Source organism: Patella vulgata, chromosome 6 (genome assembly GCF_932274485.2).
Source record: "Patella vulgata chromosome 6, xgPatVulg1.2, whole genome shotgun sequence".
NCBI lineage: Eukaryota > Metazoa > Mollusca > Gastropoda > Patellidae > Patella > Patella vulgata.
This window is the reverse complement of record NC_065884.2, coordinates 62,089,648-62,215,948: the sequence shown is the minus strand read 5'-3', so window position 1 is coordinate 62,215,948 and position 126,301 is coordinate 62,089,648. Positions and strand designations below refer to the sequence as shown.

General features: G+C 37.3%; 7 protein-coding genes and 1 long non-coding RNA gene across 14 annotated transcripts; 1 reads left to right on the top strand and 7 right to left on the bottom strand.

Moving 5' to 3' along the window:
• Nucleotides 1–3,950: 3,950 nt before the first annotated feature.
• LOC130013152 (L-sorbose 1-dehydrogenase-like) lies at nt 3,951–9,867 on the bottom strand. Its single transcript, XM_056101770.1, has 7 exons — nt 9,853–9,867; nt 9,394–9,561; nt 8,543–8,693; nt 7,739–7,887; nt 6,762–6,936; nt 5,517–5,742; nt 3,951–5,075 (listed from the first exon to the last, which is right to left on the bottom strand). Exons 1-7 carry the CDS (start codon nt 9,865–9,867, stop codon nt 4,922–4,924), a joined length of 1,038 nt encoding a protein of 345 aa, XP_055957745.1. The 3' UTR covers nt 3,951–4,921.
• Nucleotides 9,868–11,734: 1,867 nt separating this feature from the next.
• On the bottom strand, nt 11,735–15,727 carry LOC130013180 (uncharacterized). Its single transcript, XR_008788534.1, has 4 exons — nt 15,597–15,727; nt 13,089–13,303; nt 12,053–12,242; nt 11,735–11,779 (listed from the first exon to the last, which is right to left on the bottom strand). It is a non-coding gene; the product is annotated as an uncharacterized LOC130013180 (long non-coding RNA).
• Nucleotides 15,728–21,709: 5,982 nt separating this feature from the next.
• Nucleotides 21,710–29,289, bottom strand: LOC130013151 (glucose dehydrogenase [FAD, quinone]-like; the record flags this gene model as incomplete). Its single annotated transcript, XM_056101769.1, has 8 exons — nt 21,710–21,889; nt 22,341–22,566; nt 24,423–24,597; nt 26,893–26,949; nt 28,061–28,224; nt 28,355–28,483; nt 28,793–28,921; nt 29,208–29,289. Coding segments are annotated over 8 exons (1,116 nt in total), but the record flags the coding sequence as incomplete, so codon positions are not given.
• A 10,043-nt stretch (nt 29,290–39,332) lies between these two features.
• On the bottom strand, nt 39,333–79,096 carry LOC126824451 (L-sorbose 1-dehydrogenase). Of its 5 annotated transcripts, none has more exons than XM_056101889.1 (12): nt 78,941–79,096; nt 77,430–77,583; nt 75,997–76,211; nt 75,261–75,450; nt 74,926–75,054; nt 74,189–74,313; nt 73,848–74,015; nt 73,275–73,425; nt 72,445–72,593; nt 71,878–72,052; nt 71,420–71,645; nt 39,333–40,138 (listed from the first exon to the last, which is right to left on the bottom strand). In XM_056101889.1, exons 2-12 carry the CDS (start codon nt 77,563–77,565, stop codon nt 39,985–39,987), a joined length of 1,818 nt encoding a protein of 605 aa, XP_055957864.1. In that variant the 5' UTR covers nt 77,566–77,583; nt 78,941–79,096; the 3' UTR covers nt 39,333–39,984. The 5 variants fall into 5 exon arrangements, with proteins under 5 accessions (XP_055957864.1, XP_055957865.1, XP_055957861.1 ...); XM_056101890.1 differs by lacking the exons at nt 71,420–71,645; nt 71,878–72,052; nt 72,445–72,593; ... (6 more) ...; nt 77,430–77,583; nt 78,941–79,096 and adding exons at nt 40,465–40,690; nt 41,921–42,095; nt 42,711–42,859; ... (6 more) ...; nt 50,980–51,133; nt 53,637–53,713; XM_056101886.1 differs by lacking the exon at nt 39,333–40,138 and adding an exon at nt 69,262–71,126 and having other exon boundaries at nt 78,941–79,095.
• On the top strand, nt 53,813–64,373 carry LOC126825643 (retrovirus-related Pol polyprotein from transposon opus). Of its 2 annotated transcripts, XM_050555387.2 has the most exons (4): nt 53,813–55,889; nt 56,204–56,522; nt 63,964–64,022; nt 64,338–64,373. In XM_050555387.2, the coding sequence occupies exon 1, from the start codon at nt 53,888–53,890 to the stop codon at nt 54,887–54,889; it is 1,002 nt and encodes a 333-aa protein (XP_050411344.1). In that variant the 5' UTR covers nt 53,813–53,887; the 3' UTR covers nt 54,890–55,889; nt 56,204–56,522; nt 63,964–64,022; nt 64,338–64,373. The 2 variants fall into 2 exon arrangements, with proteins under 2 accessions (XP_050411344.1, XP_055957860.1); XM_056101885.1 differs by lacking the exons at nt 53,813–55,889; nt 56,204–56,522 and having other exon boundaries at nt 59,571–64,022.
• A 1,496-nt stretch (nt 79,097–80,592) lies between the features above and the next one.
• On the bottom strand, nt 80,593–90,433 carry LOC130010394 (L-sorbose 1-dehydrogenase-like). The gene is made up of 12 exons (XM_050555336.2): nt 90,374–90,433; nt 88,460–88,613; nt 87,623–87,837; nt 86,821–87,010; nt 86,407–86,535; nt 85,652–85,776; nt 85,298–85,465; nt 84,715–84,865; nt 83,169–83,317; nt 82,683–82,857; nt 82,126–82,351; nt 80,593–81,824 (listed from the first exon to the last, which is right to left on the bottom strand). The coding sequence occupies exons 2-12, from the start codon at nt 88,593–88,595 to the stop codon at nt 81,671–81,673; spliced, it is 1,818 nt and encodes a 605-aa protein (XP_050411293.1). The 5' UTR covers nt 88,596–88,613; nt 90,374–90,433; the 3' UTR covers nt 80,593–81,670.
• A 7,744-nt stretch (nt 90,434–98,177) lies between these two features.
• On the bottom strand, nt 98,178–113,017 carry LOC126825627 (L-sorbose 1-dehydrogenase). Of its 2 annotated transcripts, XM_050555340.2 has the most exons (13): nt 112,842–113,017; nt 111,273–111,478; nt 110,085–110,236; nt 109,593–109,807; nt 108,742–108,931; nt 107,302–107,430; nt 106,670–106,794; nt 106,333–106,500; nt 105,411–105,561; nt 104,578–104,726; nt 103,993–104,167; nt 103,119–103,344; nt 98,178–101,953 (listed from the first exon to the last, which is right to left on the bottom strand). In XM_050555340.2, exons 3-13 carry the CDS (start codon nt 110,218–110,220, stop codon nt 101,800–101,802), a joined length of 1,818 nt encoding a protein of 605 aa, XP_050411297.1. In that variant the 5' UTR covers nt 110,221–110,236; nt 111,273–111,478; nt 112,842–113,017; the 3' UTR covers nt 98,178–101,799. The 2 variants fall into 2 exon arrangements, with proteins under 2 accessions (XP_050411297.1, XP_055957859.1); XM_056101884.1 differs by lacking the exon at nt 111,273–111,478.
• Nucleotides 113,018–114,544: 1,527 nt separating this feature from the next.
• LOC130010393 (L-sorbose 1-dehydrogenase-like) lies at nt 114,545–126,073 on the bottom strand. Its single transcript, XM_050555342.2, has 12 exons — nt 125,640–126,073; nt 124,566–124,719; nt 123,734–123,948; nt 122,886–123,075; nt 121,261–121,389; nt 120,089–120,213; nt 119,742–119,909; nt 119,189–119,339; nt 118,079–118,227; nt 117,306–117,480; nt 116,828–117,053; nt 114,545–115,790 (listed from the first exon to the last, which is right to left on the bottom strand). Exons 2-12 carry the CDS (start codon nt 124,699–124,701, stop codon nt 115,637–115,639), a joined length of 1,818 nt encoding a protein of 605 aa, XP_050411299.1. The 5' UTR covers nt 124,702–124,719; nt 125,640–126,073; the 3' UTR covers nt 114,545–115,636.
• Between the last annotated feature and the right edge of the window lie 228 nt (nt 126,074–126,301).

Here is a 126,301-nt window from a genome sequence, read left to right as displayed (position 1 = left end):
GGGGCTGGATGGTGAAAAATGGAAAAGTTATTTTTTATGACTTTGTCCGACCCTACCTTTTCATGCGCATAGGTTTTTTTCATGGTATTGTTTTACATCTACCTCTGCATTTATTATAGTAAACCTACCGTTGAATATAATTCCACGTACTTTTCATGATGTTCATCGGGATTTTCCGACGTGGTTTCCCCTTGTCAATGGTGCAGGAAGGACAGCTGTCTTGCCGTTCGGACGGAACAAAAAAAAAAAAAAAAAAAAAAAAAAAACGAGGGCCCGTGTACACATCGGCGTACACATGAAGATCCCTTGGCAGTTGGACTTCGATATAAGAATAGGCCATAGTGCCTCTGCTCGGACATAATTTCCGTCATAGAACACTGTATGGCGTATGCCCGTCTTCGGAGCAGAACAGTAGGACGTTAAACCCCATTTCATTTCATCTCATTTTTCATGACACAGTATTGTTTTAAATTGATCAGTGAATACATTATCCATGACGGTATATAGTTTTTAAATCAATTTATTTAATGACGAAATCCTGTTTGATTAACAGCTTAATATGGCTGTGTTGTGGATGGATTAAACAACTATCACATTTCATTCACGCGAGTTTTAATCTGAAATCAATCATGCATGGAAAGGTTTTTTATAAAGAGATATATTCATTGAACCGTAAATTATACCTAAATGTATTGAGAAAAAAAAGAGAAGAAAACACCCCAAAAAACCCAAAAACATTAGATGGTTGAAAAGCAGAACACTGTCAGGCAAACACGATTAGCCCCCCCCCCACCTCCTTTAGGGATATTTCGATAATTATCCTTACACTTCGTTGATAATCAAACTAAAATTATACGTAAGACTTATAGACCGTGTCACATTTTTAGATATTAGAGGTTTCCTTGGAGGGTAACAACTGGGTTATAGAACTCAGTGATAATAGAACTAAAATTATATGTACGACTCGTAGATCATGTCATTTCCTGAGAGTCACTGGAGGTTTCCCTGAAGGGTAACAACTGGGTAATAGAACTCAGTGATAATAGAACTAAAATTATATGTACGACTCTTAGATCATGTCATTCCAGGAGTCATTGGAGTTTTTTTGAAGGGTAACAACCGGGATATATTTTATGGTGAAAATGCCGAAAGTAAAACATAAGTTCAAGGCTTATTATATCAGTCAGTTTGGAGCGGTATTTTGTTAAATGAATGAATGGGGTTTAACGTCCTACTTTTCTGCGCCTACCAGTCTAATGAAGATGGCCATACCATATCAGGGGCCTGTTTTACGAAATTTTAACTAAAATAAAATCCAAATTTTAGTAATTGGATTGGATAATATTAGATTGATTTTAGTGCTTAGCCAATCAAAATTGAAGTATCTACTAAAATTTGGATTTTATCTTTAGTTAAGATTTCGAGAAACAGGACCCAGTGTGTTATCAGAGAAATTTAGCCTGGACGGCAATGTATTTCAAACTCAAAAGGTTCTTTTACGTGCGCAAGAACGTGTCCACGGGACCTCGGTTTCTGTCCCATCCGCTGTTTTCTTTTATTACGTCGAGAGGAATCCATGACGAATGTATATTTCAATTTTTATAAACTCGCCAGAACTCGATTAGCTAAAGGAGGTAGCACTTTAACACTGCTATTATTACGAAGGTGTTAACAGGCACTTGGCCAAGAGGTATTGTCTCACAGGTGCGCTGTACCCCTTTTATTTCACTTAGTGTCATTTTCCAGTCTACCTGTCAAACTTAAAGATACATTATGGGAGATAAGATAAAGAGCTGACAGTTCTCACTATAATAGTTAAAAACTAGATAATGTAAAGGCAATTTGCTGAAAATTTCAGTCAAATTGATCCACTATGAACCGAGAATTAAGCGATTGAAATTTCGGCCTAACCTTGATCATCATTACTAAAGTCTACGATAAGAAACATAGTCTCGATCATCCATTTCATGATTAAATTATGAATGGAAGTCGAGCAGCAAATGGGGTCATAATCCAGTAAATATCGCAGGCTAGCGATGTCATCGAGAGTTGATTATGGTCTGGATAAGTTAATTAATGTCTAATAATTGGCAAATTTAGCTCTTGCATAATGTATGTTTAACTACAGGTAGGTTAAATATAAATCTGTTATTGACATTTTATATATAAGTAGTAAAGCAAGAAGTAACAGATGTATATCCACAATTCTCGATGACGAATGACAATCTTATATGGAACTACCCAGGTATTACATACATAAATCTTTAAATTAACAGACTTAAGTTTAGTGGCTAATGCCGATCAAACCAAAGTCTTTGAAACGACTAGCCATTTTGTCCAATTAAAATCTATTCGTTAAAATGTACAATAAATGCGAGAAGTCTCAAGACGAAGTCACGTGGTAAACCCGACTGCAAAAAGAACTAATGATGGCATGGAAAGACGGAGAGACGTGATATCACTTCGGTGGAAGCGGACGTTAAATAAAGCTATTTCACATACATATTTGGTAAACTCATATTGTATTCCCTCAGCCGAAACTGAACTCGATTCGATACCAGTCGGGCGTAGAACTACTGTATTTGTTGACCGAGTGGTAAATGCTATGTGCATGTTTCGTGGTACCTAGACCTTGCTTATACGCCACAATGTGTGGATCGCCTGCCCCCATCCACTTCTATAACATACCCATTTAAGCAATGGAATCGGCGACCCCCTTCTCTCTTTCTCTCTCTCTCACTCTCTCTCTCTCCCCCATTGATACCACTACTAGGTCATGCGTCACCGCTGACATTAAGGAATTATATATAACAATAACGTTTTGGTATAACATTCAATATAAATCTATCATAATATTATAGCTATTGTGATATATACGTAACCCTATGTTTCGGTTTGACTCGGTACCTTCATTACTTGTGCATAGAGATCGAGTTGTCTATTTGATTCTTTGAATCGTCTTCATTAACCAGGATGACGTAGAAGAGTAGGACGTTAAACCCCATTTCATTCATTGATTCTCTGTTGATATCATGGGAAATCCAACCGATCCAAACGATTACCTTTTTAATGTATAAAATAAGGGATGCGAGATGTTCAATATTAGAAGAACACTCGATACCGGAGAAAACCCACGAGGTTGGAAAGACGACCCTACTCCTTGTCACGTACAATTGGGGAATAAAAACCACGCCAGTTGACTCGATGACAGACCTTATGATACAGCGCACATATACTAACCATTCGGCCACCCAACCCCCCGTTATGTCTCAAGATATGAGGACAATATGCTTTATTAGTTAAAAGTGAACATCTTAGATAATGTGCACGGGTAATATTTAGATCAGGTGAATGTATAGAACGTTCAGGTAGACGTGTATAATATACCTGTGTATGTAGATGTGTATATACCTGTTAATTACAATACGTACCTGTATTGTAAGAAGTTACAACAAAACACCTTGAATAGTTCCGCATGGCTGACCGAGGGATTAAAAAACAATGAATTCTAGTTAGTTAAAAATATATGGACGTCTGCTAGAACAAGGTAAAATATTTTATTTACAATGTAGAGAATACCATTCTGCATGATATCAGGGTACACAATAAATCAATATGGATGACTGCACAATCTATGCACACTATGATCTGAGCTTGGCTGCAAACTCTGACCAACTACCAAGTGAACTGCAGAAAAAAATGACAAAGACAATGAAGTTTACACTTTAATATTTGTAAAAAAAAAACCCTGAGCAAATATTTCACAAATTGTACATGTATGCTTGATTTAACGGCATACAATGAGGATGATCACCTAATGACAATTCTTGCTGATTGTCTACACATTTTTGGACCACTGACCGTTTATACCCCCCCCCCACACCTTCTGGAATTAGGCCCCTTAGATATTTCAGTGTTATTTCTATCCCCTCGACTATTGTTTGTTTTATGAAACCCCAGGATTACTGTCTATATTACATTGAGAGTAGCCCCACGGTAGTTTTAAAAATATATATAATTATGTCCTAGACACCCGGCTGATCTCAATGTATTTGTGAGAAATATCATTTTTAATTTCTGGATTCCACAAACGTAGCTGTATTTTATTTTTAAATAATGCCAAAAAAGGCTATTTCACCTTTAGGGATGCCCAAAATAGAATTGAAAAGAGGTCTAACCTTAACGCCCTGCGTTTCTGACCCATCCGTGCTAGCCCAAAATAGAATTGAAATGAGGATTAATTTTAACTCTGCTCCATCTCGGCTAACCCAAATAAGATTTTCATTTTCATTTAACGCTTATCTTTAAAAAACAACCTGTAAGGTTTGACCGCAATGGTAGGACTACTTTCACTTTAAAATCTTGTTCATTGATTCTAAAATATCATAAAGTCTATGTCAAATAACGGTTTAACACTCTGATAGTCTTAACGGTTTAACACTCCGATAATCCTGACGGTTTGGCACTCCGATAATCCTAGCACCCTGGCAATCCTGACGGTTTGACACTCTGATAGTCCTAGCGGTTTAACACCCTGGCAATCCTGACGGTCTGACACTCTGATAGTTCTAATGGTTTACACTCTGATAGTCCTAATGGTTTGACACTCTGATAGTCCTAATGGTTTGGCAACCTGACAGTCCTAAAGGGTTACCACTCTGGTAGTTGTAATGGTTCAACATTCTGATAATTATAAGGGTTTAAAACTCTGATAGATATAATGGTATAATACTGTGATAGTTATACCGGTTTAATACTCGGTCGTTATAAGGGTTTAAAACTCTGGTAATTATAACGGTTTAAAACTCTGATAATTATAACGGTTGAACAAAAAGATACGTATAGCGGTTGAACACAAATATACGTATATAGCGGTCGACCACAAAGATAACGGTTGAACACTCTGTTATGGTATATACAGCTACATGTCCGATAGAGGTGTTGGTGGTTTTATACCTAGAATCATATCCGCGGCTTTTTCACCTATCATTATACACGGTGCGTTAGTGTTGCCGGATACTATGGATGGCATGATAGAAGCATCAGCTACTCGCAGTCCATGGATGCCTTTCACTCTGTAATAAATAAAATACTAATTAAAATAAATACACATCGGGTCATTTTAGTTTTTTGGTTTCGCAAGGGCAAACTGTTTGGTGTCCACTGAGTGAAGAGTTAACATGGACTAATGAGATGGGGATTCACGTCATACTTTTCTGCACGAACTACGGTATCGAAGATGGGTATGGGGACTGCGCTATGATGGAAATTGTGCCCAGCAGACAATGGTCTCTTCTTCAACGAATTTCATCTATTGAAAGGTTTCTTTTACGTGTTCACAACCGTTTTTCATTTCAGTATTTTACTTCTCGGACCACAAGAGCTACCTCTGACAAGTGGGAACCGATCTCTTGGGGGAATCGTTAGATCCTCTTCTCGGAAGAAGCCGGGATTGAAACCTGAGATAATGTAGTGCTTTAAAGAAAAAAGAGAACATCTTGTGGTAAAGAACTTACCTTAGTTGTGGATCCACTACTGTGGTTGGATCTTCTGTACGTCCCATTTTACAAGTTCCGGTAGAATGGAAGATAACCAGTGTAAAATACCTTATATAACATCGCCAATATTCATCACTATCAAATTTAGATTTTTCTAAACATGGTGAAAATGGTTTATGGAAAAATTCCGTTCCCTGAGATTTGAAAGTCTTGGTTTCAGTCAGTTTCTGTGAAAAACGAACACCTGTAATGATATAAGTAAAAATGAACACATGTAATGATATAAAGAACCAGCGGCTGCCAGGCAACGAAACATACGCCCACAGCAGCTAAATCGTCCGGGCGGTCGACAAGGGTGGTCGCTTAATTATTATATTGTAGGTAATTTTGGGAATTTACAAGACAATTTCATACAGATCAGATTATAATTTGTGTCGTTTGAGGGTTCACAAGGTTCTACAAACTGAAACAAGAGCCATAACTCTTGAAGTAATTTACAAACAATTTTGAAACTTGACAGGATTTTTCGTTTTACGAATTTAAATAATGCATATAAATTTCATACTGGTGGGATAATAACTTCTGTCATTTGAACGTTCACAAAATAAAACACGGGCCATAGCTCTAGCAATAATTGACGGAAATTGCTGAAATTCAATAGACCTCCGTTTCAAAAATTTAAATGATGCATACATTTCATACATATGGGATGATAACTTTCATCAAACGAGCATTAACAAGGTTGAACAAAGGGAAACAAGGGCCATAACTCTTGAAGTAATTATTGTAAATTGCTGAAATTCAAAAGGATTTGTGGTTTCACAATTCTAAATGAAGCATATAAATTTCATACAGATCGGACCGGTTCAACAAAGTGAAACAAGGACCATAACTCTAGACCTAATAAACGGAAATTGCTGAAATTCAATAGGATTCTTCTTTTTACTAATTTAAATGACCCATATGAATTCAATACAGATCGGCAGAAAACGTTAGATGTTAGAGCGTTCACAAGGTGCAACAAAGTGAAGCGAGGGCTATTGCTGAAATTCAATAGTATTCTTCTTTTTACTAATTTAAATAATGCATATAGATGTAAGTAAAAAGGATCTAGTCATGATATCTTTGTAAATAATGAACGGAACTGAACCATTAATAAAATTATCAAAGTTGCTATTGATTGTTATCCATAAAGTTGTGTTTGTGTTAGTTCAATGTTCTCCTTTAACTAAATGACTTACAAACAATATTTTATCGACAAACCTCGTAGCAAACTCTCCACATCTTCCTTGTTTTCTAAATATCTTGGATCAATGATCGGATGTTGCATGGCATCGGTACTGTTTAGACGAACTGAACCGTGACTTTTTGGTCTTAATAAATTAAAGGACAGAATAAAACCGTTTATATCGTTTATACCAGAATAATACTTGGCATACTGAAAAAGAAAAGTTTTATCAAAGGTGATGGAACATGGTTTGTAGTTTTATTACATCAATACCATGATTGAGTTTGATAATGACGATTGTGTGCTTAGGGTATGTAAAGTGATGAACAATTTGATAGAAAAGCAGATAACGCACCATTAATTAACTTAGGGACTGAAACGGGAATACATTATGGGAGATTAGATAACGAGTTGGCAGTTCTCACTATAATAGTGAAAAACTACAGAATGTAAAGGCAACTTGCTGAAAATTTCAGTCAAATTGATCCACTATGAACCGAGAACCAAGCGGATGAAAGTTCCGCTTAGCCTCGATCATCATTACTGAAGACGATAAGTCAAAACTAATAGTCTTGATTATCCATTTAATCGTTAATCACGAAGGAAATTTTTGCAGCAAATCGGACTGTAATCCAACAAATATCGCAGGCAAGCTTTGACATCGAGAGCTGATTATGGTCTGGATAAGTTAATTAATGTCTAATTAATAGTTTTTATAACATTTCAGGCCTAAAGAAAGACCCACAATAGGCCGATTTTGCTCTTGCATAATGTATGTTTAATAAATCTAACTAAATGATTCAAATTTTTGGCCTGAACGTCATATAAATAACTACAAATAAATAAAACCTAAATTAAACCAGTTACCAGACTTTGCACTGGTGAGCGTCCTATATCGTTTAAATTTTGAGTGAAATCTACCGCGAGGTTTCCTCTAGAGAACACATCTAGCCACAAACAGACAATCAAAACAACTTTCTCATTTTATAAAGATTACGCAATTCATTCTCACCTTAGGGTCTACTCCAAGTTCACCCTCTATCGCATCTTCGTTAAAAAGCATATCTTCTCCATGAATTTCTAAATCTGGATATTCGGGTCTTTTTGGATCCGTGGATATAAAAGCTATTGATTCTATACCTCCAGGTGTCGCCAACAAACCTAAACAAAATATAATGCAATTTTATGTCATTAAAAAGTAAAAAATAATCGATTATTATAAGCACAGAAATAGAACCTAGTTATTCACTTAAAATTGAACCAAATCAATTGCTTGAAAATGAACTTGGCCAATTACTTTAAATTGAACTCGGTCAACTACTTGAAATTGAACTCGGTCAGTTACTTAAAATTGAACTAGGTCAATTACTTGAAACTGAGCCCGGCCAATTACTTGAAATTGAACACGGCCAATTACTTGAAATTGAACTCGGCCAATTACTTGAAATTGAACTCGGTCAATAAATTGAAATTAAACTCGGTCAATTGCTTAAAATTGAGCAGAGTCAATTACTTGCCCGAAGAAGCTTAATAAAGCAGAAAGCACTCGCAAAAACCTAGTTTTCTTTCCTAAAACAATTTTATTTCTATAATTATAACTTATTATTATATATACGATAATCATTTATTAGGTGTGATGATGAATAATATACTACCAGACCAGTCAATGTAAACAGTTTACTTCTTAGCGAATTTCACTGATTGTTGATGGGGCGATATCTGCTAAAGTTATGCAGGTTCATTTTTCGGGCAAAAATGATACAGCCCCGCCCCCAAACAAAAATTGAAATCTACTCCTATGATTATATGTCGCTACCTGATTTGGTTGTTAAATACTGGGCTAACGTCCATAAAGAGTCTGTTTTGTTAGGAGAATTAAAGACGAGTTCTTTTGTTTTATAGTAGCTCAAAAAACAAATATGATCTTGTAAATTATCACCCACTGGTAAATCAACTACGACTGGTATCTGAAATAGACAAACAATTATTTTGCAATTTCATCAAGTTTTATTTTACTGATTGAAACCCTGCGTTGATATTAATCAGAAAAAATAAGCAATACGAGGAGAATTTAAATCCTTATAGAAGTACAATGTTGGGAAAGTTGGATTTCTAAAAGGAATATTAGTCAAAAGCTGTTGGTTCAATATTTATAAAGATATGATGAATTGAAAATAAATTTGTTAACATTCTGCATCCCACTATAGATGAGGTATATGCCATATAGTTCACACACGCCAGCATTGATATCTGTTAATGGGTCCCTTTAGACTCTGACTGAATCGAACCAGGAGAATATCTACCGTTGATGGCTCCGATATTAAGTAGATTTAAATACGCTTTACCGTTGGTGCGGTTACCGTAAAAATAGATAATCAAGACTTTGTTTATTATCGTAACAACGGTAGCAATGACAATCGAGGCTAGACTGTAATGGATTCGCCGATAACTAGACTCAGAATGAAGGAATTTGACTGACATTGTCCAGATATTCCCTTTGCATTGTCTTTTTTTAAAAAATATTATATCGAGAACTGTGACCTGTTTATCTGATCTTACCTAATGCCCCTTTTTGTACATTTTATCGTGGAATATACCTTGAGTAGTTTGATAATGTAAATGAAGCACAGTGGCTATAAGAACAAGTCTTCAAGTAAAGTGATTTACCCCATGTGACTTCAGGTGTTCTTTTGGTCCAATCCCTGACAGCATTAAAATCTGAGGAGAAGATAAAGCACCAGCTGATAGAATAATCTCTTTATTTACAGAAACTGATTTCAGTGTTCCTTTGTGATAGAATTCTACACCAACTGCTTTCTTATTCTTTATAACTACCTGAAAAGAAGGATTTTTAATTATGATAAAATACTACCTGAAGAGAAAAGAAAAACTAGCGTGCTCCTACTACATCATCATGGAAGTAGAATTAGAAGCGAGCGCAGGTTATCCCCTTACCCCTCCGTACGCGGTAATACAAAATCTACATGGGCTTTTTGATGAAAATACGTAAAAACAATATGCCAAAGATAAAGAAGACCAAACTTACCTTTTTAACGTGGGCGTTTGTCAGAACGTGAAGATTTTTGCGACTTGTAACAGCTGGCCATAAGAAGGCTTTAGCCGTACTACACCTTTCGCCATCTTGTATAGTAGCTTGTGAAGCAAAAAACCCTGCATATAAAATATTATTTCTAGTCTTTATATCAAAACAAAGAATGGCAGATCTTGGAAAAAAAATACATATTATTATTATTATTGTTCGATTTATATAGCGCTTCATTATATAACATATTCACCAGAACGTTTATTATATTTAGGAATCCTCAATATGCTACATTCATGTGAAGAACAAAGGTTGGATCGCCGGGGAGTTCTTTTAAATAACTGGGTGCAGTGTCAGAATAAATTGATTTAAACACATTCACAAGAGCTTTAAATTGAACCCTCGCCCGAACTGTAAGCCAATGGATTTTCTGTAACTTAGCTGATATATGATCAAATTTCCGTGTTCTAGTTATGAGACGTGCAGCATTGTTTTGCGCTATTTGTAGTCTGTTTAAAGCTGGTTCTGGTGCTCCTAATAGAAGAGAATTTGCATAGTCCATTTGCGATGATACTAATGCTCTAACAACACTCTGGCAAGCATCAGTATTAAGATTAGAGCGTATTCTCGAAATAGCTCTCATTTGAAGATGCATTTTCCGTATGATACTATTGATTTGGGGAACTGGGGACATAAATTCATCGGTCACATAGCCAAGATTTTTAGCCCGCTTCTTGGGAGATATTGAACAATCACTGATCTGAATGGAATCCGCTTTAAACAATTTACTGGATTGTGATTTTGATGATATGACAAGAAATTCGGATTTGTCATCGTTAAGTTTTAGCCTATTTCTGGTCATCCATCCTCGAATGTCTAGTCCACTAATAGAAGCCTTGGAAGCAAGATAATTGTTGTGTTGAAAGTAGTCATATATTTGGGTGTCATCAGCAAGCCGTGGTTTTGTACCCCATGTCTTCCTATGATTTGACCAATTGGAAGAATGTATAGAAGAAAAAGTAGAGGTCCCAATACAGATCCTTGTGGAACAGGGTTGGGACACAGACCTGTTGTGTTCTATCTTGAAGATATGACTTTACCCATGACAGTGCAGCACCACAGATCCCAACCATCTCATGTATATGGATACCATCTCGTGTTATAATACACCCTATCCGTGTATGTTATATTTCGTCCATTGTATTTATACCCTATTCCCACCTCTGGTATTTTGGGAACATTCTAATCGCGGTATTTATGGAACATTCCGCCCATGGTATTTATCGAACAGGGTATCAAGAGTTTTTATCGAACAGTATATCGATAGTTTTTATGGTATATTGCATCCATGGTATTTATCGATCAGTCTATACATAGTATTTTTGGTATTTTCAATCCATGATATTTATGGAACATTCTATCCATGGTATTTATGGGTCATTTTATCTATAGTATGTATGGAACATTCTATCCATGATATTTATAGAACAATCGACCCATTGTATTTATTTCCCCGTGTCAGTGGTGCAGGACGGAGGACCTGACGAGGACAGCTGTCTAGTCGTTCGGATGGGACGAAAAACCGAGGTCCCGTGTACAAATTGGCGTGCACGTAAAAGATCCCTTGACAGTTGGAATTCGATATAAGAGTAGGCCGCAGCGCCGCTGCCCGGGCAAAATTTCCCTCATAGCACACTGTATGGCGTATTCCCGTCTTCATTAGCCCAGTTTAGGAGCAGAACAGTGGGACGTTAAACCTCATTTCATTTCATTTCCATTGTATTTATGGAACATTCTATTCATGATATTGCTGGTATTTATGGTATGTACCGACATGCGTGTTATTTAATATTTCATCCACGGTATTTATAATTATCATACCTTTTTGTTCCCTACCATTATAATCACCAGTTCCATACCCAAGTTCTTTGCCGGCGTCTATGAAAAAACTAGGAAAATCTGTCACTTGAGATTCAGTCACGCCAAGCGATCCATGTGTACCATGGTACTCTAAAAGTATAAAAAGTTAATTCTGCAAAACAATTAACGATAGCCACGCAAATTGAAATAAAAATAGCTGCCACATCATGTGTTCACTACGAGAGAGCTATAATCCAGCTTCTGCTGTAAACATAATCAACATATTTCATCATGCAGCCACGCCTCTGTCAGGCAAATAGAAATAATTATGGTCAACTTTACTAGGGAGAGATAACTCTATTGTCAAAATTACTAAAGTTCAATATATACTACTTTTATATATAACAGAATATGAAATTTTACCTTTATCCATATGTTTGAATGGTTGAATAATTTCTGATCTTATGAAGTATGGCAAGACTTCAGAATAGCTCCAACCATCGCAGCCAGCCTCAGACCAGCCATCATAATCCTTTCTATGACCTCGGACATAAAGGTGATAGTTTATTTGACTAGATCCACCTAAAACTTTACCTCTCGACATAGAAACTCTCTGAAATGAAAGAAATGAAATGGGTTTTAACATCCTATTTTTCTACACAAAGCGGATCAATAAACACATTGTACCATACTGGGTACTATGAAGGAGATTGTCTGATAAGTGACTCATTAGGGAATGAAATGAGGTTTAACCTTCTACTGATTTGCCCTGACTGGGTTAATAAAGACGGACATAACCCATATAGCGAAGCTTTGCCCGAACAGCGCCAGTACGGCCTACAGTTCCAACTGCCAATGGATCGTTTACGTGCACGCCAATGTGTATACGGGACCTCGGTTTTTCGTCCGATCCGAAAGATTATATAGACAGCTGTCCGTGATCATCTGATTAGTGACCCAGTGCCTTACTTAGTGAGGATTAGTGCCAATGAGAAAATGGTTATATACACAAGCGCAGTGAGTTGAAAGTCGATAAATATTCCTTAACTGTGATTTGACTTAACTGTGATTTGACAGTAGTCAAAATTTCACAGTCCTGGATCTTCAGAATTAAACCTTTTTACGATTTATGAGCAACTACACTGCAACCTCTGTCACCAAACTGTTTCAATGTCCATAAGTCCATAAGATTTTTCTGGATTAGAGATCATAAAGATCGATGTGGTGGACATGGTGTAATTATTGGTTCTCCGTTTAAAGTGGCTCTAGTACCCATGCGTTCTTGAACTGAAACCATTCCCCATTGTCGGTGATCAGGTGTCAACATTGGCATGTTGTTGTGTACTCCACATGACTGTAGGAGTTATCATCATGATCTGATGTCGGTGTTATATTCAGACTGTTGCGGTCTCATTGCGTCTCAGTATTTGTCAAACCAGATGCATAACAGAAGCCATACCTGTCCCTGCAAACCCTTGCAGCAATTCTTTTGAGGTACCGAATAATATTTCCAATCGTATTCTGTATTCTGCGCCAACCCACACATCATAGGAACCTTTAAAATGTTAGCGGACGGTTGTTGATCGTCGGTTCCTGCTTCCAGTACCAGGACTTTCAGACTAGAATCTTTAGACAGACGGTTGGCTAATACAGATCCAGCAGACCCAGCCCCCACTGAAAGAGACAAATTTAAGAAATAGTATTCAACAAAAGATTAGATTTAAAGCACACGTAAAATTTTTAAAAAGACCAAAATTATTTTTTCAATTTATTAATAAAATGGGTTTAAATCAATTTGAATTTACATTACTGTTGACACTGACAAAAGAGTAGAAAATGTAGCTAATCCCACTTGTGTCGGTTTAGGTATTCGGAGGTAAAGAGCGCTAAAGCCCCCAGTCTAGTCCTTCCAATTATCAACCAGCTAGCTTGTTATAGAGTAATTAGATATACTCAGACGACGTTAATGTCTGCACTCAAAATACGTTATAAAGTTTCAATGTTTAGACCTTGGCAGTTGGAATTCGATATAAGAGTAGGCCGTAGTGCCGCTGTCCGGGCAAAATTTCCCTCATAGCACACTGTATGGCGTATGCCCGTCTTCATTAGCCCAGGTTAGGAGCAGAACAGTAGGACGTTAAACTCCATTTCATTTCATTTCATTTTCAATGTTTAGATAGAACAATTAAACTGAGCAGATAGATTTTGAAATGAGCCAGAGGGTTGTTTTTTGCAGAGGAAGAAAGAGGAAAATGGGGTTTAACGTACACTTTACACAACTTATACCATTTCGTGACTAACATATGGTTCAATTTTATTTATATAATTCGCTTGCGCCTAGCGGTCTTTAGCTTAGCAGGTTGGGGAAACCGGAGGACCCGGGGAAATCCCACGAGGTTGGGCAGGCAACCCTATAGACCGGGAGCCCAGGGGGTCAACCTAGCTGAAAAGTGTACCAATTTTCTCCTATATGGTATCAATGTATGTATATCTGGTATCATCAGAATGTAAGTCTGCCGGGTTTCTGGTGGTGGGTGTGGTATTCCGCGCCCTAAATGCCATGACCCCCAACTAGGCTAGATTAGCTCAAAAGTGTACCAAATGAAAATCGTACAACAGTGTACCGTACATCTTCAGGTATTACAAAAACACTGTGACAGACATTTCTAGTGGTGGGGTACCCCTGACAGAGCTATGTAATTGCCAGACATTTGTAGTAGAGGAGTATCCCTGACAAGAGTTATCTAATATTTAGACCAAAGCTAGGCTAGATTAGCTCAAATCTGTACCACCTAAAACAGCTTTGGAGTTGTTCAGTACCACCACAGGAGTCATGAATGACCACTGCCAGACAGTTTGTGCGGTGGGTTACCCCTAACAGACACGCCCCAAAATGCCACGCCCCCAACTAGGCTAACTTCGCAAGCATTGTTCCCGTGTTTTAAAAATTTTTTTTTTAGCCAGGATGCGTAGAATACTAATGCCTAGCACGTATAGAAGAGGCGATAAACTGCGGTTGCAAGAAATTGATTTTTGGGAAAAAAACGTTTTATGGGGCTAAAAATGCGTTTTTGAAAAAACAAGTTGTTCCTGCAACCGCAGTTTATCGCCTCTTCAATACGTGCTAGGTATTAGTAATCTACGCATCCTGGCACACTTTTTAAATTTTTGGACCACGGGAACAGTGCCGGCTAATCTATCCTAGTTGGAGGGCGTGGCATTTTGGGCGTGTCTATTAGGGGTAACCCACTGCACAAACTGTCTGGCAGTGGTCATTCATGATTCCTCTCGTGGTACTGATCAACTCCAAAGCTGTTTTAGGTGGTACAGATTTGAGCTAATCTAGCCTAGCTTTGGTCTGGAAATTAGATAACTCTTGTCAGGGATACTCCATCACTACACATGTCTGGCAATTACATAGCTCTGTCAGGGGTACCCCACCACTAGAAATGTCCGTTAGAGTGTTTTTTGTAATACCTAAAGATGTAGGGTACATTGGAATACCACACCCACCACCAGAAACCCAGCAGACCCACATTCTGATGATACCAGATATACATACATTGATACCTTATAGGAGAAAATTGGTACACTTTTCAGCTAGGTTAACCCCCTGGGCTTCCGCTCTAATACTCCTTGTAACCTACAAGCGGGGAATCGAAACCACTTGACTCAATGACAGGCCTTCTGGTCGATCGCGTACGCGTTAATCATTCGGCTACCCATACCCCCGTTTTGATGTAGATTCAGTACAGGCGCGTATGACTGCATTTGTCTTATCAAACATGCACGGATGTAATGACGTTGATAGTTGGTGTTCCTACTTTTATGTCCCATCAGAGACTGTTGCTAAATGAACTAAATCCATCATATTAATGAAATCAATAGAATTAGAATTTGCGTTTCAAGGGGTGGAGGATCATGATTCTTATACAATTTTCGATTCACAGAGTGTGGTTTGCTTTACCTATAATATAGTCATATGATGCGTCGATCTCCTTCGCCAAGTGAGATTCAAGTTTATCCCCACTAAAGAACTTTTGTTGGATGTAGACGGCCAAGATCACCACATTTACTACCAGGAGCAATGATCCAAACGCCATCTTAAAATCTATATCGTTCTAAAAATAGAAAATAATATTGTTAAAGGCAAAAGAAATACGTGTAAATGTTATATTTTGATCAATACATAATATTTACGAGAGAGAAAGATACAGTTTACCCCCCCCCCCCCGCAAAAAAAAAAACCAACAAAAAAACAGCAATGCTCTATAGAAATTAATTGTCATAAAACATTCAATTTTATGATATGATAATTCATTTTTAAACAAAATAAATCCTGAATTTCGTACCAAATTGGGCGTATGTTATAAAAACTGGACGTAAACTGTACCAGTAAATCGTATAGACACAGGGGCAGATCCAGAAATTTTTGCTGGAGGGGGTTTGCCAAGTTCCTGTTGCGGAAATTTGACAGTTGACAATGCATGATGCCATCATCTTCTCCAAATTACGTAGGCATAAATACATACTCAGCTGTGTAAAGAGAGAAATTCAACACCCCGTTTGACGTCAATTTTTATTATGAATTAATTTAATAGGATCACATTATGATTCAATTTCATTGATGCAACGCATTTATTGTGATGTCACAAATGTCTATATTAATATTTCGCGCTTTGAAATGGCCATCCCACCCTACCATCTGATGATAAGGATAAAGCACACTCCCGTGGACCCACCCCCGCCCTCTGGATCCGCCCGTTCTTGTGCCCTGACCTCTATATATAAGATTCATATAATGAACTGAAAGTTCTCGTTATAACAGATAAAACTAGATAATGAAAAGGGAATATCTTGAAAAATTCAGTCAAATTATTTCATTCTGAGCGACGTTATAAGGGCTGTTTAGAGAATAGCGGATTCCAGATTGTCAAGGCTACATTTGTCACGATAATAAACTAAGTATAGATTATCCATTTTTTAATTAAACCATTAATCGTCAATTGTGTATAAATCCGTTGAAAATCTAGATCATCCGATGACATCAAGAGTTGATTATCGTCTTGGCAAGTTAATAAATTAATAATTTAGCTGTATTTTGTAGATTAAAATTAGAAATAAAATGAAATGGGGTTTAAAGTCCTACTGGGCTAATAAAGACGGATTGTAATTAGGGCTCTCAACTTTTGATTGAAAACTGATATTTGTTGACTCCCTGTAAGGCGCACTAACCAGGAGGTCAAAGGTTAAATCCCATCATTGGACGAGAAAGTTCCTCAATATTACCCAGCGTGAGTAGATATTTGGTCAAGGTGTAGACAGAGCTAGCGCTAATCCTAATTCTTATCCTAACCCAAGACCTAGACCTAACCCTAACACACGATTCCCGGCAACAATCACGTGCCCTAGTCCTGTTTACGTCTCATGACCTTGAGAAAATCTGCAAGCGGCCTTAATATTTAGATCTGGCCTTGCGGACACCCATCTTCATTAATCCGGACCCGCTTGCGGTGCAGTAAAGTAGGTCGTTAAACTCCACCCGTGTCATCAAATGGGACGGAGATTAACGGCAGTCACAGTGATATTAATTTCACTTCTTTTATGCACACGATTCGAGCAGTATTCATGCAATGTGCGAGAATATAACAGCAGATCAAACACTATTTATGTTAGTAAAAACATTTCGATAGTAAACACCAGACTTCTCCCAAACAAATCCGCGAGGCATGGCAAGCAATAAACAACAAATCAAGTGAATGGATCCAGGGGCCAGCTGTAAGCGTCAAATTAACTGCTTATTGTACAGTCCCCTGACCTTTAACCCACAATCAAAAATTGCGAAAGGTTGCCATCTGCTGAATGAATGGCGTTTCATGATGGCGATAAGCCAAAACATTAACAATAATAAGGATGATAAACCGGATAGAATTTCGAAAAAATAAAGTGAAAAACATTCTGTGTACTACGAAGGGCTAATTAGTCTCTGATATCAAGTACACGAGGATCGCAGTACTCGTAAACATAATAAAGTGTAGTAAGCGAGGTTCAAAACATTATGTACTACGAATGGCTATATATTATCAAGAACACGAGGACCGCGCGCAGTACTCAAAAACAAAATAATGTCCCTGTGTTCATCGAAAGGCTACACAAATTCTATACAAATGTTACAGAGACAATTTAAGTTTTCATTACTCGGCAATGTATTCTAATGGGCCAATGTATAATAATAATGTTTAGACTTACCCTCACAACGAGACGACTTCAACTAACAGATATCAACCGTTTGCGTGTATACAATGAATTTACTCGCGAATCTATTTCTATTTATAACAGTACTGTATGGTCATTGTACCATTCATATTCACAACCGGGCTGGGGGTTCTAGTTGTTTGAAGCGACATGGAGTATAGGGTCGTCTGTCCAACCAATAAAAGGTGACGCGTAAATGAATGGTGTAAACTTTGAATTACGTATGTCCCGTGCCACCATGATATTTTGCCAAGTGACGTCGCCTTCCTTACAGATCAATGCTACCCGCCCCATCCCTGTTATAAAGATACACCCGAAGCCGTGGTAACGAATATTTGCGGTTCATGGATCTCGGCTATGTCAATCTACAAAGTTAATTAGCTTTTCCAGTGGTGGAAGGAGCATCGCCTATCAATATGCAGGTGACCATATAAAATCTTAAAGATACATTATGTAAGATTTAGATAAAGAGCTGACCATTCTTGCTATAATTTTTCGAAAATAGGTAATGTAAAATGAAAATATTGAAAATTTCATTCAAATCACTGAGCCAAGATTGTAGTTTTGACAAGATGTGTGCATAGTGACAACCCGGGCACTGGTATATTCGAGGCTTTCCCATTTTAAAATTAAATTTTTAAATGGCGAACCGTACTAATCTAATACAATCTCAAGTTTACTATGCCATCGAGAGTTGATAATGGTCCTGTTTTGTTAATAAATGTCTAATTCATAGTATCATGATGGACCGTGTATAGATGGACAGGCAACGTCCACGAAGCCTTTAGAATTCTGTGCCGCGGCAAAAAATCATGATTAAAATAAAATTAATTCCCCTCGCGCAATTACCAGTATTAAGTTTAAAAGCAAAGAAACGGAAATCAATTCATAATATTTTTATTAATCTTGCTACTCTTTTATTTTGCAACGCATACATTGATAGACTACTAACTGATGATTGGGGTGTAAATGTATCATACCATGTCGAGTTTTCGTTAAAAACAAACCTATTAAAACACAATTAATCATCATTCCGGACAGTATTATACCCGAACTTTATTTTCATAATTTTAAAATCCTTCATTCATGCGGAATTTGGAGTATTAAGCAAAACCAAAATGCTTACAAAAACTACGAAAATATTGAAATCGATCATTTCACAATTTTCAACTTCTGCATTTGGAAATTTCAAAGTTCTAAACTGGAGAAATTCGTCACTAACGGATAGGAATACTTATCGGGTTGAAAAATGACCATCCAACTATAAGAATACCGTAAATTCTAAGGAGGAGTTCGAGAAATTAATCTGTATTAAATCCCGCAATGTCAAAAATCACATCGCTTGATTTGCCGTTGACATTGAGGTCTCGTCGTGTCTCGCGCGAGCTGTCCACCTATATACGGCCCATGATAGTATATATAACATTTGAGGCCTACAAAGGACCTGCAATAGGTATATTTTGCTCTTGCATGATGTATGTTTAAGCTTAATAAATGAGACAAGCCCTGCTGTAATGTGACCACGCCTATACTCTGTTGTAATGTGACTGGGGCACTACTCTGCTGTAATGTTACCAGACCCATACTTTGCTGTAATGTTACAAGGCCCATACTTCGTTGTAATGTGATCGGGCTATACTATACTGTGTTGTAATGTAACCAGGTCTATACTCTGTTGTAATGTAACCAGGTCTATACTCTGTTGTAATGTGACCAGGCCTATACTGTGTTGTAATGTTACAAGGCCCGTACTTCGTTGTAATGTGATCGGGCTATACTGTGTTGTAATGTGACCAGGCCTATACTCCGTTGTAATGTGACCAGGCCTATACTGTGTTGTAATGTAACCAGGTCTATAATTTGTTGTAATGTGACCAGGCCTATACTCTGTTGTAATGTAACCAGGTCTATAATTTGTTGTAATGTGACCAATATCAACTTTATTTACTCACACCATAATTGTTATTCAAACATCAAGGCGATTATATAATATTGTCGATACAGTTAACTAAAACTGAAACTAAACCTGGTAAACAAACTAAATATTAATGGTACAGAGCTTGTGCATCAAGTAACACTTTAGATCAACATAAAAGTATAAATCATTTAGTACGCATATCTTTATTAACCAAAATCTCTGAACGCCATTTGAGTTTTACTTGTCTTTACTACACTAGGATCTGGAAGAGTTGTTATATTACCGAGGTTCTGGTTGAAGTGAGGGATTAGCCAATGAAACGGTCTGTTAAGGCGAGTTCTTGGCGTGCGATGCACTAGAAACGTCAAAGCTGATTGATTAATCAATATCTGACGTCATAGAGTCAAAAGCCGTTCGCACGACCCCTGACACTTCATTCCAGTACAACCGGTCAGATCTTCTTGAAATGTAGGCCACCGAAAGTACAAAAAAACAAAACGAAATATACATCTGTATAAAATCCTTGAATCCACAGACTGAATTCCTGAATCTATTTAAATCTATTTGACTTCCAGTGCCTAATGTCGATCAAACTAAAGTCTTTGAAACGACATGCCATTTTGTACAATGAAAATCTATTCGGTAAATGTACAATAAATGGGAGAGATCTCAAGACGAAGTCATGTGGAACACCGATTGAAAATAGATCTAATGATATGGCATGGGTTTAGAAAAGATTAATAAAGATGGGGATAGTTATAACAGTTTGACACTATGATAGTTCTAACGGTTGAACACTATGATAGACCTAGCGGTTTGGCACTCTGATAGTTCTAACGGTTGAAATCTTTGATAGTTCTAACGATTTAACACATTGATAGTTGTAACGGTTTAACACATTGGTAATTATAACGAGTAAACACTCTGATAGTTGTAACGGTTTAACACACTGATAATTATAACGAGTAAACACTCTGATAGTTGTAACGGTTTAACACATTGATAATTATAACGAGTAAACATTTTGATAGTTGTAACGAATTAAAACTCCGATAGTTATAACGGTTTAACACAGTGGTAGACCTAACAGTTTAAAGGGACTATCCCGAATTGAACAGAGACTCAAAAATAAAAGTCAGAGTACGTATGAAATTTAAGCGCCAAAATATATACACTGTCTTAAAATTTCAGCTCAAAATATTGAGTCATTTCGACGTGAACTTCAAAACTGCTTATCCGGACACGTAACCCTTTTAAGATTTTGGGTCAATTCTTTCGATCGGTGACCTGATAATCGATTCCCGTTCCTTTAGAGGTTTATATAGTGAATGACCCATGTGCTGTACTTGATAACGAAAGGTAAATTTCACCTACACATTATTTTTATAAAATAAAAGTCTGGTTTTATCCAGACACTGCATAATACAGCTTGGGGCACCAGTCCCCTCTTCCAGATTAAGACTGACGGGTTTAAGTTGTTTGAAAACGTATCAAATATATTGAGTTAGTTGCTCGGCCCTAAGGTAGAGGATTTTAAGGGATTTTAACACAAAATTAACCAGTTTTATTCTCCAAAATATTATCGGGATTGGCCCTTTAAGAAATTGATAGTCCTAACGGTTTAAAACCATGGTAACGTTTTAACGCCGATAGTTATAGTGGTGTAACACGGTTTAACACTCGGATAGTTATAACAGTATAATACTGTGGCAGCTATAATGGTTTAATACTCGGATAATCCTGGCGGTTTAACTCTAATAATTATTGTGGCTTAACACTGTGATAATTATAATGTTTTAACACTTTGATAGTCCTAACGGGTAAACATCCTGATAGTTATAACGGTTTAAACCTCTGATAATTATAACGGTCGAACACAAAGTTGAACACAAAGATACGTATAACGATTAAGACTCTGTTATGGTATATACAGCTACATATCTGATAGAGGTGTTGGTGGTTTTATACCTAGAATCATATCCGCGGCTTTTTCACCTATCATTATACACGGTGCGTTAGTGTTGCCAGATACTATGGATGGCATGATAGAAGCATCAGCTACTCGCAGTCCATGGATGCCTTTCACTCTGTAATAAATAAAATACTAATTAAAATAAATACACATCAGGCCATTTTAATTTTTGGGTTTCGCAAGGGCAAACTGGTTGGTGTCCACTGAGTGAAGAGTTAACATAGACTAATGAAATGGGGATTAGCGTCCTACTTTTCTGCACTAACCAGGGTATCGAAGATGCGCATGGGCACTGCGCTATGATAGAAATTGTGCCCAGACAATGGTCTCTTCTTCAACGAATTTCATCTTTTGGAAGGTTTCTCTTACGTGTTTACAACCGTTTTTCATTCCAGTATTTTACTTGTCGGACCACAAGAGCTACCTCTGACAAGTGGGAACCGGTCTTGGGAAATCGTTAGATTCTTTTCTCGGGAGACGCCGGGATTGAAACCTGAGATAATGTAGAAAAAAGTAAAGTGCTTAAAAAAAAACAACACTAGAATATCTTGTGGTAGAGAACTTACCTTAGTTGGGGATCCACTACCGTGGTGTGATCTTCTGTACGTCCCATTTTACAAGTTCCGGTCGAATGAAAGATAACCATTGTAAAATACCTTATATAACATCGCCAATATTCATCACTATCAAATTTAGATTTTTCTAAACATGGTGAAAATGGTTTATGGAAAAATTCAGGTCCCTGAGATTTGAAAGTCTTGGTGTTAGTCAGTTTCTGTGAAAAACGAATACCTGTAATGATATAAGTAAGAAATGAACGCATGTACTGACATATACTCAGCCAAATTAAAAACTTGACACTGATGAATTTCAACAAATTTTTTTTTCTGGTAAGTTAAATAAATTTTAAAGTGTTTCTAACGATAGTAAGTAGTAAGAAGCCATTAATTTCATAAAATTGTAAAGTCACGTGGATCACGTGACTTTTGAGCATATAAAAATTAAAAAAACCTGAAAAACATGTGCAAACACAAACTCGTGAGGTCAATCGATGCAAGTTTGCTTAAACTGAACACGCACACGTAACTTGAACTGGAAAAACAAATTAAAATTGTTATTTTCATCTTTGTTAGAAAATGTCGCGCCTTTCAAATGTAGAACGTCTATGTGCTACAGGTAGGCTCTATGCTGGTCAGTCTGTGGTCACTGTTGCAAGAGCCTTTAATTGTTCACGCCAGACAATAATTAATCTTAGAATGAGAGTGCTTCAAACTGGAACTATTGCCGACCGCCCAAGGGCGGGAGCGCCACGTGTGACGTCACTCCAGGAAGATCAAGCAATACGATTACGTCATCTTAGAAACAGATTTGTCACTGCAACCTCCACAAGTAGAGAGATGTTTGGTGGAAGGGTAACTGCACAAACTGTTCGAAATCACTTGCAGGCTGCTGGTCTTCGAGCTCGGAGGCCCTATAATGGACCAATATTGACACCTCTTCATCGCCGTAAACGACTTGTGTGGGTCACAAGACACATAAGATTTACTCAAAGACAGTGGAATTCGGTTGTCTTTAGTGACGAATCTCGATTCACTTTGAGATTTGCCGATGGCAGGGCCCGAGTGTACCGCAGACGAGGTGAACGTTACGCTCAAGTATGCGTCAGAGAAGTTGACCGATTTGATGGCGGCAGCGTCATGGTTTGGGGTTCTTTTTGTGCACATGGACGTTCTCCTCTTGTTGTTGTCCAAGGGAACTTAAATGCTGTCCAGTACAGGGATCAGATTTTGCAACCTGTTCTTCTTCCGTTTATGCAGAGACATGGGCCTGGACTAACGTTTCAACAAGACAATGCTCGACCCCATACAGCAATTGCTACCCAGAATTTTTTAAGAAATGCCGGTGTCTAAGTCCTGGATTGGCCGTCGCTTAGCCCCGACCTTAATCCTATTGAACACATCTGGGACGAACTGGGTCGACGTGTTCGTCAGAAAGTGAATCCACCACTGACGTTGCAGAACCTTCAACATGCTCTTGCTGAGCAGTGGCGACGTCTTCCTCGGGTAGTGTTTACTAATGTTCTGAGATCCATGAGAAGACGTTGTGTGGCAGTACGAGACGCTAGAGGAGGCCACAACCGTTACTAAACACTTTATTCTGATTGTTCTCCAAGTCTGTGAATTTCATTTTGGGGGGTACTGTGACATCACGAACGTTATCAATGTCAAGGACTTTCGGCGAGACGTATTCTTGCTTTCTGTTGATGTCAAGGTCGTCTGTGCACAACATAACACTAAAACAGTTGCCTTATACCAAATATTAAAAATCTAGTCCCAAAAATCCCGAGTGTCAAGTTTTTAATTTGGCTGAGTATATGTAAAAATGAACACCTGTAATGACATAAATTAAAACGTACACCTGTATTGAAATAAGCAAAAAAGGGTGTAACCATGATATCTTTGTAAATAATGAATGGAATTGAACCATTTTGGACTGGTATTTACAATGGAATAAAACCTAAACCTTGGTAATTATTAAAGTAGTTGCTAGTGATTTTGTTATCCATAAAGTCGTGTTTGTGTTATTTTAATGTTCTCCTATCACTAAATGACTTACAAACAATATTTGTAGAGCTAAAATTGACAAACCTCGTAGCAAGCCCTCCACATCTTCCTTGTTTTCTAAATATCTTGGATCAATGATCGGATGTTGCATGGCATCGGTACTGTTTAGACGAACTGTACCATGACTTTTTGGTCTTAATAAAGTATAAACCAGAGTAAAACCGTTCACATCGTTTACACCAGAATAATGCTTGGCATACTGTAAAAGAAAATGTTTTATCAAAGGTGATGGAACTTGGTTTGTAGATTCATTACATCAATACCTTGACTGAGTTTGATAATGAGCATTGTGTGTTTAGCGTATGTAGAATGATGAACAATTTTACAGAAAAGTAGATTACACATCATTAATCAATTTAGGGACTGAAATGCGAATATCAGCCCTGTTCGATATTAAACCGCTCAAAAATCATTTATAAATCTAACTAAATGATTCAAATTTTTCGCCTCCTGAAAGTCATATATTAGACACCGGTAGTGAAATCCATAAGTTCTACCGCATGGTTTCCTCTAGAGACACTCCCATCCACAAACAGACAATCAAAACAACTTTGTTTTTATAAAGATTACGCAATTTATTCTCACCTTCGGGTCTACTCGTATCGCGTCTTCGTTAAAAAGCAAATCTACTCCAAGAATTTCTAAATCTGGATATTCGGGTCTTTTAGAGTCCGTTGAAATAAAAGCTAATGATTCTACACCACCAGGTGTAGTCAACACACCTGAACAAAATATAATGCAATCTTGTGTCATTAAAAAGTAAAAGTTAATCGATTATTAACAAGCACAGAAATATAACCTAGTTATTCACTTAAAATTGAACCGAATCAATTGCTTGAAAATCAACTACTTTAAACTGAACTCGGTAAATTACTTGAAATGAACTCGGTCAATTACTTTGAAATAGAACCGAATCAATTAGTTGAAACTGAACTGATTCAATTACTTGAAATTGAACCCAGTAAATTACTTGACATTGGACCCAGTCTATAACATTGAATTGGACCTAACCAGTACCGAAGCTGAACCGCATCGAAATGAAAATTTGAACCGAATTGGGTTTAACGTCCTATCTTTCTGCACCATGCAACCAGTCATTGTGCTATGAAGGAAATTTTGCCCCGATAACGGCACTGCGGTCTGTCCTTATTGCGAACTCTACTCGAACGAATGGATACTGTTTCTTGTTCGGTTAGATGTAGTGTACCTGATTCTGCCGAGCTTTACCGGTGTTGCTAGGGGAAACCAGGCTGTAAAACCCCGTGAAATCTTTTTGGTGAGTGGAGGGACCGAACCTTGTAGTTCATAGTTAGCGAGTTGCCGTCTTACTCGAAGAAAAGCTGTATTGAGCAGAATTAAATAAGGGTATGATTATTATGGCGGGGTATCGGGTTCAAAATGCAATCTAGAGTAAAAAGCAGAAAGTCAACAGTAAAAAGCAGAACCTATAAATGTATGTACTTAGTTAGTAGAAACATCAATCATAATTCTACTTTCATGGATAAAATTTCTCCTTTCTACTATCAACTTTTGACTTCCCGCTTTCTACTTTCTATTGTCAACTTTTGACTCTCGACTTTCCACTTCAGATTTTCTACTCACGATTTTCTAACGCAGATTTTCTCCAATACTATGGTGGCTGATAGTGGCCATATAATGTTTCGCCATTTCCATAACCCGACAATAGCATACATTTTGGCAAGCGTAAATTCCTGGTCCGCATCGCGTATCCGTATGGATAGAGAGAGATGGGTTTAACGTCCACTCGACACAAACTAGGTCATTTTAAGGACTAACATATCGTTTAATTTTATTTCAATAATTCGCTTGTGCGTATAGGGTCTTTAGCAGTAGAAGGAAACCGGAGGACCTGGAGAAAATCCACGAGGCTGGACAGGCGACCCTACTCCTTGTCACGTACATCCTGGGATTGGAAACCACGCCAGTTGACTCAATGACAGGCCTTATGATAAAGCGCACACGAGTTAACCATTCGGCCATCCAACCCCCCAGAATGTCGTGTATTATTCATCATCACACCAAATTAATAATAATATATATCATCATACATATAATATATATCATCATATATATAAACTAAATAAAGCTGCTCTCAGTGTATACTATTTACAAAAACACATTTTTTTTAACTATTAACGATTCATAAAAACTAATAAATATCAAACTAATATATATTATTATAATTAAATAAGAGTTGTGATGAATAATACACTATCAGATCAGTCAATGTACACATTTTACTTCTTAGCGAATTTCACTAATAAATGTGGATCGGACCCTATCTGGTAAAGTTAGCTAGCTTCATTTTTCGTGCAAAAATGATACAGCTCCTCCACCAAACGAAAATCGGAATGTACTCATATGATTATCTGTAGCTACCTGATTTTGTTGTTAAATACTGGGCTAACGTCCATAAAGATTTGGTTTTGTTAGGAGAATTAAAGACGAGCTCTTTTGTTTTATAGTAGCTCACAAAACTAATATGATCTTGTAAATTATCACCCACTGGTAAATCAGCTACGACTGGTATCTGAAATAGACAACCAATTATTTTGCATTGTCATCAAGTTTTATTACACTATATCATGCGCAAAAAACGTTAAAAAACAGCGTCAGACATATAAACAATTTGATGACAATCAGGCATATGAACAATACAAGGAGATTTTGAATCCCTTATAGAAATACGCTAGCCTGGAGGTCGGGTGTTCGATCCCTGCATTGGCCGAGAAAGTTCATCCAGATTTTCCGGCGTGGTTCCCCCTTGTCTGTGATGCAGGAAGGAGGGCCTGACAAGGACAGCTGTCTAGTCGTTCGGATGGCACGTAAACCAAGGTCCCATGTACACATTGGCGTGCACGTAAAAGATCCCTTGACAGTTGCAATTCGATATAAGAGTAGATCGTAGTGCCGCTGTCCCGGCAAAATTTCCCTCATAGCACACTGTATGGCATATGCTTGTCTTCATTAGCCAAGTTCGGAGCAGAACAGTAGGACGTTAAACCCCATTTCATTTCATTTCCTTATAGAAATACAATGTTGGGAAATTTGGAATATATATATATATATATATATATATATATATATATATATATATATGGCTTATGAAATAGTTCACCCAAGCCAACATTGAAATCCTTTAATGGGTCCTTTTAGAATCCGACTGATTCGAACCGGTAGAATTTCCATCTTTGATAGTTCTTTCTTACATCAAATAATAAATAATCAATTTAAACGGGCATTATGCAAGAGCTAGATCTTGATATTACAGGTCTTTCTTTAGTCCTTAGATGTTGTATAAATTATTCACTGAACACTAATTAACTTACTAAGCCCATAATCAGCTCTCGATGCAATTGGATGGCTCTGATATTAAGTAGATCTAAATATGTTTTGCCGTCGATGCGGTTACCGTAAAATGGATAATCAAAGCCTTGTTTATCATCGTAAGAGCAGTAGCAATGACAATCGAGGGTAGACTGTAATTGATTCGCCGATATATCGGGAATTGTGCGCTCTTTATCTAATCTTACTTACTGCCCCTTTAAGCATATTTTAGTGTGAAATAAACCTTGGATAGTTTGATAATGCAAATGACGCACAGTGGCTTTGAGAACAAATCTTCAACTAAAGTGATTTACCCCATGTGACTTCAGGTGTTCTTTAGGTCCAATCCCCGACAGCATTAAAATCTGAGGAGAAGACAAAGCACCAGCTGATAGAATAATCTCTTTATTTACAGAAACAGACTTCAGTGTTCCTTTGTGATAAAATTCTACACCAACAGCTTTCTTGTTCTTTATAACTACCTGAAAGAGAAAAAAACCCTAGTGTGCTCATCCTTTATCAACATAGAAGTGCTGATCCTCTATCAACATGGGCTTTGGGATAAAAATACGTAAAGGGATGTGTCAAAAATAAAAAAAAGACCATACTTACCTTTTTAACGTGGGCGTTTGTCAGAACGTGAAGATTTTTGCGACTTGTAACAGCTGGCCATAAGAAGGCTTTAGCCGTACTACACCTTTCACCGCCTTGTATAGTAGCTTGTGAAGCAAAAAATCCTGCATACAAAATATTAATTTATAGTCTTTATATCAAAACAAAGAATGGCAGATATTAGAAGAAAAAAATACATATGGATACCATATAGTGTTTAAATAACCCCTATCCATGGTATTTATGTTATATTTCGTCCATAATATTTATACCCTATTTCCACCCCCAGTAATTTTTGGAATATTCTAATTGCGGTATTTATGGAACATTCCACCTATGTTATTTATCGAACTGGGTATCCATCGTATTCGATGGTATCGATAGTATTTATGTTATTTCATATATTCCATCCATGGTATTTATAATTAACATACCTTTTTGTTCCCTACCATTATAATCACCAGTTCTATACCCCAGTTCCTTACCAGCTTTTATCATAAAACTAGGAAAATCTGTAACATGAGATTCAGAAACGCCAAGCGAACCATTTGTACCATGATACTCTAAAAATATAAAAAGTCAATTCTGCAAAACAATTAACGATGGCCACGGGAATTGAAATAAAAAAAAACTGCCACATCATGTATTCATTACGAGATTGCTATAATCCAGCTACTGCTGTAACCATAATCTACATATCTCGCCATACAGTCAAGCTTTTTTCGGCAAGGGGAAATAACTCTGGTAAACTTTACCAAGGAGTGATAACCCTATTCTCAAAATTAATAAAGTACCCTCCATACTACTTTTATACATGACAGTATAAAATATTGTCCGGTACTATTTTACCTTTATCCATATGTTTGAATGGTTGAATATTTTCTGATCTAATAAAATATGGCAAGACTTCAGAATAGCTCCATCCATCGCAGCCATCATAATCCTTTCTATGACCTCGGACATAAATGTTATAGTTTATTTGACTGGATCCACCTAAAACTTTACCCCTCGCGATACTAAGTCTCTGAAATGAAAGAAATGAAATGGGTTTTAACATCCTATTTTTCTACACAAAGCAGACCAACAAATACATTGTACCATGCAGGGTACTATGGAGGAGATCGTCTGATAAGTGACTCGGTGAGCCACAAACAAGACACTACTCCTAAAAGCTGAACTCCAATTACAAAACTACAGAAATAATTAAATAAAAAAAATAGGTAACGCCCTAAACGACAGCCATACTTGTTTTCAATTTGTAGAAGAAACAGGGCGATCACGTAGGGGTAACAAAAACACACTGTCCAGTATATGCCGTGTCAAGCACACTGTCCACAGGTTAGCTAGTCAACTACCAATTAGTGAACTACCAGCTAGTCAACTGATCGAAGTTCTCTCACTCTCACTACTATCAGCTAACTGAAAATATTATTGCTACACACGTATTATGTCTGATCAGGTACATATTATTTTACTAATTAGATGAAATAAGCCAATCACGATGTACTTTTGCTTTAAATAATGGATCACGTGACTTTTGAGCATATAAAGATGAAAAACCTGAAAAACACGTGCAAACACAAACTCGTGAGGTCAATCGATGCAAGTTTGTTTAAACTGAACACGCACACGTAACTTGAACTGGAAAAACAAATTAAAATTGTTATTTTCATCTTTGTTAGAAAATGCCGCGCCTTTCGAAAGTGGAACGTCTACGTGCTATAGGTAGACTCTATGCTGGTCAGTCTGTGGTCACTGTTGCAAGAGCCTTTAATTGTTCACGCCAGACAATAATTAATCTTAGAATGAGAGTGCGTCAAACTGGAACTATTGCCGACCGCCCAAGGGCGGGAGCGCCACGTGTGACGTCACTCCAGGAAGATCAAGCAATACGATTACGTCATCTTAGAAACAGATTTGTCACTGCAACCTCCACAAGTAGAGAGATGTTTGGTGGAAGGGTAACTGCACAAACTGTTCGAAATCGCTTGCAGGCTGCTGGTCTTCGAGCTCGGAGGCCCTAAAATGGACCAATATTGACACCTCTTCATCGCCGTAACCGACTTGTGTGGGCCACAAGACACATAAGATTTACTCAAAGACAGTGGAATTCGGTTGTCTTTAGTGACGAATCTCGATTCACTTTGAGATTTGCCGATGGCAGGGCCCGAGTGTACCGCAGACGAGGTGAACGTTACGCTCAAGTATGCGTCAGAGAAGTTGACCGATTTGGTGGCGGCAGCGTCATGGTTTGGGGTTCTTTTTGTGCACATGGACGTTCTCCTCTTGTTGTCCAAGGGAACTTAAATGGTGTCCATTACAGGGATCAGATTTTGCAACTTGTTCTTCTTCCGTTTATGCAGAGACATGGGCCTGGACTAACGTTTCAACAAGACAATGCTCGACCCCATACAGCAATTGCTACCCAGAATTTTTTAAGAAATGCCGGTGTCCAAGTCCTGGATTGGCCGTCGCTTAGCCCCGACCTTAATCCTATTGAACACATCTGGGACGAACTGGGTCGACGTGTTCGTCAGAAAGTGAATCCACCACTGACGTTGCAGGACCTTCAACATGCTCTTGCTGAGCAGTGGCGACGTCTTCCTCGGGTAGTGTTTACTAATGTTCTGAGCTCCATGAGAAGACGTTGTGTGGCAGTACGAGACGCTAGAGCAGGCCACAACCGTTACTAAACACTTTATTCCAATTGTTCTCCAAGTCTGTGAATTTCATTTTGGGGGGTACTGTGACATCACGAACGTTATCAATGTCAAGGACTTTCGGCGAGACATATTCTTGCTTTCTGTTGATGTCAAGGTCGTCTGTGCACAACATAACACTAAAATAGTTGCCTTAAACCAAATATTAAAAATCTAGTCCCAAAAATCCCGAGTGTCAAGTTTTTAATTTGGCTGAGTATATTATTAGTTTTCAGTACCCATGCCTTCTTGAATTGAAACCATGGCCCACTCTCGGTGATCAGGTGTCAACATTGGCATGTCGTTGCGTCGTCCACAGAGCCACGAGTTATCGTCTTGATCTGATACAGTTATTACATTCAGAGTGCAGTGTCTTCATTGCGTCTCAGTATTTGTCAAATCAGATGCATAGCCGAAGTCATACCTGTCCCTGCAAACCCTTGCAGCAATTCCTTTGAGGCACCGAATGATATTGCCAATCGTATTCTGTCTTCTGGGCCAATCCACACATCATAGGAACCTTTAAAATGTTAGCCGACGGTTGTTGATCATCGGTTCCTGCTTCCAGTACCAGGACTTTCAGACTAGAATCTTTAGACAGCCGATTGGCTAATGCAGATCCAGCAGACCCAGACCCTACTGAAAGAGACAAATTTGAAGAAATAGTATTCAAGCACACGGAAAGGTTTTAAAAAGACAAAAAATATTGTTTCCATTTATTAATAAAATGATTTTAAATCAATTCGAATCTACATTACTGCTGAGATTGATAAAGGGTTTAGTAACACAAATCAGCTAGAAAATGTAGCTAATCCCACTTGTGTCGGTTTAGTTATTCGGAGGTAAAGAACGCGAAAGCCTATGACTATGACTGTAGTTGTCCAATCAACATGCACGGATGTAATGGCGTTGAAGTTGATGCGTTGGTGTTCCCACTTTTAGGCCCGATCAAAGACCGTTGCGAAAGGAACAAACATTTATCATACTAATCACATCACTAGAAAAAGAATTTGCGTTTCAAAAGAGAGTGGAGGATCATCACTTTAATACAAATAACACGAGAACAGTGTATGCTTTACCTATAATATAGTCGTATGCTGTGTCGATCTCTTTCGCCAAGTGAGATTCAAGTTTGTCCCCACTAAAGAACTTTTGTTGGATGTAGGCGGCCAAGATGACCACATTTACTACTAGGAGCATTGAACCAAACGCCATCTTTAAATCTATATCGTTTTGAAAATAGAAAATAATATTGTGTAAATGTAATATTTTGATATATATATATTATAATATTTACTACAGAGAAAGGTATAGTTTGAAAATTTTATAATATGAACATTCATTTTTTTTTAAAAAACAAAAGGAACCTAAATTGGACGTTTGATATTCAAACCAGACGAAAACTATACCAGCCTGTGTCTAAACATTTTTTATACAGGTAACACATATATCATTAGGCACAAAGAGCTGTGCAACTTTAGTCGGATCATTTATGACAGATATTAACGACACTACACTTGCCACTTTATTATCAATACACAAAGATAGTTAGATTGATTTATTTGATTTAGATGGGTTACCAAAAATTTATTTGTACTGTTACTTCTAACGTATATTGAGATATTTTCTTATTTCATTTAAACGGTCTACTTTAGAGTAATGAAGTCAAATCCACACGGAGAAAGAAAGGCGTCTTACGATGTCTACAGGAAAACGAGATACAGTTGGCTACTCTGATAACGGATCGTCATTTAAAAATCGCGTTTCAATCATGTTTGACTTTTATGATACATCTTTTTACTCCTGTGCTCTTTTATTCAGGAAAATTAGAACCAGAATACTCTTCTGACCGAAATGTATCTCGAATCGTTTGAACTGCACACGATGGTAGAGGGGCTATATCAATAAGTCACTTTCAAACACAGTTTTAAAATCGCTGCCGTGAGAAGAGAGAGCGGGACATTATAAAACAAATTCTAAATTGGATCTTAAATTAAATTAAAATAAATTACAAAACAAATTATGACGTAGTCAATTGTATTATTTAATCAGGGGATTAAAGAACCAGTAAGGCGTCAATGAATACACACGCTGGCTGTATATAGATAATTAAGGAATAAACATCCCTAATATGCATTTGGTCACTGTGACGTCACTGACGTCTAGGCGGATTAAGAGTGTTTTCGATAATTGACAAAGTCGTTTTTACGACAGGTCTATATTTGCGACTTTGAGTGAAGATAACTGATTTAATTTTAATCAGATTGATGTTAACTTGCGATAAAGTGCATATAGTAACCACTGGCTACAAGTCCATGCAATTTAGGTTTTCGTCTTATGTGCTCTTTAAGTAATATTGTGAGTAATTACGTATAACTTTTCACATTAATATGCATGTATGAGATATTTGTATACTGCTGTACGACCTAGGTATTATAATCATACAAGAGCCAAATAGGTGGCCTCGCTATGTTGTTAATAAACCACCCGGCTGGTTACCTTCTGCAACTCAGCTCACACAAACTGGAACTAGAGAGAGGACAATACAAAGGTTATGCACCCAATGTAATGTTTTCTTTCTACGGTAAGAAATACATTTCATTTTCTGTTCCAGTGTCCCAGATACGAAAACTTGCGCTTGAAATATATCTACCCTACTTTAAATACAATCCTGTCAATTAAAGATACATTATGGGAGATTTTAATAGAGACTATAACAGGTCAAAAATAGATGATGAAACAAGAATATCTTGTATAATACCGACATCCAAACTCTCATTTTAACCACAACTAAACATAATATCAAGGCCGTATATATCGAACTTTCAATCTAATTGACTGACATGCGGCCTCGCTCAACATCGGCCTCGCTTCGTACACTCTATCATTTAGCCTCGATCTAAAATTTCCGGGAGTATGAAGTCAACGTAACGATTAATCTCCGCTTACGACGCCATTTCAAAATTTAATCAATCAATGAAATCTCGTTTATATTCAAGCCAAATCCAAGCCATCCGTGGGACTTCAGAGTTGATTTTGTGCTTGTTGTGTAAATAAATTTCTATGACATCTGAAGCCTAAATAAAGACTTGCAATAATCAGATTTAGCTCTTGCATAATGTATGATTAACTTTTGACTGAGCTTCTTTTTAATCCGCCAGATTGTCTTGCTAAAGCAGTAGCAATGTATACATATGATGCTTTTGAGGAAAGGGGAGCACCTGCCTAGTCTATTTTTCTTCTGCATGTTCTTACTCTATATTTGATCATTATACATGTGTGTACACGGTAACACTTTATATTTTCATTTCATTGTTATACTTTCATTGCTATATTTTCATTGTATCATCCCAATGATACATGTATATATCTCATTATATTTTCATTTCATTAGGGGTTTCACGTGGCTAAGGGGGTAAGACGCTGGCTCGCTAGCCTGAAGGTCGGGTGTTCGATCCCTGCATTGGCCGATTTTCCGGCGTGGTTTCCCCTTGTCAGTGATTCAGGACGGAGGGCCTGACAAGGACAACTGTCTAGTCGTGCGGATGGGACTAAAAACCGAGGTCCCGTGTACAAATTGGCGTGCACGTAAAAGATCCCTTGGCAGTTGGAATTCGATATAAGAGTAGGCCGTAGCGTCGCTGCCCGGGCAAAATTTCCCTCATAGCACACTGTATGGCGTAGGCCGTAGCGTCGCTGCCCGGGCAAAATTTCCCTCATAGCACACTGTATGGCGTATGCCCGTCTTCATTAGCCCAGTTTAGGAGCAAAACAGTAGGACGTTAAACCCCATTTCATTTCATTATATCATGATATTCCAATATACTAGTCCAGGTAAAATATATTTTTGTAAACATGTATATTGATGTATGTGTATGTTTTGTATATTGCTCTTAATGGACCTAACATGCAAATAAAAAAATTGAGGTATTTTATATATGCATCTAGGACTAACCTATTAATTAAATGGTTTTCATATATGTATGCATTACGATTAGACGTTTATATTATTGCATATGGTTCCATTTATTATAATAAGGGTTCTCTGTCCTCCTAATTATAGGGTTTCATTGAATGTTTAGATTGTACATGTCATATATATTTCGTGCCTTCTGTCTGTATCAGCATTGTTGAAACGTAGCTTTAACAGAAATACAGTAATTGTTATCAGGGGCGCCCCCCCTTCTTTTATGAGAAAAGTGTCATAATTGTTAATAGAACACAATTTTTATGGGAAACAATCACTGGTTTATTCTAAAAGCACGACGTTTCGACAAGTATCCTCTTATCGTTATCAAGCACAATGACATTTCATAAACTTCAGATGAATATATAAGAGTGGACATGGTGAAACCATATAATAAGATAAAATAACAATAACAATAAAGATAAAGGATTAAACAAATTAGACATAAGATAAGTAGGGTAGTTAATTAGACAATCAACTTTGTTTAATCCTTTATCTTTATTGTTATTGTTATTTTATCTTATTATATGGTTTCACCATGTCCACTCTTATATATTCATCTGAAGTTTATGAAATGTCATTGTGCTTGATAACGATAAGAGGATACTTGTCGAAACGTCGTGCTTTTAGAATAAACCAGTGATTGTTTCCCATAAAAATTGTGTTCTATTAATGTGTTTTCCAATCGCTAAATGCCACTTAAAGATTATGTCATAATTGTGCTTTATACTTTATCCTCAGCTGGTGCGACAGGGTGGGCACTCAAAGCGCGAGATAATGATATAGACATATGTGGTATCACAATTAATGCTTTGCATCAATAAAATTGAATTACAATGTCATCGTATTAATTCATAATAAAAATTGACGTCAAACAGGATGTTGGATTGCTCTATTTAAAAAAGTTCAATGTGTATGTATATACGCTAGAGACCATGATCATAGAGACCATGTATTTCTCAAAAAATTTCAAGCCGGGGGGGGGGGGGATACATTTTCTCAGGAGCCTGGCAAACCCCCTGCAAAAATTCCTGGATCCGGCTCTGGTTATCCATAGAACGGTTGTGTTTATTTTAACCTAGACCCAATCTTAACACTCGATCCTCGGTCACGTGCCCTGACCTTGTTTACATATCGTGACCTTGGGGAAATCTACAGTTGGCCTTTATATCTCGATCTGGTCTGGTGGACACCCATCTTCATTGATCAGGATTGGGTTGGTGCAGAAAAGTAGGTCGTTGAACTCCATTTGTGTCAACAGTATTCGAACAGTATTCACGTACTGTGCAAGAATATAACAGCAGATCAAACAATATGTCTTTTAGTAAAAACATTGCGATAGTAAAGACCACACTGCACACAAACAAAACCCACATAACACGACAAGCAATAAACAACAAACAACAAATCAAGTGAATGGATCCAGGGACCAGTCGTAAGCGCCAACTGTTTTGTACAGTCCTGGGTCTGTAACCCACTTAGTAATACGGTATTACAAGAAAGACACAATTAAAATAATGCGAAAGTTTTCCAACTGCTTAATAAATGGCGTTTCGTGATGGCGATAAGCCAAAACATTAACAATAATAAGGACGATAAACAGTTGTAAAATATTCTGTACTACGAAAGGCTAAGTCTCTGATATCAAGTACACGAGAACCACATTATTAAAAAACATAATAATGTCACTGTGTTGATCGGAGAGTTCCGTACCTAACTGTAATGACATACAATTCTTTAATTTACAAATTCCCTAAAGAGACAATAAGTTTTAATTACTTTAAAGTGTATTACATGTATATTTATAATGTTTAAACTTACCGTCCCAACCGGCTGACTTCAACGAACAGACCCTGACGGCTTGAGTGTATATAATGAATTAACTCGCGAATCTATTTCTATTTATATAACTGACATTATACCTATCCATGTTTGCTTTCCTATCGGTTCTTGCATAAGATTTACTGTTTAGCGTATCTTTGCTTTAGTGTGTTACGTTTGATTTGCAATGAGACGTCTTCAACATGATGAACGTCTACGTGCTATTGGCGAGCAGTAGCCAACATGCTTAATGTGTCACAGTCTGTGATCAGCAGACTGTGGAACCAGTACCAACAAACACACAATGTAGATGATAGACCTCGTTCAGGTCGTCCTAGAGCTACTACACAAGTCCAGGATCGATACATTCGTACACATGTCCTGCGAAATGGATTTTCACTTTTGACAGTGTATCTCTTTGCGAGTGAAATGGAGCCGTCAGATAAGCCGCCCAAATAAACTGTTTATGTTCATGTGTAGGCAATTGGCCTGTTATTAACATACACTGGTTACCTCTAATAAAAACAGCAGCGCATTGCCACAGTTTTGTATTGTTTCTGAATATCCCCTACTTTTTTTAAAAAGTATATATGAAAAATATCTGAATTTTGCAAAATAAAAACATGGTAAGTCAGACGTCATACAACCGTAGACAGAGACTAGTCATAGACACGTAGAATCACTGCTTTAGATCAACAAAAAAGTATGAATCATTTAGTACGCATGTCTATATTAACCAAAATCGCTGAACGCCATTTGTGGCATTGAGGTATTCCTTGAAAACAACAAATTGTGAAAGTTAGATCTCTGCAGACGATCTAAATGGGATATGGATAAAGACCACCGCCTCTTTTCGATCTGATTGAATTAAAGCCTGAAATGTTATCTAAATTATTAATTAGACATTAATTAACTTATCCAGATCATAATCAACTCACGATGGCATCGCTAGCCAGCGATGTTTATTGGATTAGGTTCCGATTTGCTGTTCGACTTCCATTCATAATTTAATCATGAAATGGATAATCGAGACTACGTTTTTTAATCCTACCGACTTAATTAATGATGATCGAGATAAGGCCTAAAATTCAATCGCTAAAATCTCGGTTCATAGTGGACCAATCTGACTGAAGTTTTCAGCAAATTCCCTTTACAGTATCTAGTTTTTAACTATTATACTGAGAACTTCCAGCTCTTTATCTAATCTCCCATAATGTATCTTTAATTAAAGATGTATTATGTAAGATTTAGATAGAGAGCTGACAATTCTCGCTATAATAGATAATGAAAGAGGAATGCATTGAAAATTTCAGTCAAATTACGTCAATCTGAGCCGAGTTATTATCGCCGATACAATTACAGTGGGGTCTCGATTGTCCTTGCTACCGTTGCTACGATAATAAATTAAGTCTCGATTATCAAATTTTATTTTAAATCACCAACCCCAAATCGTATTTAAATCAATTGAAAATCTAGACATTAGCTATAATGTCTGATTAATAATTTATATAACATTTAAGGCACACAGAAAGACCTGTAATAGGCAAATTTAGCTCTCGCATAATTCCTGTTTAAATGACAATAACCTGTTGGGTTAACAGCTTAATATGGCTATTGCATTGGGAGATCAGACATTTAGCATATTTCATTCATGTCAGTTTTTGTTTCCTCTTTAATATGAAAGCAATCATGCATGGACGGGGCATGGTATACAAGGGGTATTGAGAACAAAACAACGGGTGATTGAAATACATGACTCTGTGAGGCGAACACGATTGATTAGCCCCCTCTTATAGGTATTTCAATAATTATTCTTATACCTCAGTGGTAAAAGAACTAAAATTATATGTACGACTCGTGGATCATTTCCTGAGACTTATTGGATGTTTTTTGAAGGGTAAAAACCAGGATATAGAACTCAGTGATAATAGAACGACTCGTAGATCATGTCATTTCCTGAGAGTCATTGGAGGTTTCCCTGAAGGGTAACAACTGGCTTATAGAACTCAGTGATATAGAACTAAAATTATATGTACAACTCGTAGATCATGTCATTTCCTGAGAGTCATTGGAGGTTTCCCTAAAGGGTAACAACTGGGTAATAGAACTCGGTGATAATAAAACTAAAATTATATGTACGACTTGTAGATCATGTCATTCCCTAAGAGTCATTGGAGGTTTTTTTGAAGGGTAACAACCGGTATATATTTTATGCGGATCGCCGATATTAAATCGTATTACGCCAGTCTGTTTGAAGCGGTATTTTGTTAAATGAATCAATGGATGGATGGAATGGGGTTTAACGTCCTATTTTTCTGAACCTACCAGGCTAATGAAGATGGGCATACCCTATCAATTCTGGACGGCAATGGAATTCCAACCCAAAGGGTTATTTTACATGCACATGAACGCGTTCATGAGACCTGGTTTTTCTGTCCCATCCAGAGTTATTTTTATTATTTTAATGAGAGGAACCATGACAACATAATAAGTCAAATATTTTAATATGGTATAATTTCAATTTTTTTAAACTCCCAGAATATATTGTTTATCTTAACAACTAAAAATGAGGTATCACTTTAACACTGATATTATTATGAAGGTATTAACAGGCACTGAGCCAAGAGGTATTGTCTCACTGAGGGGGTGGGGGTCTAGTGGTTTGATGCGACATAGATTAGCGTCGCCTCTCTCTCTCTCTCTCTCTCGCTCTCTCCCTCTGATAGTTAGAACGGTTTAACTATGATAATTATAGTGGTGTAAAACAGTTTAGCACTCGGATAGTTATAACAGTATAATACTGTCGGAGTTATAATGGCTTAATACTCGGATAATCCTTGCGATCGAACTCTGATAATTACAGTTTAACACTCTGATAGTCAAAACGGTTCAACACTTTGATAGTCCTAAAGGTTCAACACTTTGATAGTCCTAACGGTTTAACAGTCTATTGGTCCTAAATGGTAAACAATGTGATAATTATAATGGTTTAACACTTTGATAGTTCTAACAGATAAACATCCTGATAGTTATAACGGTTTAAAACTCTGATAATTATAACGGTCGAACACAAAGATACGTATAACGGTTGAACACACAGATAGGTATAACGATTAAGACTCTGTTATGGTATATACAGCTACATATCTGATAGAGGTGTTGGTGGTTTTATACCTAGAATCATATCCGCGGCTTTTTCGGCAATCATTATACACGGGGCGTTAGTGTTGCCAGATACTATGGATGGCATGATAGAAGCATCAGCTACTCGCAGTCCATGGATGCCTTTCACTCTGTAATAAATAAAATACTAATTAAAATAAATACACATCGGGTCATTTTAAAATGTGGGTTGAACAAGGAAGAATTATTTGGTGTCCAGTCATTGATGAGTTAGCACGGACTAATAAAATGGGGTTTAACGTCTTAAGTTTCTGCATGATCAAGGAAAATGTATCAATGTTTCATCGAATTTCAATTGTTATGGTTTCTTTTACGTGTTTTGCAGCCCAACACGTTACTCGTGGGACCGCAAGTGCTATCTCTGACAATTGACAACCTGTCTCGAGAAATCTTTACATTGAAACCTGGGATAAAAGTCTTGTGATAGACTAGATACCTTAGCTGAGGATCCACTGCCGTGGTTGGATCTTCTGTACGTCCCATTTTACAAGTTCCAGTAGGATGATAGATAGCCAGGGTAAAATACCCTATATAACACCGCCAATATTCATCACTATCAAATTTAGATATTTCTAAACATGGTGAAAATGGTTTATGAAAAAATTCAGATCCCTGAGATTTGAAAGTTTTGGTGTTAGTCAGTTTCTGTGAAAAACGAATACCTGTAATGATATAAGTAAGAAATGAACGCATGTACTGACATATGTAAAAATGAATACCTGTAATGACATAAATAAAAACGTACACCTGTATTGAAATAAGCAACCAGCGGCTGCCAGGCAGGATACGCCCACATTTTCGAGAGATGGATAGAGAACAAGCTAACAAGAAAGTGATTTTTCCTACAATCAAGGGCCATAATTCAGGAAATTACAATTCGATGTGCGCATATATCGACAGGAACTGAGATCTTTGTGTTATAAACTTACATTTCAAGTTTCAACAAAATCGGATAAAAATTGTGACCTCTACAGGGTCCACAACCTTTATATACCATATTTTTACGCTATTTGAGAACGAACGGCGGCCATTTTGTCTGTCAATTTTGGGGCGATTTTCACAAAATTCAAACTCAACTGTCCTTAGGGTGGAACGGTAATATAATAATACGGTTTTTTAAATCGGATAAAACTTATGACCTCTAATGGGTCCACAAGCTAAAAACGTGATTTTTCGTACAATCAGGGGCCATAATTCAGGAAGTTACTGTCCGATATGCGCAAATATAAACTTACATTTCAAGTTTCAACAAAATCGGATAAAAATTGTGACCTCTATAGGGTCCACAAGCTAAAAACGTGATTTTTCGTACAAACAGGGGCCATAATCCATGAAGTTTCGATCCGATACATGCCAATATCGAAAGCAGCCGAGATCTTTTGGGGATAAACCTATATTTCAAGTTTCGTCGAAATCGGATAAGAATTGTGACCTGTAGAGATTCCACAAACAATTGTGGACGGACGGACGTCCGGACGGACAGGGGCGACGGCATAATACGTCCACATAAAAATGTGGGCGTATAAAAAGGGCGCGGCCATGGTATCTTTGTAAATAATGAATGGAACTGAACCATTGGGAACTGATATTTACAATGGAATAAAGGCGTCTTAAATGGCACCCAGAGACTTTAAAATCCAAATCTTTTTACTTATCAAAGTTGCTAGTGATTGTCCTTATCACTAAGTGCCTACAGACAATATTAACTAACAAATTAACTATACTAGTAGCTATACTAACAAACGTTAAATTCAAGAGATATATTGACAAACGTTAAAGCCATATCTTAATTATTAAAGTTGCTAGTCATTGTTATGTGTTTGTGTTATTTTAATGTTGTCCTATCACTATATGACTTACAAACAATATTTTAAGAGCTTATATTGACAAACCTCGTAGCAAGGTCTCCACATCTTCCTTGTTTTCTAAATATCTTGGATCAATGATCGGATGCTGCATGGCATCGGTACTGTTTAGACGAACTGTACCCTGACTTTTTGGTCTTAATAAAGTTAAGGTCAGAATAAAACCGTTCATATGGTTTACACCCGAATAATATTTGGCATACTGCAAAAGAGAGTGACGAAACTTGGTTTATAATTTCATTACAACAATAGCACTGGTTTCTCTTTGCCAGTGGTGCAGAACGGAGGGTCTGATAAGGACACCTGTCTAGTCATTCGGATAGGACGAAACACCAAGGACTGGTGTATGTATGCATTAGCATGCTCGTAAATGATCGGTTGGCAGTTGAAATTCGATATAGGAGTAGGCCGTAACACCGCTGTCCGAAACGTGGTTTATAATTTCATTACAAAAATACCTTGACTGCACATGGTGTCGCCTTATCACTCAGTGGTACAGGACTGAGGGCCTGACAAGAACAGCTGTCTAGCCGTTCGGATAGTACGAAAGCCGATGTCCCACGTACCCATTGCCGTGCAAGTAAAAGATCCCTTGGTAGTTGAAATTCTATATAACAGTAGGCCGTAGCGCCGCTGTCCGGGAAAAATTTCCCTCATAGCACAGTGTATGGCGTATTTCAGTCTTCATTAGCCCAGTCGTATCAGAACGTTTGCAGTTATAGTTTGGACGTTAATTTCATTTTTCTAGATGTCAAACGCACCCGCCTACAATCAAAACAGCTTTCTGTTTTATACAGATTACGCCATTCATTCGTACCTTAGAGTCTACACCAATCCTGTCCCCTATGATATCTTCGTTAAACAGTAAATCTATTCCATGTATTTCTAAATCAGGATATTCGGGTCTTTTAGGGTCCGTGGATATAAAAGCTAATGATTCTATACCTCCAGGTGCTGTCAACACACCTGAACAAAATATAATGCAATTTTATGTCATTAAAAAGATAAACATAAATCGATTATTCACAAGAACAGAAATAGAAACGCGTTACTTGCTTGAAATTGAACCGAATCAATTACTTGAAATTGAACCGAATCAATTACTTGAAATTGAACCGAATGGAATACTTGAAATTCAACCGAATAAATTATTGAAATTCAACCGAATAAATTACTTGACATTCAACCGAATCAATTACCTGAAATAGAACCTAATCGATAACTTGAAAGTGAACCGAATCCATTACTTGAAATTGAACCCAGTCAATTACGGAATTGAACCAAGTCAATTACATGGAATTAAAAACAATCAAATACTTGGAAATGAACCCAGTCAGTTAACTGAAATTGAGCCCAGTCAATTATTTGAATTTGAACTCAACCAAGTGAACCAAGTCAATAACTTGAAACTGAACCCAGGCTATTGCTTGACATTGAACCGAACCAATTACTTGAAATTGAACCGAACCAATTACTTGAAATTAAACCTAGGGGTTGGGTTGTCGAACGGTTAATGTGCATGCGTTGCATCATAAGGTTTGTCATCGAGTCATGTGGCTTGGTTTCGATTCCCCGCTTGACAAGGACTGAGGAGTAGGGTCCCTGGTTTCCTCCCACTGCTAAAGACCCCTGCGCACAAGCAAATTAATCAAATCAAATTGATTCTCTTTCTCTCCCTCTCTATGTCTCTACCTGATTTTGTTGTTAAATACTGGGCTAACGTCCACAAAGAATCTGTTTTGTTAGGGGAATTAAAGACGAGCTCTTTTGTTTTATAGTAGGATATAAAACTAATATGATCTTGTAAATTATCACCAACTGGTAAATCAGCTACAACTGGTATCTAAAATAGACAACCAAAGTTTTATTATTCTATATGACGCGTAAAAAACGTTAAAGAAACCTGCGTTGAAGACACCCAGACACATAAGCAATAGCGTGTACGTCTACACGGGCTTCGTCAATAAAACAAAAACATACGATATTTTGCTTTGAAGTTAAAGTCCCTGGTTGTCATGTAGGAGAATTGTGGTGCTTTATAGAGCTACACTGGATTTCTAAAAGATATATCAGTCCAAAGTTGGTTCGATATGTATAAAATATGATGAATTGAAAATCCCACAGTAGATGATATATATGTCTTATAATCCACAAAAACCAGCATTGAAATCTTTTAATGGACCTTTTTTTAATCCGAATGAATCCAAACGGGAGAATATCCACCGTAGATATTTATTTCTGAATTGAAATAATCAATTTAAGCACATTTTAGCGTGGATTAAGCCGTGGAAAATATTATATTTTCCGAAAAATGCAAATGACGCAAACAGTCTTCAAGAACAAATCTTCAAGTAAAGTGATTTACCCCGTGTGCCTTTAGGTGTTCTTTAGGTCCAATCCCTGACAGCATTAAAATCTGAGGAGAAGACAAAGCACCAGCTGATAGAATAATCTCTTTATTTACAGAAACAGACTTCAGTGTTCCTTTGTGATAAAATTCTACACCAACTGCTTTCTTATTCTTTATAACTACCTGAAAGAGAAAAAACCCTAGTGTGCTCATCCTTTATCAACATGGAAGTAGAATTAGAAGCGAACACAGGTGATTCCCTTATTCCCTTACCTACCCCCCTCCCCACCCCCTCCCCCTGCGCGTCAAAAGCAAATCCACATGAGCTTCGGGATGAAAATACATAAAAAGCTGTGTCAAAGATAAACAAGACCGCATACTTACCTTTTTAACGTGGGCGTTTGTCAGAACGTGAAGATTTTTGCGACTTGTGACAGCTGGCCATAAGAAGGCTTTAGCCGTACTACATCTTACACCGTCTTGTATAGTAGCTTGTGAAGCAAAAAATCCTGCATATAAAATATTAATTTATAGTCTTTATATCAAAACACAGAATGACAGATCTTAATAGAAAAGAATCATGTTATAATACATCCTATCCATTTATGTTATATTTTGTCCATGGTATGTACACCACTGGTATTTTTGGAACATTGTATTCTCGGTAATTATGGAACATTGTATCTATGGTATTTACAGAACATTTCACCAATGCTATGGTATCCATGGTATTTATATTGCACCCATGGTATTGATGGAACATTCTATCCATGGTATTATGGCATATTGCATCCATGATATTACGGCAAATCATATCCATTTTATTTATTTTGAACATTCAATGCAAAGAATTTATGGTATATTCCAACCATATTTATGGAACATTCCACCCATGGTATTTATGGAACATTCTATCCATGATATTTATAGAAAATTCGGCCCATTGTATCAATGGAACATTATATCCATAATATTTATAGAACATTCTATACATGGTATTTATGGAACATTCTATTCATGATATTTATAGAACATTCGACCCACGGTATTTATGGTATGTATCGACCCGGAAAGTCCACCCATAATGTTTAGGATATGTCACATCCGTTTTATTTAATATTTTTAATATACCCCATCCATGGTATTTATAATTAACATACCTGTTTGTTCCCTACCATTATAATCACCAGTTCCATACCCAAGTTCTTTACCAGCTTCTATCATAAAACTTGGAAGATCTGTCGCATGAGATTCAGTCACGCCAAGTGGACCATTTGTACCATGATATTCTATAAGTATAAAAAGTTAATTCTGTAAAACACTTAACGATAGCCACGCAAATTGAAATGAAAATAAAACTGCCACATCATGTATTCATCACGAGAGAGTTATAGTCCAGCTACTGCTGTAACCATAATCTACATATCTCACCATACAGTCAAGCTTTTTTCGGCCAAGGAGAAATAACTCTGGTAAACTTTACTAGGGAGAGATAACCCTATTTTCAAAATTAGTAAAGGATATTGTATACTACTTTTATATAGGACAGTACAAAATATTGTCGTGTACTATTTTACCTTTATCCATATGTTTGAATGGTTGAATATTTTCTGATCTAATAAAATATGGCAAGACTTCAGAATAGTTCCATCCATCGCAACCAGCTTCAGACCAGCCATCATAATCCTTTCTATGACCTCGGACATAAAGCTGATAATTTATTTGACTGGATCCACCTAAAACTTTACCTCTCGGCATAAACATTCTCTAAAATGAAATGAAATGAAATAGTCTGTAACCTTTCTATCGGAAGCGGACCAACGAATACATCATACAATGTGCTATGAGGAAGGCCACCTGATTAGTGACCCAGTGCCTTATTTAGTGAGCCACAAACAAGAGATACAACAAACTAGGTCATTTCGGGACTAACATATGGTTCAATTTTATTTTAATATTTCGCCTGCACGTAGTGGTCTATAGCAGAAACCTGAGCCTCTCCCTACTCCTCGTTACGTACACTAAAATAGGATGTATATCCCAGAAGCTTCGTTGTGTTTCAATTAAAGGCGAGAATAATACATAATAAATAAATAGTACAATGTAGAGTGTCGAATTCAAAGGCGCGATGAGAAAATATCTATATACACAGGAAGTAGCAAATCTAATTCTCATAGCATTCCCTAAATAGTAAGTAATCAACTGTGATTTGAAAGTAGTCAAATTTAAACCGTCCTAGAACTTTAATGGTAAACCAGTTCACAATTTAGGGGCAACTACAATGAAACCTCTGTCACCAAACTGTTTCAATTCCCTCAGGAGCTTTTTAGTTATAAGATCGTAAAGATCGAGTTAGTTGCAAAGTGGCTCTAGTACCTATGCCTTGGTGAATTGACACCATTCCAAGATTAAATTGTATCTCTCAAATTGAACAATCACCCATTTATACTAGAACTTTATAGGTAAACCAGTTCACAATTTAGGGACACCTACAATTAAACTTCTGTCACCAAACTGTTTCAATTCCCATAGGAGTTTTCTGGCTATAGGGTCGTAAAGATCGAGTTAGTTGCAAAGTGGCTCTAGTACCCATGCCTTGGTGAATTGACACCATTCCAAGATTAAATTTTATCTTTCAAATTGAAAAATCACCCATTTATAAAAGTGATGCATTTTTATTGAGTCTCGGTGCAGATATTCGTCAAAACAGATACACAACCCAAGTCATACCTCTCCCCGCAAACCCTTGCAGCAATTCTTTTGAGGCACCGAATAATATTGCCAATCGTATTCTGACTTCTGGGCCAATCCACACATCATTGGGACTTTTAAAATTTTGGAGGACGGTTGTTGGTCGTCGGTTCCTGCTTCCAGTACCAGGACTTTCAGACTAGAATCTTTAGACAGCCGATTGGCTAATACAGATCCTGCAGACCCAGACCCCACTGAAAGAGACAAATTCAAAAAATTTTATTCAACAACGATTAGATTTAAAGAACGCAGAAACTTTTTAAGATGACCAAAAATACATTTTGTTAATCTATGAATAAACTGACCATGCGCCTGACAGGCAGCTTGTTTTCGTGCTCTACAAAGATAGTGATTTTTACTGACAATTATTATATTTTTCAACTTGAAAATCAGTGGCACACAGTATTGTGTGTTTCTAGATAGCTTGAATGGAAAATTTTAACTTTGTAACACTTGGATTATGCATATTCTGTGGATTTCTGAAATTCTATTGTGGATATTGTTGAATTCATCTCAGTATATTGTTTAGGTTTTCAACCTTACAATCAATCAGTGTAGTCATGTGTTTTTCTTACTCAAGAGATGAGTTGTTAGAATTCAACTCACATCATTATCTTAATCAAAACTAATAGGGGAAAAAGAGGGGGTAGCAGAAAACAAAAGCCAATATCAGGGATTAAAAGTATCATGAACAGAAACTCTGATTCATTTAACTGTGGTCGCAGCAAAGGTGTTGTTAAATCTAATCTTATTCAAGTTCATCCTAAACCCAAAACTGAAATGATTAAAATAAGACTCTTTAATGCTCAGTCAGCCAGAAACAAAAATGTTGAAATCTCTGATAATATTATTGAGGATGATATTGATTTATTCTTTATTACCGAATCATGGTTACATGAATCTGGTGATGAAGCTAAAATTGCTATTTTACGCCCCCATCATATAATTTTAAACATGCACCTCGTCTATGCTCTTCTGGAGGTGGTATCGCTGTATTGCATAAACATAATCTTGACGTCAACTTTCACTTGTCCTTGGAAATCGTACTGTGCAACTGATATGTATATATACCACCACCATCAAAGGTGTACAAACTAACTGATACTATATGCTATGCAGATTTGTCTTCTCTTTTTGACGAATGTCAAACAAAGATGGGTGACCTTGTCATAATAGGCGATTTCAATATTCATTATGAATGCCAAGATAAGCCTTTTACTAAAAAAAGTCATCGATCTCTTGGATTCAAACAATCTTATTCAACATATGAATCTGGTCACACATTAGATTGGATTATTACGAGACATTCTAATAATATTATTAGGGATGTTGTCGTTGAAGACAAACAGATGTCCGACCATTTCCTTATCACATTTGAACTTCCTTTCCCTAAACCCTCCAATGCATACAATGTCGAAATATCAAAAAGTTATCTAGAGACGATTTTAAATCTGATCTTTAAAATTCTGTGCTCCTTACTGATCCTCCGGAAAATGTGGACGATTTGGTAGATCTCTTTAATGTAACTCCCAAAACGTTACTAGATAAACATGTTCCTGTTTCAGTGAAACAAATGAAACCCAAGCCAGCAAACCCTGGTATTTAAGTGAAATTCACCTGGTCAAAATCAAAAGCCGTAAAGTAGAGCGGAAGTGGCGACAGTCCAAACTTGAAATTCACCGACAGATCTACAATGAAGTCCGAAATGACACAAACCTTCTTATTAGAAAAGCTAAAACTTCTATCACAATAATCTCATCTGTTCTAACGCAAACAATCCTACAGCACTGTTCTCGACAATGTTTGGTCTCTTGGGACGCAAAACAGAGGTTGTGCTTCCACAAAATTCAGACGATGAAGAATTGGCTAATAATTTCAGTGAATACTTCACCAATAAGATAGTTAGCCCTAGAAGGAGCCTTGGTAATAACTCTTTCGATTATAAGGGTCGCAGTTTCAATGGGAATTGTTTGCTTACTTTCCGCCCTTTCAATGAAGCCGAACTCTTGAAACTGATTCACAATTCTAAACCAACTTGGTGCCAACTAGATCCTGTTCCCACAAAGCTCATAATTGAGCTCCTGGATACGTTGCTACCAACCATTATGACGATTGTGAATCTCAGTCTTGTGTCTGGTGTGGTGCCCACTGTTTTTAAAACAGCAATCGTAAAGCCCTTACTGAAGAAGTCAAATCTGGATATAAATGAACTAAAAAACTACAGGCCTGTTTCAAACTTATCGTTTTGGCCAAAATTCTAAAGAAAATAGTCAAACAACGGCTTATGGAACATTTAAACTATAAAAATCTGTTATACAAGTTCCAGTCTGCTTACAAGCCTTTTCACGGAACAGACACAGCATTAAATGTGTTTTGAATGAAATTAACACTATGTAGACATTGGCAACGTTGCCTTATTGATTTTGCTTGATCTTTCTGCTGCGTTCAACACGCTTGATCCAACTGTATTGATAAACCGTCTCCATGACGAATTCGGACCAGATGGTACTGTGCTGAAGTGGTTTTCATCATATCTCCTAGACAGAAGTCAATTAGTCATTGTGAAAAACAGTTATTCAACATCAGTGAAACAACAATGTGGTGTCCCTCAAGGATCCGTTTTGGGCCTCATCTTATTCACGCTCTATACTAGTCAACTTGGACAGATCATAACAAACTTTAGTATTTCCCATCATATGTATGCCGATGATACCCAGTTACTTAATAGTTTTCCGCAACAAATCAATCCAATGATCTTCTTATGAACATTGAAACATGTATCTAAAGTAGAAAATCATGGATGTCTTTTAACAAGTTGAAATTAAATGACGATAAAACGGAAGTTATTCTAATTGGACCACCATCAAGAATATCAAAAATAAAAATAGATAACATTCAAATAGGAAATTCTTTGATCAAAATCTCCACTAAAGTAAAAATTCTTGGAGTTTATTTAGATAGTAACAACAGCATGATTAGTCATGTGAACCACCTTACTAAAACATGCTACTATCATATCAAGAACATTAGTAGTATTCGTCATCTTCTCACAACTGAAGCCACAGCTACACTCGCTCGCTCGCTAATTTTGTCACGACTAGACTATTGTAACAGTCTCCTCCTCGGCGTCTCAAACGAATTATTACAAAGGCTGCAAAAAATTCAAAATTCAGCGGCTCGACTGGTGACAAAAACTCCCATTATATCCAGTATAACCACTGCATTAAAATCACTTCATTGGCCCCGTATCGCTGAAAGAATTGACTTTAAAATTCTATCTATTGTGTATCGTTGTTTAAATGGAATTGGTCCCGTATACTTGAATGATATTTTTAGACTTTACCAACCACCAAGAAATCTTAGATCTCAGTCTCAACTTAACTTAGTTGTGCCTACATGGAAATTGAAATCATTTTGATTCAAGTCCTTGGAAGTCGCAGCTGCAATTAATTGGAATTCACTAGCCGTTTCTCTCAAATCTGCCCCGTCACTAACAACATTTAAGTCAAGTTTAAAGACATACCTGTTTGATACTTCATACAGATGAACTTAGTTTTGTTAGCGCTTTGAGCAGACACTTATTATTTATTTATTATTAAGACTTTAGTAAAAATAAACCAATTCAACTTTTGTCGTTTTAGGCATTTGGTGGTAAAGAGCTCTAAAGCAGCAAGGCGTTCTGAGATGGCACAGTCTAGTCATTCCAATAACCAACCAACTAGCTTGCTGTAGGGTAATTGAATATACGCACGCAGATGACATTGATGTTTACTACAAACTATAGACTCTGTTGACGTGTTAGGTTGTTTTATATAAATATACCTGTGACTGCAGTTATCTCATCCAAGATGCACGGAAAACTATGGTAATAGGTAATGGTGTTGATGTTCCCAATTTTATCAAATCAAATCATTAAAAATAATATTTGTGTTTCAAGGAACATCATTATTCTGTTTTCATTACATGGGCACGAGTTGTGTCTTACCTATAATATAATCGTATGATGCGTCGATTTCCTTCGCCAAGTTAGATTCAAGTTTATCCCCACTAAAGAACGTCTGTTGGACGTAGACGGCCAAGATGACCACGTTTACTATCAGGAGCAATGATCCAAACGCCATCTTCAAATCTATATCGTTCTGAAAATAGAAATACGTGTAAATGTTATGCCCGACATTTACAAATAAGAAAGATACCTGTAGCCTACAAGAAACGTCTTATCATAAAGTAATATATCCAGTGCACTTTAGAAACCAGTAATAGACAAACTTTCAATTTTGTTATATCATGAACATTTATTTATACATTATACAAGAGCTAAATCTGCCTATTGCGTGACTTTCTTTAGGTCTGAAATGTTATCCCAATTATTAATTAGACATTAATTAATTTATCCAGACCATAATCATCTCTCGATGTCATCCCTAGCCTGCAATGTTTACTGGATTAGGTTCCGGTTTCCTGTTCGACTTCCATTCATGATTTAATCATGAAATGGGTAATCGAGGCTATGTTTTTAATCATTCCGACTTTAGTAGTGATGATGAAGGCTAGGTCGAACATTCAATCGCTAAAATCTCGGTTCAGAGTGGATCAATTTGACTTAATTTTCAGCAGATTTCCTTTACATTATTTATTTTTTAACTATTATAGTGAGAACTGCCAGCTCTTTGTCTATAATAATAATAATAATTTTATTTTCAATGCATGTTAGACCACAGACCCATAGTACACTCAATATATATGTTAGCTCATGATATAATTCATATTGATAATCGACAATTTTAACATCTATAAATAAATACAATTCATTTTCAATATACATGTACAGTCTGTTTGATACATTTGTGCAATTTCATTTTTCAGTTGATCAGACATACTTTCAATATACAATGACTTTGTTATAAGTAATTATGTTATAAGCCCTTTATCTAATCTCCCATAATGTATCTTTAAAATAACAAACGAAATTCGTATCAAATATAAAGTTATATACAGATAACCTTGTATCCCTGACCTCTAGAGTAAATAATGTGATCGAATCTACATACCTGCGAACAAGGATCACGAGAAAACTTACCTCACACACACGACTAAGGCCCACCCACTCAACACAAACTAGGTCATTTCAGGACTAACATATGGTTCAATTTCATTTCATTAATTCGGTTGCGTGCAGGGGTCTTTAACATCGGGGGGGGGGGGGGGGGCACATAGGGAAAATCAAAGAGGTTGGACAGGCGAGCCTAATCCCGTAAGAGCGGGAAATCGAAACCACGCCACTTGACTCGATGACAGACCTTATGATGCAACGCGTTAACCCTTCGCCCCCCCACCTTTTGGAAGAGAAAGTTCCTTTGGATTTTCAAGCGTAGTTTCAACCTATCAGTGGACTAAAAAGTTCCTCGTGACAGGGCGGATGGCTAGGCAAGGAACCGCGTCTAGTCGTTGAGGTGGGACTAAAAACCGAAGTTCGTTTACATATTGGTATGGTCGTAACAGACCATTGCTAGAGCAGTCGGAAACACCGCGGTTAGGGTACAATATCTCTCCTAGCACAGTGTATGGCACACTGATCAGCAGTGAATTTTCGCTAGGCCGCTACAATCACTGATAAGGATGACATCGATGCGACTTAATGAGCCAGAAATATTAACTTTTTTCCTGCGACAAATTAAATTCTAAAACATTTTTTTTATGTATTGGAAAAATAAATAAAGGCTTTTTACGTATTCGTAGGTAAAAATTATTTCCGATTTAGTGTAAATGGGTATTAAAATGACTAAAACGCAGCATTCTGCCCGAACCAGTAACGTCTTATGTAAACAATGCACGCGCCATTTCAGCCAATGATTGACGCCGCGTGCTGTGACGGCACGTGTTAAGGCAGTCATCTTTGAAAGAGATATTACTAGACTCGTAATTCTCTGTGAAACAGATTGACTGTATGGCTGACATACATCTTCATTAATCCGTATGCGATTAGTGCAGAAAAGTAGGTCGTTAAACTCTATTTGTGTCAAACCATGGGACGTAGATTATAGGCCACGTCTCTTATGAACACGATACGAGCAATATTCACGCAATGTGCAATACTGCAACAACAGATCAAACACTATTTACATAATAAATGCAAACATTTCAATAGTAAGGATCACACTGCACGCAAACAAAACCCACAAGACACAGCAAGCAATAAACAACAAATAACAAATCACGTGAATAAATCCAGGGGCCAGTCGTAAGCCTCAACTGTTTTGTACAGTCCCTTACCTGTAACCCACTTGGCGATATTAAAAGAAAGACACAATCAAAATATTGCGAAAGGTTGCCGTCTGCTGAATGAAGAGCGTTTCGTGATAGCGAAAAGTCAAAACCTTAACAATAATAAGGACTATAAACCGAACAGAATTTAGGAAAAATAGAGTGCAGTAAGCAAACAAGTGCAAAACATTATGTACTACGAGGGGCTAAAGTACTGTGTTCATCGAAGGGCTACCAAATATGGGTTACAGAGACAATAAAGTTTTCATTACTTGACAGTGTATTACAGAGACAATAAAGTTTTCATTACTTGACAGTGTATTACAGTTTTCATTACTTGACAGTGTATTACATGTATAATAATAATGTCGAACTTACCCTCCCAACGGGCTGACTTCAACTAACAGATATCGACGGCTGGAGTGCATACAATGAATTAAGTCGCGAATCTATTTATATCCTATAACTATTGTATCTTTCATATTCACAACCGAGGCGGGAGACCAAGTTGTTTGATGCAACATGGAGTAGGGTCGTCTGTCCATGAGAGTGAGAGGATGTGTAGTGAAGGTGCTCTCCACGCTCCAGTGACCAGTACATAAATTAATTAGATTTAGTTTCTTTATATAATGGCCGATCGTCGAAATTCGATTTTGGAAATAGCTGCAGGAGTGATACAAGAGGATAACACTACATTGAATCGTCTTGTGGACGTAATAACTGGACTAGATAGCAGATTTGGAAACACAGAAAAACATCTTAATATCATTGATGACAAACTGAACAAATTAGATGAAGTGTATACCATCCTCTCAAATATATCATCTAAAGTGAACAAGTTGGAATCCGACATGAACATTTTAAAAATGAAACAAGTTGAACAGGACACTTGTATACACATTATGGCAGATTCTAATAGGAAGTTACAACAAAGCCTTGAGGAAAATAGAACAAAAATAGCAGGCTTGTGTGAGAGGGTGAGTGATATCGACAACACGTTTCGAACAGTCAACGGTGATTTAAACTCTATGAGAACCGATCATGATTCAATAAGAGACACACTAATTGATTTACAATGTCGGTCAATGAAATACAACCTGATTTTTAATGGTTTGAGAGAAGATAGAGACGAGGACAGTCATCAAACCGAATTTAAGCTCCAAGAATTTATCAACAGAGAACTCAAAATAGATCACCATGTCGAACTTGGCAACGTTCATCGTTTTGGGAGACATCTACATGGTAGACATAGACCTGTCGGTGCTCGATTCCTATGTAACAACGATCTACAGTTTGTTAAAAGTCGAGCATATAAGTTGAAAGGTTCTACATACGGAATCAACGAACAGTATCCAGAAGTCATCGAAAGCGAACGCAGAAAGTTGTATCCAATCATAAAACAACTTAAACTTAAAGGACATCGAACCAGGTTAGTTAGAGACAAACTTTTTGTTAACAACGAACCATATAATGCTGGAACTCATAGTGGAGTGGATCCACCCAAAACTTTCGGAGACAGACCCATGTACTACAGTAGACCATGGGAAGGAAGGAGACCCCCTGCAAAACGGCATGCACACTTTAGTTCCAGTTCCAACGACGAATCACCCCAAGAAAGACTCTACGCGTAGGACATTTCGGAGAGTGGACTGTGTGTAATATCTTGGAATGTTAATAAAGGTTTGTGTAAAAAATTGAAAAGTGACGATTTTGTAAGTTGTATTTGTAAATATGATATTATACTCCTGTATGGGTGTTGGATCCAGGGTGATGACGATGTAAAACTAGATGGCTATCATGTATATAGTTTTCCTAGGCAGACAAGTAAAGGTGGGGGTATTGTTATCTGTGTACGTAACGAAATATCCAATATATGTAAAATAGATGAATCAATTAATGATTGTATAATTGTTCTAAATGTCCATTTAAACATTTTAACTTATACTAATGTGGGAGAGTGAATTTATTGGGGAATATTTTAAAGTCACCAATACTAAGTTTTAAATGTTAGATAATATGTTCCACTTCACTAGCTTTAGCTATCCTGTGTTTCTATCGACTTTCTATCCACTACCTTAAGTTAGAGTGAGTTTCTTCTCACTTTTGGTATCTTGTCTTGGTTTTAACCTTTGAACCTGAGTATATTGTGGTCAGGTGATTTGGTATCCAGGGAATGTTTGGACACTTAGGTAATAGAGTTTGAGGCAATAGGTTGACTATTTTCAGTTCTCCATATTGCAACTTATTTCTGTATAGTCATAGTTTAATTAGCTAGTTTTAGATATTTCATTTCTAATATAGTTTATATAGAAGTTAGATTAAAGTATTCAATAGTTCCAGTGATTGCCAGGTAGGGTATGTATTATATTGTTTTATGTAGTTTTATCATAGTTTTCAAAGTCTTGGTCATGTTGGACATATAGTGTCAGACATATTGGATTTTTAGTAAAATGTAAAGTTCCTTGGGTTTAGTAATGGTTTATAGTTAGTATATTATACATTTCACCACTTTCATTCAAATATACTTTTAAACATCTATTGCATATTCACACATTCATATATTTTATTACAGATACTTCAAAGGTACTTCACCTTTGACAGTCTGTCTAGCCAGCAAAACCCCTCTCTGGGGTAAGCTACTTATTAAGTGTTTAGTTATTTAGATTATTTAGATTGGTATTATTACATACATATACTTTAACTTGTAGCTGTCATACAAGTTAGCAGGATGAAGTTAATTATATAGGCCGTATTTAAGATCTTGTTTAAGTGATTAAGTAAAATGGATTTATGGATAGGCCTATGTAGCATGTATCTAGTATGTATATTTCTACTACTAAAGTTATGATGCTATTATTAATTTGTAATTGTGTATAGATATAGATTTTATCAATTCAACATATGTATTATTATATATATTTAGTCTTATTTATTATGTATTTCAGGGTTTCTGTTATATCTGAATAAACCGTTGAATCGAATCCTTGGTGTGGTTTTTTTTTACAACTAGAGAATGGACCCCCCCGTAACATTTGGAGCCCGTTAAATTTTGATGGTATAATGGTATAAAGATTAATGGTATAATGGTTATCAGTTTAATGGTGATTTTGAAGAGTATAGACTACTATAGAAGATAAAATTCAGTGAGCTCACACGCGTGCGCGATCAACAGTAATAGCAGTATACCAGTGCAGTGACATTAACTTTATTTAGTATATTTTGGTGATTTGTGTTTCATTTGGATTTATAAGGATTTTCCATAAGGTCTGTTAATTAATTTATTACTTAATAATTACATAATTAAGATTATTTAATTAAGATTTATTTCTGTTTTGATATGTGTAATAATATTGTTAGGCCTATAATTTAAAATTATTTCATAGATTATCTCCCTTTAATTGGTATTATATACATATAAGTGGTTATTTATTGAAACTTAAGTAATTCTCAGTACTTATTAGTAGAAGGTACTTGAAATTAAGAGTAGTTCTTTTCAATAGGCGTAAATATTTTGTCCTAGCCCTATTATTTACAGCATTAGTCCCTAAATTTTCATAAATAGTGCATTTAAATTTTGGAGTAAAGAAACTTCATCCATTTTGTATGTTTACAATTTGTGTTTCCTGTCGGCCATATTTGTATAAGGTTATTGCTACTTCCTGTTTACATAAATAGTTATTTCCTGTTGACCCAAATAGTTACTTCCTGTTAACCTACATACATCTTCTTGTTTACATTTACAATTTTTTGTGAGTAAAAACAAAGTTTTACATTACATAAATCAAAGCAAAAACATAGTACATTAACATTATAACATTCGTAAATTATACTTAAAGATATTTTCAGGTGCATTACACAATATATATTCATTACATTCAATTTTCATTTTCAGAATTAGATATGTTGGTTTTGCGTTTGGGATTTAGGTGTTTATCCAGATTCTGATTTTGTCAATTTAGACTTTGTGACTTTTCAGAATTGGGGATTTGTGAAGTTGAAGTTTCAGGTTTCGCTTATTTTCAGATTTGAATAATTTGACTTTGAAGTGTATTGATATTGTGGTTTTGATTTTGGAAAGTCAATGGTGTTGTTACATTTGACTTAGTCCATATTCGATTTCATATATTGTCGATAAGTTGTGTTTGTATTTTGAAGTTTGAAGTTTGATTGTTTTATAGTTTATTTTCATTTGTATTTGGCGGTACGTGATCTATACTCAGTTTATATTTCGTCATATTTCATTTCATACTCTGTTTCCCTTTTTATTTCTCCTTAATTCACAGCACTTAACCACTAACTAACCAACCTGCACTTATTTATTTAATTTTATTTAGTGGGTTTCATTGATAGTGTGGATTTGTTCTACATTATACTTCGGTTTGAGTTGATGTGTATTTTGTAAAACTTATTTGTAGTTTTGCAGTTTATTACTTTGAAAGTTTGTTTCAAAGTTTGGTTTAATTTGTATTTTGTTTGACTTGATCGTTTATCAACTTGTGAAAATCCAGTATTTGTTTTCCGCGTTTTTGAAGATCAGTGAATTGTGTTCAATAGTGTTTCGCGGGATTTCTTAGTATTTCGCGATTTATAGTGTGTTTGGTGTTATTCGCGATATATGTTTTATTGTATTTCGCGATATTTTCTCGAGTTTGGTGTTGTTTATTCGCGACATTTATCTGTATTTTGCGACATTCTATAGTATTTCGCTATGTTTCACTGTGTTTAGTGTGTTGTATTTCGCGATCGTTTACAGTGCTTAACCCGTTGTATTTCGCGATATTTTACTGTGTATAGCGTCTTTGTGTTCGCGTTATTTTTGTGTTAATCAACAAAGATGGCTGGAGTAGATGAGGGTAATGCCGATGTTACCATGTCAGAAGAAGAAAAGGCTAGTTTGTTGGATGCATTGGCGAGCGTGGGTGCTAAACCAAAGGCTGATACACCGGAACAGCTGATTGATTGGATGTATGGGTACCTAAAATCAACGGGGAAGGTTAAGGAGGAAGAACCTGTTCAACATCAAGAACGAGTAGGTGCATCAGTTAGTGATATTCCTCCAACACCAAAGAAAACATCAGCAAGTTTACATATGGTTCCACAGACTCCACGAATTTCATTCTTTTCAGGCGATCCAACTGCCAAAGGAGATATCAGTTTTGATTTATGGAAGTTTGAGGTGATGACCTTGATGAATAATGGACAACACGCCACCGATTCCATCAAGATGGCTGTGATAAAATCATTGAAGGGAGAAGCTGCTCGAGTGGCGATGCGTCTTGGCCACCAGGTTACAACAAGAACTCTTCTGGACAAGCTTGAAAGCAGGTTTGGGTCAGTGGAACAAGGACAGTGTCTGCTTTCTCAGTTCTACTCAGCCAAGCAGTTTACTGACGAGTCCGTGTCCAAGTGGGCCTGTAGAATCGAAGATTTGTTGGACAGGGCTAGGGATGAGGGTGAAGTGGATGCGGATACCTTTGAGAGCAAGTTACGAGCAAAGTTTTGGAGTGGTCTGAACCAAGATTTAAAGGATAGATCTACACACAAATACGATCGTCTTACGGATTTTGAAGATCTTTTGAAGGAAGTACGACGAATCGAGCGCGATACTATCATAGCCTCCACAACACCGGCCAAGTCAACTTCGAAGCCTCAACTGAAAATGATGCAAGCACCAGCAGATAGCGAAGTTGAGGATTTAAGAACCCTAATTGCAAGTCTTACTGCATCTGTTCAGTCATTACAGAAGGATGTTAAAGGGATGAAGGCTGATCGTCGTCAAGATTCTATTTATGCGTTACCACCACCGATTAGTTCTTCAACACCAGCTGCACAGAAAAAGAAGTCTCCACAAACAACACCGAGAACACCACAGCATCCCGACAGTAAAGTAATATGCTACCGTTGCGGACAACCAGGTCATGTTAGGATCGGATGTCGAGCTACACTTCGGGATGGGGATTTTTAGAGAGTGTCACTGGTGCGGCACAATCAGATGACATGTGTGACGCGAGTCCCAACAAGATCATTGGACACAGTAACACCACCATTATGGACATCAATGAGAAGGTATGTTCTACTTTATTGGATACCGGATCAACTGTGTCAACTGTATGTGAATCTTTTTATAACGACCACCTTAAGTCAGAAGATTGCGTGTTAACTCCCCTCGATCAGTTAATTGTTATTGAGAGTGCAGGAGGAGATAGTTTACCGTACTTAGGATGCATTTCAGTGACTGTAAAGATTCCAAGTTTCAAGTGTAAGTCCAACGACTGTTTATTTCTAGTGGTTCCAGATACTACGTTCCATAGAACTACTCCAGCTCTTGTGGGAACCAACGTGTTGAGACCATTATTGAACCAAGTACTAGCAGTCCATGGTGTTTAACTTTTACATGCATGCAGATACAGGACAAACAACTTGAAGGAAAGGTGGGATTAGTGAAATGTACCGAAGATGCTCCTGTTATGCTATACAGTAATCGTTCGATGTGTTTGTCTGGCATAATTCAAGATTTAAAACTGGGTACCCGACAGCGAGTTATTTTCCAGAATTCTCCTGATTCTCTGATTCCAGCGGAAATAGAGGTAACACCAACTATTTTGGAGTTGTACCCAGGTGAGGAAGGGAAGGAAGTTGTAGTACGATTGTCGAACCTGTCGCTATCGCCTGTGAAGATTTATCCACATAGTATCCTCGGTGAACTTCACGTAGTGGACTTAGTGCGAAAGACGACAGTGAACAGTATTTTACCATCATCTACTACAGAATCAACCACCACTGATACGTTCTTGGACAAGATTGATTTCGCTACTTCTGCGTTGAATCCAGATCAACTCCATACGTTTAAAGATTTCCTAAACCAGTGGTCCCCAATATTTTCACACAGTGACAGAGACATCGGGAGTATTAGTTTGGTGAAGCATAAGATCCAGCTATCAGACGAAATTCCTTTCAAACAGCCTCATCGTCGAATACCACCAGGCATGTATGAGGAAGTGAAGGAACATCTTCACGATTTAATAGAAGCAGGGATAATAAGAAGAAGCCATAGCCCTTATGTATCTCCAGTAGTGTTAGCCCGGAAAAAAGACAACTCGCTCAGGATGTGCGTTGATTACAGGATGCTAAATAAAAAGACCATTCGCGACGCCTATGCTCTACCACGAATAGAGGAGATGTTAGACAACCTGGCAGGGTCCAAGTATTTTTCGGTTGTTGACATGAAGAGTGGGTATCATCAAGTGAGCATCGAGGATTCTGACATACCGAAGACAGCGTTCACAGTAGGACCACTAGGATTTTATGAATATGTGAGACTCCCGTTCGGACTTACTAATGCCCCTGGAACGTACCAGCGCCTAATGCAAGACTGTCTTGGAGATCTAAATTGGAAGATATGTGCTATTTTCATAGACGATCTTATTATTTTCAGTAGGACTTATGAAGAACACATCGAAAGACTGACACAGGTATTCACAAAACTCAGGGAGCATGGAATCAAGCTGGCACCAAAAAAATGTGAGTTCATCCAGGAAAAAGTACGCTATCTAGGCCATATTGTATCTGAAGACGGAATAACCACAGATCCGAAGAAGACGGATAAGGTTGAATCCTGGCCAGTTCCAACCAACGTAGATGAACTAAGGAAGTTTTTGGGTTTTGTGGGCTACTATCGGAGATTCATCAAAGATTTTTCCAAGACAGCAAAGGTTTTGAATGACCTACTGGTTGGAGGACCAACTGTGAAGAAGAGGGGGAGAGCAGTGAAGGAGAAACAGAAGAAAGAGTGGAAATGGGAAGAAGCTCAGAAAGAGGCGTTCCAAAACCTCAAAACATCATTAGTTCAGCCACCAGTACTTGCCTACGCAGATTTTACTCAACCGTTCATCCTACATACAGATGCCAGTGGAGTTGGGCTAGGAGCAGTACTCTACCAGAAGCAGGATGGATTTGAACGAGTCATTGCATATGCGAGTAGGAGCCTAACCAAAGCTGAAAAGAATTATCCAGCTCACAAGCTTGAGTATCTGGCACTGAAATGGGCTGTCACAGATAAATTCCACCAATATCTGTTCAACAACAACTTCACAGTTTTCACGGATAATAATCCTCTCACCTACATCCTGACCACGGCAAAGTTGGACGCCACTGGACACCGTTGGCTTGCTGCCCTATCCAACTACAACTTTTCGATAAAGTATCGTGCTGGAAGGAAAAATATGGATGCAGATGCTTTAAGCAGGATGACTGAAAATGATTACCAGGAAGTGAGCCCAGATGTGATGGAAGCAATCCGAAATAGCGACACTGATGAAGGCTACATCCAAACCGTCAGCATGTCACACCAAGTATCACCAAACATGATGACTTTAACAACTCCCATTGTTAGCCTAGGAGAGTGGGAAAGGAGACAGGGTGAAGACCCATTACTTCGGCAACTCTGCAATGACATCCTGAATGGAAGACCAGCTAGGACAAAAACAGGATCACCAGAAGAAGCTGCATTGTACCGCCATTATGAACACTTCGTTCTTAAGTCTGGTACCCTGTATAGGCGCACAATGGTGGCAGGAGATGAGATTTTACAACTGGTTTTGCCTGAAGCCTACAGACGTTTGGCGATTGTCGGAGTCCATGACGACCTAGGACATCAGGGAAGAGATCGAACTATAGGTTTAGCTCAAGAAAGGTTCTACTGGCCCAAAATGACGTTTCAGATAGAGGAGTCCTCGGTGTGTGCGTAGGAAGGCTTTACCATCAACCTGTCCTTTGGTCAACATCAAAACCGGTCAACCGATGGAATTGGTCTGCATGGACTACATGTGTGTGGAAGAGGCGAAAGGAGGCTATGATAGTATATTAGTCATCACTGACCATTTCACCAAATATACCCAAGCAGTGCCAGTTAGGAACACAACAGCTAAAACAACTGCCAAGGCATTATTTGACAACTTTATCGTGCACTATTGGATTCCTCAACGGCTACATAGTGATCAAGGCCAGCAGTTCGAGGGAAAAATCATCAAGGAATTGTGCCAGTTGACTGGGATCGAAAAGTCTAGAACAACACCATACCATCCACAAGGGAACGGACAATGTGAACGGTTCAATCGGACTTTGCTGAATATGCTCGGAACTTTGCATCCTGAACAGAAGTCGGACTGGAAATCTTACGTTGCTCCACTCATCCACGCATACAATTGTACAAGACATTCATCAACAGGATATTCACCGTACGAATTGATGTTCGGAAGGAAACCAACCTTAGCTGTTGATGTTATGCTAGGAATTGTGGATAGTACAGAGGCCAAAGGAAACTACAACTCGTATGTTGGATCTCTGAAGGAAAAGCTGGAACACGCATATCTTACAGCATAAGCTTTTAGGGAGGATACGCAGGAACTTCAGCGGAAAAAATGCAACCTAAGAGCCAGGATAAATGTGTTGGAACCAGGGGATTGTGTTTTAGTGAAACGCCTAGTTTTTCCAGAGGGCAGACACAAGCTAGCAGATAAATGGGAGGATAAGCCATGTAAGATTTTGAGACAGCCAAACAAGGACATACCGGTTTACGAACTACAAGCGATTGGTGGAAATGGTCGGAAAAGGACATTACACAGGAACCATCTTTTACCCATCAGTACGTTACCGGAAATTTCACCAGATGTCAACACTAGAACAAGACCAGTACCACGACCAAGAACTAGACAACCAAAGGTAATACCAGAACCGGAAGAGTCATCCAGTAGTGAAGAAGATGAGGATCAGGTGTACTTAGTGGAGGATGCAACCTACTTGCAACCTGCTAGCACCACTGAGGTACACGATGGGAACGAAGGACAAGCTGAGATCGACACCAGTGTTCAAGATGGTGGAAGCAGGCCTGAACCACCAGACTCATGAGTTTGTCACCAGATAGGTTGCAGGTCGTACTAACTATGTTGCCAGGTTTATGCAAGTCCTTGTTTCCGGATGTATTTTAGTTTAGCTGGTGTTGGAGACGGCCAGGTCATATTGTGATCGGATGTCGAATATGGTTAATGTCGGGGACAACATTTGCATTAGGGGGGAAGTATGTGGGAGAGTGATTTTATTGGGGAATATTTTAAAGTCACCAATACTAAGTTTTAAGTGTTAGATAATATGTTCCACTTCACTAGCTTTAGCTATCCTGTGTTTCTATCGACTTTCTATCCACCACTATCTTAAGTTAGAGTGAGTTTTTTCTCACTTTTGGTATCTTGTCTTGGTTTTAACCTTTGAACCTGAGTATATTGTGGTCAGATGATTTGGTATCCAGGGAATGTTTGGACACTTAGGTAATAGAGTTTGAGGCAATAGGTTGACTATTTTCAGTTCTCCATATTGCAACTTATTTCTGTATAGTCATAGTTTAATTAGCTAGTTTTAGATATTTCATTTCTAATATAGTTTATATAGAAGTTAGATTAAAGTATTTAATAGTTCCAGTGATTGCCAGGTAGGGTATGTATTATATTGTTTTATGTAGTTTTATCATAGTTTTCAAAGTCTTGGTCATGTTGGACATATAGTGTCAGACATATTGGATTTTTAGTAAAATGTAAAGTTCCTTGGGTTTAGTAATGGTTTATAGTTAGTATATTATACATTTCACCACTTTCATTCAAATATACTTTTAAACATCTATTGCATATTCACACATTCATATATTTTATTACAGATACTTCAAAGGTACTTCACCTTTGACAGTCTGTCTAGCCAGCAAAACCCCTCTCTAGGGTAAGCTACTTATTAAGTGTTTAGTTATTTAGATTATTTAGATTGGTATTATTACATACATATACTTTAACTTGTAGCTGTCATACAAGTTAGCAGGATGAAGTTAATTATATAGGCAGTATTTAAGATCGTGTTTAAGTGATTAAGTAAAATGGATTTATAGATAGGCCTATGTAGCATATATCTAGTATGTATATTTCTACTACTAAAGTTATGATGCTATTATCAATTTGTAATTGTGTATAGATATAGATTTTATCAATTCAACATAATGTATTATTATATATATTTAGTCTTATTTATTATGTATTTCAGGGTTTCTGTTATATCTGAATAAACCGTTGAATCGAACCCTTGGTGTGTTTTTTTTTACAACTAGAGAATGGACCCCCCGTAACACTAATTTGGTAATATTTGCATGTTATATCCCCCCATACAATAGTGTCTTCTATCAACATAATGACGTCAATTTATTTGAAGCCCTTGAACAGTCACTTAGTAAGCATATGATAGATAGTAACTTGGTTGTGGTTACAGGTGATTTTAACAGCAGGACAGGCACTTTAAGTGACTTTATTGAACATGACAAATTAAGCCACAGCATAGAACAAATTTTAGCTGATATTGTAGATTATATCCCAGACTCAAATAAGATACTAAGTGTTCGAAATAATATGGATAGTACCATAAATCAGTTTGGAAGGCATATGTTAACATTATGTAAAGATACAGGTCTTAGAATTGTAAATGGTAGATTTAAAGATGATATTCAAGGCAACTTTACATTTAGTAATTCAAGGGGTTCTAGTCTTATTGACTATATGTTAATTTGTAATGAATAGTTTGATATAATAAAATCTCTTGTGACTGGTTGTTTTAACGAGTTTTCGGATCACGCTCCACTGAGTTTTGAGTTAATTACCAGTAGAACTAGTGCCCATATTTATTCAACACCAGTTGACACTCCTAACGAAAACTCTGTAAGGTGTATCCGAAAATGGTCGGACTGTGATATTGACATTTTCAAGCAGGCTCTGAACACTTCTCAAAGTGAGCTTCTTAATTCATGTAAAGTTGTTAAGCTTGACCAATCCTCTATTGATTCCAGTGTCGATAACTTTTCTTCTCTTTTAATTGACCTGATATATCCTCACCCGAATATAATACGTGTGAAATCTTCAGAACTAAAAAAGAAAATCAAACTAGACAAGCCATGGTTTAACGAACTCTGTAAACATAAATATAGCGAGTACAAATTAGCTCTACATACATTTAACCTAAATAAATCTCCAGTAAATCGAAAAAATTTATCTATTAAGAAATCTACATATAAGAAATTTGAATTAAAACTTAAATATTTGTATAAATCACAACAGGGTAACATGCTACATCATATGCGAAAACACAATCCAAAGTGTTTTCATAAATTATTTAAGAGGAATAAATCGAAGATTGGTCATAATATAGAATTAAACGCATTTTATACGCATTTTAAGAATCTCGCCTCTTTTCCTGTAGTTAACGATGTCGATAATACTTCTGTTAAAGATATTTTGTTTGACCATGACAACGCTAATATTAATATTAATGAGTCTCTTGATGGACCAATTACTGGTAATGAAATTATGATTGCGATTAAAAATCTAAAATATAATCAAGCCTGTAGTACTGATAATATGCTTAATGAATATTTTATACATTTTAGTTTTAATCTTGTTCCTTGTTTAACTGAATTATTTAACAATATTTTAAACTCTGGGTGTTTTCCATCTAATTGGTGTATTGGCAGAATCACTCCAATTTTTAAGAAAGGTATTAAGGATGACCCAAATAATTATAGAGGCATAACCATAGTGAGTTGTCTTGGTAAACTGTTCACTTCTGTACTTAATAATAGGCTTTTAGAATTTGACAAACAAGATGAATGTATTACCCCGACACAATTTGGATTCCGCAAGAATCTGTCGACTACTGATGCCATATTTGTATTACAATCTCTCATAAATCGTTACCTCAGAGACAAGAAAAAACTGTACTGTTGCTTCGTCGATTACACAAAAGCTTTTGACCTGGTCAACAGGTGCAACTTATGGTATAAATTAATAAAAAATGGTATTGATGGTAAAATACTAACTGTTATTCGATCTCTCTATGATAAAGTTAAATGTTGTGTAAAACTAAATAATGATGTATCTGATATTTTTGAATGTGCAACTGGTCTTTTTCAAGGTGAAATTTTATCACCGCTTCTATTCTCTATTTATATTAATGATGTTGAAACACACTTTAAAGATTCAAATTGTCCATCAATTCCATTAATGTGGCTAAATTTATTTTCTTTAATGTATGCTGATGACAAAGTCCTTATCTCTGAAACAGCTATTGGTTTACAAACTTTATTAGACTCCTTGCATACATATGCAAACAAATGGAATTTAACGGTAAACACTGCCAAAACGAAAGTTGTCTTCAGAAGCGGGGGTAAGATAACCACGAATCAGGTTTGGCGATATCTTAATTTTAATCTCGAAATTGTAAATGAATTCAATTATCTAGGCCTTTTATTACACTATAATGGTAAATTTTTAAAAACACAAAAACATCTGTCTGATCAGGGTAGGAAAGCATCATTTTCTGTCTTCAAAGTTTGTGATGAAAATTATTTTAATGTTAAAACCGAATTATCTGTATTTGATACGTATGTAAATAGCATTTTATGCTATGGTTCTGAAATCTGGGGGTTCCACAAAGGACAAGATATAGAAAAAATCCATTTATATTTTTGTAAACGGATCTTAAGAGTTCGGCAAACTACAAACAGTTCCATGGTGTATCATGAGCTAGGGAGATATCCTTTATCAATAACACGAAAACTTCGAATTTTCAAATATTTTATAAAATTATGTTCTACCAATAATGTTGTTTTAAAGTGTTGTTTATTTGATATAATTAACAACTCAGATCGATGGATTTTAAATCTTAAAAAAGAATTATGTTCTTTGGGATTGGGTTATATGTGGGATAATTATCAAAACTTAACTAAATTGGATTATATTATTTTTAAAAATAGAATATTTGATGTGTTTAAATAACAATGCTATGAATCTATATGTACATCTCCTAAAGGTATGTTATATCAGCATCTCATATCTACCTTCGAACTTCAATATTATCTTTCGAAACCTTTAAATTGTAATTATATCACATATATCTCTAGAATAAGACTATCTGCACATTGTTTACACATCGAATCTGGCCGTTTTAAAAATACACCCCGTCAAGCCAGAGTCTGCAACCTTTGTAAATCAAATGATATTGAATACCACCATATTGTAATTTGTCCTGTATTCTCCGATCTTCGTAAAAAATATATAAAGAATTATTATATTCGAAATCTTAGTGTTCATAAATTGACTCAACTGCTAAGTGTTCATTATATTAAAGAATTAAATAATCTTGCATTATTTTTATATTACTGTAATAAAAGAAGGAATAATTTATTGAATGTTGCACATTAAAATTTCTCAAGTCGCCTGCTCCCCATACTATACATATGTAAAATTTTGTACATAACCTGATTTGTTTACTTATTGTGTAAAATATTTATGTATTTATATTGTATGTGTCTATCTGATGAGTCGTATGACTCAAAGAAATAAAAAAGAAAAAACCTCGAAGGTTTTATCAAGGTCCTCTGGTTCCCCCCTCCCCCCCCCCCCTCTCTCTCTCTCTCTCTCTCCCTCTCTTTCTGTGTGTCGCTATGTAAATATAAAACTTAAAGGGGCAATGCGCCTCTCACCAAAATTGTATATTTCACGTCTCATCAAATTTATTTTAGTCTCTCTCTCTCTCTCACTCTCTCTCTCTCTCTCTCTCTGTACATATAAAACTTAAAGGGACAATGTCACTCTCACCAAGAAAATGAATATATTTACTTTTACACACATCACCTTGGCGATTGTATATTTCACGTTAAATCAAAATTATTTCAGTTTATCAAGACATTACGCAACATACTACACAACCAATAAAAGGTGACGTGTAAATGAATGGTGTAAACTTTGAATTACGTTTCTGTCGTGCAACCATGATAAATACACCTGAAGACGTGGTAACGAGTATTTGTGTCTCATGAACCTCGGCTATGTCAATCTACAAAGTTATATTAGCTTTCCCAGTGGTGGAAGGAGAATTGCCGACCAATATGGTGATCAAGGTTTGGTAATGAGACAAGCCCTGTTGTAATGTTACAAGGCATATAAGAGTAGGCCGTAGCGCCGCTGCCGGGGCAAAATTTCCCTCATAGCACACTGTATGGCGTATGCCCCTCTTCATTAGCCCAGTTTAGGAGCAGAACAGTAGGACGTTAAACCCCATTTCATTTCATTTCATTTCTGAAAACCGAGGTCCTGTGTACATATTGGCGTGCACGTAAAAGATCCCTTGGCAGTTGGAATTCGATATAAGAGTAGGCCGTAGCGCCGCTGCCCGGGCAAAATTATGAGGGAAAAACAGGGGTCCCGTGTACACATTGGTGTCACGTAAAAGATCCCTCGACAGTTGGAATTTGATATAAGAGGAGGCCGTAGTGCCACTATTCATGCAAAATTTCCCTCATAGCACACTGTATGGCTTATGCCTGTCTTCATTAGCCAAGTTCAGAGCAGAACAGTAGGATGTTAAACTCAATTTTGATATACATGTACTCTGTTGTAATATGACAAGGCCTATACTCTGTTATAATGTGGGGGGTTGGATGGCCGAATGGTTAGCACGCGCTCTGTATCATACGGTCTGTCATTGAGTCAACTGGCGGGGTTTCGATTCCCCAGTTGTACGTGACAAGGAGTGGGGTCGCCTGTCCGACCTCGTGGGTTTTCTCAGGCTCTGTTGTAATGTGATTAGAACTATGCTCTATGACTAGAACTATAATCTGTTGATATGTGACCAGGTCCATAATCTGTTGTAATAAGACAGGCATATACTCTGTTATAATGTATAATGCGGTTTGATTCCTCAGTTGTACGTGACAAACAGTAGGGTCGCCTGTCTAACCCTTGGGTTTTCTCCGGGTCCTCCGGGTCCTCCGGCTTTCTCCCACTGCTAAAGACCCCTACGCACAAGCGAATAATTGAAATAAGATTGAACCATATATTAGTCCCGAAATGACCTACTTTATGTCGAGTGGACATTAAAGATATAATTGATCGTGTCGATCGATGTAAAAGGAAGACTAACATTGTAAATATCAACTTTATTTGCACACACCATAATTTCTATTCAAACATCAAGGCGATTATATATTATTGTCGATACAATTAACTAATACTGAAAGTAAATCTGGTAAACAAACTAAATATTAATGGTATAGAGCTTGTTCATCCACTAACACTTTAGATCAACATAAAAGTATGAATCATGTAGTACGCATATCTATATATTAACCAACATCTCTGAACGCCATTTGAGTTTTACTTGTCTTTATTTCACTAGGATCTGGATGAATTGTTATATTACCGAGGTCCCGGTTGAAGTGAGGGATTAGACAATGAAATGGTCTGTCATGGCGAGTTCTTGGCGTGCGATGCTGGTTGATTAATCAATGTCTGATGTCACAGGGTCCATAACTGCTCGTACGACCCCTGACACGACCCTCTACTATAACGAGTCAGATTTTCATGTAGTGTAGGCCATCGAAAGTACAAAACAAAAAAACAAACAAAAAAACAAACAAAAAAACGAAACGAAATATAGATCTGTATTAAATCTTTGAATCCACAGACTTGATTCCTTAATCTATTTAAATCTATTAGACTTCCAATGACTAACGATGATCAAACTAAAGTCTTTGAAAATGCATGTCATTTTATACAATGACAATCCATTCGTTAAAATCTCCATTAAATGGGAAAGATCTCAAGTCGAAACCACGTGGAAAACCGACTGAAATTAGATCTAACGATTGAATGGGTTTAGAAAAGATTAATAAAGATGAGGAGACACCTTCAGTTGGTTAACAGTTACTACGATAGCTATAACCATTTAAACAGTTAACCGTTTAACAGTTTACTGTGATAGCTATAACCATTTAAACAGTTTACTATGATAGTTATAACCATTTAAACAGTTTACTATGATAGTTATAACCATTTAAACAGTTTACTATGATAGTTATAACCATTTAAACAGTTTACTATGATAGCTATGACCATTTAAACAGTTTACTATAATAGTTATAACCATTTATACAGTTCTCTATGATAGTAAACCGTTTAACAATTTAGATTTATAACCTATTAAATAATTTGCTCTGATAGTTATAACCGATTAAATAGTTTGTTATAATAGTTTGAATAGTTTGATAATTTTAACCGTTTAACACCCTGATAGTTATACCAGGTTCACATTTGGATAGTTAAAACAGTTTGACACGGCTCTGATAGTCCTAACGGTTTAACACCCTGACAATCTTAACACACTGATAATTAAAACGAGTTAACACTTTGATAGTTGTAACGGTTTAAAACTCTGACAGTTATAACGGGTTAATATTCTGACAGTTATAACGATTTAAAACTACAGTTATACGGTTTAACACTAATTGACACGAATTTATAATTATAAAGACAAAATACTCAGATAGTCCTAACGGTTAAACACCATGATAACGGTTTCTCTCTGATAATTATAGTGGTGTAACACAGTTTGACACTCTGATAGTTATAACGGATTAACACCCTGATAGTTATAACGGTTTAAAACTCGGATAATTATAACGGTCGAACACACAGATACGTACATATATAACGGTTAAATACAAAGATACGTATAACGATTGAAGTCTCTGTTATAATGGTTTAACATTCTGATAATTATAACGGTTTAATACTTATAAAGTTTGAACACAAAGATACGTATAACGATTGAAGACTCTGTTATGGTATATACAGCTACATATCCGATAGAGGGGTTGGTGGTTTTATACCCAGAATCATATCCGCGGCTTTTTCACCAATCATTATACACGGTGCGTTAGTGTTGCCAGATACTATGGATGGCATGATAGAAGCATCAGCTACTCGCAGTCCATGGATTCCTTTCACTCTGTAATAAATAAAATACTAATTAAAATAAATACACATCGGGTCATTTTAAAATGTGGGTTGAACAAGGAAGAATTATTTGGTGTCCAGTCAGTGACGAGTTAGCATGGACTAATAAAATGGGGTTTAACGTCTTACGTTTCTGCATGATGAAGGAAATTGTACCCGGATAGTGATCATTTTTCTTTCATCGAATTTCAACTGTTGTGGTTCCTTTTACGTGCTTGTCTGTCCATCACATTACTTGTTGGACCGCAAGTGCTATCTCAGAGCATACTATAGTAATGTACTTACCTTAGCTGCGGATCCACTACCGTGGTTGGATCTTCTGTACGTCCCATTTTACAAGTTCCAGTAGGATGATAGATAACCAGGGTAAAATACCTTATATAACATCGCCAATATTCATCACTATCAAATTCAGATTTTTCTAAACACGGTGAAAATGGTTTATGGAAAAATTCCGTTCCCTGAGATTTGAAAGTCTTGGTTTCAGTCAGTTTCTGTGAAAAACGAACAGCTGTAATGATATAAGTAAAAATGAACGCATGTACTGACATATGTAAAAATGCCCCCCCCCCCACCAAAACACACACAGATGGCGCCCATAGACTTTAAAATTCAAATCGTGGTAATTATTAAAGTAGTTGCTAGTGATTTTGTTATCCACAAAGCTGTGTTTTTGTTATTTTAACGTTCTCCTATCACTAAATGACTTACAAACAATATTTTTAGAGCTAATATTGACAAACCTCGTAGCAAGCCCTCCACATCTTCCTTGTTTTCTAAATATCTTGGATCAATGATCGGATATTGCATGGAATCTGTACTGTTTAGACGAAGTTTACCATAACTTTTTGGTCTTAATAAAGTATAATACAAAGTAAAACCGTTCATATCGTTTACACCCGAATAATACTTGGCATACTGAAAAAGAAAGTGACGAAACTCGGTTTGTAATTTCATTACAACAATACCTTGACTGGTTCGGGTGGGACGAAAAACCCAGGTCCCGTGTACGCATTGCCGTGCACGTAACAGATCCCTTGGCAGTTGGAATTCGATATACGAGTGATAAAATGTCCCTTATAGCCCAGTCGAAGCAAAACATTTGGACGTTAAACACCGTTTAATTTCACTTTACCCGATGTCAATAAATACTATATTTACTAAACGGATACTCTGTAACACTACAGGTAACAGTTACCTGTAGTATTAATAAGTTCCACCGTTGGGTTTCCTCTAGCCAACACACCCGCAAACAAACTGACAATCAAAACAACTTTCTGTTTTATACAGATTACGCAATTCATTCTTACCTTAGGGTCAACACCAACCACGTCCCGTATCGTATCTTCGTTAAACAGCCAATTTATTGCATGTATTTCTAAATCAGGATACTCGGGACTTTTGGGGTCCGTAGATATAAAAGCTAATGATTCCATACCTCCAGGTGTCGTCAACACACCTGAACAAAATATAATGCAATTTTATATCATTAGAAAAGTAAAAGTTAATCAATTATTCACAATAACAGAAACAGAACCTCGTTACTTAGTTGAAATTGAACCGAATCAGTTACTTGAAATTGAACCGAATCAATTACTTGAAATGGAACCGAATCGATTACTTGAAACTGAACCGAATTAATTACTTTAAACTGAACCGAATCGGTTACTTGAAATTAAACCGAACCAATTACTTAAATTGAACCGAATCAATTACTTGAAATCGAACCAAATCGATTACTTGAAATTGAACCGAATCAATTACCTGAAATTGAACCGAATCAATTACCTGAAATCGAACCGATTCGATTACTTGAAATCGAACCGATTCGATTACTTGAAATTGAATCGAATCAATTGCTTACAATTGAACCGAACCAATTACTTGAAATTAAACCTAGGGGTTGGGTTGCCGAATGGTTGCTGTGCGTGCGTTGCATCATAAGTTCTGCCATCGAGTAATGTGGCGTGGTTTCGATTTCCCGCTTGACAAGGAGTAGGGTCGCTTGTCAAACCTCGTGGGTTTTCTCTGGGTCCTCTGGTTTCCCCCCACTGCTAAAGACCCCTGCGCACAAGTAAATTAATAAAATGAAATGGAACTGTATGACCCTCTTTTTCCCCCTCTCTCCCTCTTTCTCTACCTGATTTGGTTGTTAAATACTGGGCTTTTGTCCACAAAGATTCTATTTTGTTACGAGAACTAAAAACGGTTCCTTTTGTTTTATAGTAGGATATAAAACTAATATGATCTTCTAAATGATCACCCACTGGTAAATCAGCTACGACTGGTATCTGAAATAGACAACCAATTTTTTTGCATCGTCATCAACTTTCATTATTATTTATATGACGCGAAAAAACGTTAAAAAAAACTGTGTTGAAGACAGCTAGACACATAAGCAATAGCGTGTGCGTCTACTCGGGCTTCGTCAATAAAACTAAAACAAACAATATTTTGTTTTGAGTTAAAGCCCCTGATTGTCATGTAGGAGAATTTTGATCCTTGATAGAACTACGCTGTTGTGAAAGCTGGATTTCTATAAGGAATGTTAGTCCAAAATTGGTTCGTTATTTATAAAGTTATGATGAATTGAAAATCCAACTGTGGATGATATATATGTCTCATAGGCCGCACAAGCCAACATTTTAGCGTGGATGAAGACGTGGAAAATATATTTTCCGAAAAATGAAAAACTTCAAGTAAAGTGAATTACCCCGTGTGCCTTTAGGTGTTCTTTTGGTCCAATCCCTGACAGCATTAAAATCTGAGGAGAAGACAAAGCACCAGCTGATAGAATAATCTCTTTATTTACAGAAACAGACTTCAGTGTTCCTTTGTGATAAAATTCTACACCAACTGCTTTCTTATTCTGTATAACTACCTGAAGAGAAAAGAAAAACTAGCGTGATCATACTTTATCAACATGGAAGTAGAATTAGAAGCGAACGCAGGTTATTCCCTTACCCCCCCGTGTGCGTTAAAATAAAATAAACACGGGCTTTGGGATGAAAATACGTAAGAAAGATGAATAACGACAAAGAAGACCATACTGACCTTTTTAACGTGGGCGTTTGTCAGAACGTGAAGATTTTTGCGACTTGTGACAGCTGGCCATAAGAAGGCTCTAGCCGTACTACATCTTACACCGTCTTGTATAGTAGCTTGTGAAGCAAAAAATCCTATATATAAATATTAATTTATAGTCTTTATATCAAAACACAGAATGACAGATCTTAATAGAAAAGAATCATGTTATAATACAACCTATCCATTTATGTTATATTGCGTCCATGGTTTTTATCCCTATATACACCTCTGGTATTTTTGGAACATTGTATTCTTGGTAATTATGGAACATTCTATCCGTGATATTTACGGAACATTTTACCAATGGTATCCATGGTATTAATGGTATATTGCACCCATGGTATTTATGGAACATTCTATCCATGGTATTTATTGCAAATTGCATCCATGGTATTACGGGACATCCTATCCATGGTAGTTATGGAACATTCTATGCATAGAATTTATGGTATATTCCATCCATGATATTTATGGAACATTTCACCCTTGATATTTAGGGAACATTTCACCAACGATATTTATGGAACAATATATCAATGATATCCATTGTATAAACGGAATATTCTATCCACAATATTTATAGAACATTCTACACATGGTATTTATGGTATGTACCAACCCGGATAGTCCATACATAATGTTTAGTATATGTCACGTCCGTTTTATTTAATATACCCCACCCATTGTAATTGTAATTAACATACCTTTTTGTTCCCTACCATTATAATCACCAGTTCCATACCCCATTTCTTTACCAGCTTCTATCATAAAACTGGGAAAATCTGTCGCATGAGATTCAATCACGCCAAGTGGACCATTTGTACCATGATATTCTAAAAGTATAAAATCCAGCTTCTGCTGTAACCATAATCAGCATATCTCATCATACAGCAATATCTCTTTCGGGCAAGGGAAATAACTCTGGTAAACTTTACTAGGGAGAGATAACTCTATTACTCTATTATCAAAATGACTAAAGTACATTAAATACTATACTTTTATATAGGACAGTAAAAAATATTGTCGTGTACTATTTTACCTTTATCCATATGTTTAAATGGTTGAATATTTTCTGATCTAATAAAATATGGCAAGACTTCAGAATAGCTCCAACCATCGCAACCAGCTTCAGACCAGCCATCATAATCCTTTCTATGACCTCGGACATAAAGTTGATAGTTTATTTGACTGGATCCCCCTAACACTTTACCTCTCGGCATAAACATTCTCTGAAATGAAAGAAATGAAATAGTCTGTAACATTTCTATCGAAAGCGGACCAACGGATGCATACATACATCATACAATGTGCTATGAGGAAGGCCACCTGATTAGTGACCCAGTGCCTTACTTAGTGAGCCACAAACAAGAGATAAAACAAACTAGGTCATTTCGGGACTAACATATGGTTCAATTTTATTTCAATAATTCGCCTGCGTGTAGGGGTCTTTACCAGCCACAGGAAACCGGAAGACCCGGAGAAAACTCACAAGGTTGGACAGGCACCCCTACTCCTTGTCCCGTACTTAAATACGATGTATATTCCAGAAGCTTCGTTGTGTTTCAATTGACGGCTAGGATAATACATAACAAGATTGGCAGTTCGTCGCGTCTTCCACAGAACTGAACGAGTTATCGTCGTGATCTGATGTTGTTACATTCCAAGATTGAATTGTACCTCTCAAATTTAACAATCACCCATTTATAAAACTGTTGCGTTTTCATAGTGTCTCAGTGCAGATATTTGTTAAAACACATACACAACCCAAGTCATACCTCTCCCCATAACCCCTTGCAGCACTTATTTTGAGGCACCGAATAATATTGCCAATCGTATTCTGTCCTTTGAGCCGATGCACACATCATAGGGATTTTTATAACTGTGGAGGACGGTTGTTGATCGTCAGTTCCTGCTTCCAGAACCAGGACTTTCAGACTAGAATCTTTAGACAGTCGATTGGCTAATACAGATCCTGCTGACCCAGCCCCCACTGAAAGAGACAAATTTAAAACAAAGATTAGATTTAAAGTAACTAAGTCTCTAACGCAGTATCATCCAAAACCTTCGACAATGAAAACACGAATTATTTGTCAATTTTAATCAACATTGGTGTTGTGATCTTGCCGGGACAAGATGGGCTTCTGATATTCAATATTTATGACAAAATAAACATTTTACAATTGGTACACGAATCGTGTACCATGATGCGTTTCAGCGCAGTTTGTAACAAACGACTCGGAAGAACGAGGCTAGACATATTCCACAAGTCATGTCAAACTGTGACCCCATATTCTTATCTGGAGAGCATGTGCAATAAATACTATCAGTGTTAAATGGAAAAACCATTGACATTCGATTGAGACTTCTGGCGTATTTCGCCGAACATAACTGCTTTGAAATTAGAGTAAAAACGAAAACGATGAATGTAAATCAGTTTATTTACATTCATATTACATTATTATCTATGTTGCGACCCATTTGTGTCAAATTGTAGGTCCCAAATATTAGCGATTTAGCTCCTTTAAAGCACACAGAAACTTTTTAAGATGGCCAAAAATATATTTTGTTAATCTATAAATAAATTGACTAAGACGTTAGTAAAAAAAAAAACCAAAAAACAATTCAACTTTTGTTGTTTTAGGCATTTTGGTAGTAACGAGCTGTAAAGCACCAAGGCGTTGTGAGATGGCACAGTCTATGTTCTGTTTACTGTTACAAATCATCAGTGGTCTGATTCCAAACTGTTTCTCTTTTTGTTGTTGCATGTGCTTTTTCTGCTGTTATAAAAGCGGCCTGCGTGTCACTTATCATTTTGTGTAAAACCGTCTCTTAGCAGGAGCGAGCAGTCCCGCCATAGAAATCAAATAACCAACCAATAAAACCAATATTACCATGTAATCATGCAATGCTGTATAACAACTGCCATTAAATATTTTAAAGCATCAGAACAGTGTTTTCAACAAAAAACTAATCCGGTTATATGATTAGTCGGGACTCTGCAAGCTCACCCCCATTTCCGTCTTCTTCAACGGTCCACAAAAGTCAATCCAATAACCAACCAACTAGCTTGATGTGGGGTAATTGTAGGCACGCAATGATGTTGATGTTCCCAATTTTATCAAATCAAACCACTAAGATAAAATTTGCGTTTCAAAGAGAGGAGGATCATAATTCTATTTCCAGTACATGAGTAGAAGTTGTGTTTTACCTATAATATAGTCGTATGTTGCGTCGATCTCCTTCGCCAAGTGAGATTCAAGTTTATCCCCACTAAAGAACGTTTGTTGGATGTAGACGGCCAAGATGACCACATTTACTGCCAGGAGCAAATATCCGAACGCCATCTTCAAATCTATATTGTTCTGAAAATAGAAATACGTGTAAATGATATGCCCGACATTAATACAAACGAGAAAGACACCTGTAGCCTACAAGAAACATCTTATCATAAAGTAGTATCCAGTGCACTATAGAAACCAGTAATAGACAAACTTTCAATTTATCTAAAATAACAAACGAAATTCGTACCGAATATAATGTTTCTTATAAAATCCGTACCAAAACGATTTTATACGGGTACAATATAATATACATATAATTTTTATAACGTTCCTGGCATCCTGACCTCGAGAGTAAATAATGTGATCGGATCAACAGACCTGCGGACAACGACCACGACCAAACTTAACTCACACGCGTCAAATAAACCTCGTCAAATAAAGAAACAGCGCGAGGTTAGACAGCCGAGCCTACTCCTTGTCAAGTATAAGCGGTGGATCGAAACAACGCATTAATTCGTATGCAGTGCAGAAAGGTAGGTCGTTAAGCCATATATGTGTCAACAAATTAGACAGAGATTATCAGCTATGACATTTCACTTCTTTTCTGAACACGATACGAGCAGTATTCACGTAACCCACTGGCACTTAGCGATTTCGGCTATGTCGCAGTGACATTTCACTTCTTTTATGAAACACGATATGAGCAGTACTCACGCAATATGCATGAAGATAACAGCAGATAAAACACTATTTATATTAGTACAAACATTTCGATAGTAAAGATCACACTGCACGCAAACAAAACCCACATAACACGACAAGCAATAAACAACAAATAACAAATCACGTGAATGAATCCAGGGTCCAGTCGTAAGTCTCAACTGCTTTGTACAGCCCGCGCACGTAACCCACTTAGCGATTTTATAAGAAAGACATAATTTCGGAAAAATACTGTGTAATAAGCAAACAAGTGCAAAACATTCTGTACTACGAACAATTGCAGTACTCGAAAACATGCACAATAATGCCATTGTGTTCATCGAAGGGTGACACACATTCTCTACAAGTGTTACAGAGACAATAAGTGTTCATTACCTGAAATGAAATGAAATGAAATGGGGTTTAACGTCCTACTGTTCTGCTCCTAACCCGTGCTAATGAAGACGGGCATACGCCATACAGTGTACTATGAGAGAAATTTTGCCCGGGCAGCGGCGCTACGGCCTACTCTTAAATCGAATTCCAACTGCCAAGGATCTTTTACGTGCACGTCAATGTGTACACGGGACCTCGTTTTTTCGTCCCATCCCAACGACTAGACAGCTGTCCTTGTCAGGCCCTCCGTCCTGCATCATGAAAAGGGGAACCACGCCGGAAAATCGAGATGAATTCATTACTTGATAATGTATTACATGTATAATAATAATGTTCAACTTACCCTACCAACAGACTGACTTCAACTAACAGATATCGACGGCTGGAGTGCATACAATAACAGATATCAACGGCTGGAGTGCATACAATAAATTATCTCGCGAATCTATTTATATCTATAACTGTCCTTGTACCTTTCATATTCACAACCGAGGCGGGGGGGGGGGGGTCTAGTTGTTTGTTGCAACATGGAGTAGGGTGCCTGTCCAACCTCGTGGGTTTTATCCTGGTCCGTTAATTGGTGCCCCCCCCCCTCTGTCTCTCTCTCTCTCTGTCTCTCACTCTGTAAATTTAAAACTTAAAGGGGCAATGTCACTCTCACCAAGAAAATAAATGTAATTACTTTTACACATCACCTTAGCGATTATATTTTTCACGTTAAATCAAAACTATTTTAATTTATCAACCGTCTAAGACATTACGCAACATACTACACATCCAATAAAATGTGACGTGTAAGCGAATGATGTAAACTTTGAATAACGTATGTGCCGTGCCACCATGATATTTAGCCGAAAAAAGTCGCCTTCCCTACAAATGAATGCCACTCGCCCCATCCTCATGTTTGCAGATCACTTATATAGATACACTTGAAGCCGTGGTAACGAGTATTTGCAGCTCATGAACCTCGGCTATGTCAATCTTTAAAGTTATATTAGCTTTTCCAGTGGTGGAAGGAGCATTTTAGTAATTTGATTAGATAATATTAAACTGATTTTAGTGCTTAGCCAATCAAAATCGAAGTATCTACTAACATTTGGATTTTATCTTTAGCTAAGATTTCGAGAAACAAGGCCCAGGTCCATACTCTGTTGTAAAAAGACATCACTATACTCTGTTGTAATGCGGTTTGATTTCCCAGTTGTACGTGACAAGGAGTAGGGTCGCCTGTCTAAGCTCGTGGGTTTTCTCCGGGTCCTCCGGTTTCCTCCCACTGCTAAAGACCCCTACGCACAAGGGAATTATTGAAATAATATTGAACCATATATTAGTTCCGAAATGACCTACTTTATGTCAAGTGGACAATAAACTCTCTCTCTCTCTCTCTCTCTCGCTGTTATAATGTCACCAGGAGTATACTCTGTTGTAACGTGACACCTGTTTTGATATAATTGATCGTGTCGATCGATGTAAACGGAAGACTAACATTGTAAATATCAACTTTATTTACATACACCATATTTTCTATTCAAACATCAAGGCGATTATATATTATTGTCGATACAGTTAACTAAAACTGAAAGTAAACCTGGTAAACAAACTGAATATTAACGGTATAGAGCTTGTTCAACAGAAAAGTATGAATCATTTAGTACGCATATCTATATTAACGAAAATCTCTGAACGCCATTTGAGTTTTACTTGTCTTTACTACACTAAAATCTGGAAGAGTTGTTATATTACCGGTGTTCTGGTTGAAGTGAGGGATTAAACTCAATGAAATGGTCTGTTATGGCGAGTTCTTGGCGTGCAATGCACGGAACTGTGGGTAAACCACTAGAAACGTCAACGCTGATTGATTAATCAATGTCTGATGTCATAGGGTCAAGAGCCGCTCGTACGACCCCTGACACGACCTTTCAGTGCAACCGGTTAGATCTTCATGTAGTGTAGGCCATCGAAAGTACAAAAAAAAACCCCAAAAAACAAACGAAATGAAATATAGATCTGTATTATATTTTTGAATCCACAGACTTGATTCCTTAATCTATTTAAATCTATTTGACTTTCAGTGCCTAATGCCGATCAAACTTAAGTCTTTGAAACGACATGCCATTTTGTGTAATGAAAATCTATTCGTTAAAAAGTACAATAAATGGGAGAGATCTCAATACGAAGTCATGTGGAACACCGACTGAAAATGGGCCTGACAAGGACAGCTGTCTAGTCGTTCGGATAGGACGAAAAACCTAGGTCCGGTGTACACATTGACGTGCACGTAAATAATCCCTTGGCAGTTGAAATTCGATAGGCCGTAGCGCCGCTGCTCGGGCAAAATTTCCCTCATAGCACACTGTATGGTGTATGCCCGTCTTCATTAGCCCAGGTTAGGAGCTGAACAGTAGGACGTTAAATCCCATTTCATTTCATTTCATTTCACCGACTAAAAAAAAGATCCAATGATGGCATGGGTTTAGAAAAGATTAATGAAGATGGGGAGACACCGTCAGTGGCGTTACAGCTATTATAGCGATAACCATTTAAACAGTTTACTATGATAGTTATAACCGTTTAACAGTAATTATAACCGTCGAACGGTTTGCTATGAGAGTTATAACATATTAAATAATTTGCTCTGATAGTTAAATACAGTGGCAGTTATAATGGTTTAATACTCGGATAATCCTAGCGATTTAACTCTGATAATTATTATGGTTTAACACTCTGATAGTCCTCGTTCGTTCGTTTCTGGAGTTTTACGTCCACTTCCACCTAAGGTGATATCGTAGACAAGTGATAGTCCTAACGGTTTAACACGCTGATAGTCCTAACGGTTCAACACTTTGATAGTCCTAACGGTTCAACACTCTATTGGTCCTAAATGGTAAACACTGTGATTATTATAATGGTTTAACATTTTGATAGTCCTAACAGGTGTCCTAACATGTAAACATCCTGATAATTATAATGGTTTAAAACTCTGATAATTATAAAGGTTGAACACAAAGATACGTATAGCGGTTGAACACAAAGATACGTATAACGATTGAAGACTCTGTCATGGTATGTACAGCTACATATCCGATAGAGGTGTTGGGGGTTTTATACCTAGAATCATATCCGCGGCTTTTTCACCTATCATTATACACGGTGCGTTAGTGTTGCCAGATACTATGGATGGCATGATAGAAGCATCAGCTACTCGCAGTCCATGGATGCCTTTCACCCTGTAATAAATAAAATGTTAATAATATACTAATTAAAATAAATACACATCAGGCCATTTTAAAATGTGGGTTGAACAAGGAAGAATTATTTGGTGTCCAGTCAGTTACGAGTTAGCACGGACTAACAAAATGAGGTTTAATGTCTTACGTTTCTGCATGATGAAGGAAATTGTACCCGGATAGTGATCAATTTTTCATCGAATTTCAACTGTTGTGGTTCCTTTTACGTGCTTTTCTGCCCATCACTTTACTTGTTGGACCGCTGGTGCTATCTCAGAGCATACTATTGTAATGTACTTACCTTAGCTGAGGATCCACTACCGTGGTTGGATCTTCTGTACGTCCCATTTTACAAGTTCCAGTAGGATGGTAGATAACCAGGGTAAAATACCCTATATAACACCGCCAATATTCATCACTATCAAATTTAGATTTTTCCAAACATGGTGGAAATGGTTTATGGAAAAATTCCGTTCCCTGAGATTTGAAAGTCTTGGTTTCAGTCAGTTTCTGTGAAAAACGAACAGCTGTAATGATATAAGTAAAAATGAACGCATGTACTGGCAAATGTAAAAATGAACACCAGTAATGATATAAGTAAAAATTAACCAATGAAATAAGTAAAAACGTACATCTGTAATGATATAAGTAAAAAGGGTCTAGTCATGGCGGAACAGGGCGGAACCAGTTCGGGACTGATATTTCCAGATGGCGCCCATAGACTTTAAAATCCAAATCTTGGTAATTATTAAATTTGCTATTGATTGTTATCGATAAAGTTGTGTTTGTGTTATTTCAATGTTAGTCCTATCAGTAAATGACTTACAAACAATATTTTTAAAGCTAAAATTGACAAACCTCGTAGCAAGCCTTCCACATCTTCCTTGTTTTCTAAATATCCTGGATCAATGATTGGATGTTGCATGGCATCGGTACTATTTAGACGAAGTGTACCATGACTTTTTGGTCTTAATAAAGTATATAACAGAGTAAAACCGTTCACATCGTTAACACCCGAATAATACTTGGCATACTGCAAAAGAAAGTTACGAAACCTGGTTTATAGTTTCATTACACCACCAAGGACTGGTGTATGCATTAGCGTGCTCGTAAAAGATCGCTTGGCAGTTGAAATTCGATATAGGAGTAGGCCGTAACGCCGCTGTCCGTGAAAACACCGTTTAATTTCATTTTTCCAGATGTCAATAAATACTATATTTACTAAAAGGATTCTCTGTTATCTGTAATGTTAATAATTTCGCCGTTTGGTTTCCTCTAGCTAACACACCCGCCTACAATAAAAACAGCTTTCTCTTTTGTACAGGTTATGCAATTCATTCTTACCTTAGAGTCTACTCCAACCAGGTCCCGTATCGTATCTTCGTTAAACAGTAAATCTATTGCATGTATTTCTATATCTGGATATTCGGGTCTTTTAGGGTCCGTGGATATAAAGGCTAATGATTCTATACCTCCAGGTGTCGCCAACACACCTAAACAAAATATAATGCAATTTTATGTCATTAAAAAGTAAAAAATAATCGATTATTCACAAGAACAGAAATAGAACAAAATCAATTATTTGAAATTGAACCGAATCAATTACTTGAAATTGAACCGAATCAATTACTTGAAATTGAACCGAATCAATTACTTGAAATTGAACCGAATCAATTACTTGAAATTGAACCGAATCAATTACTTGAAATTGAACCGAATCAATTACTTGAAATCGAACCGAATCAATTACTTGAAATTGAACCGAATCAATTACTTGAAAATGAACCGAATCAATTACTTACAATTGAACCAAATCAATTACTTGAAATTGGATCAAATCAATTACTTTAAATTGAACAGAATCAATTACTTGAAATTGAACCTGATCAATTACCCGAAATTGAACCGAATCAAATACCTGAATTTGAACCGAATCGATTACTTGAAATTGAACCGTGTCAATTACGTGGAAATGAACCCTGTCAGTAAACTGAAATTGAACCCAGTCAATTACTTGAATTTGAACCCAACCAACTGAACCTAGTCAATTACTTGAAACTGAACTCAGTCTATTGCTTGAAATTGAACCGAACCAATTACTTGAAATTAAACCTAGTGGTTGGGTTGCCTAATGGTTGATGTGCATGCGTTGCATCATAAGGTCTGCCATCGAGTCATGTGGCGTGGTTTCGATTCCCCGCTTGACAAGGAGTAGGGTCGCTTGTCAAACCTCGTGGGTTTCCTCCGGGTTCTCTGGTTTCCTCCCATTGCTAAAGACCCTGCGCACAAGTAAATTAATAAATTCGAACTGAACTGTATTAGTAAGTGCAGGGGACTGCACCACACAAAATTTACACAAAAAAAACAAATACACGGACAAGACATCATACTCAGGAAAACACAAACAGACAGACAATTAAAAAAAAGTGAATGGATCCGGGGGCTAGCCGTAAGCGTCCACCACACTGTACAGTCCCGGGTCTGTAGTGACACAGACTTCGCTCAAATTTGAAAACAATCAGGAATACAACCCAAAGAAACCATTGTGTAATGCCAACATGAGTCATGATCTGCTATATGATACAGGAAATACGAATGTAAGCATATGTAGTAAAATTCAACTATACACGTAACCACATCGGTTAAATGTATAAAAAGGTAGTCTAAACCTAAATGCTCTAAACACAATCAAGAAACGTTTCAGTATTCAATACATATAGGGTACATGTTCCATACGTCACAAAAAAACAATAACAAAACTGAATACAAAGAAGCAAATAGGAAATGTAGACTGTCTCGAGAGACAGTCGTCTGCTGACTGAGTGGCGACGTTATTTTTGGAATGACGTCAAATATTAATCCCGAAAGGACCCGCTTTCTCTCCCTCTACCTGATTTGGTTGTTAAATACTGGGCTAACGTCCACAAAGATTCTGTTTTGTTAGGAGAACTAAAAACGAGTTCTTTTGTTTTATAGTAGCTCAAAAAACTAATATGATCTTCTAAATTATCACCCACTGGTAAATCAGCTACGACTGGTATCTGAAATAGACAACCAATTATTTTGCATCGTCATCAAGTTTTATTATTATTTATATGACGCTAAAAAACGTTAAAAAAAACCTGTGTTGAAGACAGGTAGACACATAAGCAATAGCGAGTGCGTCTACATGTGCTTCGTCAATAAAACTAAAACAAACAATAGTTTGTTTTGAGTTAAAGCCCCTGATTGTCATGTAGGGGAATTGTGGTCCTTTATAGAGCTACACTGTTGTGAAAGCTAAATTTGTTAAAGGAAAATCAGTCCAAAATTGGTTTGATATTTATAAAGATACGATGAACTGAAAATCCAACTGTGGATGATATACATGTATATGTCTCATAGGCCGCACAAGCCAGCATTTTAGAGTGGATTAAACCGTGGAAAATATGATATTTTCCGAAAAATGAAAAACTTCAAGTAAAGTGATTTACCCCGTGTGCCTTTAGGTGTTCTTTTGGTCCAATCCCCGACAGCATTAAAATCTGAGGCGAAGACAAAGCACCAGCTGATAGAATAATCTCTTTATTTACAGAAACAGACTTCAGTGTTCCTTTGTGATAAAATTCTACACCAACAGCTTTCTTATTCTTTATAACTACCTGAAAGAAAAAAAAAACTAGTGTGCTCATCCTTGATCAACATGGAAGTAGAATTAGAAGCAAACGCAGGTGATTCCCTTACCCCCCCCCCCCCCCCCCCCCCCCGCGCGTCAAAAAAAATCCACATGGACTTCGGGATCAAAATACGTAAAAAGATGTGCCAAAGATAAACAAGACCAAACTTACCTTTTTAACGTGGGCGTTTGTCAGAACGTGAAGATTTTTACGACTTTTCACAGCTGGCCATAAGAAGGCTCTAGCCGTACTACACCTTTCACCGTCTTGTATAGTAGCTTGTGAAGCAAAAAATCCTGCATATCAAATATTAATTTATAGTCTTTATATCAAAACACAGAATGGCAGGTCTTAATAGAAAAGAATCATGTTATAATACAACCTATCAATTTATGTTATATTGCGTCCATGGTTTTTATCCCTTATGTACACCTCTGGTATTTTTGGAACATTGTATTCTTGGTAATTATGGAACATTCTATCCATGGTATTTACGGAACATTTCACCAATGCTATGCATGGTATTTATGGTACATTGCACCATGGTATTTATGGAACATTCTATCCATGGTATTTATTGCATATTGCATCCATGGTATTACGGGACATCCTATCCATGGTATTACGCGACATTCTATCCTAATATTACGGGACATCCTATCCATGGTATTTATGGAACATTCTATGCATAGAATTTATATTCCAACCATGATATTTATGGAACATTTCACCCATGATATTTATGGAACATTATATCATTGATATCCATTGTATCAATGGAACATTCTATCCACAATATTTATAGAACATTCTACACATGGTATTTATGGTATGTACCGACCAGGATAGTCCATACATAATGTTTAGTATATGTCACGTCCGTTTTATTTAATATACCCCTCCCATTGTAATTGTAATTAACATACCTTTTTGTTCCCTACCATTATAATCACCAGTTCCATACCCTAGTTCTTTACCAGCTTCTATCATAAAACTAGGAAAATCTGTCGCATGAGATTCAGTCACGCCAAGTGGACCATTTGTACCATGATACTCTATAAGTATAAAAAGTTTATTCTGTAATAAAATTAAAGATAGCCACGCAAACTGAAATAAAAATAGCTGCCACATCATGTGTTCACTACGAGAGAGCTATAATTCAGCTTCTGCTGTAACCATAATCAGCATATCTCATCGTGCAGCCACGCCTCTTTCGGGCAAGGAAAATAACTCTGGTAAACTTTACTAGGGGGAGATAACTCTATTATCAAAATGACTAAAGTACATTAAATATTACTTTTATATATGGCAGTACAAAATATTGTCGGGTACTATTTTACCTTTATCCATATGTTTGAAGGGTTGGATATTTTCCGATCTAATAAAATATGGCAAGACTTCAGAATAGCTCCAACCATCGCAACCAGCTTCAGACCAGCCATCATAATCCTTTCTATGACCTCGGACATAAAGTTGATAGTTTATTTGACTGGATCCCCCTAACACTTTACCTCTCGGCATAAACATTCTCTGAAATGAAAGAAATGAAATAGTCTGTAACATTTCTATCGAAAGCGGACCAACAGATGCATACATACATCATACAATGTGCTATGAGGAAGGCCACCTGATTAGTGACCCAGTGCCTTACTCAGTACAAACAAGAGATACAACGCCTAAATTACTTTCAATCGACCGAGAGGGAGAGGGAGAGAGAGAGAGGTTAACGTCCACTCGATACAAACTAGGTCATTTCGGGACTAACATGTGGTTCAATTTTATTTCAATAATTCGCCTGCGCGTAGGGGTCTTTACCAGTGGCAGGAAATCGGAAGACCCTGAGAAAACCCACAAGGTTGGACAGGCATCCCTACTCCTTGTCCAGTACTAAGTTAAATAGGATGTATATTCCAGAAGCTTCGTTGTGTTTCAATTGAAGGCTAGGATAATACATAACAAGATTGGCAGGTCGTTGTGTCTTCCACAAAACTGAACGAGTTATCGTCGTGATCTGATGTTGTTACATTCCAAGATTAAATTGTACCTCTCAAATTTAACAATCACTCATTTATAAAAGTGTTGCGTTTTTATTGAGTCTCAGTGCAGACATTTGTCAAAACAGATACACAACCCAAGTCATACCTCTCCCCACAAACCCTTGCAGCATTTCTTTTGAGGCACCGAATAATATTTCCAATCGTATTCTGTCCTTTGAGCCAATCCACACATCATAGGAACTTTTAAAACTGTGGAGGACGGTTGTTGATCGTCGGTTCCTGCTTCAAGTACCAGGACTTTCAGACTAGAATCTCCAGACAGACGATTGGCTAATACAGATCCTGCTGACCCAGACCCCACTGAAGGAGACAAATATAAAAATTATTATTCAACAAAGATTAGATTTAAAGCACATGGAAACGTTTTAAGATGAGCAAAAATATTTTTTGTCAATTTATGAATAAATTTGCAATTCGAATTTAAATTACTGCAGATATTGACTAAGACTTAAGTAAAGAAACAATCTAACTTGTGTCGTTTTAGCATTTGGTGGCAAAAAGCTCTAAAGCCCCAAGGCTTTGGTAGCTGGCACAATCTAGTCATTCCAATAACCCACCAACCAGCCTGATGTAGGGTAAGTGGATATACGCACGCAGATGGCATTGATGTTTACATATAGACTATATACTCTGTTGACGTGTTTTATGTTTGGTCGATTTGTGTTCTCTTCAAGTAAAGTTATTGAGTTTCAATTGGTGGATCAACCAGACTGTAGGGCGAATAATTACACTGCACAGTTGTCGTTGTAAATACGTAAGTCTGGGGTTGCTTTTATGTACATGTACTTAACGGGAAACTATGGTAATAGGTAATGATGTTGATGTCCCCACTTTTATCAAATCAAATCACTAAAAATAAAATGTGCGTTTCAGGGAAGATCATAATTATATTTCCAGTACATGAGTACAATTTATGCTTTACCTATAATATAGTCGTATGCTGTGTCGATCTCCTTCGCCAAGTGAGATTCAAGTTTATCCCCACTAAAGAACTTTTGTTGGAGGTAGACGGCCAAGATGACCACATTTACTACCAAAAGCAATGACCCAAACGCCATTTTCAAATCAATATCGTTCTGAAAATAGAAAAGAATATTAAAAGAAATACGTGTAAATGTTATATTATGACCAATATATAATATTTACTAGAGAGGCAGATAAACAATCTCGGCTCCCAGAGAGAAGTTTAACGGGGTTTTTTTTTCTTGTCTCTGCGAAAACTCGAAGGCCATTAATCCGTCTTAATTCAGTTCCTAAGATCTTCCCCCCAGACGGTCCTAAATGGCTGGATTTTTTGGAATGAAATGCTGTCAATTTCTCGACAAATAGGCATCGGTTAGTCGCATGAGTTACATATTAATGATCCTTGGAACATTTTCCACATTTTAACATCAAAAATTCATTCGAAAACAACCGATTTGATGATTTACTGGGAACTATTTTTAGCGCTCAATGTGAATGATTCGGCGATACGCGAGTTTGAGCCGACATCTTGGATCTTTGTGAAGCGACCGGCGGAAGGATACATCACGTGACATTCAAAATGGCCGACGACTTTTCCCAGAGATAAAAGACCAGTAAACATTTCTTTGGGACCCGAGATTGAAATATACAGCCTAAAAGAAACGCCTTAAAATCACGAAGTAGTATATCCAATGCTCTAAAGAAACTAGTACTAGACATACATTCGATTTTGTTATAAGAACATTTATATAAAAACAAAACAAATATAACGTTTATTGTAAACCCAGGACAGAATCCGTACCAGCCTTTGTCTATATAACTGTATTCAGGTAACACTTTTAACCTTGCATCATGAACTCTACGGTAAATAATGTGATTGGATCAACAGACCTATGGACAATGACCACGACCAAACTTCCCTCACACACGACTGACTTTGTCAAATAAACCAATGGTAATACATTTAACAAGGGATGCACACTTAAAGCCTTCCCAGATATTAGCTTTATGTTGTATTTGGGGTTCACTGCTTGTGATTGAAAACTGACATTTATGGGCGCACTAACCAGAAGGTCATTGGACGAGAAAGTTCCTCGGAATTTTCCAGCCTGGTTTCAACCTATCAGTAGGACATGGCGGATGGCTAGGCAAAGGAACAGCGTCTAGTCCTTCCGATGGTACTAAAAACCGAGGTCCGTTTACATATTGGTATGGACATAACAGACCCTTGCTAGATTGAAGTCGGAAACACGGCGGTTTGGGTACAATATCTCTCATAGCACACTGTATGATTGACACCCATCTTCATTAACCCGTATCCGTAAAGTAGATCGTTAAACTCTATTTGTGTCAAAACATGAGACGTACATTATCGGACATATCGTGGTGATATTGCAGTGCTCTTTTGAACACAATACGGGCAGTATTCACGTAATGTGGTGATATTGCAGTGCTCTTTTGAACACAATACGGGCAGTATTCACGCAATGTGCGAGAAGATATCAGTAGTTGAGTTTAAACACTATTCATTTTAATATAAACATTTCAAACTGTGAGGACCACACCGCACACAAACAAACCGGCAACACCCGGCAAGCAATAAACAACAAAAAACAAATCGTAAGCGTCAGCAGTTTTGTACAGACCCTGACCTGTAACCCACTTAGCAATTATTACAAGACAGACACAATTAAAATAATGCAAACGGTTGTTCGAATGGCGTTTCGTGATAGCGATAGTTGACGTCATGATCCGGATAGAATTTTGGAAAAAAAGGCTAAAAATTAGTAAGGAGATGATAGTACGTACAGGAAGGAGGATGGCACTACTCGCAAACAAAATAATGTCACTATGATTATGTTCATCGACTTACCTTTCCAACGAGCTGACTTCAACTAATATAAATGGACGGCTTGAGTGTATTCAGTTAATGAATTACGTAGGAGTGAGTGGTTTCACTCCAACAAAGCTGTTCTATTTATGTCATTGTACCATTCATATTCTCAACTCAAGTGTGTCCATCCGTTTGGGTGTTAGACGACTGAATATTAACATATACATTTAAAAACCGCCCCAGCCCCTCTTCTATAATTTAGTATATACTCTCTCGTCGCTTTTTAAGACAGAGAACCTTTTGATTAACCGTAAGCAAATTATTGAAATAACCATACTACACAACCAATAAAATGAAATGAAATGAAATGAAATGGGGTTTAACGTCCTACTGTTCTTCTCCTATACTGGGCTAATGAAGACGGACATACGCCATACAGTGTGCTATGAGGGAAATTTTCCCCGGGCAGCGGAACTATCGCCTATTCTTATATCGAATTCCAACTGCCAAGGGATCTTTTACGTTCATTCCGAAGGACTAGACAGCTGCCCTTGCAAGGCCCTCCGTTCTGCACCACTGACAAGGGGAAACCACGTCGGAAAATCCCGATGAACTTTCTCGGCCAATGCAGGGATCGAACACCCGACCTCTAGGGTAACGAGCCAGGGTCTAACCCACCTAGCCACCGTGACTCCCACAACTAATAAAAGTTGATGTGTATATTAATATAGAAATAGTGTAAACATGTAAATGCAATTTGATTGCACGATTTAATGTCTCGTGTATGTGACCAGGCATATGCTATATTGTAATATGACCTGGTCTACACTCTGCTGTAATGTGACAAGGCTTATACCCTATGGCGTATGCCCGTCGTCATTAGCTTAGTCGGACCAGGGTGTTTAACCCCGTTTTAATTTCTTTTCTTCTTTCCGAACCGATTCATTGGAGAGAGAGAGAGAGAGAGAGATTAGGTTTAACGTTCACTCGACACAAACTAGGTCATTTCGGGACTAACACAGGTTCAATTTTATTTCAATAATTCGCTTGTGCGTAGGGGTCTTTAGCAGTGGGAGGAAACCGGAGGGCCCGGAGAAAACCCACGAGGTTGGACAGGCGACCCTTCTCCTTGCCACGTACAACCGGGTATTCGAAACGACGCCAGTTGACTCAATGACAGACGTTATGATACACCACGCACGTGCTAACCATTCGGCCATCCAACTCCCCCGATTCATTGGAAGTCTGGAGATTATCTACCGTTGATATTTTGATTTTGTTTTCTTAATTAACCAATCAAAGTGCAGGTATCAAACTGTAGAAAACTGGATGCGAAATGCAAATGTTGCACAATAATTTCCACGACAATAACACATTACTTTCTACGACAATACCACAATTAACCTTCCACTAATATCTGATATACATTACATTAAGATTGTTTGGTCAATAATGTTTGCCTGACACCCAACTAAACCTACCCACCCACCCCACCACTCTCGATATCACGATATTTGCCAAAATTTCTCTCTATAAAGAGTACTAGTTATTTGCCCAACTTTCTCTCTATAACGAAGACTAGTTATTTTCCCAACTTTCTCTCTATAACGAAGACTAGTTATTTTCCCAACTTTCTCTCTATAAAGAAGACTAGTTATTTTCCCATCTTTTTCTCTATAAAGAAGACTAGTTATTTGCCAAACTTTCTCGTTATAAAGAAGACTAGTTAATTGCCACACTATTCAGTATTCATTCAGTTAGCGAATATATTCTTCTGTAGCTGTTCATGGTACGAGGGTGGATGATTGGTCTAGTGGTTTAACGCGTGCGCGTGAAACCATAAGGTTTGTCATTGAATCAAATGGCATGGTTTCGATTCCGCGCTTGTAGGTGACAAGGAGTAGGATCGACTGCCCAACCTCGTGAGTTTAGTCCGGGTCCTCCGGATTCCTCCCATTGCTAAAGACACCTACGCGCAAGTGAATTATTGAAATGAAATTAAACCATGTGTTAGTCCCGAAATGACCTAGTCTGTGTAGAGTGGACGTTCAACTCTCTCTCTCTCTCTCTCCCTCTCTCTCTCTCTCTCTCTCTCTCTCTCTTTCCCGTTGTCTCTCATGGTACGATACAGTTTTAAATCAATTTACTTAATGACAATAACCTGTAGGGTTAACAGCTTAATATGGTTATTTTATCAAGGGATTAGACATTTAGCATATTTCATTCATGTCAGGTTTTGTTTCCTTGTGACAAAATCTCTTTAATATGAAATCAGTCATGCATGCGAATTATTTTATAAAGAGATATATTCAATGAACTGTAAATTATACCTTTATGTATTGAGAACAAAGCGCTGGGTGGTTGAAAAGCATAACACTGTGAGGCGAACACGATTAGTCCCCATTAGAGGTATTTCAATAATTATCCTTACACCTCAGTGACAATAGAACTAAAAGTATATGTGCGACTTGTAGACCGTGTCATTTCTTAAGATATTAAAGGTTTCCCTGGAGGGCAACAGCCGTCATATCTTTTATGGGGAGGAATGGTGGGCGGGTTGTGTCGGAAAGTTGGGTCGCCGAAAGTATAACATTTAATTCCAAGGCTTATTATATCAATCAGTTAGAGGCGGCGTAATGTTAAAGGGTGGTCGACAGTCTGAATATTAATTACTTTAATGAGAGGAATACATGACAACATGTTTAGCAGTTCTGTAAATTATTCATTTAGTATAATTTTTATAACAATTTTGTAAACTTACCTGACAATTTTATCGAACAGGTATATATTGCTTATATCGCAAACTAAAATGGAGGTACCTTTATAACACTGGTATTATTATAAAGGTATTAACAGGCACTGTGCCAAGCGGTGTTGTCTCTCAGGTTCGCTACCCCTTTTCACTTAGTGTCAATAGTATTTACATTATAGCTGAACCCTTAACTACAGGTAAGTTAAAATACAAAATAGATCTTTAACATTTTAGAAGCTGTTATATATACCAGTGAATAGCAAATAATAGAGTTAGATACTAAAAAAAACCCAACGCTATGAAGAATGGGAACCACGCGGAACTATCCAATTATTATAAACTTATATACATGTACATGTAATTCATAACTTAACTTCCAGTGACTAAGGTACACCCAACTGAATATAAGTCTATCTAATAGGCACTCTGGTAAACGTTGGCTATTTGGAGAATGGAGGCACTGTGGCTAAGTGGGTAAGACGCTGGCTCGCTAGCCTGGAGGTCGCGTGCTCGATCCCTGCCTTGGCTGGGAATGTTCATCGTGATTTTCCGACGTGGTTCACCCCTTGTCAGTAGCGCGGGACTGAGGGCCTAACAAGGACAGCTGTCTAGTCGTTCGAATGGGACCAAAAACGGAGGCCCCGTGTATACATTGGCATGCACGTAAAAGATCACTTGGCAGTTGGAATTCGATATAAGATTAGGCCATAATAGGCACTCTGGTAAACGTTGGCTATTTGGAGAATGGAGGCACTGTGGCTAAGTGGGTAAGACGCTGGCTCGCTAGCCTGGAGGTCGCGTGCTCGATCCCTGCCTTGGCTGGGAATGTTCATCGTGATTTTCCGACGTGGTTCACCCCTTGTCAGTAGCGCGGGACTAAGGGCCTAACAAGGACAGCTGTCTAGTCGTTCGAATGGGACCAAAAACGGAGGCCCCGTGTATACATTGGCATGCACGTAAAAGATCACTTGGCAGTTGGAATTCGATATAAGATTAGGCCATAGAGGACGTGAAATCCCATTTCATTTCATTTCATTTTATTTTGAGAATAATAAGGACCTTTTTATAACAGATGAGGAGAGACAATAGAATCATATTTTATGGCGTGGTTTCAAATCCCCGGTTGTACGTGACAAGGAGTAGGGTCGCCTGTCCAACCTCGTGGGTTTTCTCTGGGTCCTCCGGTTTCCTCCCACTGCTAAAGACCCCTACGCGCAAGCGAATTATTGAAATAAAATTAAAAAACATATGTTAGTCCCGAAATGACCTAGTTTGTGTCAAGTGGACGTTAAACCCCATTTCTCTCTCTCCCTCTCTCTCTCTCTCTCTCTCTCTCTCTCTCTCTCAACTGAAATCGATTTGTTATTATTACAGAATTGGGTGACTCTTTAACTCATTATTATAAGATAATAATTATAATCTGTCATTGACGCATTTTAATGATAGCACCACCGGGTCATGCATCAATGGCAGTACGGAATTAAATATAACAATAAAGTCTTGATATTTAATTGTTTTTCGATATAAATATATTATAATATGGTAGTACGGAATAACATAAAAACATAAAGTCCTGATATTTAATTGTATTCAATATAAATATTTTATAATATTTAGCATGTTATGATATACACCAAGTAACCTTATATCGGAAGTGGACCTGGTACTCGGTTTGGCTTAGTTCCGTAGATCCTCGTGCAGTTAATTCGAAATGAATGAAAGGGAATGGAGTTTAACGTCCTACTATTCTGCTCCTAACCTGGGCTAATGAAGACGGGCATACGCCACACAGTGTGCTATGAGGGAAATTGTGCCCGGGCAGCGGCGCTACGGCCTACTCTTATATCGAATTCCAACTGCAAAGGGATCTTTTACGTGCACGCCAATGTGTACACGGGACCTCGGTTTTTCGTCCCATCCGAACGACTAGACAGCTGTCCTTTTCAGGCCCTCCATCCTGCATCACTGACAAGGGGAAACCACGCCGGGAAATCTGAATGAACTTTCTCGGCCAATGGAAGGATCGAACACCCGACCTCCAGGCTAGCGAGCCAGCGTTTTACCCACTTAGCCACGTGATCCCCCACAGTGAAATTCGAGTTCTGTATCTATTTGGCTCTCCGTTCTCTCGTAGAATATGTATTTAACACCGAAATTATTAAACCAAAGTCTTCCAAACCATCACTCTATCCACCATTATCCTCTAGTACTTGTGAAACTAAACCTTTGGTTGGAACTATAACAAAGGATCTTAGTGCCAAACCCAACACTTTGCGATTACGCTGATATTAACAGGTTTTTGTTTTAATTATTGACAAAAAAGAAAACAAACCCATTTTGGACACATTTGAAAAATTCATAATACTTATTGTGTTAAATCTATAGTACCGATTCACTATTCTACTTTATATTTGAATTGGTTTGTTGATAACGTCTCCAGTGGTGCATTTGGATAAAGCCGGAATTTGATGGCCATTTACTCACAAGAGGCTAACTGGAATATCAAACGTCGGAATACTGAAACGGTTACTTTCGACAAGATTGTATTCCAAAGCATGCATTTTCTTATCTACAGCCTCATGCTTGCGATTTGGGACCAGAGAATACAGCAAAGAGTTGACTTGCCAGTGGGAACTTATCTTATCCCATTCTCGGCTAATGCCCATTTATAAATATGAATTGTGCTTAAATTGTGAAGATCGTCCACTCATTACATAGTCCAGTCTTTTGGGTTTTAATATACTTCTTTCTGAATTTACAGATATAAGATGAGAAGTCACAAGCCAGCTTACGAACAATAACAGAAGTAAAGAATCTTGTTTTTTTGGGGGGAATAACCTGTAAACACCCGTCTATAATCGGATGCAGATTATTGTAACACAATCACATAAATTCGACCGAGCAAACCAGGATACAGATCACCGTGACATAATTTACATTGACCCCCACCACCACCCGCGATTAAAGCAGGATACATACCACTGTATGGGGAAGTTAGAAGAATCATTTTAAGTGCTGTTTCTAATGCGACTAACTCGGACTACATTCCGAGTCATGTAAAAGGGATATGTTGTTAGCGTCATTGTGGGAAATATTTCCAGATAATAGGTTTTAAATGTTTAATAATCAATACATTAAAAACACTGTATTTACTACCCACCTGGTTCAGGTACATATATTACTAAATTACGACTTGACAAAAACGTGAAACAAAACCGTGTATATATTATTGCTTAGAAGCAAGCTATGTGTGTTTAATTCAATGAAAGCGAATATCCGAGATACTATGCTTTAAGAAAGAGACCCCGACACGCCCAGCTAATTACGACTGTCATATCTAAAGATCTTGTGTTTCATTCGTTAAAAGGGAATTTTCCAGACAATGTTTCGTCGATATCGTTTCATTGGTTTTAAGAAAGAAGTCCCGACACGCCTAGTTCATTAGGGTGTTATGTCTCAAGGCCTTAGGAGTATATGTGTTTTTGTTCATTAAAATGAAATCTATCAGATTATGTGCATCGGTTATATTTAGTTCAAGCGAATGTATAGAACGTACTTGGTCAGGTAGATGTGTATATACCTGTTAATTACACTATCTGTATTGTAAGAAGTTACAATAACACACCTTGAATAGTTCCACATGACTGACCGAGGGATTAAACAACAGTAAATTCCAGGTAGTTAAAGGAGATGCATCGACGTCTACTAGAATAAGGTAAGACCTTTTATTTTATTATTAGGGATTTTTATAGATACGGATGATTAAACTAAATATCATTTATCACTTTATGGTCGAATGACGGTGAACAGGTAAAATACACTTATAAACTATCTAAAAATATGTTGAAAATCCTAGATCTTGGATGCAGATATTATACGAACGCTTAATACAGGACCATGTATGTAATATGCAGTTTGGACACTTAATACAGAACCAAGTACGTGAAATATAATATACGGGATAATGCGTAATATAACATAAGATAAATATACTCTTACACAAGCCTTTATTATAACCAACCATGCATGCAAGTGTACAATATGAATATGGTTACCTTTCATCACTTAAAGATACATTATCCAAGAGTTAATTTTGCCTATTGCAGGTCTTTCTTTAGGCGTGATAAGTGGTATTATTGATTAGACATTTATAATCAACTCTCGATGTCATCGAAAACTCGAGATTTTAACTAGATAAACGGTTCGGCCATTTAATAATTTAATTTGAAAATGGGGAAGGGAGGCTAAGCCTCGAATATACCAGTAGCGTGGTTATGATGATACACAATCAATACACACATTTTGTCAAAACTACAAATAGCGATAATTTGAAGATTGCACTATCTATTTTTGAACTGCGAGCGTATTATAGCAAGAACGGCCAGCTGTTTATTTAAATCTTACCTGGCTAAATCTATTTGTTAAGGCTAGCTCAATTTTCGTGAAGGCCGCGAAGATGTAAATAAGGTTAGGGTACGTGATTGTTGGCGAGATTGTTGGTAAGGGTTAGGGTAAGCATTAGGGCTAGGTCCAAGGTTCGGGTTAGGGTTGGGGTTAGCGCTAACCATGCTTACATCTGGTGACCTATGACGAAAGATTGAGCTGACCTTATCATTTATCACTAACCATCTTACATAATGTATCTTAAGTCTTTGAAGATGTGTGGATCTCCCAATTGTACAAGAAAATGAATATTACTCTTAATTATCATAATTATTTATTAAGTTAAAAAGCGAACAAATATTTTAGTAGATAGTATTCGTTACAAGACAAAGTCAGGATAATGCCTGTACAATTCAGGTTTATCCAGGGCCGGTTCTTGGCACATTTGACAACTAGAAAGGGGCCCACAGCTAACGAACAGTAAAACTCCCATTAATTCTTTAATTGTATACGTGTATTAATCAATTACTAATTGTGAAGGAAAGCACAGTTGGCCTTAAATATGAATGAATACAGGCCTATTTAAAGTTATTCATATCCTGCAATGTATTCGTATCTTGTAACTTCGGACCTGCCAAATTGGGATCCACCCACATTTTCTACACTCGGCCCTGGGTTTATCACTGTACATGCATACAATTTTAGTTTAAATGCGGGGGAGGGGGGCGGGGGGCGGGGGGCAACGTGTTCGCTTGAGAACATAAGGTCTACCATTGGGTCAAGTTGCGTGTTTTCGACCCCCGTTTGTACGTGCGTGACAAAGAGTAGACCGGGTCGCCTGTTCAATGACGTGGGTTTTCTCCGATTTCCTCCCACTGAAGAGCCGAACGCTCAAGCGAATTATCGAAATAAAATTGAAGCAAATGCCGAAATGACCTAGTTTGTCCTAGCGATAAACAACAGTAAATTATAGGTAGTTAACGGAAATGCAATGCGATAGTACACCTTGCTATTTTTAAGAATGTTACAAAAATGTTACAGGATAAGGCTTTATCACTGAATTCATTGGGGAGAGAAGATTACTTCACTGTACGGTCGTACGGATTAGTTATAAACGTTAAGACCCACTGCAGATTTGGTCAAAGGTCACGAGATATAATTAGGGCTAGCGCCCTAGATCTATTCCTAACCCGTAAAGAACCCTCACCTCCCGATAACCCTAACCTACAATCTCGTCAAAAAACACGTGCCCTAACCCTATTTACATCTCGCAACCTTGACGAAATCTGTAGTGGGCTTTAACTTTTAGACTTTCTCGGTCGTACGTGGTGTTAAAAGCTGGAATTATGCCCCTTGGATAGTTTAAAGTTTCTTCACCGACACGAACATTTTTGTTAAACCTTTCAATTAAGACTTCAACATTACGTGTAAATAGTATGTTAAAGTATCTAAGTCTCTAACTCAATATCACCCAAAACCTTCGACATTGAAAACACGAATTAGTTGTCAATTTTAATCAACATTGGTGTTGTGATCTTACCGGGAAAAGATGGGTATCTGATATCCAATATTTAAGACAAAATAAACATTTTACGATTGGTACACGAATCGTGTACCATAATGCGTTTCAGCACAATTTGTAACAAGCGACTCGAAGAACGAGTTTAGACATATTCCACAAGTCATGTCAAACGGTGACTTCATATTCTTATATGGAGAGCATGCGCAATAAATACTATTGGTGTAGACTGGAATAATCAGACGCTAGAGATTGCCATTCGATTGAAACTTCTGGCATATTTCGCCGAACAGAACTGCTTTGAAATTAGAGTAAAAACGGAAACGACTGAATGTAAATCAGTTTATTTACATCCATATTACATTATTATATACGTTGCGACCCATTTGTGCCAATTTTTAGGCCCCAAATATTAGCGATTTGCCTCCTTTAAGAGTAACCCCGTGGCGGTTATTATTTTTTTATGTATTTGTGAAACATAACCTCTTTTTTTAAAATTCTAGATTGCATAAACCTGATTTTAGGACACAATGCTAGGAATGGATATTTCGAATTGAAAGATTCAAAATGATAAAGAGCTTACAGTTCTCGCTTTAATAGTTAAAAAGTAGATAATGATAAGTGAATATCTTGACAATTTCAGCGAAATTGCTTCAATCTGAGCGGAGTTATCGTCTTTTGCAGAACGGTGTAGTCTTGATTGACAATATAATAAACCAAGTCTGATTATCCATTTTAAAATTAAATCATTAACTGACAATTTGTTGAAAATCAAAACCATTCAAAGTTCTAGATAGTTGATTATGGGCCTGGCATGTCAATAAATGTCTAATTAATGATTTATATAACATTTGAGGCCAAACGAAGGATCTCCATTAGACAGATTGTGCTCTTGAAAAATGCAACTCTAAGGGTTCCCAAAAGAGATTTTGCAGTTTTATGTAATGCCGATCTGTAAACATGGCTTCCTAGGTTTGCCTAGTGTTACTTTAAAATGTTGTTTTCCGCCATTGATTCTAAAGTATCGTTAAGTCCATGTCAATTTGTATTTATTCAAGGTCCGTCACATCTCATATTATTATTTTCAGTTCTGAATGACATTATTATCAGGGCGTATATAATACGATTGATTAAATGTAATATTATTGGGGATATGTAGACATTGATAGGTCGTTATATATATAAATAAATCACAGTTATTCAACCATAAATCTATACACATAGACCCGATTAGACCAGGCATAACCTCGTCAATGCTAACCTTTGGATCTACATATATATATATCTAAACGAGAAAGTTTGTTTGCTTGTTTTTTTGTTTGTGAGTTCGCTGTAGGAAAGCAAAGAGTTGGACGAATTAATTTGAAATTTACAAGGAATTTAATGGTTTTATTCAGTTTGTATTTAGTAGAGTATATATTGATGAAGTTTACAACTAAATATGCATTATGTAAGATGCAGATAAAGAGCTGACTATAATAGTTCTAAAAAAAATAATGCAAAAAGAATATTTTGAAATTTTCATTCACATAACTTTGTTCTAAACGATTTTATAACACGTGTTTGAAGTTTTGACAAGATGTGGCATAGATTGTTTAGTATCGTAGCAACGGTTCTTGTTAATCGAGTCTCAGCCTTAATTCACGATTTGTTTAAACTGAAATGATTAAATTACGATCGTGTTGCAATCCGTTTACCTCTCGGTCAACCGAGTTTCTAGAGAATCAATTAAAGGCGGGTCATGTGAATTCATGGTTCAATAATAGTTTATATAACAGAGAGAGAGAGAGAAATGGGGTTTAACGTCCACTCGACACAAACTAGGTCATTTCGGGACTAACATATGGTTTAATTTTATTTCAATAATTCGCTTGCGCGTAGGGGTCTTTAGCAGTGGGAGGAAACCAGAGGACCCGGAGAAAACCCACGAGCTTAGACAGGCGACCCTACCCCTTGCCACGTACAACCGGGGATTCGAAACCACGCCAGTTGACTCAATGACAGACTTTATGGAGTTTAAGCCAAAATAAAAACATGCAATATGCAGATTTAGCTTTTACATAACACATATTTAATGATTATTATATTATTATGGATTTAGCAAAAATAAAGATGATCTCTACCCGTGTACGCTGGGTAACACGGCTAGTATATAATATTAAACATTTTGCTATAATATCTATAAACGTTTAAACAGTTTGCCCTGTTAGTTTTACCCGTTTGAACATTTTCCCATGTTAGTTATAACTGTTTAAAAAGTTAACTATGATAGTTATAATCGTTTAAACAGTTTATTTTGATAGTTTAACGGTTTAACACTCTGATTGCTATAAAGGTTTAACACTTTGATAGTAAAAACAGTTTATTTTGATAGTTTAACGGTTTAACACTATGATTGCTATAAAGGTTTAAAACTTTGATAGTTATAATGGTTTAGCACTCTGGTAGTTATATAATGGTTTAGCACCCGGGTAGTTATAACGGTTTAGCACTATGGTAGTTATAAAGGTTTAGCACTCTGGTAGTTATACTGGTTTAGCAGGCTGATAGTTATACTGGTTTAGCACCCGGGTAGTTATAACGGTTTAGCACTATGGTAGTTATACTGGTTTAGCACTATGGTAGTTATACTGGTTTAGCCCTCGGGTAGTTATAACGGTTTAGCACGCTGGTAGTTATACTGGTTTAACAATTTGATAATTATAACGGTTCACAACCTTTGTTTAACACTTTGTTAGTTATTAACGTTTAACTATAACGGTTTAATACTGACAGATCAGTTCAACAATCTGATAGTTATGGTATATACAGCTACATATCTGATAGAGGTGTTGGTGGTTTTATACCTAGAATCATATCCGCGGCTTTTTCACCTATCATTATACACGGTGCGTTAGTGTTGCCAGATACTATGGATGGCATGATAGAAGCATCAGCTACTCGTAGTCCATGGATGCCTTTCACTCTGTAATAAATAAAATACTATTTAAAATAAATACACATCGGGTCATTTTAAAATGTGGGTTGAGCAAGGATGACTTGTTAGGTGTTCAGTCATTGAAGAGTTAGCACAGACTAATGAAATGCATTGTGGTTTAATGACCGGATGGGTATTTTGACAGCGGCGTTTCCGCCCACTCTTCGTCAAATTGCAACTGTCAAGGGTCCATTTACGTGTTAACAACCATCTTCATCCCAACGACGGATCAGGAGCTACCTAATAGTAAGTACAGGAGGACTGCACCACACATAATTTACACAAACACAAATACATGGACAAGATATCATACTCAGAAAAACAAATAATTCCCCCAAAAAAGTGAATGGATCCGGGGCACATATAATTTACTCAAAATAAATACATGGACAAGACATCATACTCAGAAAAACACAAATAAACAAACAATTTAAAAAACGTGAATGGATCTGGGGGCTAGCCGTAAGCGTCCACTGCGCTGTACAGTCCCGGGCCTGTAGTGACACAGACTTCACTCATATTTGAAAACAAACAGGAATACAACCCAATGGAACCATTGTGTAATGTCAGCGTGAGTCATGATCTGCTATATGCTACAAGAAATGCGAATGTAAGCATATTGTGGAAAACTTCAACTATGCAATTAAGTAACCACATCGGTGAAATGTATAAAAAGTAGTCTAAACCTAAATCAATCAAGAAACGTTTCAGTATTCAATGGAATCGAGGTATATTGAATACATTGAGGGAACATGTTCCATCCGTCATAAAAAACAAAACAAAACTGAATACAAAGAAGCAAATAGTGTGAACCGGTCTTGAGAAATCGTCATTCGGCCGAATTATATTCGTCTAGTGTGCCCGCTTCACCGAAGCATTCGCCCGATTGTAGAAATCATTAGCCAATCACAACTGATATCAAGAAGTCACTTGAATGTTTGAAGACACGGTCACTGTGAAAGGAGATGCAATCAACTGGTGAATCGGGCGAAGGGTTCGTCTGGTGTGTTCACACATTTGGCCAAATGCATTCGATAGCAATGCGGCGCCGATTGAATCGGCTAGTGTATCCACCGCTTAGTTGAGGGGCCACGCCGGGATTATAGCATGATCTAGAGTTCATTGCCTGAAACATCATAGCAAACGTACTTACCTTAGTTGTGGATCCACTACTGTGGTTGGATCTTCTATACGTCCCATTTTACAAGTTCCAGTAGGATGATAGAGAGCCAGGGTAAAATACCCTATATAACATCGCCAATATTCATCACTATCAAATTTAGATTTTTCTAAACATGGTGAAAATGGTTTATGAAACATTTCAGATCCCTGAGATTTGAAAGTTTTGGTTTTAGCCAGTTTCTGTGAAAAACGAATACCTGTAAGTAATGAGATAAGTAAAAACGAAAACCTGTCATGAGATCAATAAAAACGAACACCTGTAATGAGATCAATAACAAGGAACACCGGTAAGGACATTTGTAAAGAAACAGATGTTTGCAAGGCCAGGTCCCATTGTAAATACTGAACTGAACCATTTCCGAACTGATATTCCTTTTGGCAAAGAAAGGAATTAACAATCCATCAAATGGTCTTGATAATTAGTTTTTCTGATTATTTATAAAGTAAATAATAAAATAGAATTATGGAAGATTAGATAAGGAGCTGGTAATTCTCGTTATAATAGTTAAAAGCTATATAATGTAAAGGGAATATACTGGAAATTTCAGTCAATTTGATCAACTCTGAACGATTGAATTTTGGGGCTAAAATATGTACGATAAAAAAATTGTCTCCAGTATCCAATTTTGGATTTAATCATCAATGAGTGTTGAGCATCAAATCGGATTCATATCCATTGAAAATCCAACATATAAGATGGCATCGAAAGTTGATTAAGGTCTTTTCAAGTCAATAAATGTCTAATTAGTAAACCCAAAGGAAGACCTGCAATAGGCAGATTTAGCTCCTGTATGATGTATGTTTAACTATAAAAATATCAATGAAAATAATTAAAATTGACAAACCTCGTAGCAAGCCCTCCACATCTTCCTTGTTTTCTAAATATCTTGGATCAATGATTGGATGTTGCATGGCATCGGTACTATTTAGACGAACTGTACCATGACTTTTTGGTCTTAATAAAACATATAACAACAAAAAACCGTTCATATCGTCCACGCCAGAGATTTGATCTGCATACTACAAAATAAAAAGAACGTTTTAGCTTTTAGAAATTAGGTGAAATCGTTTACACCGGAGATGTGATCTGCATACAGCAAAAGAAAAACATGTTTTATATTTTTTTTCCTTTTTAGAAATTAGGTAACTATCCCCGATTTCAGAAACCTACTTGTAGTCTTATAATGTCGTCAACCAAGTTGTGTTTATGTTCATGAAATAAAATGTGTGTTTTTCACCCCTTTCTAAATTAGCAGGGTGCCCGGACTCGATCCATCTGTTGACCGAGTAGTGTAAGATGAAACACCTAGTGGTGAAAATTTTCTAGTCGTTTGGATGGCCGAAAAACCTAGGTCGTAAATTAAAAGACATTTGCAATTCGACAATGAGTGCCTTCCGGGCTAAGTGTCCCCCCATAGTTTATTTCTTACCTTAAAGTCTATTGCACCATTGCTGTGTAAGGTTTCTTCAGTAGTCAGCATATGTACGGCTTGTATTTGTAAGTCAGGATATTCGGGTGTCTTTGGGTCCGTGGATATAAAAGCTAACGATTCTAAACCTCCAGGTGCGGCCAAGACACCTGAATAAAACATAATGCAATTCATCAATTGGAACCCAATCAATCACTTCAAGCCCAGCCAGTTGCTTGAATTGAACACAGAGACACGTAATTACTGAATCCAGCCAAGTACTTGAAATTGAATTCACCAGTGACAATTACTTAGAATTGAGCCCTGTGACAATTACCTGAAATTGAATCCAGTGACAATTACTTGAAATTGAACCCAGTGACAATTACTTGAAATTGAACCCAGTGACAATTACTTGAAATTGAACCCAGTCAATTACTTGAAATTAAACCCAACCAATTCTGTGCAGGAGCCGTCATTCTGTGGGTAATGTGCCAGGGAACTCAATGACAAACCTTATGATACAGCGTGCACGCGCTAACCATTCGGTCATCCACCCCATACCCACCCTTCCACCCCCACCGAACTCGACGAATAGTAGGTTTAAAGTTTAATTAATTATGCAGGAATTTTTGCCCGCATGGCGAACTATCAAGTATGCACATGGGACCTCTACGTTCCTCCAATCTTCCATCCTGCACCATTGACATGGGCAAACTGGGCTGGAAAATCACGAGAAACCTTTTCGGTCAACACCGAGACAAGTGTCTGGGCTGCCGGGAAATTATCAAATAAAGGATGGTCGCCATAATGAACAGAATTAAGTTAGGGTAGGAATAATTATGTACAATTACCTGTTTTTGTTGTTAAATACTGGGCTAACGTCCACAAAGATTCTGTTTTGTTAGGAGAATTAAAGACGAGTTCTTTTGTTTTATAGTAAGTTATAAAACTACTATGATCTTCTAAATTATCACCCACTGGTAAATCAGCTACGACTGGTATCTGAAATTGACAACACGTTATTTTTACCGAATTTCGTTCATCTGGGAAACCCATACATACAATTGTTGTGTAACAAGGCGATACTTTATTTTATTTTAATTTGTTTTTTTAAATCAGTAGTGAATTGACCATATAAGGAACTAGCTTTTCTCTCTCTACCATGACGTCATCGCAGCCATCTTGGCAATGTGGCGTCCTACCCAAATTCCGTTAATCCCATCGAAGCTGACCAAACAAAAAACATTCCAAGTTCCAAGTCGATTGAAACCCATGAAGAAAAACATCATTACAATGCACAAATTTTGAAGACAGTCGAACACATTGCGCATCTTTATTGCTAAAATGTACTTCTACATGGGCTTGGCCAATAATGAAATGAAATGAAATGGGGTTTAACGTCCTACTGTTCTGCTCCTAACCTAGGCTAATGAAGACGGGCATACGCCATACAGTGTGCTATGAGGGAAATTTTTCCCGGGCAGCGGCACTACGGCCTACTCTTATATCGAATTCCAACTGCCAAGGGATATTTTACGTGCACGCCAATGTGTACACGGGACCTCAGTTTTTCGTCCCATCCGAACGACTAGACAGCTTTCCTTGTCAGGCCCTCCGTCCTGCGTCACTGAATGAACTTTCTCGGCCAATGCAGGGATCGAACACCCGACCTCCAGGCTAGCGAGCCAGCGTCTTACCCACTTAGCCACGTGGTCCCAAAGGCCAATAAGAAAATGATGTCACCCGCTAAACATTGACTCTAAAGCCACTAACCCTATGTGTTTTCAGGTGTTCTTTTGGTCCAATCCCTGACAGCATTAAAATCTGTGGAGAAGACAAAGCACCAGCTGATAGAATAATCTCTTTATTTACAGAAACAGACTTCAGTGTTCCTTTGTGATAAAATTCTACACCAACTGCTTTCTTATTCTGTATAACTACCTGAAAAGAAGGATTTTTAATTATGAATAAATTACCTGTGCTCGCATCCTTTATAACATTGAAGTAGAATTGGAAGCGAACACAGAATCAGTCCTAGGTCTAACAGGTTATTCAGTTGGAATGGAAATACGTTACAACATTTGTCAAATATAAACAAATCCACACTTACCTTTTTAACGTGTGCGTTTGTCACAACGTGAAGATTTTTGCGACTTGTAACAGCTGGCCATAAGAAGGCTTTAGCCGTACTACATCTTTCACCGTCTTGTATAGTAGTTTGTGAAGCAAAAAATCCTGCATATAAAATTTTAAGTTAGTCTCGATACTAAAAAAAATATATAGAATGACAGAAAACTTATTCTAGTATTTATGGTTCATTTCTCAGTATTTATTGATGGTATTTATGGTACTACAGTATATTTATGGTATAGTCCACCTTTAGGTTTATTCCATTTGATGTTATTTGTGGGATATTCCATCTGACGTCACATTGAAGTTATAGTCAACCTAATGGTAATATTCCATCCGTGATATTTGTGGTATATTCTACAAAATTATATTCTTGGTATATTCGATCCATGGCATTTTTGGAATATTCCATCCATGCTATTTTTGGAATATTCCATCCTCTGCTATTTTTGGAATATTCCATCCTGGGTATTTTTGGAATATTCCATCCAGGGTATTTTTGGGATATTCCATCCTGGGTATTTTTGGAATATTCTATCCATGGTATTTTTGGAATATTCCATCCTGGGTATTTTTGAAATATTCCACCCATTGTAATTGTAATTAACATACCTTTTTGTTCCCTACCATTATAATCACCAGTTCCATACCCCAGTTCTTTACCAGCTTCTATCATAAAACTGGGAAAATCTGTCACTTGAGATTCAGAAACGCCAAGCGAACCATTTGTACCATGATATTCTACAAGGAGAATAGATTGGTTCTGTACAAGAATGAAAAATGACGTAATTATAATTTCTTTCATTATATCGCCCCATATATGGAGTTATAGTGGCTACTCCTCTTTGATTTTGAGAACAAGTTGATTTTTTTTTTGAGATTCAGACACACGAAGTGGACCATTTGTACCACGATATTCTATAAGAAGAACAAATTGATCCTGTAGAACAATGACAACTGACATATTTATATTTTGTTGATTATTTTGATTTTTTGTGAGATGATAAACCATGCTAAATGTACTCAACACCTTTAACATAAACGTTTAATGAAGAAAACAAAATCAAACTTTCTGCGGTAGATAAACGTCAGGTTTAGATTCAATCGGATAAAAAAAAGGAGTTCATCAAATATTTTAGCGATGATTTTATGTGGCCCTGACTTGTTTAAACCATATTGATTATTAACAAATTAAACATATTTGTGTACATACTGTATGGAACTGAACATTTTTTAACTGCTATTCCTTTAAGCGATTATTGGGGGGGGGGGGATAACCGAATGGTTAGCCAGTGTGCACTGTATCATAAGGTCTGTCATTGAGTCAACTGGTGTGGTTTTGATTCCCGGTTGTACGGGGCAAGGAGTGGGGACATCTGTCAAACCTCGGGGCTTTCTCCCGGTCCTCCGATTTTCTCCCACTGCTAAAGATCCCTACGCGCAAGCGAATTATTGAAATAAAATTGATCCATATGTTAGTTCCAAAATGACCTATTTTGTGTCGTATGGACGTTAAAACCCATTTTTCTCTATGTTTAAGAGATTCATATTTCACAACTTTGAAAAGCTCTCAAATGATGATATGCGACTTTGAACCAATCCCTTATCATTTTAAAAAATAATTTTGATATTAACGTATTAATTTGCTAATTAGGTTAATGAAGACAATCATAGTCCGTGTTTATCATTATAAACAGCTTACATAACTACTCTATCCTATATTAAATATTATATTGAAGTCGTATTTGTTATTTAGGTTAATGAAGACAATCGCTGAACCCGTTTATCATGATAACCAGTTTTAAGTACATAACTAAGTTCGTTCGTTCCTTCCTTAAAGGAGCTAACGTCCGCTTCCACCTTGAGTAATATCGCAGACAAGTATATATAACTAGGTTAGGGTTATCATTCTTATATAACAGCTAAAGGGGAACTAGCTCTAGTCTTCTTCAAGCACTGTTTAGCTTACTGTTCGCAAAATTACCAAAGTACCATTTCATACTACCTTGTTATATAAATGGCATAGGATGTGATAGGTAGGATACATTATACCTGTTTCCATATTTTTGAATGGTTGAATATTTTCTGATCTAATAAAATATGGCAAAACTTCAGAATAGCTCCAACCATCGCAGCCAGCTTCAGACCAGCCATCATAATCCTTTCTATGACCTCGGACATAAATGTTATAGTTTATTTGACTGGATCCACCTAAAACTTTACCTCGGGGCATAAACATTCTCTGAAATGAAACGAAATGGGTTTTTACGCCCTACTGTTCTGCACCAACTAGGCTAATAAAAGCATACGCCAAGCAGTGTACTTCGATGGAAATTTTGTCTAGACAGCAGCCCCACGACTTATTCTTCGTTGAATCCCAAGGCAAGTGTTCTTTTACGTACACAAGAAAGGTGTACATGGGACATCGTCTTTTAGTTCCACCAGAACAATTAGACGCACCACATACAAGGGAAAAAAAGACTGAAAAATAACGATCCACTGTCTCGACGAACACCGCGATGGAACATTGGACCTCCACAAATATATTATGTCAAGAAATACAAATACTGCAGAACCCATAATAGTCCGAAAGTGTGATGCGTTTAGTGGACCTTTGGTGGTAAATCACAAAAAATACACGAAAGCTAGTTAAGAATTGGTGTCCTTTTTTTTAGCAAAATGAAATAAAATGAAATGGGATTTAAAGGCCTACTTTGTGTGACAACCAGTCACGATACGGAAGATGTTACCGTACCCAACTAAGCAAAACTTACATGATACATAACACAATAAACAATGGGGAGATTATTTAGGCCCCATTTATAAAAAGTGATGAGATTTCATTGTGTTTCAGTATATTATGGGAAGGAATTTTCAAAACAGACACACCACCAAAGCTATACCTGTCCCTTTAAACCCTTGCAGCAATTCTTTTGAGGCACCGAATAATACTTCCAATCGTATTCTGTCCTTTGAGCCAATCCACACATCATAGGGACTTTTAAAACTATGGAGGACGGTTGTTGATCGTCGGTTCCTGCTTCCAGTACCAGGACTCTCAGACTAGAATCTTTAGACAGTCGATTGGCTAATACAGATCCTGCAGACCCAGCCCCCACTAAAAAAGACATATTTAAGAAATATTATTCAACAAAAGATTAGATTTAAAGCACACGGAAAATTTTCTTCTTAAACTGACCAATCACAAATTGTATCATCTTGGAGACGGTGATAAATAGCATTTTTGGATAGAACTTAACTTCAAATTCGAATATATAACCACAACAAAAAAGTGAATTAGTTTTACTTAGATGGCATTGATGTTTGTACCCAGACCAAATTGGTCAACACCTGTTATATTTACCTTGCGTAGTACATAAAAAGATATGTTTTACCTATAATATAATCATATGTTGTGTCGATGTCCTTCGCCAGGTGAGATTCAAGTTTATCCCCACTAAAGAACTTTTGTTGGATGTAGACGGCCAAGATTACCACATTTACTACTAGGAGCAATGATCCAAACGCCATCTTCAAATCTATCGTTCTGAAAATAGAAAGTACTATTGTTAATATTCGTGTAAATGTTATATTATACCAATATTCTACATCTATCATTTGCGTGAGAGATAAATACAGTCTTGAACGTACTATGAATGAACCAGAAACCGACCATTATGATTTATACATGGTGTCATCACAGCCGGAGATCGAAATGTCCGTCAATTGATGTCGATATTGTCCAAAGAAAACGCATGTCAAGTTTCATGTCAACCGAGAACAAGAAGAACAAGAGAAATATTGCCAAGTTTACCCAACTGATCTACACTAGAAATTGGTACAATATTGGGCGTTTGTTTTAAAATTTGGCCCGTCTACAATAATCGATTGACCTAGAAAAGAGGGACGTTAAACACCATTTCATTTCATTTAACAAAATGTGGTGATCAAATGTTTCATTCTAGCTGTTTTAATGGAAACTGAACACACTGGCCTTAACTTAATACCGGTCATGTGATATAAATACATAAAACTCTTATAACATTGTATTGTGAGAGTAAGCGATGAAATCGAATCAACAGAGCACGACAACATAAAAACCTATTTCACTGTGGATGGTTAAACGTTTACCTTATACCACGTATGCCCGTCTTCTTTACCGATTGTACGTGACAAGGAGTAGGGTCGCCTGTTCAACCTCGTGGGTTTTCTCCGGGCCCTCCGGTTTCCTCCCACTGCTAAAGACCCCTACGCGCATGCGAATTATGGAAATAAATTGAACCCTATGTTAGTCCCGAAATGACCTATTTTGTGTCGAGTGGACGTTAAACCCCATATCTCTCTCTCTCTCTCTCTCTCTCTCTCTCTCCCGTCTTCTTTAGCTCAGTCAGAACAGAACCGTAGGACGTTAAACCCCATTTCATTTTTATAACATTGTATCATGAGAATAAGCAATGAGATCGGATCAACAGACCTATGGACAAGGGTCACGACAACAAACATAGTTCAATGTGGATTTAACACAAGGAGTGCACAATTAAAGATTCCCCAAAACCTCGTAAAATGTAGTTAGAGTTCCCTACTTTCTGTTGTAAACTGTAGTTAGGGCTCCCTGCTTTTTGGTGTAGACTGTACAGAAGGTTCCCTGCTTTCTGTTGTAGTACAGAGAAGGTTTTTGTTCCCTACTTTCTCTGTAAACTGTAGTTATTGTTCCCTACTTTCTATTGTAGACTGTAGATAAGGTTCCCTACTTTCTGTTGTAAACTGTAGATAAGATTTCTTATACTTTCTGTTGAAAATAAAGACAATATGTGACTTTGAGTGACAAAATGGGACGTCTATTATCGTTGGTGTAACGGTGATATTTCAAATTTATTATTGCAGGATACGAGTAGTATTCACGCACTGAGATCGGAAATAACAGTAAGTTCAAACGCTATCAGTTTTTGTATCAAAACATCGTAATATCATGGTCTTTATCAACCCGCCCCTATACGTTTTATATGAAAGTCTTTCGTACTGTATTGGTGTAATATTCCATAAATGAGTTTATTTTTAACTCTTAATTTTGCATAAACTATGTCCTCGACCTTCTGTCATATTTAATGTAAAATCACGAAGCGTAGATTTATATAAACACCCCTGTTATCTTACCAAATACAATATAAAGCGAGGGTATAGCTTTGCAAATAATTAAAAGAAATTAGAGCTTTAAAGCGTATGCCTAAAGAAGACTTTTCTTGGTAGATTCACCTCTACTGCATTTTCCAATCACCAGTCATCTTGGACGATTCCCGAGTGTAATGCCCATCTTAAAGTATGTGGATAGAATGTGTAGCAGAAAACGTGAAACTGCTAAATATATTTCACATTACAAAAATAACACATATACGTATCTTTGATACTGTTTAACATTGTGACCTTCAAAGAGCAATACTATGCGTCTTTCAGGTCCGTTCCCTTGACGGCGAGGAGCCACGGTGGCTCAGTGAAGAGGCTCTGAATAAGTAACTAGGAGACCCCCGGATTCGGTCTCGTGGTTGGACGAGGAGGTTCCTCGTGATTTGCCAGTATTTTTCCATGTCATTAGTTCAGATGGGACGAAAAACTGAGGTTATGTGTACACATTGGCGTATATTTAATGTCCCCTTTGGAATTGGGAGCCACGGTGGCTCAGTGGTTAGAGCGTGGACTCGCTAACTTTGAGGTCCGGAATTCGATTTCCTGTGTTGGTCGAGAAAGTTGATTGGGATTTTCTGGCGTGGTTCCTCCTAGTCAGTGGTGTAGAACGGAGATTTATGGCATCGCGTTTCCGTCATTCCGGCTTCGAATTCAAACTTCCAAGGTCCTTTACGTTTACACGGATCTCTTGTTTTCGTTCCGAACAACTAGACTAAACTAGTGAGTCAGCGTTTTACTTATTGAGCCGGTCTGGCCCACTTTAAATGAATACCGATAACGAATTTTATTTTACCACAGCGTGTGCACATTTTTCGAGATAGCATGTTTTGGCACAATATCAAATACTAATGTATAACTACGTACTTATGCTCCGAATAAAAAAACCCAGACTTTATGGGCCGCCATTTCTCTTAACATAAACAAAAGTTTTCGGTACATAATTTAATGTATATTACTACTATTCAACTCACCCCACGTTATAAAATCAAGTTTTATATATTATCCTGGTTGTATACAATGTATTACATGAAGACACAATGGTATCACTCGCATTAATTCCCTGATTATTTGTGATTGTTGATTACATTACCGAAGGTTATTGTGCAACTGGAGTGTATGATGATGGATGACTGCAGATTGAAACACACGTATACATAGAGTCTCTAATAACTTCACTCACATATATTACATGGTATAAATATACCCGGTTAGAAATAAGGTCAACTATCAAATTACAGAGATAATATTTTGTAGGTGTTAACATCACATAAAGAGAGAGAGAGAGAGAGAGAGAGAGAGAGAGAGGGGGTTAACGCCCACTCCATTCAGACTAGGTCATTTCGGGACTAACATAGGGTTTAATTTTATTTCAATAATTCGCTTGCGCGTAGGGTCTCTAACAGTGACAGGAAATCGGATGACCCGGAGAAAACCCACGAGGTTGGAGAGGCAACCCCACTCCTTGTCACGTACAACCGGGGAATCGAAACCACGCCAGTTGACTCAATGACAGGCCTTATTATACAGCGTGCACGTGCTAACCATTCGGCCACTCCCCCACCCCTCTCCCAAATTGAACCACGCATTTTCTACAACCGGCCCTGGGTTTATCACTGCACATGTTGTGAACGCACTGACTTATCGTCAGCTTCCAACCGTGGAGAGCACACTGCATTTTTAGTTTATATGCGGGGTGGGGCGGTGGAGAACGGTCTATGGTGTGCGTTTGAGAACATAAGGTCTATCATTGAGTCAAGTTGCGTGGTTTCGACTCCCGCCTGTGCGTGTGTGACAAGGAGTAGGGTCGCCTGTTCAACGTCGTGGGGTTTCCTTCCACTGCTTAAGACCCCAACGGTCAAGCGAATTATTGAAATAAAATTGAACCATATGCCGAAATGACCTAGTTTTTCCTAGGGATTAAACACCAATAACTTATAGATAGTTACAGCTTGCTACGCTTAAGCTTATGAAGGAACCCATGCAGTGGCGGCGCCAGCCGTCGGTGGTTGGAGGGGCAAAGCTGGGGCAAAGTCCAAGGTTAAGGGGGAAAAGGAACGAGCTTGAACTAGGGGTAGGGGGGCTCCCCCAGAAAATTTTGAAAAACAACTTGCCGGAAATGTCTGGCAGTATTTCAGACACTGATCGTTGAGGTAAAGTGTCAAACGAACGGACTTGCGAACCTCGACGAAGCCCAGTCATTACGGAGGGTATTGGGGACCTCCCCCAGAAAATATTTGGTGTAGAATCGAAGAAAAGGATTTAAAAATACATTTTCTGCCAGGTTTTGATAAATATTCATGATTTTGAGGAGGACGGATACAAGAGTTAAGAGGTTGGTTAGGTTGAAATGTAGGGCCGAAAATTGCATGTTTACTTGTCTCTACTTCCAGCTTGTGTATCTCAAGTTTTTCATGAAGAACCTCTTACGTGCTTTTCGGCAATAGATTGTCACATGTTGCTCCATCTGTTGTAAAAAGCGTTTTACCCAACGAAAATTTGGGAAAAAGTTAGAGCCAGTCTATAAAGAGACAAGAACTAACATTAAAGTCAATGGTGAAATCATTAGTGATCTGTGGCCTGTCTGTGTGTGACAAGGCTGTGACTGATACGCCTTAGTTTTGAAAATATGTAGACTAAATTCTCAGAAAATATGTATTAAATATTTTGACTACAGAAAAACTAAAAATAAAGTTAAATTTAAAAACAAATCACAGTTTGGAAAAAAATTGCGATTTTACTGCAAATTTCTCAATTTTCATTTTTTTATTTAATTTCTATCAGTAAGAAAAATATATTATTGCCCAATTTTATCTTAGTCAGCCTCTCAAACCACAGATAAAGTGAACAGTATTGTAATTTTACAAAATTTTGTCAAAAAATCAGGAATTTTCACAGAAAATCTCCAGATTTGCACCATTTTGATGTAGAAATTAATCCTTTTCATGACTACTCAAATAAGTCAAAATGTCTAAAAAAATACCCTTATTTTCATTGCTAATATAACTTAGAATATGGGATCTATAAGTTTGCCAGGTTTAGAAATAGCTCCAGCTTTCCTACGGTGATAACACTGAGTTAATAATGTACAGTTATATCGATTTACTTAGTTTGTTATAATTATCTAATAACCGTTTATATAGTTTATAACCGTTTATATAGTTTGCTCTGATAGTTATAACATTTTGTTACTCTTGTAGTTCTACCAGTTTAACACTTTGAGAGTCATTACGGTTTAGATGTTATAACGATTAAGCAGTTTGCCTCGATAGTTATAACCCTTTAAATAATAGCTATAACCGTTTATATAGTTTACTCTGATAGTTATAACCTTTTGTTTCTCTGGTAGTTATACCAGTTTAACACCCTGAGAGTCATAACGGTTTAGCTGGTTAGCGGATTAATACTCTGATACTTATAACCGTTTGACACACTGATAGTTATAACTTTTTAAACGATTAAACAGTTTGCCCCGATAGCTATAACCTTTCAAATGGTTTGCTATAATAGCTATAACCGTTTATATAGTTTGCACTGATAGTTATAACAATTTGTTACTCTGATAGTTATAACGGTTTAACTCTTTGCTTTAACACTTTGGTATAACATTCTGATAGTTATAACGGTTTAGCAACACTTTGGTTTAACACTTTGATAGTTATAAAGGTTTACAACCTTTGTTTTACACATTGATAAGTATTAACGTTTAATTATAACGGTTTAATACTGACAGATTAGTTCAACAATCTGATAGTTATGGTATATACAGCTACATATCTGATAGAGGTGTTGGTGGTTTTATACCTAGAATCATATCCGCGGCTTTTTCACCTATCATTATACACGGTGCGTTAGTGTTGCCAGATACTATGGATGGCATAATAGATGCATCGGCTACTCGCAGTCCATGGATGCCTTTCACTCTGTAATAAATAAAATACTAATTAAAATAAATACACATCAGGCCATTTTAAAATGTGGGTTGAACAAGGACGATTTGTTTGGTGTTCAGTCTGTGAATAGTTAGCGCGGACTCATGAAATCCATCGAATTGTGGTTTAATGACCGGGAAAATATTTTGAATATTCCGCCTACTCGTCGTCAAATTGCAACTGTGACGCGCCCCTTTACGTGTTAACAACGATCTTCGTCCCAACGACTGGACGACACTTTACATGTCTGACCACAGAAGCTACCTGGGTGAGAACCGGTCTTGAGAAATCTTCATTCGACCGAATAATATTCGTCTAGTGTGCCCGCTTCGCCGAAGCATTTGCCCGATTGTAGAATTCATTAGCCAATCAACATTGTTATCGAGAGATCACGTGATTGTTTGAAGACAAGGTCGCTGCCATGTTGAAACATGTGAAGTGAAATGAAATGAAATGGAGTTTAACGTCCTACTGTTCTGCTCCTAACCTGGGCTAATGAAGACGGGCATACGCCATACAGTGTGCTATGAGGGAAATTTTGCCCGGACAGCGGCACTACGGCCTACTCTTATATCGAATTCCAACTGCCAAGGGATCTTTTACGTGCACGCCAATGTGTACACGGGACTTCTGTTTTTCGTCCCATCCGAACGACTAGACAGCTTTCCTTGTCAGGCCCTCCGTCCTGCATCACTGACAAGGGAGAACCACGCCGGAAAATCTGGATGAACTTTCTCGGCCAATGCAGGGATCAAACACCCGACCTCCAGGCTAGCGAGCTAGCGTCTTACCCACTGATCCCCATCATCCCATCATGTGAAGTGAAAGGCGATGTAATCGACTGGTGAATCGAACGAAGGATTCGCCCGATGTGTCCAATCATTCTGCAGAATGAATTCTGCTGCAATTCGGCGCCGATTGAGTCGGCTAGTATGTCCACCGCTTAGTTGAAAATCTACGCCGAGATTGTAGTATAGTCTACAGTTCATTGCCTGAAACGTCAGAGCGTACTATAGTAATGTACTTACCTTAGCTGCGGATCCACTACTGTTGTTGGATCTTCTGTACGTCCCATTTTACAAGTTCCAGTAGGATGATAGACAGCCAGGGTAAAATACCCAATATAACAACGCCAATATTCATCGCTATCAAATTTAGATTTTTCTAAACATGGTGAAAATGGTTTATGAAAAAGTTCAGATCCCTGCGATTTGAATGTCTTGGTGTTAGCCAGTTTCTGTGAAAAACGAATACCTGTAATGATATAAGTAAAAATCAACACCTGTAATGATGTAAGTATAAATTAACACCGGTAATGACATTTGTAAAGAAACAGATGTTTTCAGGGCCAGGCACCGTTGTAAATATTGAACTGGACCATTTCCGAACTGATATTCCTTTTTTCAAGTAATTAACAAACAATCCCTGAAATTAAGTTCTGGTCTTGATACTTAATTTTTCTGATTCTTTCATGGATATCCATGAAACTAATTAATATTGACAAACCTCGTAGCAAGCTCTCCACATCTTCCTTGTTTTCTAAATATCTTGGATCAATGATCGGATGTTGCATGGCATCGGTACTATTTAGACGAAGTGTACCATGACTCTTTGGTCTTAATAAAGTATAAACCAATGTAAAGCCGTTGATATCGTCTATACCAGAGAAATGATCTGCATACTGAAAAATAAAATGTTTTAGCTTTTTTTTCCCTTTTAGAGAGAGAGAGAGAGAGAGAGAGAGAGAGAGAGAGAGAGAGAAATGGAGTTTAACGTCCGCTCGAAACAAACTAGGTCATTTCGGGACTAACATATGGTTCAATTTTATTTCAATAATTCGCTTGCTCGCAGGGGTCTTTAGCAGTAGGAGGAAACCGGAGAACCCGGAGAAAACCCACGAGGTTGGATAGGCGACCCTACTCCTTGTCAGTTACACCCGGGGAATCGAAACCACGCCAGTTGACTCAATGACAGACCTTATGATACAGTGCACGCACTAACAATTAGCGCCCCCCCACCCCAAATCATAAATAACCAGGAGGTCCCGGACGCGATCCCGGTGTTGACCGAGAAAGTTGCTCGGAATTTTTCGGAATATTTTCACCATTTCAGTAGTTTTTTGGATGTGTCCAAAAAAAAACGCGGAAATACAGTAAAAGACATTTGCATTTCGACAAAAGAGTACTGTGAAACGCAGCTGTCCAGACAAAATGTCCCTGATAGACTCTCCAATGCGTACCATTCAGGTTGGTGCAAACGTTAAGCCAGTTTTTTCTTACCTTATGGTCTATTCCAACAATGTTGTACAGCATTTCTTCATTAGTCATCAAATGTGCGGCATGTATTTCTAAATCAGGATATTCGGGTGTTTTGGGGTCCGTGGATATAAAAGCTAGTGATTCTATACCTACAGGTGTCGCTAACACACCTGAATAAAACATAATGCAATTCATCAAAACTTGAAATCCTGTTCTTTGTCATTAAACAGTGAAAGTTAATCGATAATTGACAACGATAGAAATGAAACCCAGACAGATACCTGAAATGAGACCTAGTCATTACTTGAAATCGAACCCACCCATTTTCTGGAAATTGAACCCAATGACACTGACTTGAAATTGAACCCAGTCGTTATATGAAATTAAACCTAGTCAGGTACATGAAATTGAACCCAGTGACAATTACTTGAAATTGAACCCAGTGACAATTACTTGAAATTGAACCCAGTGACAATTACTTGAAATTGAACCCAGTGACAATTACTTTAAATTGAACCCAATGACAATTATTTGGAATTGAACCCTGAGAGACAGTTACTTTAAATTAAACCCACTCAATCACTTGAAATTGAATCCACTCAATTACTTGAAACTTCAAATACTTATCAAAAACCGTTATTATGTGGGTAAGGTTCTACCCCAGGAGGTGAAGATTCTTTAAGATTTGCCAACGACTGGCAAGGAACAGCATCTACTCATCAGGGTGGGGCCCAATTCGATGTATAGTAGTCTGAAAGGTTAACTACGACAGGCAAAGCAGGGAATCTTTGCTTGTATGGCGAACTGTCAAATATGGTGCCTGAATGGTATCATGTCGTGATGTCGTTGTGTCGCCCATCATAAGGCGACAACCCGACATCACGACATTTTAATCCGACACCACGATAACCCGATGTCGGGTTTTTGAGGTTGATACCAATCGACTTTCGTCCAATCTGAAGGACTCGCCAATTTTGCTTGCCAGGCCTTCCGTCCTTCACTACTGACATGGGGAAACCAGGCTGGAAATTCCGGGTAAGTGAGCCTGCGTCGCCGGGGTATTATCAAGTAAAGGATGGATGCCATAATGAACATACTTAAGCTAGGTCAGGAATAATTATGTACAATTACCTGTTTTTGTTGTTAAATACTGGGCTAATGTCCACAACGATTGTGTTTTGTTAAAAGAATTAAACACAAGTTCTTTTGTTTTATAGTAGAATGAAAAAGTAATATGATCTTGTAAATTATCACCCACTGGTAAATCAGCTATGACTGGAATCTGAAATAGACAACCAATTATTTTTACTGAATTACGTTCATCTGGGAAACCCATACATACAATTGTTGTGTAACAACGAGATACTTTATTTTATTTTAATTTGTTTTCTTTTAAATCAGTAGTAAATTGGGTATATAAGGAACTAGCTTTGCTGTCTCTACCATGACGTCATCGCATCCATCTTGGCAATGTGGCGTCCTGTCAAAAATCTGTTAATCCCATCGCAGTTGACCAAAATATAAGTATGCCAAATCTCAGGTCGATTGAATCCCCAAGAAGAAAAACATCAACAAGATGCACAAATTTTGAAGACAGTCGAATATATTGTGCATTAGTATTGCTAAAAGGTACTTAGGCCAAAGGTTAGGCCAATAAGAAAAAATTACGTCTAAAGCCACTAACCCCGTTGCTCTTCAGGTGTTCTTTAGGTCCAATCCCTGACAGCATTAAAATCTGAGGAGAAGACAAAGCACCAGCTGATAGAATAATCTCTTTATTTACAGAAACAGACTTCAGTGTTCCTTTGTGATAAAATTCTACACCAACTGCTTTCTTATTCTTTATAACTACCTGAAAAGAAAGAAAAAAACTTGCGTGCTCATCATTTGTCAACATGGAAGTAGAATTGTAATCGAACGCAGGTTAACTCCTTAGACTTCTCCGTACCCATTAAAACAAAATCCACGTGGGCTTTGGGGTAAAAATACGTAAACAAGATGTGTCAAATATATAAAAAAGACAATACTTACCTTTTTAACGTGGGCGTTTGTCAGAACGTGAAGATTTTTGCAACTTGTGACAGCTGGCCATAAGAAGGCTTTAGCCATACTACACCTTTCACCATCTTGTATAGTAGCTTGTGTAGCAAAAAATCCTGCATAAAAAACAGAGAATGTCAGACAACTTATGATACACTCGATTCCTAGTATTTATGGTATATTCCATTCCTAGTGTTTATGGTATATTCTATTCCTAGTATTCCTAGTGTTTTTGGTATATTCCAATCCTAGTATTTGTGGTATATTCCTTTGCTGGTATTTATGGTATATTCATTTGCTGGTATTTATGGTATATTCAATTTCTGGTATTTATGGTGCATTCCATTCCTAGTATTTATGGGATATTCCATTCCTAGTATTTATGGTGCATTCTATTCCTTTTATTTATGGGATATTCCATTCCTAGTATTTATGGTGCATTTATGGTACATTCCATTCCTATTATTTATTATATACTCCATTCCTGGTATTTATGGTATATTCCATTCCATTCCTAATATTTATGGTGCATTCCATTCCTAGTATTTATTGTATATTCCACTGCTGGTATTTATGGTACATTCCATTCCTATTATTTATTATATACTCCATTCCTGGTATTTATGGTATATTCCATTCCATTCCTAATATTTATGGTGCATTCCATTCCTAGTATTTATTGTATATTCCACTGCTGGTATTTATGGTATATTCCATTCCTAGTATTTATGGTGCATTTCTTAGTATTTTTTGATGGTATTTATGGCACCATGATATATTTATGGTATAGTCATTTTTGGAATATTCCACCTTTCGTCATAGTGAAGTGACAGTTTACCTCATAGTATTCTCCATTTATTATATTTGTGGTATATTTTACAAAGTTATATTTCTAGTTATAGTCAACCTAATGGTAATATTCCATTCGTCATATTCTACAAAATTATATTCTTGGTATATTCCATCCATGGTATTTTTGGAATATTTGATCCGTGGTATTTTTGGAATATTCCATCCTGGGCATATTTGGAATATTCCATCCTGAGTATTTTTGAAATATTCCATTCAGGGTACTTTTGGGATATTCCATCCAGGGTATTTTGGAATATTCCATCATGGGTATTTTTGGAATAATCCACCCATTGTAATTATAATTAACATACCTTTTTGTTCCCTACCATTATAATCACCAGTTCTATACCCCATTTCTTCACCAGCCTCTATCATAAAAGTTGGAAAATCTGTCACTTGAGATTCCGACACCCCAAGTGAACCATTTGTACCATGATACTCTAAAAGTAGAACAGATTCATTCTGTAGAACAATGAAAAATGATGTTATTATAATTTCTTTGATTATATCACCCCATATATGGAGTTGTATATAGTGGCTACTTCTCTTTGATTTTGAGAAAATGTTGACTGACGTGATAAACCAGCTAAAATTTACCCAAATCGATTAATTAAGAAAACAAAATCAACGGTAGATAATCTCCAGGGTTACATTCAATAGGATTAAAAAGGGTTTTTTAAGATATTTCAGGGAAGATTATGTGACTCTAGCTTGTTTAAACCTTGTCCAGTTTATAGCATGTGCTGAATTTTTGAATTGCTATTCCTTTAATTGATCCATATTTCATTACTTTGAAAAGCCCTCAAATGACGATATACGACTTTGATCCAATCCACGAGAGATATCTCTTATTATTTTAACAAATAATTTTGATATTAAAGTATTATTTGCTAATTAGGTTAATGAAGACAACCATAGTCCGTGTTTATTATTATAAACAGCTTACTTAACTACTCTATCCTACATTAAATATTATATTGACGTCGTATTTGTTATTTAGGTTAATGAAGACAATCGCTGAACCCGTTTATCATGATAACCAGTTTTAAGTACATAACTAAGTTCGTTCGTTCGTTCCTTAAAGGAGCTAAATCGCTAATATTTCGGACCTAGAAATTGACCCAATTTCAAATCAGTTATCTCCAGCGAAATACGGCATGAGTCTCAACCGAATCGCTATTTCTAGCGTCTGGTTATTCCAGTCTTGCGCATGCTCTAATGGCGTCATCGTTTGAATGAGTTGTGGAATATGTCTAGCCTCGTTCTTTCTGGTCACTTGTTACACATGACGCTGAAACGCACTATGGTACACGATTCGTGTACCAATGGTAAAATGTTTATTTTATCTTAAATATTGGATATCAGAAGTCTACCATCCCGGTAAGATCACAACATCAATGTTGATTTGAATTGACAAATAACTCGTATTTTTAACGTGTAAGACTTTGGATGATATTGAGTTAGAGACTTAGCTACTTTCAGGCTCAAGGTCCGCCTCCACAAACAAGTATGTATAATTAGGTTATAATTATTATTCTTGTATAAACGCTGAAAGGGAACTAGCTCTTTTCTTCTTCCATCTCAGGGGCGTTGGGTGGCCGAATGGTTAGCACGTGCGCGCTATATCATAAGGTCTGTCATTGAGTCAACTGGCGTGGTTTCGATTCCCGGTTATGCGTGATAAGGAGTATAGTCTCCTGTCCAACCTCGTGGGTTTTCTCCGGGTCCTCCGGTTTCCTCCCACTCTGCTAAAGCCCAATACGCGCAATGACCTAGTTTGTGTCGAGTGGACGTTAAACCCATCTCTCTCTCTATCTCTCTCTCTCTCTCTCTCTCTCTCTCTCTTCTACTAAGGGGAAATAAGTCTGTTCGCAAAATTACCAAATATACTGCTTTGTTATATAAATAGCATAAGATATTGTCGGGTACATTATACCTGTTTCCATATGTTTGAATGGTTGAATATTTTCTGATCTAATAAAATATGGCAAGACTTCAGAATAACTCCACCCATAGCACCCAGCTTCAGACCAGCCATCGTAATCCTTTCTATGACCTCGGACATAAACGTTATAGTTTATTTGACTGGATCCACCTAAAACTTTACCTCTGGGCATAAACATTCTCTGAAATGAAAGAAATGGGTTTTACGCCCTACTGTTTTGCACCAACTAGGCTAATAATAACATACGCCAAGCAAAGTGCTTCGATGGCAATTTTGTCTAGACAGCAGCGTTACAACTGACCCTTCGTCGAATCCCAAGGCAAGTGTTCTTTTACGTATTTAGGTACACAATAAAGGTGTACATGGGAGCATCGCCTTTTTAGTCCCACCAGAACAATAAGACGCACTACAGACAAGGGGAAAGCAGGCTGAAAGATTCTCTTCCTAGGTCAACACCGGGCTCGAACCTGTGATCTCCACAAAGATATTATGTCAAGTGATGCAAATACAGAATATTCAGTAGTCAGAAATCTGTGATGCTTTCAATGGACCTTTGATGGTAAATAACAAAACAAATACACGAAAGTGTGTTAAGAATTGTTGTAGGTGGTTAGGTAAATGAAATAAAATGAAATTGGGTTAAACGTCCTGCTCTTATGTGGCAACAGTTCCTAAGTCGAGAAATATTAGCTTACTCGACTAAGAACATCTTACCTGGTCCATTAAAAATACGTATCGCAAACTGGGGAGATTATTTTAGTAAAACTGGCGAGATTTCATGGTGTTTCAGAATATTATAGGAAGAAATCTTCAAAGCAGACACACAACCAAAGTTTTACCTGTCCGCGCAAACCCTTACAGCAATGCTTTTGAGGTACTGAATAATATTGCCAATCGTATTCTGTCTTCTGGGCCAATGCACTCATCATAGGAACTTTTAAAACTGTAGAGGACGGTTGTTGGTCGTCGGTTCCTGCTTCCAGTACCAGGACTTTCAGACAAGAATCTTTAGACAGACGATTGGCTAATACAGATCCTGCAGACCCAGACCCCACTGAAAGAGACATATTTAAGAAATAATATTCAGCAAAAGATTAGGTTTAAAGCACACGGAAAGTTTTCTTTTTAAACTGACCAATCACAAATTCAAAATTCGATCAACTTGGGGAAGGTAATATGGTTACAAAACATTTCGAGACGGACTTTCTCTTGAAATTCGAATATATAGGCACTTCAAAAACCATCGAATTAGCTTTCTGTAATCTTACTTAGATGGCATTGATGTTTGTAGCTAGACCAAATTCGTCAACACCTGTTCCCTTTAAGGATTGGGGGTTAGATGGTTAAATGGTTAGCGTCTGCGCGCTGTATCATAAAAGTCTGTCATTGAGTTATCTGGCGTGGTTTAGATTCCCCGGTTGTACGTGACAAGGAGTAGGGTCGCCTGTCCAACCTCGTCGGTTTTCTCCAGTTCCTCCGGTTTCCTTCCACTGGTAAAGACGCCTACGCGCAAGTGAATTATTGAAATAAAATCAAACCATATGTTAGTCCAGAAATGACCTAGTTTGTGTCGAGTGGACGTTAACCCCTCCTCTATCTCTCTCTCTCTTTCTCTCTCTCGCTCTCTCTCTTTTTAATGGTTATTGTTATTTCTACCTTGCATAATCTTACCTATAATATAGTCGTATGATGTGTCGATTTCCTTCGCCAAGTGAGATTCAAGTTTATCTCCACTAAAGAACGTTTGTTGAATGTAGACGGCAAAGATGGCCACATTTACTATCAGGAGCATTGATCCAAACGCCATCTTCAAACCTATATTGTTCTGAAAATGGAAAATAATATCCGCGTAAATTATATAAATACCACATACAGCAATTGCGTGAGAGATAAATACAATCTTGAATGTACGATGAATGACCCAGCAACCGATCTGTATAGTCTATGGTGTCATCTCAACCACAGATCAAAATGTCCGTCAATCGATGCTGTAATGTCTAAATTAAATGCATGCCAAGTTTACTGTCTGCACGAGAACAAGAACAACAAGAGAAATACTACAGTAGAAATTGATACATTATTGGGCGTTTGTTTTAAAATTTGGTTCGTCTGCAAAAACCCGATTGGCGCAGAAAAGAAGGACGTTAAACACCATTTCATGTTATTTAACGAAATGAAATGAAATGGGATTTAACGTCCTACTGTTCTGCTCCGAACTGGGCTAATGAAGACGGGCATACGCTATACAGTGTGCTATGAGGGAAATTTTGCCCGGATAGCGGCACTACGGCATACTCTTATATCGAATTCTAACTGTCAAGGGATCTTTTACGTGCACGCCAATGTGTACACGGGACCTCGGTTTTTCGTCCCATCCGAACGACTAGACACCTGTCCTTGTCAGGCACTCCGCCCTGCATCACTGACAAGGGGGAACCACGCCGGAAAATCTGGATGAACTTTCTCAGCTAATGCAGGGATCGAACACCTGACCTACAGGCTAGCGAGCCAGCGTCTTACCCACATGTTATTTAACACAAAGTGTTGATCAAAGGTGTCATTCTGACTGTTTTAATGGAAACTGAACCCACTGGCCTTTATCTTTATACCGGTAATATATATAGATGATATCAATGCATAGAACTCTTATAACATTGTATTGTGAGAGTTAGCAATGAGATCGGATCAACAGACCTATGGGCAAGGACCACAACAACATAGTTCAATGTGGTTGTTTAAACTTACCTTATACTACGTCGTTAATTAAATACGCCGATACATACATTTAACACAAGAAGTGCACAATTACAGATCCCCAAAAATGAGGTTGTAAACTGTAGTTAGGGTTCCCTACTTTCTGTTGTAAACTGTAGTTAAGGTCCCCTATTTCCTTTTCTAGTAAACTGTAGTTAATGTTCTCTATTTACTTTCTGTTGTAGACTGTTGTAAGAGTTCCCTATGTACTTTCTGTTGTACACTGTAGATAAGGTTCCCTACTTTATGTTGTACACTACTTTCTGTTGTAGACTGTAGTTATAGAGTTCCCTACTTTCCGTTGTAGACTACGGATAGGGTTCCCTGCTTTCTTTTGTAGATTGTACAGAAGGTTCCCTACTTTTTGTTGTAGACTGTAGATAAGGTTCACTACTCGCTGTTGTTCCTAACGTTTGCTTAAAAATACAGACAAATATGTGACATTGGGTGAGAAAATGGGACGACGATTATCGGTGGTGTAACGGTTATATTTCATATTTATTTTATGCAGGATACGAGTAGTATTCAAGCATTGAGATCGGAAAAAACAATTCAAATACTAACAATTTTTGTTTCAAAACCTCGCAATATCGAATTCTAACTGTCTAGGGATCTTTTACGTGCACGCCAATGTGTACACGGGACCTCGGTTT

Excerpts from the sequence above, each read along its gene's own strand:
- LOC130013152 (XM_056101770.1), bottom strand. Across the intron at positions 8,694-9,393 it reads AACACCTGAAGTCACATGGG|ATACCAGTCGTAGTTGATTT; the intron begins GTAAATCACTTT and ends TGTCTATTTCAG. Across the intron at positions 7,888-8,542 it reads GTATTTAACAACCAAATCAG|GTTTGTTGGCGACACCTGGA; the intron begins GTAGCGACATAT and ends TATTTTGTTTAG.
- LOC126825643 (XM_056101885.1), top strand. The coding sequence starts at position 59,657 with ATGCAGATACAGGACAAACAACTTGAAGGAAAGGTGGGATTAGTGAAA.
- LOC126824451 (XM_056101889.1), bottom strand. The coding sequence starts at position 77,565 with ATGGCGTTCGGATATTTGCTCCTGGCAGTAAATGTGGTCATCTTGGCC. Across the intron at positions 74,314-74,925 it reads TAATGGTAGGGAACAAAAAG|GATTTTTTGCTTCACAAGCT; the intron begins GTATGTTAATTA and ends ATTTATATATAG. Across the intron at positions 72,053-72,444 it reads TGGTTGGTGTTGACCCTAAG|TATGCCAAGTATTATTCGGG; the intron begins GTAAGAATGAAT and ends TTTCTTTTTCAG.
- LOC130010394 (XM_050555336.2), bottom strand. The coding sequence starts at position 88,595 with ATGGCGTTTGGGTCATTGCTTTTGGTAGTAAATGTGGTCATCTTGGCC. Across the intron at positions 87,011-87,622 it reads GCAAGGGTTTGTGGGGAGAG|AGAATGTTTATGCCGAGAGG; the intron begins GTATGACTTGGG and ends CTTTCATTTCAG. Across the intron at positions 82,352-82,682 it reads TGTGGAAGGCTTGCTACGAG|CTGTTCGTTTTTCACAGAAA; the intron begins GTTTGTCAATTT and ends ATATCATTACAG.
- LOC126825627 (XM_050555340.2), bottom strand. The coding sequence starts at position 110,220 with ATGGCGTTTGGATCATTGCTCCTAGTAGTAAATGTGGTAATCTTGGCC. Across the intron at positions 107,431-108,741 it reads ATTCAAAAATATGGAAACAG|AATATCATGGTACAAATGGT; the intron begins GTATAATGTATC and ends TTCTCCTTGTAG. Across the intron at positions 104,168-104,577 it reads ATGGTGCAATAGACTTTAAG|TATGCAGATCAAATCTCTGG; the intron begins GTAAGAAATAAA and ends TTTATTTTGTAG.
- LOC130010393 (XM_050555342.2), bottom strand. The coding sequence starts at position 124,701 with ATGGCGTTTGGATCAATGCTCCTGATAGTAAATGTGGCCATCTTTGCC. Across the intron at positions 117,054-117,305 it reads TGTGGAGAGCTTGCTACGAG|GTATTCGTTTTTCACAGAAA; the intron begins GTTTGTCAATAT and ends ATATCATTACAG. Across the intron at positions 115,791-116,827 it reads GTAGTGGATCCGCAGCTAAG|AGTGAAAGGCATCCATGGAC; the intron begins GTAAGTACATTA and ends TATTTATTACAG.